This window comes from Rhamphochromis longiceps, linkage group LG6 (genome assembly GCF_057381845.1).
Source record: "Rhamphochromis longiceps isolate RC_006_pf linkage group LG6, R_longiceps_female_GT1.1, whole genome shotgun sequence".
NCBI lineage: Eukaryota > Metazoa > Chordata > Actinopteri > Cichliformes > Cichlidae > Rhamphochromis > Rhamphochromis longiceps.
In genome coordinates this window covers 23,640,842-23,780,209 of record NC_140562.1, presented here as the reverse complement: position 1 = coordinate 23,780,209, position 139,368 = coordinate 23,640,842, and the positions used below count along the sequence as shown (strand labels likewise).

Below are 139,368 nucleotides of genomic sequence, written 5' to 3'. Positions count from 1 at the left end.
CTGCTATGTTTTCTCATTAAAATATCACAAATTGACAGTTGCACTGCATGCTAACTTTCATTCAATAGTTAAATGCCAGTTTTTAACCAGTTACAGCCGGACGAGGGGTGGGTGCAGCTGTTGTAGTGGTTGTTGCTAGGCTGGCAAGTAGTAATTGTATGAGTAGCTGCAGCTGTTGATTGTTTAACTGTGGCAGTTGATTGGCTTCCTGAAAAACCACAAATAAAAATATTTATTATCAAATGCAGAGAAACGTTACATCTGTAAAACTAAAAACTTAGATATTTAGGAGGCAATAATCCACAATGTAATTCAAATCACAGTACTCTGACTTGTGCATCAAAAATCATTTGCCATTTTGTAATGGAAAAAAAAAATAAGAAAAGCACTCACCCCTGACCCAGAGTAAGATTCAGAGCTTGAGCGCACAAGTCTTTTGCGCGCCATACCCATCTGTAGACAATGATCAAGTTCAATACTGCCTTCATTTTATTGTATTACAGTATTATTAATGGTATCTGAATGCATAAGTGCAAATAAATACGTAAAAATATGTGATAATGTCAGACTTACAGGTTGAGTCAAAGTGAGGCTCAGGAGGCATCCAAGCACAAATGCTACCTTCAGCATGGTTTCAGTGATCGTACCTGTTGAAATAAAAATGGTAATAAAGATTTAATCAAATCAAATAAGTTAATTAAACAATTACAATTCCACAGTTAATCCTATCCTGGCAAAGAAAAATTTGACAACAAAGACTCATGTAATTACGTCTAGTCCACTGCTGCAGCAGTCAGTCTCAGAGTGAAGGAAGTTGTTGTAGTGATATTCGGAAAGTTGAGCTCTTCTTATATACAGCTACCAGAGCACCTTTGTTAAGAAATGTCCCAAGGTGTAACTAATGATTAGAGCCAGAAACCACATAATAATCTTGTCAGCACCCAGACAGGGTAAACAAAAAGAAAAAAAACAAAACACTATGCCATATGAATTATAACTGGATCAGATTATTAGGAACCAAACTGTCAGTCAGTAATTAAACAACACACCCTGAAATTGTTCAAGTTTGTGCTCAAATATTGCACTGAAAATGAAGAAAAGCACAGAGTAATCTACTGCCAAACTGTATTCAGAGGTTGTTTGAAATTAGAGCGGTACAGTATGGACTCAAGCATGTTTAAAAAGGTATGCTGTGAATTAAAATCTTCTCTTCTTGTTCAGTATGTAAATGAAAAAAAAAACAATTGCGATAGTAAACAATCAGAAAACTTTAATCCCTAAGGAAATTATGAAATTAAACTGAAATATGATAGTTATTGCTTAAGAGACAATACTTTTTGTCTTTATTTGTTGAGAACATGATGTGAAAATGTGAAAAGGTGTAATATATTAAAGGTCATTCATTATGACTGGTACTTTTTACTAAGTTATTCTTGTTGTTGTTTTTTAAATATCATCATTAAAATTATCATGTGAATATGTTGCACTTATTTTATATTCACCTGCATCAGAATAATGCATTTTCTTAGACTGAAATATGAACATAATGGAAAGATTACAGGATTTCAGGAAATTAATTGCCGTTATGAATCAAGCTAGTCAATCAAGTTTAAACAGTAAACCTACTTAGGTATTAGCAAACACCTTGTCAAACTGTAGTCATAACTAAAACCACAGAGAAGACAATGGTAAGGCATTAAGTCCAAAATAGCAATTATTGTTTTACTGCAAGAGGGGCTGTTGGAATCATTAGGAAATATGTGTTTCTTAATTTGTCTGATACAAGTATCAACACATGATATCACCAGATTGGCTTAAAAAATATTTTTGTATTTTACTTTACTTGTTCTCATGTCTTTATTAAGCTTTTGCTTGTGCTCAATATTAAAGAATATATTAGATAATTAATGTTGCACTGGATATGCTGAAGATTGCAACAGTATGTTAAATTGTATTCATTATATTAGTTGATTTCACTTACCGTATTTTTCAGACCATAAGGCACACCGGCTTATAAGGCGTGCTGTCAATGAATGGGTCTGTTTTATACATAAGGCGTACCGGATTATAAGGTGCATTAAGCGAAACAAAACAGTCAGATAAGTCAAACTTTACTCAACTCATTCTTCTTGCTTTCTCCATTTCTGTACCATTGATTCATTAATGTTGAATTCTCTCGCAGCTGCTCTATTCCCATGTTGTTGTAGTATATTAATGACTAACCCCGTATTGTGGATGGATTATCTCAGTTGTTCTCCTGACTGAAGTTTGGTCCTTTTACAGCAGCGGTCCACAACCTTTTTTGCACCACGGACTGGTTTATGTCCAACAAGACTTTCATGAACTGGCCTTTAAGGTGTTGCAGCTAAATACAACAAAATAAAACCAGTACCAGCTAGTCCAACTTAGTAACCCCACAAACATCACTGCTGTTTAGTTTTCTCTCTTCATTTATGTTGGAAGTGATAGCAGAGCAGTACGTTTGAATTTTTTCAGAAATCTCTCAGTCAGAACATGCTATATTATGTTTGGGTGGAAACTAGCAAGCTAACTTTCTGCTAACTTCTAGCTCCGTTAATTTAATAAATTCTGTTTTCATGGACACCTGGATGTTAAACTTAATTGTTACACCTGGTTAAGCAACAATGCTGATCATGATATTAAAGATGAAATAATTTAGACAGTTTTTAACTCTCAGTGGAGCTGCAGTGCTCGTTTGACTTTGGGACCTGAAGAAGGCAGAGTTTTGGACCCAGATTACTCTGCGAGGCTCCTGACTACGGTAGCCGTAATGCTCCAACAATCCACCAAGTTGTGCGACTTTGTAGCAAGGTCAGTAAGCACAACCAGAATTCATACATAAGGCACATCGATGTCGATTTTTGAGTCAGTGAAGGTTCTCAGTCATCCAGGACATCGTAGTCCAAGGAGCTTGGAACGAAAAGTGTCTGGACTTCTTTAAGTTGCTTGAAGACGTTTTACCTCTAATCCAAGAAGCTTCTTTAGTTTTAGGGTCAAATGGTGGAGAGCCCCAGATTTAAGCCCTGTGGGAGTGTCCCCCTGTTCGGTCTGCACTCGCAGGCCTCGCTGACTCAGAGACTTATCCCCATGAATGAAGCAAGACACTCAGAGCTTAGTCCATTTTAACTTCCAAGAGAAGCCGGTCCGGTCAGGATCCAGAACTTCAAGCTCCGCACCTGAGCTCAGCCCAGCGTCCCCTAGCAGCCTTTTATTCAGTGACAACAGCTACAGAAACACCCCATTGTAAAACCCATATGGTGTGTTGTAAAAGTTGCGAGCATGTGAGTGAATGTGTATGTGTGTGCGTGTGTATGTGTGTGTGTCTCTGTATACGTGACTTCCTGGTTAGAAATGTTTAACAACATCTCTAGTCATAAAAAAGGGTCATCTCTATCCTATAGAGCAACTTCGAGATGTGGTGGAATGGAAGATTCACATCACTGATGTGCAACCAAATGTGCGGTAATTTTGTGATGCTATCATGGCAGTGTGGACTAAATACTCTCAGGAATATTTCCAGCACTGTGTGGAATCTGCACCGTAAAGATTTAAAGCAGTTGTGAAGACAAAGGTAGGTCCAATTCATTACTAGGAAGCAATACCTAATAATGTATATTGTCCTTCACTTTAATTTTTTCTAAAACATATTAATGTTATATTGGGCTGTTACATTTTAATTGTTGGTGCAGTGCTGTCAAAGAAATGCATTATTTAAAAAAAACTAATTTAACTTTTGGTTGTTTTTGTGGCGTCATCTTTAATGAGAGTCTTCTTAGTAAAAATACTCATACTCCTCTATGGGGAAACTTTGCCCCCTCCCCTTTCATCCGTCCTCCTGGCTTCAGAAAATAAATAAATCAGCATTACCAGGATAAACTGATCCTGGTTCATCCAGTTTATTGTGCATATTTTCTAGGACATACAGAGAACAGGCACCAGGAACCCTAAATCCAATGTAAGGTCTTCACAGCTACCTGATAGCTTGATAGTCTTATTAAGAGAAGTAGAAAATACTTCTAGTGTCTGATTCATCAACAGTATGGTGAAAAAAGACCTCACATAGCCCACAGAAAGGCTACATCTGTCAATCTGTGGAACCAGCAATGAATACAGGAAGTCTGGATCGGCTCTTTGTTGAAAAAGTCCAGTCTTTGATAATATGAGTATTACCCAGTAGTGCAGAGCTTGGATGAGGACGATGGGTGAGGGGACTCACCCAGTTCTAACTGCCTCTATCCTCAGGATGTCTACCCTGCCTTTTGTACTTTAATACAACTTATTAGTAATTCCATCACATATGAATGTTCAGTCATATATGAATTCATTTCCCTTGATGTTTCATTCATTTTATAACATTTTACTTCAATTGTCTCAATCTGACAGGAACATCCATTTATAACATGATACCTTTTTAACTAATTTAAAAGAGTACTTTTCCTCACTTTTTCTCTTCAAACCTCTGTGTTTATTAATCACAATAGCATTAGCTGTAGCTGTATGTCTTAGTGAGGCTTTAGTCTAGTTAATGTTATCACCATGCTTCCTTGTATAGTTGTAATTTCCAGTTTCCCATGTAAGTCTGTTTTGTCCTGACTTTTAGTTATGCCCATGCCTCATCCTCCTTATGTTCCATTCCTTTCCATCTCCCCAGTCTGTCGTGAGTTTCATGTCTGTGTTTTTTTTTCATGTCCTATTGTCAAGCTCATGTTGTCACAGTCTTCATCTCATTATGTTTCTTGGTTTATTTTAAGCAGTCTCATGTTTCCATGTTCAGTGTATTTAGTTTTGCTTCCCCTGTGCCGTCATGTTCATTTGTGTCAACTGTGTTCCCCAGGTGTTCCACTTTCCTCATTACCTTTTTGTGTATTTAGGTCCTCTGTTTCCTTTTGTTCAGTGTTGGGTCATTTGTTTATCTCGTCTCATGGCTATAGATTTTATGTCACTTCAGGTCTCAGGTTTTTCATGCTCCTGTTATGGTTTCCTCACGTCTTTGTTTTTGCATGCTCCTGTTCAGATTTATGTTCATGTTCATGTCTAGTTCTAACTGTTCCCATTTTAGGTTATCATTTATTCTTTGCCTCTGTTTGTCTTTGCCTTAGTTTTTGTTTTTTTCCTCTACCTCTAGCTTATTTTATTCAATTATACGTGTCAAAATCAGACATTCTCTGAATGTTTCCTAAGTCATTTTGACCGAACACTAATAGCCTCAGACAAGATCTGGGCTGTGTGCCATGTTTGGATTCCCCACTGGTTCAAACAATCCCAGCCCAGAAACACACACACACAGAAAAAAACAGTAAAAGGCCAGAAAGTCAGGTGTTAGAAACATTTCACTACTCAAACTGCATTTCTCATTAATCACATTAATCAGACTTACATTTTTATATATTTGATCAAGAATATAGACTATTTACATTTTGCAAAAGCACATAGATAAACTCTGTGATCGCACTCTTTAGTCATTTTGTACCTAAAAGGCTAGTTGATAAGTCCTTTCTCAGATGTAATGAAAGGTAAACCACAGCACTTCACTGTCTTGCGATCCCACCTTTCTCGACACCCCATAATGGTCCTAGTTGGATAAGCCATGGTGAAAATGGATAGATGGCATCTCACTGAATTAGTTCTCTTGTTCTCATGCTGCCATTCACCAAGGCTTTCTGTTACAATGTGCATCTTATCAAACAATTTTGCTATCTTAGACCTTAGACCTTAGAACAGAACCTGACTCAGAATTTACTGACTAATATTAACTATGTTGCTTGTTTTGCATTTTCCTTACAAAAAAGTTTGATTGTTAACTTTTTTAAAATCTTTGTTATTTGTGATATATTCAGAAAATTATTCCTGCAATTCAAGCTTTTATTTCTGTGTACAACAATGAACTTTCTGACACAAATTTATCTGACAAACGTCTTTATTTAACATGGTATGAAAGCACTGGAAAAAAAAACAGTAGAATTTCGGCAAGTTTCAGTCAGGCTGTGGCCAAATACAGAGTATCTCATTTGTTGCCTAATGATCTTACGGCTGTGACATCTAAGGCTCAAACAGGAATGGGAAGTTAACCTGGCCCTAGAGAAATTAGAAAAAGGTATATTACTGAAAATCAAATTTCCTAAATGACATTAATGAAGGACTCTATGAATATGCAACATGCATTAATTCCTGTGCATGTGAAGCCTTTAAAGGGTCTGTACTTGTATAAAAATCATACCTCATCAACCCCAGGGCCAGATGCATCACCACGAGGATCAGGAGGAATTGTGGCAGACTCTTTCTTTGACCCCAGTGGCCATGTCTGTCACAGAGCAAAGTACAAACATGAAGCAGTTAAACAAAATGTCTTTTTCTTTTTCTTTTTTTGATTCTAATGTTTAATTTAGGTGAAATAAATAGCAGAGAACACTCACGTCTTCTGTCCGTGGCTTTGGCTTGGAAGCCTGCTGAAATTAGATGATAAGCATAAACATTAGATTACAAGCTTCAAAAGTCATAGCAGAACATGCCATAAGCAGTAATTAAGTAGCAGCATTTTTTTTTAAATACCCATTAAACTGTCCATGAATTATATGCATCATTTTCATAAAAGTAGCAGGAAATGAGCTCTGCCATGAAACAAAATAAACTTACATAAGTTGCACTGATAAATAATTACATGTGTGAGTTGTCACCCAGCACTGAAGTGCTGATGTGCCACTGCACTGGCAAGAATTCAGCAGTTATCTGCTAAGACAGACTGACAGTGTGGTCAGTATGCCAGACAGCAGTCATTGCATAACAGCTGATGTACCCACACAGTCATGATTCATCTGCAGCTATGTTATTATCATCAAGCCTTGCCTTTGACTCATCATTGTCTGTAGGTCTTAAACTTCAAAGTAGTACAGATGCTTGGAGCAGCATTTTCCATCATTTTGGTTTGTTTTACTAGCGGCTGTTTTTGCTGAATACATCTGTGCAAAGTCAGTAGAGTGAAAAGATGTGTTTGGTCTTATATCAGGTAAAAATGTTGGTCCAGTTTTCCCTAAGATGCTTATAGTAAGAGTAGAAACATTAGAATGTTTTAAGTACAAGTAGACACTGCAATCGTTGTACACGCTTAATATCTGCATGTCCTTTTCCAGAGAAATAGATAGATAGATAGATAGATAGATAGATAGATAGATAGATAGATAGATAGATAGATAGATAGATAGATAGATAGATAGATAGATAGATAGATAGATAGATAGATAGATAGATAGATAGATAGATATTGTATTATTTAATGCTGTTGGTACTTTAACCTTTTCGCTACTGTCCTTACTGCCATGGAGCAACTGTGACCACATAACTTCTCCTGGTTTTAATAAAATATTATTATTATTAAATAATTAAATTATTATTATTAAAATATTATTCCTCAAAATGTAATTTTTCTTAAAAATGGGATTCCTTCAGTTTGTTTTTGATCATTTTACAAAAAGTGTGTGCCTTTCTGTACTCCAGCTTGTATTTATCATGTCTGACCTGCAGAGGGAGCTGTGGTCTCTGTGTCGTTCTTTCCAGGTTCTGCTGACCGTTGTTGGGCTGCAGCCTTGCATTATTCCTCTGCTGGGGATAGCCATAAGCTGGTACAAAGTAAGGGAAACCCTGTGGACGACAGAAACAATTTAAATCTCCACTGAGCATGTAAATAAATGTATTAACTCTTGCAAAGAGGGCAGGATGTTTGATTTCATACCTGAGGCCTATGAAACTGAGGAAATCTGTAAGATGGATACTGAAACTGTGGAAACAACTGAAAATAAAAGTTTAAAAGGAATGGTTAATTCCTCATTTTTAGACTGAAAATAAATTTCAGCACATCCAATCACATCACAAATCAATGATAAAAACAGAAATGTGTTTTTAGCCTGCCATATTCTACCTGCATAGGGTTTTGTGCCTGCTGAGGAATGTTAGGATTGTTGGGGTCCGGTTGAGGTCCAAGCTGCTCTTGTTGACCATTGGGGAAAAACATGGGTGTAAACTGGTTGCCCTGGTTGGGGACCAGTAGTTGGGGTCCCTGTGGACCAAAAGGGCCTGCCACTTGAGGGTTTAAGTTCACCACCTGTGGGGTAAGCAGCACCTCAGGCTGCTGCTGCTGCAGCACAAACTGGGGCAATATTGAAGAGCCCTGCAGAAAGAGTGTCTGCTCATGTCAACGTCAATGTTTTTGTTTGTTTTTTAATGCAGATATTTTAACATTTTACTGAAGAAGGCACAGAGTTAGTCAAGGCAACAAAGAGCTGCATGGTAATTGGCATCTCATAAGCACGATGCATACCTGTGCTTGTCCCATAGCTGCAAGAGCTAATGCATTCAGTCTCAGGATCTGAATATACAAGAAGAGCAGAATTATTATGACTAATGTTGTTTCTTTAGCTGCCCAACACATAGAAAGGCTTTAGAAGCTCATTACCTCATTGCTATTGCTCGCAATAATTCCAATCTGGACCTATTGTCAAAGGAACAGTTGTCAAAACATTAAATGTGATGTTTAACACAGCACTTTATGTAGATACACTATAAAGCTATAACTTACTGGCAGAGCAAAGCTAGTCCTAAACAGACAAATCAGCAGTAGAGCCGTGTGCAGCTTCATGATGTCCTGCAGTGTGTACAGACAAAAGTTTGCTGAGCATTATACAACCACATACATTTCACAAAGAATATGTCCACAGAAGCAATGAGCACCAAAAGCTCATCTTACCTTTCCAATGGTTCTGTGTCCTCTTTCTGCGTCTGCCTCCCGACCTTCTCTGCATCACGTTTAAATTCCTCCCATCTGAGCTGATATAGTCCAGCACCGACCCATCCAAACAATATGCGGTCAGTGTGACAGACATTTCTCATGGCAACAGACTCAGACACTTACAACACAGAGCAGGTAAGTGTGTAATTAGGTGTAAGTCATGTCTCTAAATACCATGACACGTTCTGTTTCAAGTTGTTAAAAAGAGTCCAAATAATCTCAGTTTAAAACTTTATGCAAATACAGAAATTACAAAATCACCAGAGCTGCATGTTGAGGTCATCACTGTAGCGTCCAGGTGTACTGTGTACATTCTTCACTTTGGTTCTGTGATCTCTTAAAGTAAGAAAAGCTTGTGTAAAATGTAACATTGCATTGCATAATTATTATAATTCCAAAAGGAACTTTTGCATGTCATGAGAAAAAAAAGAAAAGCAGAAAGTTTGAGCATATATTCAAACATTTGTCACATCCCACTCAGTCTGATGTTGGCATCTAATTGGTGAATCATTTATACTAATGGTTGAGTGTACTCAGTGTTATGTTCACCAGCTTTCGCTTACACCAGCCATTATACTAGCCTATTTATTTATACATTGTGCTCACTAATATTTTATTACAGTTAAAGAAGTCTTCAAATATGCCTGGTGCAATCTCACATGTTAAAGTGTCCTTGGGAAAGATTCAGAACCCCAAATTTCCCGTCATGGACCCATTTCTGTGTGCACAGAATAAAAGTGGGTGTGAATATCACTTGTTTTGTAAAGAATTATATTAAAGTGCGACATAATTGCAATCCAATCCATTTGCATGGTTCAAATGGCTCCGTTTTATTCATTTGGTCACACCAGTGTGACTGTGAACAAACTTGCACAATCCTGAAAGTGAAGCAGCTTGCTTGAACTGAACCATCATCAGTTTTATGCGCACCTGTACATAATGCCAGTAACTAACACTTTTTTTATGCCACACCAGCACATCTTGTGTTCTAAGTTCTGGGAATTTGCTGATAGTGCAGAGACATAACTGTCTCTGTATGTTTGTAAAGCTGAAAAGCTGTAGGAGGAGCTGTTTGAAAGAACTTCAGAACTGCATCATGTTTGCTGTATCATGTGTGTTCACTCATTCTCCTTGACTTCAGTATATCTGTATTATCTTTATCAATGGAATTAGTGGCAAGTGGGTTGGTAGTCATTTTTGTTTTTTTGATCTTTTTAAAAAATCTTATTTTATATTATTTTTGATAACATTTTATGGATGTCCGCTTCACTATCTATCTAGAGTTGTAGTTTTATGAAACATATATGTCCTTTAGATGGCAGCACAGATCCACTGATGGTCTATGGCATAAAACTCATACAAGACAAATTTTATTTAGAGTATGATTAATTTTATTAGAAAGTGAAGACACTGTAACAAACCACTTTAACAAAAGTAATCAATTTATGAATAATCACAGTAGTTTACTTTTATTGTTATAATATTCAATATTTCTTGTAGATTCAATTCAAAGCTAATGTTAGAGTAATGGTGTCAGCTTAAATATCCTTGTTGCAGGGTGCTGCTGTTGGTGATGCAGAAGGAGCGGAAGAAGGAATCTGAGAAAATAAGAGAAAAAAATAGTAATTTTTCTAGCAGAATATGGTTTTTACAAACTGTGAGTAACTTTTTAAAAAACTTTTTATGGTTTATTTTGCGCAGTCTCACCTGAGTGTCCACAGTACTCTTCACGGTGTTTTCCGCTTTTATAATCTGGCGCTGTGGAGTCACAGAGCAACATTTATCCAGTGTAGTTTTCATTCATATTGCACAGCCTTTGAGACAAAAGATTCATTGTTTCCTACCCTGAATCTTCCGAGAGGATCAGGCTGAACTGGAAGCTGCTGTGGAGCAGCACCAGCAGGGTTCCCCTAAACAAAAACAGGAAATGTTACATTTCTGCAAACAATAACCACTGACACACTGAAGGTAAAGGTTGATTACCATCGCAGGTTGCTGAGGAGCATTCATTGGTGCCATTTGGGGTACTCCCATGAAAGGAACCTGGTACTAGAGAAGCAAGACAGATGATGCTCTTAAACCTGCAACAAGTTGTGTTGTTAACACCACAACAGTAAGTGCCTCACTAACCGCATTGACTGCAGGGACAGCAGGGAAAGGGTACACATTGCCGACCTGAGCTGGAACGACAAAAGCAGGAACTCGAGGAACAAACTGTGAGAAGGAAAAATAAGTGTTACTTAGATTCACTGCAAAATATCGGTGAAAAGTCACATTGTCGCTCAAACTTAAATCCAGTGGACTGACCTGAGCAAACTGGGGCTGCCCTATAACGCCTGCTCCACCGCCAGCAACAATGGGTGGATTCAGACCACCAACCAGCATCCCGGGGTTTGCTCCATTTAAGAGTCCTCCATTTAAGAGTCCTCCATTCAACATCCCTGCATTCATAGCTGCCAGCAGCCTTGCAGTCTGCTTGGAGCAGGAAAAAGACTTATTGCCTGTGGCCTAATCTCGATTATTGTGCAAAGTATGCATACATCCATAGTCTGACTGTAACTTACCTTGCCTGCATTGACCTGAAATAAATTTAGATGAGATATACACATTAGTATAGATATATACACATATGGATAGATGGATAGATAGATTGACTACTCACATAGCTGAGGGTTGCTACAAATGCTGCGAAGAGAAAAAGCTTCATTTTGCACCTTGAATCGTGTAAAAACACACAGACCTTGTACGTTTTTGCTCTGGCTTCAACTGTTATGTGCCCAGAAAGCTGACAGTAACTCTCTGTTTCAAAGACGCCTTTTATCAGTCAAAGAGATTATTATGAGCCAATTAGAGAGGAGAACACTGCCTTATTCACATGCTATATTTGTCACCTGCGTGTCATGGGAAGTTGCAATATGGCATCTATGGTTTCTCTACAATACAAGATTTAAAGAAATGTAATGCAGCAAAGTCCCTGTTTTCAAAGAAACTTCAGCCAGTTGACACACTGACATTGTTCTTGATAGAGCTGAGTGACCACAAAAAAATAACGCAGTGATTCATTGTCGCGGGAAGGGTTTCTAGAGGCTTCTGGAAGCTGACTTAAACCCAGCATGGACCTCGTCAATGTTGTGGGTTGTGGTTACAAGAGGCAAACAACTGACATCATAGTCATCAAGAGCTTTTGTAGATCACACTGTAAAAAATATGTGCATGTGTGTGTTTGTGTTCAGGCTTTACCCATTAAGCCTGAACAACAGCATAATTGCCAGAAAATTCTAATTGTTTCTTAAACTAGAGTGTTTATTGAACCTTCTTTTTATTTTGAAAGAAATAAAATATCAATTTGCATGTATGAGTTTTAATTTGTATCATTTTTTGCTGCGTCCAGCATTTTTGTGCAATTTGTTGGTCACAGTTGATGTGTTTTAAACAAAAAGAAGTACAAATTTGGGTTTAGGGATTGTGTTTTTTAAATCACGCTGATGATGTAGAGGTATCAGAACCACATGTATCTAAAAGAATACGTTATAGTGTTAAATTTAACCCTCCTGCCATCCTTTAAAAAACTCACACCCATCACCCTAGGGACCATTCTCAGCCACGCCATAAAAAGACCATATATCCATATCTTATTCCACTTTAAATTAGCCAACCTTGTAAAACTACTTCTCCCTGAAATATTCATGTAAAGTTTTAATTATATTTTCGTTGTTTTAACCCTTCAAATCCCAGTGTTATTACATGAGCGCCCTGTGTTATAAGCCCCAAAAACCAAAAAACGAAACTAAATATTTCCACAAAAAACCAGTTGAAGTAATATGTGACTGTCATTATAAGTAGGCCTTTAGATGGACCAAAGATTGGCACCAACATACATTTTGACCTGCCATTATTTTTTTGCATTTTTTTTGCAATTTAAAAATTAAAACTTCAAGGCCCTGAGTCTTCATTGACATCCAAGAAAAGAAGAAAAAATAAAATCATATGATGATAATTTGGGGTTGAAAAATAGCGTTTATAATGGAAGTCAATGGGCAGAAAATGGTCCCCAGGGTGATGGGTGTGGGGATTTCTGCTGCTCAGCCATTTTAGGCTGATTTAAGGAATTCACACTGGAATATTAACATTGACAGGTAAAAACTATCCTGTGGCAAGTTTGGTTATATTCCACTGAACACAGTGGAAATGGCAGCCATTTAACACATAGCAGTGGCACAAAAAGGTCCCAAGAAGGCAGGAAGGTTAATCGAACATTTCACCTTTACTGTGTCAAGCTGCATGCAGACTGTTTATGAGAAGATGTTTGTGAAAACACCCGGGCATAAATGGCATCTTGTGATTTGATTCATGTCTAGAGGTATAAATGGCATGTTGCCTGCTGCTGTTTTATAATTAAAAGTTAAAATAAGTGCCTCAGACATGGCTGGGTGCCTTACTGTAATTTGTGATGACTTTATAACAGTGACAAACTTTTTATTTGCCCACCCACACGCCACACTCTCAACCAATGTACACACTCACTCACAGTGACCCTCGGGAAATCAGTTAATCATTAATAAAATTCTGAAATTTAACAAGAAAATGAAAACAGAAAGCCTATAGCTTGTTTCACGAGCACATGTTCAGAGCCATCACATACATTACTGTTTGGTTGGATGGTTACTCTGTCATATACCAAAGCCGTCTGGGAATGTTTTTCCTTTTGCTGACTCTGCAGCTGACAGCAGACCAGGTAAACACCCTCTGTGGAAGTTTGGTCTGGAGCTAATTACACACTGTCATGCAGTTACAATTAAGAAACTATTTTTTTCTGTTTTCAGTTTTAAAGGACAAAAGGTTCTCTCTAATGCAAATGCAGTTGTTCATCTGATTTATATTATTTTAGGTACTGTTTTTTTTTTTTCCAAAAGAAAACAAGCTGTGCCAGGAATTTCATGCTGATGTGACGGATTTATAGTTTTCAAATGTTCAAGAGAGACCATCTGGAAGTAGCTTGAAGCTGTGTATTGTAAACAGAAGGCTGTGTGTATTTTTATCAGCCTCTTATATGAAAATAACAGCCATCAGATGGAGGCACACCCATGACCCTGCTGAATTTATTCAGTGTTTTGTTCAAGACAGACTTGACAGATTTGTTTTGTGCAATAGGAGTTCAATCATTTATTGGTCATTAGTTACAGTGATCTACAACAGTAAAGTGTCAACAGGTATTAAGGAGAACCACAATCAGTGTTTAGCAATGAATCTGTGAAAAATGCTTCATCTCATTCCACTTGCTTCTCCTCAGTATCTACCCCAGAGCATTCTTCCTCATCTTCAGCTGGCGTAGTCTTCATCACCGGAGACTGCGTCCTCCTGAGGCGAGCTGCGACTGACCGTCGAAACCTCAGCTTGCCGCTCGGCTTTGCAGCACCAACAACACCGCCCAAGGGTTGTGGGTTATTTTGCCCGACTGCTGACATCAGCTGCACTTGGCCAGGGGTCAACATGACACTCTGAGGCCCTCCGCCGACATTTCTCTGTGGCAGCACTGCAAACAGCCCACCTCCAGCTTGCTGCGTCCCTGGCCCTTGCAGATTCATGGTGGCTCCTCCTGCCTGGCCCATGAGAAAAGCTCCACCTTGTGGGAGAACTGCAACTGGAATTAGTTGTTGTGGTGGAGCCTGACCTACAGGGTTCCCAAGTGGCTGGATAAACAAAGTATTACCAACTTGGACTACTTGTGCCACAAAGGGCTGACCAGTCAGTGGAACCCCATTTTGAGCCCCAGCGTTTGCACCGTTGGCAGCTCCTGGTCCTCCATTGTTCTTCACTCCCCTATTGGCAAGTGCCTCAGCACTCCCTGAAGACACACCACTCTCCACCACGAGGGCCAGGCTCTGAAAGATAACCCACAGCATGCAGTACATGTTTTAGCTCAGTGCAAGCAGCAGATGATCAGCAGGTGAAGCGCCGCTTCTTTCTTTACTTATATAGAAGGCGTCAGACTCGGCGATCACCAGAAAAGGTCCAATCAGAATGCTTTATCTCATAAAAACGAGATGCCGTAATCATCATGACCAAGCAGCAGGTTATTTTTTGCTTTGTCGCCTTACAGCAGGCCATTATTTAGGATCAAGCGGCAAACCAAAATCATCTACCAGTGACTTGCATTCTTAAAAACCATTGTTGAAGAGCTATTCATCTCATGAAGTAACACAAACACACGCAAAAAAGAAAAGGAATGAAGAAAAGATATCAGAACATGAAATGATATTTACCAGAGTCTTTTTGTAGGAGACTTTATTTCAGCACAAACATCAATAAGCAACAGAGTTTACTGAAATATTCTGAAATTGTGAATTTCTTTGCTGTTTATTGCCTTTAGTTAGCAGTGTAAGGAAACATAATATATGAGGACAAACATGTACACATTTGCTACTAAGTTAGCCAATACAGGTGCTATTTTACATTTGCTAGTATCAAACAGGAATCTGCAATTGTCTGCTACTAATTGTGGTACTACCTGGCACTGTGTACTGCACAATGTTTTTTCTACCATCAAGCTGCAATAACTTTGCCCCAGTTTGGAATGCATTGTAGTAAAGATTTTGAACACAGCCAGCAAAAAAATAACTACTTCTTTCTTCTAATAGACGGTTCTAGCAGCTCAGTCTAAATTACAGATCAGTGATTTAAATGTCCATGCTTAGCCTTACACAAAGCTTTGTTTATAGCGGGAGGTAACATGGGTTTGTTTCATCTGTACTTGTCAGAGCGTGTACTGTATCATTTTGAATAGACAGAACTTCAACAGCCAGATGTTCAAGCTACAACACTCAGAAAAGCAGGTTGGCATCCATGTCCTCTGCAGAGAGACAAGTTACAAAGAGTTAGAGTTTGCATTTAAATGATCAACTAACAGTACCAGAAAACATCAAATTCTGAACATATTTTAGAGCAAGATGCTGGGTTTTCATCTTAAATCTTGGAAGATATATTCAGATTGGAGCATCACATTTCTGAAACCTCTACTATCTATGCAATTATATAGGCCTTGACCATGAACGTACTACATCATTTATGGGAAGGTTTCTCACAAATATAAGAAACGATGAACCTCTCACCATTCCTGATATCAAAACAGGTGATCCACTCCTTAAATGATACCAGTTTGTCTTTGTCAGCATCGCACTCCTGAAAGAAGCGAGAGGTGCAGTGCTCCATTGGCACCAGGGGGACCCTGAGAGGGGCCAGCTCTGAGTGGGACAAAAACCTGTAGAGGAAAAAGAAATGTTTTTGATCACTGTGAGTAAACAGAGTGCGCAGGATGACTACGTGTTTTCCTAACATACTAGTTATTGTTATTGTTGTTACAGGTCATTGAAGCCTTTAGACCAAAAATCATTTGTTGGTCCTTGTTCTGGACTGAAAACTAAAGGACACCACTACATTTGAGATCTGTGCATGAAACCTTTAAAGAGCAGCTCACAACATATTTTTATAAGCTTGCTTTTAAAATGTGTTTTAATAGTTGGGTTTTTGTTTGTTGATTGTTCTTGTGAAGCACTTTGCTATTCTTATCAAGACAGGTGCTATATGAATACTTTTGATTTGCTTTTGCTTACTTGTTACAGTTATTTTTGCCTATTCAATTTTTCCTCAGAAGTCAATGTGCCATATAATTGCATTAGCAATAAATTTAATAACGCTCTATATTAACAGTTGCTGCAGCTCCTGAAGCATTTGAATTTTCGGAATGTGGAAATTTCAACATCGCTTGAAAAAACTAACCGCTAGCAACGTCCCTCTCATCAGTAGGCTAAGTGATTTTTAGCCAATTACAAGTTGAATCTGGTAGTTGGGGTTGTTAGCTAAGATACCGTCATTAAGAAGCAGTACAACTAATGTGTCTATGCAAGCTAATTTGTGATGTGCACCACTGGCCTGGCCATTAATTTTTTAATGCACCTTCTCAGATTAATTCACTGCGTGTCGTGCCCAGGGCTGGACTGGGACAAAAAAACAGCCCGGGCATTTTGACTAGAGACCGGCCCACCAGGTATTATAGGAAAAGCCATAAAGCCTTTGAATGAAAACAAACGCTGGCCAGTCCAGCTATGGTCGTGCCATCAGTTAACCCTTCCCAGGGTTGCCGACCCCTGGAGTAGGGGTTTACACATTCACCTGACATGTTCAAGGTCTCTGGTTAGAGACCATGAAGAGGCGCAAATACCCTTTGGTGTTGAAACAGGAAGGGTATCTGGTGGAAAAAGCTGCCAAATCAAGTGGTGCTATCTGTGGGGACCCCGTGTGAAAAGGGAGCAGCCAAAAGAAGCGTCTTCTTATCACTTTGTGATTAAGGATGTGTTTTTTACAGTCTGTCAGTCATCTGTGACATATATATCTTTCCATATTGTTCTATAACCAATAACTCCCCTAACTAGCTAGCTTTTTTTTAAAGAAGATACTATATGCAAAACCAGTGTATAAAAATGTACCTATCAGATGGGTGCTGGTCCAGCTGAGCAAACTGCCAGTGTACTGGGTAGATGTACATGTTATAGTTCTTCTCAAAGTCCTGTGCGAGAAGCTCAACAGAGTGATTGCCTGCATGAAGGCGCCTCTCACTCTCAAAGATTTTCTTCACCTGAAGAATACAGGAGACCACACTTTGGCTGGTTTCAGTCACTTAAACACAGTAGTTGTAAAGAGCTGTTGGAGTAGTAAGCCTTACTCTGAAACGCTGTTTAGGAGTGAGGAAGCCAGGAGTTATGGAGTCATGTTCGTAGAGCTGGAGCAGCACGTTTTTGAGCCAATCTCTCATTCGTAGAGGAAACTGCACCCGCTCATTGTCCACACATGGAGGTATCACTGAGACAGAGAGGACAGAAAAAAAGCATCAGATGTTTTAATTAGTTCTTTCTTCACCATACTAAATTATACAGTTTGTACAGTGTTTAAATACAGTCTCACATTTGCATGGCCCAGTGTAGTCTAGGTGAAGTCTGTGTCCTTTCTTAGTGCCCTCTAAGTTGCATTTAGTAGCAAAGAGTTCACATGATGTGTCATACGTTTTGTTGTCTGTCCCACAAACCTAAACAAAAACAAAAGTGTTTAAATAAATGAAGAGAGAAGATCAACTTTTAGCCACTGTCCTCGAAGAGTTTATGCAGGCAGGACTTGTGAGGAAAGGAAGACACAATACAAAGATAAAATTCCATATTTGTGGCTTACAGCTCACCTTCAGCCTACTATCAGACCCTTGACCTTCTCACAAAAAGCAATCTGGGTCAAATAATATGAAAAGAATACCTGCTGGCTCACCATAACAGGCAGGGTAGTTAGAGCTAATATTAAAACAAAAGTGTTCTCTGCTTTGTCTTTCAATTAAGTCAAAATGCCCACAATGACATCTGTACTTTTTCCTTTTTCTCCTCAATAAACAATATGAAAGCTTCACAAGGCTGCTGCAGACAAGTGTGTCACAACCACAGAGCATCACATAAAACGTATGAGCATAAATGAATAACAATATGTAAGTGTGACATTTCTTTTATAGGCATCAACATACTTACATAGTCAAACTCATTCACACTGGGAGGGCACTCTGACGGTTCTTGACACACACACCCTGGCTTATTGTCCGCATCAAGTTTGCATGTTTTTCCACGTTTGCAGCGGAAGTTTTCACATGGATCTTTAAGAAAACACAAACACCGGTTGGATCTCTGACCCATATTTCACCTGATTTCTAGAAACAGTGAGATAAATTACTTATTTTCCTAGCTTGTTTTAAAGTTTGTCTTGCAATAGAGCCCAGTACGCTACAATAAGCTCACATCATCCTCTACATTCCTTTAGTATAGAGTTGGTATAGCGATTAAATTCGACTTGATCTCTCTTATTCACCTTTAAGCCTGCAGAGCTGTGTTTTGGTAGTGACTGTGAAGCAGAGAGGCACTATTCATGCGGAAGTTTAAGCAAAATGATTCAGTCAGCAGATTCCCCATGTGAGACTATTCGGATGGTGTATTAGTCAGTATATAGTGAATGCTGCTGCTGACCAGACACTCAGCAGTTCTATACTGTAAGAATAACACGTTATATGAACGATAACGTTAAATTTAAAACAATGTTAAACTTCCTTGAAGTGGAGCCTTTCACCAGCCTGTATTATTTACATTTATTTCTAGTCTTGTGTTAAATTAGAGATGTTGATAATTCCTTTTATCTTTATCTTATCATGATAAAGATAAAATATCATATCATCTTTTGCTTACATAACTGTCAACTTACAGAAAGTATCTGGCTTTATTATTAATGGACCTAGAAATACCAGTAATCATGTCACAGAAGGCTAAGGAGGAAGCCTTCAACAGAAACAATCAACAGAAAAAAAATAACCAGTAGGGGTTTCTGGGAGTTGTATGTCTCCGCCAAGAGAGGGCCTGGACCTTGGGTACAGTTCGGCTGCGGCTCTTATCTGCACCGGATTCACACCAACTAAAGGACCCTGGGAAAGTACAAAAAGACGTGTAAAGGCAGACTCATGCATGTATAAAATTCTTCTCCTTTTCCTCCTTCTAGTACTAATAATATTAGTAATAACGTGAAGGTACTATAGAAAGAGAAAAAACAAAGGTCAAGTTGCCCCAATGAAAACTGCAATATCAGCTTTTTTGTAAACTTTGGGCTGATTAGTGCTGCTAAATGTTGCCAATGCTGTCAAAGGTTAGCCGTAAACTTGCAGAGAGCTTTAAAAGCCTTAAACTTGCAAGTGAAATCTTTTTTTTACTTGCACTGCACTGATGTCTAGCAGGCTAATTAGCTGGGTCAGTTTCACAAATGAAAAAAAGCCCACTGACAGGGAGATGTATCTCCTTTAACCACTTCAAGATATACACAGGTGATTTGTAGATGCAGTGTGCAGGGCAGATTATGTCCTCTGTTACCTCCTTACCAAGGAAATTACTCCAGCTTAAACTCAATGATTAATTTTAACTATCAGTTCTTAAAACATTTTCACTGTGGGCTGATTTTAAAATGCCACCAAGAGGGTTTGAGTCTAAACTTGTCTTCCTCTCTTTCTCTTTCCCTGCTTTCCTGTCTTTCTATCTTTATCCAATGATGCCTGAACGGCCAAAATAATAATAATGATAATCTACTGTAACGAAAGAAAATATAGGTAATATAAGCATTACCCATTTTCCTGCCCTTCTCCTCTTTGTCTTTTGGTCTGTATTGTCAGTGCTGCTGCTCTCAGACTCAGGATCCTGTCGGCCCTCTTCTTGTCCGGGTTGTGTTTCCTCCCTGTCCGGAGAGTGCTTCCTTGACGTTTGGTTTTTCTTTTGCTTCCTCGTTTTTGCCTTAGTGTGACTTGCACCCACATTCTTACTCTTCTCTTCCTCCTTTCCAGATAGAGTGGCTCTCAATTCAAGCTCTGCATCGCCCTTTGGTTCTGGATGATCCACATTTGCTTCAGGTTCTTTCTTGGCGCTTACGTCTTGGTCTGAGGAATCTTTGTCCTGTGTCTGATCAGACACCTCCTCGCTGTGTGCTGCCTCTGTGTTTTGCATGCCAGGTTCATAGTCATCAGCGATATTGGCCATTTCTTTCCCACTGGTTTCTTTCTCTCTGATGTCTGTTTTTGAAGTAGGCTTGGTGTCATCAGAGTGGGTTTTGTCGTTAGCTGACGCAGTCTGTAGAGGTTGTAGGAGGCTACTATCAGCAGCATAGTCCAGATTGACTGGAATCACTGATTCTGTGCTGCCATCTTCCTCTAGCAGTGCTTCAGTAGGCTCTTCCTTCCTTTCTGAATGAGTCATCTTCTGCACCTTCTCCTCTATCACATCCTCCACACTGTCTTCTTTCACTTCTTCCTCATCCAGCAAATGTTTCTTTGTCTCTGAATTCTCATCCAACTTCTCCTGATCCTCAGCGACCTCAACCACCTCGCTAGACTCAACCTTGGCTTTGTCAGCTTCTACTTCTTCCTCCTCCAGCTCTCTTACTTCAGCTTCATCTTCCTCTTCAGCCTCTTTCGTCAGGAGGTCTACCAGTTCTTCTTCACTCAACAGAACTGCAGTGCTTTTCTCTCGCTTTTCAGCCCTCTCTCCATCTTCCTTGTTAGCGTTGTCTTCGGAACTCAGTTCCTCGTCTTCCTGCTCCTGGCTGCTGGCCTCAAATGTGACTAGAGTGGGTAAGATCTTTGGCTTATTGGCTTCCACTGTGATAGCATCCTGAAGCAGGAGAAAAGGAAAAATATTCATCGACTGTATAAAATGACACGATACATTTAGTATTAGAATTTAAAACTCTAGATGAAGAAGATGTTACTCTACCTTTTCTTTGGTTGTGTGCAAACTCTTATGCAACCCATGATGTTTTCCATGAGGTTTACTTTTCACCTGAAGATAATAAGAAACATCTGTAATATTTATTGTATGGTGAACACATTATCATATTGTCTTTGATCATTTTTACTCATTGATTTATGAAGAAGAATATCTTTACTACTCACAGACAGAGCAAATGTTGCTGCCAGTAAGCAAAGGAATACTAAGCAGGCCTTCATACCTGTAAGATCAAAGTGAATCATTTAAACCTTGGATAAATTGTCTAAAAATGGATAACATGTAAGTTTTTAGATTTTGAAACCACTACAGAATTGAATATTTCAGAAAAATATTACACTAAAGGCTAAAAAGCTGTTCATAAGCTATCAATACATTCTACTCTGGCTTTTTCACAACAAAGATGTGAACTTGGCACATTTTTCAAAGTGGAAACAACTGAATGCATCTGTATGCTGCCAGCACATTCATGACGAGCAGAGCTGTGGGCCCAGCCTCCACTATCGCCAAGGTTACAGGCCTCTGATATGCACCTCGCTCTCAAAAGTCACATTCGGAGCTAAAGTAAACACCAGAAGCTACCAGACTGGAAAAATTTGACTAAGTCCACAAACTTTTTGTGTGTCTGGAGCCCAACGACAAAGATATTAATGGGTCTGTCTGGTAAAATAGCTCTCAGCACAGTTCTGAGATGTGAAAGTAATGCTGGGGAGAAGGTGTACACACCAAAGCGATAAATTAGTCTTTATACTTTGAATTATTTAAAAGTTACCAAAGACACTATTATAACTACTCTATTACATGATTGCTCCATCTTTAATAAAAATTAATAGACATTATAAAAACATTTAGATATGATATTTCTCTAAATTATATGCACCAAATTAGTACTTCCAAATATGGAGCACATATTAAATAGTGCTACCACTTTCTGCAAAAGTATCAAAGCATCGCCATCAATAGCTCACCAGCATAAAGCTGTGGCCCTAAGTAATCAAGCCAGCAGTCGCACATACAGCAAGCAATAGTTTAAATGCAGTAACTAGTTAGTGAACAAGATGAATGTCAAACGCACATTACTGTTTTGCTATATATAAATGGAGTTGCAAAGCACTATTAATTCCAGCTATTTTATTGGTTCTTTTATTGCTGTAATTTCAATATGTGTGTCTGAAACGGGTCTGTCTTGTAAAGAAGACATTGAGCCTCAGTAGAACTAACTGTATAAATAAAGGTAAAATAAATGAGAAATGAAACTCTGTGTATCACAGAAATTAGGATTTTACCTGAGGCTGGCAGTCGCAAGAAAAAGTATCCCGCAAAAACAGCAGCGTGCCTGTGCTGAACCTGTGAAGATGTCCTTTTGTATTCAAGACAGTGCACAGTCTGTCCACACAAACTAAGCATTCAACACACACACACACACACACACACATACAGTTTTTTTTTCCAGGGTTTAGGATGCCACTGCTAACTTTGGGAGGGCCTTTGGGAAACAGAGATAAAGAGAGAGGCGGACAAAGGGATCCCACTCCCACACTGAGCTTCTGTTGGGCGATATACTTCAAAAAAAAAAAATAGCGTGTCTGTTTCCCAAAAAATGAAAATAAGTTTAAAAAAGAACGCTCCAGGGTTCATAACAGATTTTGACAGGTTTCATTTTTGTTACTGAAGATAATTTGCATGCATATATAGAGGAGTTCAGGAGAGTGGGCAACAGAGTCGACAGCCATCTGTTAAACACTACTCTGTTATGGTTTGGGCAGCATTTCAGCCAGTGGTGTTGGGGATCTTGTAAAAATTTATTTATTTACAAGCACAGAAAAGTGCTGTCAGATTTTTGATCTACCATCCAGTACAATCTGGTTCATTTGTCAGCAAATGATCCCAAAAGCACTACTGCAGTAAAAGCATATCTGTATAGAAAAACATGCTGTAGAACACTGGACATATGGATTGTTCTCCCCAGAACCCAGACCTCAACATTACTGAAGCAGTGTGAGCTCATCCTGACAGAGAACAGAACAAAAGGCAGCCAACATCAAATAAAGAGCTTTGAATGTTCTTCATGAAGCCTGGAGTACTATTCCCAAAGACTGCTTAAAGAAATGACAAGAAAGGTTGTCTAAGAGAGTTTAGGCTCTTTTGAGGAATAAAGAGGGTCAAACCAAATATTGACTTTAAAGCTTTTTAGAATTGTACAGACTCTGTTTTTGCAATGATTTTATCATCTACTGAAAAGCAGCACCAGTACAGGGCTTGGCATGATGCTGATCCTGAGAGAAGGGCTTCATATTCATATGTGTCCTGTCAGTAATGTTTCTTTGTTTGTCAGCTGTATTCATCCTTGATGACATCAGCCAACAGAAAACTCATTATCAAACTCAAACTTCAGATTTCCATATCAGTTAGACAGAAAACCTCAAATCCCTGGTGAATAGACTCAATTAACCAGGGGTGGGGAACTCCAGGCCTTGAGGGCCGATGACCTGCAGGTTTTAGATGTGTCCTTGATCCAACACAGCTGATTTAAACGGCTAAATGACCTCCTCAGCATGTCTTAAAGTTCTCCAGAGGCCTGGTAATAAATTAATCATTTGATTCAGGTGTCTTGACCCAGGGTGATATCTAAAACCTGCAGGACACCGGCCCTTGAGGCCTAGAATCCCCCACCCCTGCAATAAACAAACACGCTTGTTCAGATGTGTAGTATTTCTTCGTTGACACATTTTTGTGTATTACACCGCTATAAAAATAATGAATTCAATTTTATTTATATAGATGTAAATCAAATCAAATGTTTACTTTCAGTTGAATATTTCAGCAATTATTGGAGCATTCATTGTGCTTTCTATTGAATGGATTTTGCACACTTTTGGGTATGCTGTGGAAACAATTGGATTATTTAACAAACAAGTATAAGTGTAACAAAAAATGTACCCCTGATAATGGATGGATAAGCGTCATAATGAACATAATTTCTGGTTACTGTTGTTTGTGAAAATTTGAAAAAGTACTATGGGCAGGTTGTTTATGGCAGAATGAACCCAGTCCAAACCAAAATGACCACATTGTTTTAGGACAGAAACAATACATACTTTTGGCCACTAGATGTCACAAAAACTAAAGTCTGTACTCTTAACACTAGGAAGGCCCAGGCTTCTACCTTTCTACCTTTAAAACCCGCCACCAGCCAAATGGCTGGTAGGCTTTTAGCTAAGCTTTAGCTTCAGGCAAGTGGAAGCTAAATTGGCTAGTCATTCATATGTAAATTGGGTTGTTACCTGGGAATTCTGGAGGGAGGGGAGTGGGGGTGTGTGGATGAGGGGGTGGGGGAGCTGCTAAAAGCGGTGAGCTTCCTTTTGTTTCATCTTGATGCATTCTCAATCATCCAGGGAAACAAATCTCCAAAAGTCACCAACTTGGAGTGTTTCAGTTTGCCATCTTAGGGAGAAATCAACACACATGGGTGTATGTCCTTTGTTGCTGAGATTTATTGATAAAAACAGTACAAAAAATCAACCATTTGTACACATTTTTACAAATAATTATAAAAAGTGAGTGAGTACATTTCAACATTTTCAGCAATCACTCACAATCCTGGCACTGCCATGGTATCTGTAGTCTGCATTTACCTTGGCTTGGCTTCCTGATCAATTGTCCACTACCAAAAGGAAGCCAAGCCCTGTGATCACACCTTGTTTTGTTGTAAAGGGTGGCAGGGCTTGGCTTCCTTTTGGTAGTGGAGCATTGATCAGTCGTCCATTGTGGCATCAATGTGATCACACCTTGTTTTGTTGTAAAGGGTGGCAGGGCTTGGCTTCCTTTTGGTAGTGGAGCATTGATCAGTCGTCCATTGTGGCATCAATGTGATCACACCTTGTTTTGTTGTAAAGGGTGGCAGGGCTTGGCTTCCTTTTGGTAGTGGAGCATTGATCAGTCGTCCATTGTGGCATCAATGTGATCACACCTTGTTTTGTTGTAAAGGGTGGCAGGGCTTGGCTTCCTTTTGGTAGTGGAGCATTGATCAGTCGTCCATTGTGGCATCAATGTGATCACACCTTGTTTTGTTGTAAAGGGTGGCAGGGCTTGGCTTCCTTTTGGTAGTGGAGCATTGATCAGTCGTCCATTGTGGCATCAATGTGATCACACCTTGTTTTGTTGTAAAGGGTGGCAGGGCTTGGCTTCCTTTTGGTAGTGGACAATTGATCAGGAAGCCAAGCCAAGGTAAATGCAGACTACAGATACCATGGCAGTGCCAGGATTGTGAGTGATTGCTGAAAATGTTGAAATGTACTCACTCACTTTTTATAATTATTTGTAAAAATGTGTACAAATGGTTGATTTTTTGTACTGTTTTTATCAATAAATCTCAGCAACAAAGGACATACACCCATGTGTGTTGATTTCTCCCTAAGATGGCAAACTGAAACACTCCAAGTTGGTGACTTTTGGAGATTTGTTTCCCTGGATGATTGAGAATGCATCAAGATGAAACAAAAGGAAGCTCACCGCTTTTAGCAGCTCCCCCACCCCCTCATCCACACACCCCCACTCCCCTCCCTCCAGAATTCCCAGGTAACAACCCAATTTACATATGAATGACTAGCCAATTTAGCTTCCACTTGCCTGAAGCTAAAGCTTAGCTAAAAGCCTACCAGCCATTTGGCTGCTCTCCGGGTTTTAAAGGTAGAAAAGCCAAATGGCTGGGCTCTGGGCCTTCCTAGTGTTAAAGCGGCTAAGAAACTGCAGTATAATGAGGGTAAATGATGAGAGTAGCAAGGACATGACAAAATCGCTCAAAAACTGCCGTTTTACCTTAATTGATTGATATTCAAAGAATCAACACACCAGCTTTAAACACAAGCCTCTTGATTGAAAAAATACACTGCTTTGTAACACTGTTCATCAAAGCTGGGAAGTACAAGCTTTGATTTATATTACACAATGTTGTAAATCAATCAGTCAATTCCACAAGGCATTGATGGAAATATGCTATCTTATTTTATACAATGCAGAGTAAAAAAAATACACGATGTGGCATCAATCATGGTGTTGTTTTTAGTAAAATCATATTTCACTATTCATCACTAACTTGTATTGTTTTCCCTTAATTAGCAACTAATTCAAACATATTTAGGCAAAAAAAAAATAGAAGAAAATGATTACACTGCACGCAGTCTCAAGGATCACACTGGTGATGCACCAGTCTGACAAATGCCTAGTTTCATTAAGAATATTAATACCACAGATGCATCCAACGCCTGTCTGACAAAGATAATTACATTATTAAACCTTAAGTAACGTTAAGGTGAACGTGCAGACACTGTTGACTGTCTGCGTATCACAACAAGCATCAATCATCTCCTCCTCCACTCCTACCCTGTGGTTTTGGTGGAGAGCGCTGGACTGGTGAACATTCAGTCTAATTACAGGTTTCTTTTGCTTAGCTGAAATCCAAAGTGAGGTTAAACAAGGAATTCTGTAAGCTTATTTTGGGCCTGGCCATATAAGTATATCCAGGAAGCGATTATATACCACAGGATGGAAATATATATAGAAGCCTTTACTTGTACATACTGTACATGCTTAATGTTCCAAAAACACAATTTCCAATAACATCGTTTAGCAGTGAAGGCAAAATATGGTTTGTTTTTGTTTTAATAGACTGAATTAATATTGTACTTTGTCACAGTGTGCGTGTATATGTGTGGGCGTGTGTGTGTATCTGAAGTTAATCCATTTATGTGAAGTTTTTATAAAAGGCAGTGTTTAATTTTCTCAATTTAAACCAACCTTATATTGAAAACTTTATAGCCCTCGCACTTGTACTACTTGTAACCTGTTCCATGTAATCCATCATCTGACAAAAACAAAATTCCAAATAGAAAGGGAAGGAGGGGAAAAGGAAAAGAAAAAAAAGTTTCACCGGAAACAAGCATGAAACTGTCTAGCCCTCTTTTCCTCTCTGAGTGGGTGAGTTTATTTTTTCAACAGGCCACAAACCCTATAGTTTAGCGAGCTAAATTATATTTCACTAAAGACGTGAGAGGGGGTGTAGGAAATTTTGTGACTGGATAAAAGAGCACACAGTATCTATGTGTGTGTGTGTGTGTGTGTGTGTACAATCATCATCACGCCACTGTGTGTTTTCTGAACTCCCTCTCCGGAACAAATACACCTTCGCATGACGACAAAAAAGACACATCCGGAAGGAAGTGATGCAATCACCTTAAATGAGAATACTTATATACAGTAGTCCTGGGAGTTCCCTCCAGCATATCCACACATCGTGATTTTACTTCAACTGCAAGCTTCCATTCGAGGTTCAGGACAGACTCTGGATTCTCCTGTTTGCTGCCTTATAGACTAAACGAGGAGCACCAGCTGCATCTTTTTTTATTATCTCTGAAACTGAGGTAGAGTAAATGATTATGTAGTATTATTATTATTACTTTTGATCACAACTCTTACTTTAGTGATCACAACTTTGAAAGTTTTGAATTGTCAGTTTGGTTTGTAGTAACTTAACATCTAGAAGTTTAAACCCAAGAGCAAATGGATGTGACCCTATTTTGGGGGGAGTTTCTTTTGCTAATGCACCATAGTAGTTACTCTTACACTGAACTGAACTTAATGAGAATAATAATTACATACTTTTTTTTTTTTTTTTTTTTACAGAATGAAGGTTCCCATCATTACATTTTGCCTGATTGGAGCAGTCTTTTCCAACCCGGTGAGTATGAAAGCAGAAAACAAAAATCAATTATTAAAAAGGTCTCAATTTTGAAAGATTTTTTCACCGTAATTTTTTTTTTACATAACTTTCAGATAGACGAAATATTCTCCCATCTTCCATGCTGTGTATTTTTGTTTATTTGAAAGTATTACTGGGTTCAAGGACACAGTTACAACAAAAATAATAATAATACTAGGTACAAATAAGCATAATATTACTTGCTATTAGTAAAATAACAGGTGACATGGAACTAAAGCATGTCATAACCATATGTATTTTTAGAAATAATAATAATAATAATAATAATAATAATAATAATAATAATAATAATAATAATAATAATAATAATAATAAAGTGTCCATTAAATAACCATCTGTTCCATTTTCATTCTGACAGATTTTACACACTGTTGTTTCAGTATCAAGCGAGGTTGCATCAAACTCAGTAAGTAGCATTTTCAAAACACAAATCATTTTTTAATATTTTTTCCCAAATGCTAAATCACAGTTGTATTAGACCTTGTTTCTGGTACTAGGAAAGAGAGAGAAAAAAGAAAGCAAATAATTCCATAATAATTCAAAGTTTAACTTAATAATTTAAAATTTCAAGTTTTGTTTTTATTTATAGATGTTTAAATTAGCAAGTTTAAATTTGGCAATGATTTTCTTTTCATATATTTGAGCTTCTGTACGTTTGAGTATATTTCAGGAACTATACATAAACTACTAAACTATATAGTCTGCCTGCAGTAAAGCTGAATTCCTTGAAGACAGTCAGCAGGAAAAGCTAACAATGGGCGTGGGTACTGGAAGTCTCTCTAGACCTCAAGATGATTCCCATTTCAGAAACTATTGTTTACTATACTTTATGTCTGCTTCCATTCCGGCAGTAATAGCTTGCCCAAGCAAGGGTTGACAAGAATGAAATCTAAATGAATGATGATTGTTGATGCGGCAGTTAAAGCATATAATTAAAATACATTTTTCTCTGTGCTTACTTTGTTTTGTTTACCCAGACTGAAAGTGTGTCTGTTTCACAATCGTCTGAAAATGACACCTCAGAGCTTCAGGTAATGTGTACATTTATTTCAGTAATGAGTAAATGGTTATTTTTCCTGACTCTTTCCATCACATTTGATTGCTGAGTTTCATCCACATGACTCTTTGTTCCTGTCTGTGTTGCAGAGCACAGAGGAAAACACCTCAAATCAGGTGAGTTATTTTGGTTCTGAAATGTCTTCAGAAAACCTTCATCCTAACACACAGATCAAAATCATTTTTCTGTTTACTGAAAATGTCTCTGTTTTTTTTTATATACAGAGCTCAGAGTCAGAATCATTAGAATCCACAGACAACACATTGGAGGACACATCAGAGGACACTTCAGAGGACACTTCAGAGGACACTTCAGAGGACACATCAGAGGACACGGTGGGTCCTATTAGCAATCCGTGTAATATTTTACTGTTATCCTTCAACAAGGTTGCTATTTCCATTTCATAATCTTTAAAGCATTAGCAAATTGTTAGGATTTCTGGGTGTAACCTTGGATATCAGATGATACAAATGAATAAACCTGGAATAAATCTGATATTTGCATCCTTAAATGGGTTTCATTTCCACAAACAGACTTCAGAAGAGAGTGACAGTCAGTCGGATGAGGTAAGATGAAGTAAAACAACTTCTTTTACTTAGTGTATTATGTGTAGTACAGAATTACACTGTTTCTTCACCTCTGTTCCACAGATGGACTCCATGCTTGACACCAAAGATGATAGTATGGGCAGTGAAGAGAATGTCAGAAAGGTGCAATAAATCTTTTACGTTATCAAATTATTTCATTTAACCTGCTTAAGTAGAGGTTACAGTTAGTTAACACAGTGCTCTCTTTATTCACCGCTTTAGAGCTGGGTGCGAGTGTTTACAAATACAGTGAAAGCCCTTAGCGCAGAGGACAGCAATGAGCTGCCCGACACAAACCTGCTGGTGAACCCCACAGACAGCAGTGACAGCACCAGTGACAGCATAGAAACCACAACTGCCACCAATGACAGCAATGAAAGCAAAGACAGCTCCAGCAGCGAGAGCAGTGAGAGCAACGAGAGCAACGAGACCAAAGACAGCAGCGACAGCAGTGACACCAGCATGAGTACAGAGGACAGCAATGCCAGCGACAGCACCGAGCTGAAACAACTGAAAGCCAGGGACTGTGTGAATGGCACTCAGAGCTGCGAAAGTGAGGAGCGTTTCTTCCAGAGTGTAGGAGATGATGCTCATTTCTCAGTGGATAATCTGATGGTGCCAGATGAGGATGACAGGGAGTTAATGCTGCGAAGATGATGACATGCTCTTGTGCAGCCTCTCATTTCCCTCTATGAACTCTAGCACTATGACTAGCCTGAACACTTCAGGATGATAGATTTTGTTTTATAGATTGCTTTATGTTTATAATGACATAATGCTACATGCAGCTGATTTTTGTGTGAAAATTATCGAGGTGATATTATCCCAAGTGTTTACTTTGTTTTTATAATAATAAATAAATAATATAATCATGGATTTGGGGCTTGTGGTGTGTTGGCATACCATTTTAATCAAGGATTTATCCATCATGCAATTTTATAACAGGCCAATACATAAAACTGTACTCTCTACTTTTTAAAATATTTAGAAAATTATAGTAAAATACATATAATAACTGCCTTGCAAATTCATATTTTGCATGCACATTATGTAGCTTTTAAAATTACTAGAGATGGCACGATACCACTTTTTAATGTCCGATACCGATTCCGATATCATAAATTTGGATATCTGCCGATACCAATATGAATCCGATATAGCATATTTTGTAATCAATAAAATTGTTTTTTATAAATATCTTGCTGCATTTTGTATAAGTTCATACTCAAGTTTTAAAAAATGAGACTGAAGCTATTCTGTTATACCTGTATGCAAAGAATACACTCCACCCAAAACATTTTATAGTTCAGCAACACAGATCAATCTAATAAATTTTAACCTACACCATCCTCCCTATTCTGGTATTTTAAAGTACTTACCTACCTAACTAATAGGGTTGCCAACTCCCAGCAAAAACATTAGGGAACCACCCCCCACCCCCCGCCCTTAATCGATGTAATCAACTTTAATTTAATGCAAGTGTAAAACAAATGCACAGAAATCAATTATTTTTCTACAATAATTAAATAGATTCAACATCTTTCTTCAACAGAATTGCAGACTGCACAGATGGTACCTTCCCAAAGGAAAAAATACTATAGCTTACTAGGGTGTATATTAGACTTATTAGTTACTATATACAATAATGGATTTCTATACATTTAATCAGATGGCCAGTTTTGTTGTAAGATTCAGATAATTATTTATTCAAAGTTTTTAAATGACATAACAAAGAAAAATATTTCTTTGTGCCCCCCTTTCCCTGTTAATGCCCTACCTGGCCCCGACAAAACTTTGCTAGATCCGCCCCTGCACAGTTACCAGCTGTCAGCTACTTAGAAAAGGATCCTGGTCATGCATAGGGCAGTGAAAACCATATGGGCGATATTCTTTTCTGAAGTGACATTATCTAAGCTGCCCAACAAACACACTAAGGGGGAAGTTGGAATGTTACATTTCAGACACTTCGATAAGTCTTCACATATCTCGCGCCAAAACTTCTGAACTGGTGGACAGAACCAAAGAGCGTGGATATAATTGTCCGGTGAATTGGTTTGGCAGTGTGAGCAGTTGTTGGTAGACGTAAAGCCCATCTTGAACGTCCGATGACCTGTATAGTGCACTCTATGTAATATTTTGTATTGAATTAATTGAAGACTGGGATTTCTAATTAGATGAAAGGTTTTTAAGCAAATCTGAGACCAGAAGTTTAGGTCTAAGTTAACTGATAAATCCGCTTCCCATTTTGCAATAGGAAGTGATATTGATTCATCTGTTTTAGAAAGCATTCTGTATATTTTGGATAGTAATTTGGGGGTTTTAAGAGTAAGAAATTGAACCACACTTGGTGGTGTTTGTAGTTCAACTTGACCCGGTTTAAATTTCTTTTTTACTATGGATTTAATTTGTTGATATTCTAAAAATCTTTTCTTGTTGATCCCATATTGTGTAACTAGTCTGTCAAATGAAATAAATTCTGTTCCTTCTAGTATATGTTCTAAATATTTGATTCCTTTACCACTCCAATCTGAAAAGTTTATCATATTATTGTTTTGTAATATGTCAGGGTTGTTCCAGATAGGTGTACGTTTGCATGGGATTAATGAAGACGCTGTCAATTTTAGAAACTCCCACCATGCTGTCAGAGAAGCGCTGATGTTGATGCTTTTAAAGCATTCATGTAGTTGGATGTTTGAGTTGATAAATGGTAGGTCTGAGATCTCTAGATTATTGCAGAGTGCTTGTTCTACATCTAGCCAAGGTTCATCTAAGAGGGTGTGTTTTAGCCATCCTGAGATAAACTGAAGCCTGTTGGCTAAGAAGTAGTGCTGAAAGTTAGGCAGTTCTAGTCCTCCTTTATCCTTGGTCTTTTGTAGTGTTTTTAAGCTTATACGTGGGGGTTTATTTTTCCAAAGGAATTTGGACATACATGAATCTAGAGATCTGAACCAATCTTGTGGCGGTTTAGTTGGGATCATTGAGAATAAATAATTTATTTTTGGTAAGACCATCATTTTTATAGCAGCAACCCTTCCCATGAGTGATATGGGTAGACATTTCCATCTAGCCAGATCATCTTCTACCTTCTTTAAAAGTGGGATATGGTTTAATTTAGTTAGATCTGCAAGCTTGGGAGAAACATTAATACCTAAATATTTTATATTTCCCGATTGCAGTGGTGTAGAAGAGGAATTCTGGAGGGAGCAATTAATCGGTAGAACTGTAGATTTTGACCAGTTAATTGAGTAATCTGATACTCTTGCAAAAGAGTTTATCAATTCAATCACCCCAGAGATATTGGTTTGTGAATTTTGGAGAAAGAGTAACACATCATCCGCATAAAGGCTGATTTTATGTTCCACGTTCTTGCATTTTATGCCCTTAATTACTGAATTCTGTCTAATTGCTGCTGCTAGTGGTTCAATAAAAATCGCAAACAGTGAAGGGGAGAGTGGGCATCCCTGCCTGGTGCCCCTCAAGAGACAGAAGCTGGAGGATGTCTGGTCATTTGTTCTAACACAAGCTGTTGGGGAATTATATAATATTTTTAACCAGTTTATGAAAGAGGATCCAAAACCAAATTTGTGTAAAGTTGCAAATAGAAATTTCCAGTTAACTCTGTCGAATGCTTTTTCTGCATCTAAAGAGAATATTGTAGTTTCTAGGTTTTTACTGTATGAGTAGTCTATCAAATTAAGTAAACTACGTGTATTTGTTGATGAGTGCCTACCTTTTATGAAACCAGTTTGGTCAGGATGAATTAAGAGGGGGGTTATTTTCTCCAGTCTCTTTGAGAGAGCTTTGCAGATTATTTTAAGGTCTACATTTATAAGGGATATTGGACGATAGCTTGAGGGATATACAGGGTCTTTGCCTGGTTTTAGCAGGAGATTAATGTTTGCAGAATTCATATTTGATGGAAGTCTGCCCTTTTCTTTAATTTCCAACAACGTTCTGTAGAAAACTGGTGCTAGAATCGACCAGAATTCTTTGTAGAATTCTGCAGGAAAGCCGTCTGGACCTGGAGCCTTATTATTGGGCATACTTATCAGAGCTTCCTGGAGTTCACCTGGTGTCAGTGGTGAATCCAGTGCCATTGCTCGAGTGTCCAATAATTTTGGAAGAGTTATGTTGTCCAAAAACTGATCAATTTCTTTTTTAGATGGGTTTATTTGTGGTGAATACAACGTTTTATAGAAATCCCTGAAAATGTTGTTTATTTGTATCGGTTCATATATTGTGTTCCCAGATGAATCTTGAACAGCACATATAGTTGTTTTTTATTTATTTATTTTTAGCTGGTTTGCTAGAAATTGACCGGATTTATTACCATGTTCATAATTTTGTAGGCGTAGTCTTTGTACTAAGAATTTTGTTTTTTTATCAATTATCTCATTTAATTCTAGTTTTGTTTTGCGTATTTTGTTCAATGTTTCCTGATCTTGGTGGGACGCGTAGGCTTCTTCTAGTGATTTGATGTTTTTTTCTAATTCCTGAATATTTTTGTTTTCTTTTTTCTTTTTATGTGATGAGAAAGAAATTATTTTACCTCTCATCACAGCTTTCCCTGCTTCCCATAGAACAGAAGCTGATGTTTCGGGAGTGTCATTATAGTCCAAATATGAAGTCCACTCTTTTTTAAAATATTTAATAAAGTCTTCATCTTTAAGTAGTGATATATTAAATCTCCAGTTTTTTCTTGGCGTAGTATTATTCTTGTGCATTAGTGTTAAAGATACAGGACCATGATCGCTGACAGCTATAGGGTGAATCTCAGTGTCTGAAATGTCGTTCAGCAGTGAGCTGCTGACCAAAAAATAATCCAGACGAGAGTAGGAGTGATGGACATGTGAGAAAAAAGTATATTCCTTACTGGTGGGGTGAAGGGAGCGCCATGCATCGCAAAGACCAAAGTCGCTCATATACTGTTTGATTATATTTGTGGACTGCCAATTACGCTGAGTTCCCGCTGTATTGAGCCTATCCATGTCTTCATTTAGTCCAAGGTTGAGGTCGCCTCCAAGAACAAGTGTGCCATCTAAGTGTTCAGAGAGTGCACTGAAAAAACCGTGAAAGAATGAGGGATCATCAACATTTGGACCATATACACTTGCAATACATAGCTTTTTATCACGTATAGATAGTTTAATGATTAAGAATCTGCCCTCTGGATCTATAACTGTATCGAGTACTGTGAAATTAATATTTTTATGTATTAAAATTGCTACTCCCCTTTGTCTAGAATTATAACAAGCTGAGAACACATTAGGAAACTCAGGTGTTTTAAGTTCGTTCGAACCTCTAAGAGGTCTGTGGGTCTCTTGTAAAAGGACAACATCTGCCTGTAGTTTTTTGAGTTGGTTAAATATTTTTAACCTCTTTGCTCTGGAGCCAGCTCCATTTATATTCCATGTAATGAACCTCAGTGTACCCATAGATGTTTGTGTATAACTAGGGATGTATGCTGTGTGCGTCGCTTAGCCAGGTGGAGAGAATACGTCACTTGTTCATAAATAAAGAGAAGGAGAGAGAGAAAAAATGTGTGGCGAGATGCTCCCTGAGTCTGACTTTGTGTATGCATAGTTACTAATATGAGTAGGCTTGGCTTAAGTGTGTGTATCCTAAACGACTGTGTGCGCTGTCTGACTGATGTAAATGTGCTGCCGTTGAGTGCATGGTGCGTATGTGTCGAAATAAAGGATGTTTGTGGATGAGTGTCGAAGCAGGTGATCGAGGCAGTGAAAGGAATAAAGAAAGAAACCAAGGACAGGGGTGAGCAGCATAAAACCAAGAGGGGGAAAAGAGAGGAGGAAAAAAAAAAAAAAACGAGAAGAAAAAAAACAAAACAAAACGTAAACATTCCAATTAAATCACTGACGGAGAGTGACGGTGTTAATTCTGCTATGAAATCACACTTTAAGATGCGATTTGATGCTGGTAAGTTAAACAGATGTTAATGCAAGTTAGTGTGAGTGGATAGGGAAATGGTGTGGCTGATTCTTATCTGGTGTGAGGTTAATACAGCCACGGAGTGATGTTGGGGTCGCGGTGGAGCTGTCCGTCCACGTACAGCCGGTCCACAGCGATGACAGCGCGGGAACCCTTCTGGATGAAGCCGCGTTGGATTGGAAAGAGGACCCTGCGTCGTTCCAAGATCTCTTTGGGGAACTGGTCGTTCACGCTGAAGTCCGTTCCTTTTAATTCCCTGCCGCGGCTTTTCACATGTTTCAACAGTCCTCATGAACTGGAAAAATAAAAATAATCTTAATTCTAATCAATATAGAAATTATCTATTAGATTACATTAGCCTTGATACAGCCTCTGCCACCACATCAGATCAATTGCTCTGGGCTCCTTTGATCAGCTCCATCACCTAGTGGGGGTGGGGGGTCATAGTTTGGTCCCGCCTTCACTGTTGTGATTGGTGTGGGGGTAGGGACAGGCTTAGGGCGTCGGGGGGTTCCCCGGAGGCATTTTCCTTGGGGGGCTCAACCCGGGGTAGCGGTCATGTCCGGTTAGGGGCTCTGTTGGCTCTCAGGTGACTGTTTCCTCGCGGCTGCGTGCAGCGGGACTAGGGGAGGGTCTGTGCTGACGGACGTGGGTTACTGACCTGGTAGCCTGGCTGCCCCTGGGTGGGTCCGGGATGGGCGTGAGGTTCTGGGGGCGCTCCGTCTCTGGGCTGGGGCCCGGGCCGGGCCTCGGGGGCTTGGGTCCTGGTTGGTGTGTTGCCGGGGTTGTGGGCGGGTGGGTGCATGGGGGCCCAGCCCTGGAGCAGGGTGCCGCCGGTGCATCGAGCCACCTGGGGGGCTCTTCAACTGGTGGGGAAGATTGTCACATCTTGCAGGAGCTTTCCTCTCCTCAGGGGCTCTCTCTACAGGAGGGGGAGATACAGGAGAGGTGGAGGAAGATCTCAGCCTGGGTGTTTATTGTCTTATGTAGTCTGGAAGAAGAGTGGATGGTGGGGTGGGTGCAGTTTTCTCTGTGGTGGGGTTGGGTGGACTGTCCTGGGCTCTGTGGGGCCGGGAGGCGCTGCTGCACTGGGCCCCGGTCTGGATGGGCCCCCTTTCCCTGGTGGGTCGCGGAGTATGGGGGTGCCTACTGCGGTCAGCGGGGGAGCTGGCCCCAGGGAGGGGTCACTTGCCCCTCCCTTCCTTCCCTCCCCATCTCCAGCTGCCTCCCTCTTCCCGCTCCACCACAACCACCCACACATGCAGGACCTTGGAGTAGGGGTATGTCACCAGGGTGCAGAGGAGCCCCCCCCCCGTCCGGCTGCCTCTACCTCAATTTTATCCCACAACTTAGACATTCACATTACTCACACTCTCATTACACATACATATAGGATCTTGGGGGTGGGCACGATACACGGAATCCAAAGTACCATCAGGGTGTACACCCCACCCCTGGCGTCGTTGCCCACCTCTCAATGTTAAATACACGTAGACATTGAGGGCCAGCAGGAGGGACCATGCGCTTACCTGCTGCTCTCTGGCAGGTAGCTCCATGCCCTCCTGGGTTTTAAATGCACCTTAGAACACACATGCATCAACACTACAATGAGCGGGTGGAGGGAGGTTTGGAGTCTTCTCTCACCCCCATTCTCTGCGACCTGCTGGAGCGGGGGGGCTAGGAGGAGGAGTGCGGTCTGGAGTGTGGGGCCTCCCTGCTGCTGCGGAGTCGGGGCGGTCTGCCTCCCCCCACCGCAGGGAAAAGGGTAACACCACCTGGGTCTGGGGGCAGTTCCCCCCCTCCAGGAGCAAGGGTACCTAGACCCGGTTTGTAGAGTATGCTTGGGGAGTGTGATCGTGTGTACAGCGTCTCTTTATGTCTGTCTCCACGTTGGTTGAGTGTGGAGTAAGTGCATATGAGAGCATGAGGGTGGGAATGGATGTTTGTATATGTGTGTGCCTGTATTTCTGTGTCTATATGTCAGGTTGGGTGTCAGGCGCCACCTCTCTGGGGACATCTCAGGCCCTCCAAGGTATGGAGGCCTATCTCCCCCTACCACCACTTCCCTGCCAGTGGCGGACTCCCTCAGACATCGGTGCGTTGGAGGTTCTTTGTGTCCGGGGATGGGCGTCCAGGTACACACCGGCTCACTCCTTGGCGGCCGCTTATCGGGGCCTGGAGCCTGGGGCTTGCTCGGGCCACTTCGGAGGTGGGGTGCCCCCGGCCTCTCGGCCTGGGGCTCGGTCACTCAGGCACAGCTGGCGGCCGGCGGAGCTCACGGGCGCGTCACTGCAACTCCCCCTGGCTTCTGCTCCGCGGCTGCTGAGTGAGCCCTCATCTGGGACTCTCCTCAGCTCTTTCTGGGACAGTGGCGCGGCTGCCCCTCTGTTGGTCTTCCTTGGTCTCTTGTGTTCTGGGGGCCTCTGGATGTCTGGAGTTTTGATCTCCTCCATACCTGCTTCCTGCCCTGGAGGACGGGGCTGTGGCCCCCCCACACCCTCTAGCAGATCATTACATGAAGGAACCTTTTAAAAAACAAAAAACAAGCGCGTCCATGCTCACAGGTGTACACACGGGTGATCACACCCACAAACTACACCCTTTTTGGCTCCTACCTCAAAGCACACTGTGTTCTGTTGATCTTATGTGCTGCACAATAATGTTTAATATTTAGTATTTACTGTCATATTCCCATATATCATTGTGATGTTGCTTATTCTATTACTCTTGTTCTCTTCTCCTTGTTTTCTTTTTTCTTTCTCAGCAGGTGACCCAGGTGATTGATATATGCATTTTTTTTTCTCTGCCCGTTCTGTTGGTTTTTGTCTTTTGCCCTTCTCCCCCGTCCCTCTTCTCAGCTGTTTCTCTTTTCCTCTTTCTTTCTCCCCTTCTTTCCCCCAGTCAAGTCTGTCCCGTATTCAGTAAGTGAAAATAAAATAAACAATAAAAGGTGAATCAAATGGACCATTATGGCAAGGCTGGGATGGTCAATTTGGTAAAGTAAATCCGTTGGGCATCTTTCTTTGCCTTTAGACAACAATTCTGATGGCAAAAGAGCCAAACGGGACAGACAAAAAAAAAAAAAAAAAAAAAAAAAAGGATCCTGGTGTTATTTGTCTCTCAGAAACAGTTCATAACTTCCCTTCAACTCATTCATGTAACCTCAAAGGTAAACCTGTTTCTCCATCACCTGCTCAGCTCTGATGATTCAGTAAGGACATCTCGTGGTTTCATCTTCATGTTTCCCTCTCACCGCAAACGGATATCATGACCAGCAGCTTTTACAGCCATGGCTCCAGCAAACCTCAGCTGATACTAGAAAGTAATATTAAATACATTCTAACAACAGCTTATCAGGCAGCGGATAAACAACGTGCTGTTGTTGTTTATCCGCTGGTCTCCTCTTTCTAGCGCAAAGTGGGCGATAAAAAACAAACAAGATGGGACTTGCTGCAGAAAAGCCGATCAGCTGATCATTGATCAGTTTCATGTTTGAAGTAATAACAGGAGAGGAAGGGGGAGTGAATGAGAGAAGTAGATGCAACTGCGCTGCAAAGACAGAATAACTCCAGCTTTGTGTCTATTTTTTAATTCTAGCTGAGGTAAGGGACAAATCGCTTCCTTTTCACCTCAAACTGGAACTCAAATGACCAGTCCAGCTGTGGCTCAATATATCAGTTGTTAAGCTTAACGTGGAAATACTATGCAAACATTCAGGGATGAACTTACATACTTGCTTTACTTCTCTGGGATAGTTTTCGCAGAGATGAAATGCTGCTGTTAGGAAGCATGTAGCAGCTCCAAATGCTCCAACTGACGCTGGCAGGGCATACTGCTCCGATGCGCCGAGCTGGGTTACGCCAAGTAGCGCGTTTTGTGATACTTCGGATGGGATTACATTTTTGATTTCTCTCTGATATCCGATCCAGTAATTTAAGTCAGTATCGGACAGATACCGATAGGTAATATCAGATCGGTCCATCTCTAAAAATTACAATTAGCTACTGAAAAATAGTGGCAGGACAGCTGAATAAACAAAGAATAAAAATTTTAAGCTGAGTGCACCTCTACAATAATACATTTTTAAGCAAAATGCTGTCCTGCATATTAGAGGGGGGGAATTGATCCAAATATTGATAGTATGAAAACAACTTTTTGTGTTTACTATCACGTCTCTTTAATTAATGGTCTATAACACATTTAAACCACAGGATTGTTACAGCCATTTAGAGGTCATTAAAATATGTTCCAAATTTGGCTAATGGATGCTGGTTAGGCTAATCTCACAGCCTAAATCACGAGGTACTGTTCTCCCCTACATAAACTCCCTTTATAGGTTAAAAGTAGGCTATTGTTATTGGTATCGGATCACTAGCAAAGACAGCATTGTCGCAGAGTATTGCTGTTTATTACTGATACTTCTTAAATGAAATACTAGCACATAATACCTGCCTTGTAGTCGAATGTGAAACTACGACGTGTGATATGTATGACTCTCTATATAAATGGTACTTTCTCATTCGCAGACGTGGCCGGTTAGCTCAGTTGGTTAGAGCGTGGTGCTAATAACGCCAAGGTCGCGGGTTCGATCCCCGTACGGGCCAGTCGAGCCTTTTTGTTTAATTTATTTTTACATTTCTGTTGTACTGGTTGATGACGATATTACCCTAAAAATACTGAATATCGTGTGGAGAAGTAGTTCGTCAATAGACAAATCTCGAAAACTGTCGCGGCTTATATGAAAAGTCCCCACTAGATGGTACCAAATCTTCATGTTGTATTGTGTACTAATGCAAATTACGTTTTTATAATCTTTCTTGAGGAAAAGGGCGAAACCGTATACAACAATCTGGAAAAACGCCAGGAAAAACAAATACAATATAAAAGTTGATATACTGCACAGAATCAGTCACAAAGCATAGTGGAGACTAAAGGAAATTTCCAGTTGATTCACATTGTCCACCAGCAAAATATGTCTGCCAATGTCCAGGAGACAATTCACCCATATTTATGGTCTAAATATGTTCTCTCCACCGAGAAGGTCACCAATAATCTGTTTAATGACCATGTCAACATAACTGTCTGATTCAATATCATAGTACACCTGGTTTTCCATAATTTACTGAGATTTATGACAAACTGTGAGGCAAAAAGCGCTTTTGGGTTTTCTGGCAGACAGTTTAATTACAAATTTTATAAGATGGTAGTGAGACCTGCTATTATGTGTGGTTTGGGGGGGAAAAGACAAGAGGTGGAGCTGAAGATGCTGAGATCATCGGACCAGGATGGGTGGGATTAGAAATGATCATCAGAGGGACAGCTCAGGTCGAACAGTCCAGAGAATCAAGGATCAGATGGTTTGGACATGTGCAGAGGAGGGAGATGTATTGTACAAAGCATGTTGAATATGGAGCTTCAAGGCAGGAGAACACGAAGGAAGGCCACAGAAGAGGTTCTTGAATGTAGTGAAGGAGGATATGCAAATGATTGGTGTGACTAGAGATACTGCGAGTGTGTGGGTGTAAAGAGGCTGTGCTCTGGTAATGGTTTAAACAGATTTCTCAATCACATAATTAGAATGAGAATCAAAATACTGAGACGTAGGTATTAGCAGTAGGTGGCTGAGCAAGCTTTAACTGTTATTTGCTAAAGGAGTACTGTAATAGCAGCAAAGAAAAAGTACAAAAAGTTCTCCCAAGTACCAATGTGTTATTTGACTGTCTGCTACTATTTCAACACATCAAAGCAGTACAGTTTTTTTCCAGCAAGCTATTTTTCCTTATATAAAAACCTGTAAGTTCGAAAGGTTTCTTTTATACTTTTTGAAACAAATGTTGATTTCTGTGGCAGCTGTGCCAGCTCTGAAAGCGAGTTAATGCATTCCCAGTACAATACATCGACAGCTTCCTTTGTTTTCTGTAAATCTGCATTAAAAATCAGTCTAAACTTGATGCACTGCAGGACTTAAAAGAGGCAACTTTAATTGAAAAGATATAGGCAGTATTTAGTTCTTAGAAAATATTTATTGCAAAATATTTTAACATGTTTGAAATGGTATTAACACTAAATGAAATCCATGACCTTGCATTACACTGATGGCATTTACCTTGAACGTTTTGTAGCTTGACACTCAATTTCCTATTAAACTGGAAAACCCTAAAAAGCTGAAAAAGCAACAAACATTGAAGACCTTTGGAATTTGTAATCAGGCCAATAATTATGGAAGCTACAGGAACTTAACATTGTACAAAAGAATGAATCTATACTATAAAAAAAAGTTAACATGAGATATGTGATCAATGAAAACCCAGAGCATGAGCATAAGTTACAGTCACATTGTTATCTCAGAAATGAGACTTCAGGTGTTCCTTCAGTGCCGGTATAGTGGGAAGCTCTTTGCGACACACGTGGCAGCGGAGAGGTAGCTTCAACAACTCACTGGTGCCTTCTTTCACAGTGACTTTTCCATCAGTTTCAAGCATCTGAATGACATCTGCAGGAAGAAAAACACAAAGTATTTTGAGTCCACAGTATAAATGATTTGCTCTAAAGCCAAATTATTTCTAAGCAGGTGTTAAAAATAAACTAGAACTGTTCTTACCCTTAGACTCAATGAAGTAATCTGTTGTAAATGAGTTCCAATGCTTTTTGTTCTTTAAACAAGGTGAGTCAAAGTCTTGGCTGATCACGTGGAGGTGAACATGGCTGAAAGAGAGAAAATTTCAAAGCCACATTAAAAACCTGTTTAAGATTAGAAAGTAAAGTCTGAAGCGTTTACATTTCAGATCTTAGCCACAAGATGGCAGCAGATGTCCAAAACAGCTTCTAGCTTCAAGTTTCGTGGCACTTTTATTCCAAAATAATGTGGGAAGAATCTAGACCTGGGGTCCCCAATCTCAGTCCACGAGGGCCGGTGTCCCTGCAGGTTTTAGGTCTCACCCTGGGTCAACACACCTGAATCACATGATTAGCTCATTACCAGGCCTCTGGAGAACTTCAAGACATGTTGAGGAGCTAATTTATCCATTTAAATCAGCTGTGATGGATCAAGGACACATCTAAAACCTGCAGGGACACCGGCCCTCGTGGACTGGGATTGGGGACCCCTGATCTAGACACTCACACAGTATGTAGTAGATATTTTAAGGTAATGATTGTTGTTTATGTGTCAGACGTTGGGACCACACCACAATTTATTAGATTCATTTTTCAAATACAATAATACATCTGCATCACATTTCTCTTTAATGGTTTTAAAGATGTTTTACATGTTCATATGAAAAATTAAAGCCAGATCAGAAGAACAGGATGAAACATTAAAAACGCAAATTTGAAAAATCAGAGCCTTTGTAAATGAAAACATAAAAAACAGACAAATAAAAGTAAAGGTTCAATGCGGAAATGATGAGCAATTAAGGTTCATTTAAACTAAGCGTAAACATGAAATGTACTTATTTTAAGCATAGAGAAGTCTGCACAGTTTTTTTTAAATTAACATTTATTCCCAGAAAGTTAGGATTCCCTTTCAAAATTGCTTCCAAATGTATTCTGTTGACGCTTTTGTTTTTTAGCTTTTAACAACCACGTGATTGATTTCACAAGCTTTTGAGTCAGAATGAAAATCCTTAACCCTAACCTCTTAAAAGTCATTAACTTCAGAGCTTCTTTAACCTTGAGTACCACATTAACTGGAGTGTCTACCTGGTAAACAAACAAACAAACAAACAAAAATGCTTACTTTGATTTTTAATTGACTTCGAACTGTCTTTCATTTCCTGAATTTCTCTCTACAATTTATTGGTCTTAATTTTTAGTTTATTCTGCCCTGTACTTCTTTATTTCATTCAGTCTTTGTTTTATTTTGCTGATCTCTGAAGCACTTTTTAAGGTAGATTCTGAAAAATTCTCTATAAAACCAACAATTATTATCATTATTATCACTATTCTTATTCTAATTTAAAACTGTTTTTTGTTGTTTTTAATTGTTTGTTATAGCAGTCTCAATAAACACATCCACTAAAGCCTCATCAGTCAAATTGTAGTAAAAGGACTAAGTCTAAGCATATTACCTCCATATTTTTAGTTTAGTTTAGTTACTCTCCCAAGTTCACAAAATCATTTCATATAGTCTAAATTTTTACCTCATGCTTGGGATGGCGTGGTATCCCGTGCGGAACTGCACCGAACTACAATCTGGGCGCTGTTGAATCATTTGGTCAGCAACTTTCTGCATGTGTTTCACCAGATCACAGTGCTCAGTGCGCAAAGCCTTCAGGCTGGGAATTGACTGCCACGGGAGCACAAGCCAGTGGTGGCGAGCTTTGGGGTATTTATCTTTAATAACGACCACTTTATCATCCTTGTACACCTAGTTTAAAAAAGTTAAAAATTGGATATTAGAGACAAAATCCAGTTCTCCAGTCAACATCACATCGTGAGTCTCTTTTATAGAACGGCTACCTGCATCTTGGGGTCTTGCATTGATGTCTTAAGGCCTTGACTCCAGTGTCCAGCATTTTCCTGCAACCGATATTAGGGGACATGTTTCTTCTGGATAATGTATTCCTTCAAACTCAAAACATGAAAACAATCGAAACATTTTTTTTCTTACATTTGTTTTTGGGGAATCAGCGTGACTGACTGACACTGAGATCCTTTCTGTTTGTTTGTCTGCTTTCATACTCTGAGCGTCCCTCTGGCTCTCTCGGTCCTCTGAAGTGGACTCTCGCTGCCTTTTTGTTCCACTTTGGCTGCCAGTGGGATCCTCTTTGAACTGTACAGTGTAGGGGTAAAGCTGATTGACAATATGAAGGCGCTGTCCAGGCTTTATTTTGACCTCACTGTCTTTACCAACCACCACGGAGTCTACAGAGGTGGGGTTTAAGCCCAGCTTTGGAATAAAAATGGGGATATAAAAGACAGATTGTAAGATTATATAGTAAAAAGTGGAAGATGGGAAAAAGTTTAACCTCTTTATAGATATTCAAATTATGAATGTGTAAGTATCTTACCTGTTTAACTTTGACATAACCTTTGTTGCATTCTGCTTTCAGCTCCACTGGTTGGAAAAGGATAACATTTGCAAAAGTCACACTTTCCACATATTAATGATAAAATCTTTGGGAAATTTATAATAGTTTAGAAAGTCAATTAAAAATGTTGTAAATGGGTTTGGGCTTCCTATGGGTCCTCCAGCTTCCTCCCACAGTCCAAAGATATACATGTTAGTGGTGATTCTAATATACCCATGGATGTGAGGCAGATACACTGTTTGTAGTGTATAGTTTAATGTATGGTTTTGGCTTTGTGTGCTCAGTAAGACGCTTAATAAGTGCTTAACCTCAATATTACAGAAATGCATTCGGCCCTTCAGTTGATCCATCAACTATTAATCAAAGCCTCATCAGAAATGGTCTCACTGGAGAGGTGACAGTCGTGAAAGAAAGAAGGGAAATGGGGAGAAAGGGTTTCAGTTCAGGTTGAGAACTGGAATGAAAAATCAAGGGCGACGGGTATTATGGCGTGTCAAATCCAAATTTAAACATTTTGGTTCAATGTGTTACTAATATGTAAGAAGGAGGTCAGGAGAAACACAACAGTAAATGTCTACAGGCATATGTAAAACACAGTGGAGGCTCGGTCTGCGTTTCAGCCAGTGTTGCTGAGATCTTATCAAAATTGATGGAATTATGAATGCAGAGAAGTACCATCACATTTTGATTCACCTTGCATCTGGAAAGCACCTGATTGGCAACAGCTAAATTTTTCAGCATCAGCTATCATCCTTGTTAAAGCAGTCTGTGATCACCTTGATTGAGAACGAAACAAAAGGCGGCCAACATCTAAAGAAGCGATCTGAATGTCATTCAAGAAGCCTGGAGTTCTCCAGGCTTCTTGAAGATCGCTTAAACAGATTACAAGAACACCTGCCTAAGAGAGCTCAGGCTGTGTTGACGTGGCCATAACCTTAGCGGTCATACAATACATCTCTTTTTTTTAATCTTTCTTTTTTATTTTGATAAAAAAAAATACTTCAATAGTTGATCTAATTGTTAACACTGCTAGTGTTTCAGACTGAGATGCTGTTACCTTGCTGCCGAGAGCATTTTTTGTCTTTGATGGTTGTTTCTGGCCCTCGCCCCAACACAACAGTCTGTAAATGAGGGAGCTGGATGGGTTTATGATTCCCCTCCTCGCTAATAAGCCAACAGAGTGGCATTTTATCATCGTTTGCCTTCGGCCTCGCAACCAGGGTTTCTGTTTCCAACAGTTCACGCTTGTTTGGGTGACTGGGGGCTCCGTCGCAGGAAATAAACGTCACCGGACGCGACTTTCATTTACGATAGAGGCGGGTTAGAAGAACCTTCTAGAAGAGTTGCTGTGAACGGAGGTTGTGAGGCGACATCATTGTCTTCATATAAGGTTGGAAAACAGTAATTATCTGTTCACACGGTGTTTATCACAAGTGTCATGTGTATTTTTTGGTCGGTGTTTAGGTTGAGAAAACAACAAAGCTAATCTTTTTTTTTCCTTAGCCGGGCTAAGTAGCTCAAATAGCCTCGTAGGGCCCGAGCAGCCCCAGTTTGTGCCCCTCATGTAACAGCATACATTTAACCACTGGATTATGTAAAACCTAAGTAACTGGACATGTCTGAAAAGTACCAAAAGGAGCGTTCGACAACAGTATTGAGTTGTTTTTATTGATTCATAAACACCTCTGAAACCAAGTGGATACAAACATCTTGTTCAAATATACTGTGATCTTTTATTCCCACTAATAAAAGATTACAAATAGTTGAGTCGCCAAGTTTTACTATCGCTTCTAAAACAGTAAACAAATTACTCAACGCCGGACAGAAAGCGAAGGCACTACTGGTCTTTGCTCCTTTTTACAACGGAAAAGGTCTTGTGTAGGACTTGCTAGTTATCTGTTTTTAAAAGGGCTGGATTGAGGCTGTATTTGTGTGGTGCTGGTAACTGGTAGCTAATTCTTTGAATCCCCACCCACCCCCCGTGAAGGGATTTAGCGACTCTGTTATGATAATGAGGAATAAGTTGCTGGTTTGGATCTACTTCACCCTTTAGAGTAGGGATGCCAGACTCGATTCACATTGTGAACTCCAGTTTGAGCTTGAGTGGGCCAGATTGGTGAAAGTAAAATAATAAAAATGCTGCTGTAGTGAAATGAATCTGTCAGCAGGTCTCTTTAGGCTTAAAGAAATGTGTCAAATTAACAGAAAAGGTAAGTCATTGAGTGTCTGGCAATTATTTTGTTAACAGAAACTGTATTAGATGGTGAAAAAACAGGAACGTTTTTGTCATTTAGTTCGTTACTTACTACTCTGACGTACTATAAATGGCCATGAACGTATGAAAATACAATTAGAAGTCCAAAATTAACTAGCTCTCCGGAGGGCTAGGTTGAAGTCTTTGCTGGGCTGATTGTGGCCCACAAGCTTTATGTTTCAGTCATCACCTCCCATCTAATCACAAAGTATTTCCAGGTTGATAGTTTAGGGTGACAGTGTCCATGCAGATCACATGCAATGTCCTCTATGGTCACAAGATCTGAGCTCAGATTCACAAGAAGCTGAACATTTATGAACTTTATTTTATTTATGAATATTTGATTTATTTATTTCAGTTTCTCAAGGCAAACATGGTCAAAGAAACAGGTTTTTACGACACTTTGGGTGTGCCACCCAGCGCAACTCCAGATGAGCTGAAAAAGGCCTATCGCAAACTGGCTTTGAAATATCACCCCGATAAAAATCCCACAGAAGGAGAGAAGGTGTGTAGTATTTTCTTACTGTCATTAACATCAACAGGTGAGGCACACGTCTTCTGACACGGTCTGTCTTCTCTTTTTTCTTTTCTTCAAGTTCAAGCAGATCTCACAGGCCTATGAGATTTTGTCAGATCCGAAGAAGAGAGAGATTTATGACCGGGGAGGTGAAAAGGCTATAAAAGAAGGAGGAACTGGCGGTGGAGGTGGTGGGGGCTTTGCATCACCCATGGATATCTTTGACTTGTTTTTTGGTGGAGGCAGCCGGATGCATAGAGAGCGAAAAGGTAGGCAAATGTTGAGAGGATATAGCTGTGAAATAATATGTAAAGCCATTTAGTTTGCCTGTGTTAAATATGTTCTCTGATGCAATGCGATATGAAAGAAAACTGGTTCTAAAGACTCAGACACAAAGAGTTTGAATCTGTTAAATCATACTGTGGCTTGGTGCTGTATGATCTTTAATACACCCCCACCCCTAATCGTGATGTAGAGTTTTTTTTGTTTTTTTTTTACAAGTACACTATTTTACACTAGAGGTCAGTCATGATACAGATAACACAGGTCTGCAACCTAAAAACTGCACGGGATTCTTTGACTGTTTCTTATAGATTTTTACTCACTGAAACCGGGGAAAATATTTTTAAAATTCAATCTCGTCATGTTTTCTTGCAAAACTCGTGTTTTTTAGTGTAATTAAGCATACAATTTCCCTTTTTAAACTGAAATCTGGTATCCTATACTTGAGTCAAAAAAGCGTATCTAATAATGATTTCTTACATTCATTTAATATTACTAAGAGTGAGACTCAAGAGAAATACAAATAGAAAATACGAGGAATTGAGTGAGGTAAGTGGAGGGTTATTTTCTTCATGGCGAAAGGTAGGGAATCTTAAAAAAATATGTTTGGTTAATTGTAATAAAACATTGTTAATTGTTTGTTTGTTTTTTTTTATCACTGTTGTGCTTTTTTTATGTAAACTCCTCATGTTTTGCAAAAAATCTGTACGTGATGGAGGGAAATGGAGATCGTTTTTGGATTCAGCACTCTAAAAACAATAACATTTACCAAAAATATCACATGCAGCTGAAAAATCTTTTTTTGTTTTTTTGCAGACTTGTGTAATTGGCAGAGCCAGAGAATGCCAAGCAAACAAAGATTATCTCTGTACTCATAGTTTTAGCTGAAATAAAGTAGAACAGTCTTTAAAGGCTTGAAAGTTCATGCTCATACCGTAAGAGACTTGTTACTCACGGGTACACGTGCCCCTAAAGCATGCCTGATTTATGCTCTGTTTTGCGCTAGATGGCTTTAGAATTTGCTTTAGAATTACAAAGAGACAGTGTGAGAAATGCTTTCTGAAAAAATGTCTCACTCTTCGAACGTAGAGAGTTTGAATGTTTGAGTTTGGGTTTTTTTTTTTCTACTTATTACTGCATTTCAAATGTACAGCAAAATGATTGAATTATTGAAAGCTTGTCTTAGTGGTTTCTCTGGGAGACCTCTCAGGCTTAAGTGTTACTGCTGAAATCTGTGATATAACTAACTGTGCAATATTGTTGCCCCCCAGGGAAGAATATTGTTCATCAGATTACAGTGACGCTAGAAGAGCTTTATAATGGAGCAACAAGAAAACTTGCTGTCCCAAAGAATACCATTTGTGACAGATGTGAAGGTATGTTTCTCTTAAAAAGTTGCTTAGATGTTAGTGAGATGTGCGTCACATCAGTCTGGTGCAAGTTATCTAACCAAACTGTTTCTCCTGCATTATTCATTTGGCAGGTCGTGGAGGTCGTAAAGGAGCGGTACAGGTGTGCATGTCTTGTCATGGCACAGGGATGCAAGTCCGCGTACACCAGTTACTTCCAGGTATGGTACAGCAGATGTCCACAGTGTGCCACAGCTGCCAAGGACAAGGAAAAAGAATCAGCCAAAAGGACCGCTGCAAAGCATGCGGAGGCCGGAAGATCCTACGACAGAAGAAGATCTTGGAGGTCCACATTGACAAAGGTGAGAGAAATGTAAAACTTTTTTTTTGCGTCTGTTTGTGTGCAAACAAGGAAAACGGTAAACCTGTACATATGTTACCCGGTGACATTTACACAGGAATGAGAGATGGCCAGAAAATTGTTTTACATGGAGAGGGAGACCAGGAGCCGGGACTCGAGCCAGGCGACATCATCATTGTTTTAGATCAGCGAGACCATGCACAATTCACCAGGTAAAAAGAAGCTGCTCTTAAGTGTCTTTTTGTTGTTTTGAATGTTAACTAGGATGATAAACCAAGGTTGGTGCTTTACCATCACCCTCTCATCCTTTTGTGCAATAAAAATAAAATTAATTTCCATGTCCATGCTGTAGGCTGACGTTTGACTTTCTTTTTGCTTTTCTTTTTGTTTGTTTTTTTTGGTCTTCATTTTTGTCTAACTAGGAAAGGAGAGGACCTCATCATGTCCATGGAGTTGCAGCTGGTTGAGGCTTTATGTGGTTTCAAGAACCCCATTCAGACACTGGACAACAGAACTCTCCTCATCACATCACATCCAGGTAAATCAAAGTGGGAAATGCTTTTTGGGAGTTACTTTGATTGGCAACCAGATTGGTGTATGAAAATATTCTTATGTATAATGAGGTAGCATCAGCAGGCTCAGGTCCATTTTTGTTTTTTGTTTTTTTTATTGTTCTGCTTTAGAGGATATGAATGTATTATTGAAAAATGCATCCAATGAATAACACATATTGAATTTAGAAACTGTCATAGCGCTTTTTAAAATAATTCCAGGTGATTGATGTTTGAAAGATTTCTCTGTGAGATGTGAACCGTGTTTTAGATGTGTTGTGTCATTGTGATGTCCTCCTTTTCCAGAACAGTTAAAATCATTTTTTTTGAAAAATATGAATAAACAGTGATGATTTTATTTTTTTTTTGTTTAGATTGACTTAATGGGCCTAATGTTATTGTCAGCCAAGCAAGCCACATTTGGTGTGGCTTGTACTTCACAGTGAAACTAGGCCACCTTGTCAAGACCACTGGACCTCTACCGTACAGTAGTTAAAATAAACTACAAACTCATTCTTACTCAGTTAATTTATTTTGATGTTGTATATATTTGTTTTTTAAATTACAGGGGAGTTGATCAGGCCTGGCGACACTAAGTGTGTCCTGAATGAAGGGATGCCCACGTATCGCAGGCCGTTTGAGAAGGGGCGTCTCATTATTCACTTCTCGGTAAGAATCTCTTTGGCATTTATTGGGGTTTTTTGTTTTGTTTTTTTTAATGCCTTTGTCTTTTATATTTTTATGACTAAATTACGCATAAGTAAGCAAAGCAGCTGATGAGGCCCATATTTGCAAACATTGACACCATTAAAATAACATAAAGTGTTAGCATTTTTCTGCATTATAATATGCGTGTATGGTCTATTGTGGAGCTGCAACTGAATCTATTTACGGATGTTTCATTAGGTGGTGTTCCCAAAAGCTAATTTCCTCCCCGAACATAAGCTGAAGGAGCTGGAGCGCTATCTCCCAGAAAAGATGGATGCAGAGCAGCCAGACAGTATGGACGATGACCTCTACATCTATGCTGACCTGGAGGACTGTGACTTTGAGAACAGGAGAAGATACAGAAATGAGTGCTACTACATGGACGAAGACGACTACGCCACCACTGGTGGTGTTCAGTGCCAGACGTCTTAAGCAACAGCTGGCCTTTGTCTATTCCAGAAGCTTAGATCCTCATCTCCAATGCAAAGCACCTTTTTTTTTTTTGGTTACCTGTGCACTTTTAACTTTATTTTCCTTAAAAATCAATTCGTCTCTTTAGTTTGTTTGAAGTTGGTTCATAAAACTGTTTCCCAATGCCCTGTGAATGTTAAAATTGCAGGATTTGAACTTAGATGCAGTTCAGTGGAATTCCTTTTCATCTAGGACCCCCTTTTTTTTTCTTTTTTCTTTTTTTTTTTTTTTTTTTTTCCTTCTTCTTCTGTCATTCACACTGTGATTAAAGATGAGGGCTGGTATAACAGGCTTCAGGGAAAAGCATGACGGCCTGCTTTTTGTGCAGTTACACTAAAACTGATGACAATAATAGGTAAATAACCTATATATATATATAGAGAGAGAGAGAAATCTAAATCAGGCGTTGAAAACCACTTTTTGTAGTCTCATCCATTTTTGGTGTCTGTAGCTCTTTCAGACATGAAACTTGTAACGGCGCTGAATCTGTCAGTCTCTTAAAGTAACAACATTCTGTCTTTCAGTCAGTGTTCCTCATGCCTTCATTCAGACATCCCTGTGACTGTGACAGAGATCCACGGTATGTGCACAATATCAGCTTTATTTGTAAAAGTCTTTGTATTTACCGGGACGTGCATTGTCAGTATTGACTCTAGCAAAGTCTAATGACAATTGTCATTAAGAGCAAGGACATCATCCCCAACCCTTTTCACAGAGGCTAGAAAACTTTATCACAGAAGAAATTTTTCTCTCTGAGCAGTTTAGAAACTGAGCTGGTGTTTTGCGTTCTATAGTGAGCTGATCGGCCCACAGAGCTACAACAGAGACGTGCACGCTTGTAATAGTGTGGGTGTCTCTCTGTTGTGACTGCATGCAGTCAGCCAAATACACATATTTTCTGACCTAGTGCGTTTGCTGCTGTAACTTTAACTCTTTACCCTTTAAAGCCTACTAGGAGTAACCCTTGGAGTTCTTTTGTGAAGAGTGGTCACATTTCTGGTTACAGTACAGAATCACAGCGACACTTCAGAAAAACAGGAAACTATTTTAATGGTTGTAAAACCACATCTTAATTGATATACAGTGAGATGTCAAAACTCGTTAAGGGAACATGTGAGGTCATCAGATGTCGTCTTTATGGGGGAAAGAGTTAATGAAAAAGCGATCAGAGTGCTGATTTATACAGCTCAGGCGTGTTTGTCTGAAAGGGGCCCACGAGGACCAGATGGTGGTGGAGGTGCTTGGAAACTTGATTTAAAACATTAAAGCTGTTGTACCCTTTCAAGGGCTATTTTTTCAGACTTTTTATGAAAAAACATGTGACAGGTTTGAAATCAGTGTAGTCATGATTAAAACAGGGAAACGGGAAGTTCAAGCCACTTAATTTCCAACTAATGTTTGAGTTTAGCGTTTTGTTTAGTTTTTTCCTGAGCTGCAGTCAGTTGTCTGTGACGATGCCGCGCACGTCTAGTATAGTGTAAGTGTGAGAGTGTGCAAAGGTATGTGCAATCACCTTATATTTTGAAAGGCTATTTATGATTCTTGTTATACTCATTTACATTTCATAATTCTTTTTTTTTTTTTTAATTAGAATAGGTTTACATGCTAATATTAAAAAAACTAAACACAACGTATTCTTCCGTGCCCCGCTCCATATTGCCGCTATGCCACAGTTCATCCTCTTCCTGAAATGCTCATCCTGAAAGGTCCAGCCTGCTCTGATTGGTCAGAAAAAGCTGTCTGTGGATTAAGTCTCAAGTTTCTCAGGAGCTGGGAGTGCATGAAGACTCCTACATTCAATCATTGTGACAGTAACAGAACATTTTGTGTGCTTTGCCTATGGCTGAGACATTTTAGAGACATTTCTTTCTGTGGAAAGAAGAGAATAACTTCCTTTTTGTCCTTCTCTTTCTTACCCATGTGTGTTCCCTGACATTTTTTCCCTATCACTGGACCCGTTTTCATTTTATAAAACAAAGCATAAGCAGGGCTATTTTGAATAGGTATGATTTTTCTTTGGAAACAATGGCATGGTTGTGGCAACATTGTACTCGAAAAGGTTTCTAATGTCTGCCTGTTTAGTTTTGTTGTGAGTTTAAAATCATTGGAAGACAATGAGATCAGACTCCAAAATCTAGAGTTTAAATGACAAATGAAACCAGATATTAATATTTTTCCATATTCCTTGTGAACCTTGTAAAAGCCAAAATGAGTAATGGGAGTTTATGGGTGGGCTTTTAAAATAGATAAACCTGCAAACTTTATACCTCATTAAAGTGTCTGCCTGTTTGAAAGCCTTTTCATAACTTAACTTGAAGTTACTTGATAATGCAGTTTTATTTTTCTTTCTTTTATCTCAATGGTGTTTGCCTTGGATGTTGTAAAACGGTCATGCTCACAGAAGCAAGGGTCTCCTTAAATAATGTAAGTAGTTCTTGAATGCAGATGTGAATTTGAGCGCTCATAATGTAAGGGGATTTCAATGCAAAGAGTAATTCAAGTAAATGTTGCCAAGGTTTTAAATTAACTTGATGCATGTTTGGACCAGTGGTCTACTTGTTTGTGTTCATGTTTTCTAAATAAATGTGATTTAATGGTCTTTCTAAGTTTCTGTGTAACAGTGCTTGATATCTTTTAGAAAATCTGTCTCTGCTGTTTTTCATTAAACTGGATTTTTATACCCAGATATTAAAATTCAGACACCCTGTTACAATCTAAACCACTGGCTCAAAGTATTTTTTTTTCCCTCTTTCTCTGTACATCTCACACTCTAGTCATTATTCAGTTGGATGGGAATTAATATAAAAATAGGTTTGTTTGTTTCTTCTAAAATTGAATATTTGCTGTGTTTTAATCTACAGTGACCACATATCGGGTACAGTTGCGATAGCGTGCCCTTTTTTTTTTTTTTCTCCCCATTTGAAGATTTTACATATGAGGGTTTTTTGTTTGTTTTTTTTAATCTCCTGGTCCTTAACGGGTTCTGAAATTAGGTAAATACAACCTTAAAATTCCAAAATATTTAACAAAAACTAAGACAAAACACAAAAATGGTGTGTGAAAGATGAGGTATACGCCATGATTCAGTAGTTTGTACAACCACATGTTGCAGCTTTGAGTCATTTGTTTATGCACAGCAGTCTCAATCAGGTTTTTATCCCTTCTGTTGTAGATTTGCTGCTGTGTTTAGGATCATTGTCCTGTTGCATGAAGTAATCTGAGGCAAGTTTGAGCTGCCTCACATTTGAATCTAGATATACAGAGGAGTTTATGGTTGACTCATTGACTGCAAGGTCCTGTACCATTATGTTGTTCATCATTTGTAGTTAATGTTAGAATGATTGTTATTATGTTTTGATATGCAAAACATTAGAACTGAAAGAGAATGTACTCTCTTTTTACTATATATATAATTAAACAGGGGAAAAAATGGATGATATTCTTTTGGGCTTTGAAAATATTTTTTTCATCCGTTTCACAAAAATTTTGACTACAGGAACATGGCAACAAAAAGTGGCTTAGGAAGATATAATAGTTCATACTTTGTAATACAACTTACAAACCCGTTGGGTTCGATAACCAATCCTGTTACTTCCAGTTTTATTAATTCTTCCACATCTGGAAACTTGTTAGTGCCGAGCAGCAAAAGATTCAAATTGACTGTCCTTTTAAAAAAAAAAAATGTTGCACATACAGTACTTGGATAAATTGCCACGTTGGGAACAAATCTAGCACTAAAGCGTATTATTATGAAATAACACAAACACCAGGTTTTTAATTTTATTATCATTTGTCATGTGGTTGGAGATGTTATGTACAGCATAATGAATATACCAAAAATAAATAATTCAGTTGCTAAACAATATCTCGCAGTGATAAATGACGACAGTACCAGGTAGTACGAACAGTTACCGCTAGAGGAAGTCTGTTGCAGGTACATGTACCTTATCTATGCACAGGAACATCAGACACAGGACAATAAATGTGTAAAATACATTTGTTGTTTACGCACAGGATACAGAATGTGTCACTGGAGCTCTGTACAGGGTTATCAGTCATCATGCATATTTTAAAGGACTACAAAAATTACTGTAGTGCACTGAGGTAGCATGCAGGGAACGCAGAGAACAAATAAATCATGACATCAGAATCGTTATTTGGATAAAATCTAAAAATTAAGAATAAAAAAACATTATTATAAACCAAAGCAAATCAATCATATACCTGATATTGTTTGTTTATGCCCAAACAAGAGGCGATCTCTATTATAACTATTTTCACAACAGTTCACCATCATGCATTTTCATGTCTAATAAAGACAGAAGAGATGAAAATGGGGATTCAAACTGGTGAAGTTGGATTCATGAGGAAGAAGGTGTAAGGTATGGAGGACCTAAACAGCGTTGCAAATGCTAATGAATTACAAATAAATTACTCAAAATCAAAATATGGAAGGAAAAAACATGTTTAAAGTGCAGCTACTTTAGATTATTTTTTTGTTGAGAATTTGCTGACTTAAAGAAAACATAAATATTGGCATTCTTACCTTAAATTTTCCACAAGGAATTAAAAAAAAAAAAGAAACCAACATACAGAATCCTTTAAAGTGGGGGGTAAAACTTTGATTGGTAAATTTATTTATAATTTAAAGGTGGTTTTTCATATTCATTGATTGTTTTTTCAAAGCATTTTCATGGCACAAATAGATTTTAATACACCATGTCAACAGCTGTGTAGGTCCTCCACAATATAATGCAGGTGACACTTTAAGGCTTCCATAGCCTCAGCAGACCGTCTTCACTGTACGTGGCAATCAGATTCTCATGTGGGTGGTGAGTGATGCCAATTACGTCTTTCTCGTGAACCTGTGAGTGCAGGGAAGACAGATCAGTACACATTCTCCATCACCCATCAGTTGCTCCCACCCACCCCTTACCCTGTTATTGTTACTCAGCAGCAGTGACATAGCTAAACAATAACAACACTTAAAAAAAAATGCTGCGAAGATCGTGGAAATCATTTACAGTAATATAATGTCACTTTGATGCTACAGATGGGCAATTTTACACATTACTAGGTGATTTCTAGACATCAGTGTGCCAGGCCTGGTTGGAAACTAACAGAGATTTTGTGTATTAAGGTAAGATTGTGTGTTTAGACTGTGATTGATATGGATGTGTAATGGGTTTTTTCCTCTAGTGGATTGCCTAGGAACACCTTTAAAGTTTAGCCAGCATGGTGATTTATTACATCTGGCCAGCATTCACCTTAGACTAGTTGTGAAAATCCATTTCTCTAAATGTGCAGTAAGAAGAGTAAGTAATATGCAACAGAGCTGAATGCTTGTAACACCTCAAGAAAGGCAAAAAATATTTGTTAACAACTTGCAACAAGATGCATTGGCAAAGATATGCAGCTATAATTTACGGTGATAAACTGTTTTAGGAGGTCACAGTAGAAACACTGAAATAACAGTGATAACTGGTTGAGACCAACAGCTGACAGTAGAGCAGGGCGATATGACCAAAAATATTTATCACGATATACATTTGAAAATTTGCGATAACGATATAACTGAGCCACCATCAATGTATTTTCACTTAAACAAGCAGCTGTTTTTTATGTGCATTAAAGTTATATAAAAATGTAACAGTGCAAATGCAAAATCCTTGCTGACAGTTTAACCAAAAGGCATTTCCAGTGGAAATTGGCCGGCATGTCCTCAGCATAACCATGTATAATATCCACAAAACTTAAAAAGAGGTTATACACACACAATACGGTAATATTATGTTGAAGCACAGTACGTATCACCCCGCGAGGCTCCTGCCTACGATAGCCGTAATGCTCCGACAATCCATCAAGCGGTGCGGGTTCGTAGCTTAGCAAAGTGGTACTGAAACATTTGACAGATTTTCGAGCGTCGTGTATGACATAAAATCGTTTCGAGGTCAGTGAACACAACCAGAATTCATACATAAGGCACACGGGATCATAAGGGGCGCTGACGATTTTCAGAAAAATCAAAGGATTGATTTTAAGTGTGCCGTATTTTCCAAAAAACACGGTAATAACGACGGCCTGCTAGCATGCTCTACCAAAAATAGTGCTTTGTTGTGTATCTGACGGCCAAAAACTAAACCAGTTCCACACCACTGAAGTTGCAGCATTTTTACAAACCAATTCTGATTCATCCTTTTCATTCAATGTTCCAATTTCGACCTTCTCATTCTCCGTCGCCGCCATGCTTTTTCCGCCATGTGCGTATGAAAACAAAGGCACTGCGCATGCGCGTTTTACCCATATTCTATGGCGATATTTCATTTTCTTATCGTTGCCCAACAATATACCGGTATTACCGTGAAAGGTATGATATGGCCCAGCCCTAGCTGACAGTATGCAGTAAAGCTCATTTTCTACACAGCATGTTTTGGACAGTAAGTAAATAAAAGTTTCAAGCTGCCAAATCTACTTTTTTGTAACCTAACATGGAAGCTTATTAGAGTGTAGACGAAAACACTAGCAGCCCAAATTTTAATAGATGCAAAACAGTTTTAATAATAAGTGAATATTAGCAGCAGCACTTACAGTCAGCGTTTTCTCCAGCCTTCCTGTTGTATAGCTGAAGCAGTAGAGCACTAAGTCCTCCCCCACACAGTAAATCCACTCCCCGCGGGGTGACAGGGTGCAACACACAAAGTCTGCTCTTTTTCTGTCTGAACTGAAGGTCTTCACAGTCTGAGGAGATGAGAGAGAGAGAGATGTTAAGCTTCCACAAATATATTCAAGTGTGAATCTAAAACACCAATAAAAGGTTGAGATAAACAATACATTGTAAGTAACTTTGAAAATGCATTGTCTTTTCAGTTCAAAGAACCATTTGGGGGTGATTGTTTTTGGGGGAACAAAACAATCACCTTCAACTTTACCTTCAATTCAGATTTGCTCATTCATTTTAAGGAGCTAATATGCAGGTTTTGTTACATTTTGACAAAGACTAGAGAGTTTTTCTTGCATTTCCTGTCATAGACTAGTGGATTTGTCCACTAGCGATGTTATTCACTTTTTGCAAACTACTTTTCTGAAGTCTTCAATTGAGTGTGTAAGCCATCATCTGCTGTTTTATAGTATATTTTACAGCTAAAAGTACCACAAATTACAAAATGAGATGTATTTGAAGCAAACTTAAAACTGCTAACGAAGATCATAAACGGATTAGGAAAGTGTTTACTGAGACCGAATAAGTCACCCCACACTGGCCATTAGAGAAAATGTAGGTTTATGACATCTCCACAGAGGAGCAGCATTTTTGTACTGTAAGTCAAACAACTATTGATAAGTCATCACCTTTAGTCATACAATTTTTTTTTACAATTTTCTGGTGACTAATTGAAAATTAATTAGTAGATGAAACAGTAATAATAACACTGTGTAATGCAGCTGTAATTGCATTAATAATAGCATAGCAAAGTCTCGTTCTTTAGATTTAAATGAGGTTCTATGAGAAGAGTAAGTTGCTCTCACCTGGCCACGCATGCTCATGACGACCACAGCGTTGGAGTGGTTACAAACCACAAAGTGCTCTGGATTCTGGGGGAGAGGGATCACGTTGTTGACGGGGACATCCAGTGTCCTCGACAGACATTTAAAAGTGTGGATGCACTCACAGGATTTTGTGTTCCAAATCTGAACAATACAGGAGAAAAATCTCAGATTTTAGAGTAGCTCAGCACTTTCTCAGCTGTCGTGTGTAATGACACCAATCAGAACAGATCTGAATGACTTTCTAGAGTCTTCTGATGTGGCGCCACGCTGTTAATGCAAATTGTACCTTCACAGTGCCATCTGATGAGGCGCTGATGATGTGAAATCCATCTTGAGTGAAGAACACATCGTTTACAAATGATGAATGGCCATTTAACTCCTTTAGCGTCTTGCCTGACTTCAGCTCATGGACTCTGGAGATGACATTGTTGAGGAATTGATTGAGATAAAGGACACTGAAATGAATTAAAAGGGCATTGCTGAGTCATTTTAACAATCCCCTCTTCAACTCAAAGAGGGGATTTTACTCGACAGCGGATGAAATGTGCCACTGAGCTGCTGATGTGCTATTTTTAGCTCCTCTGTGTGGCTGGGTGCAGATTTACTTAAACCGTGACAAAACCCATAATGCCTACTGATTCGCTTCCTGTCCTGCAGGACGATATATCATTTGTAAACAATCCACCCCGCGTGTGGAATTTCAAGCAGAGGAACACGTTGCAGCTTTGTGCCTGAGCACATGGTTCCTCGGCTACACCCACACAGCACATGTGCTTCCAACACTGCGGAGAGGCTCAGCCCACACCCCCAAGAGTCAGAAATAACATTCAGCTCCACAACGGTGATGAGGATTCAGTGCGTGCATGAGGGTGGGAGCGAAAGGAAGACATCTTTGTGCTTTGTAGGCACTGCGTATTTACAGGTGCACAATGTATGTGAACAACTGGCATCTTGCACTTTTAGTTGAGCATGTTTTTTATGGCTTTTGGGGGGAAAAGTATGATTTCCAAACACAGATTTTGCAGCTAAAGTGGAAAAATGCAGAGTCACTGTAGGCACAATTTCCAAAATGTGCTCTAGCAGACAGTTTAGAAAGCATTAAAGGATTTAAACTGCCAAATCTACTTTTCAGTTTTTTGCTAATCAGCTGTGGGATGCAGAAAGAGACCGCTGCTTTCCTCCTGCTGAAGCGACGCCCATGTGTGCACCTTCAAAACTTTTGTGAATCATGTCTGAGGGCAGTCAGATCTCTCGCTTGCCTCCCACGGTAGACGAGGCAACTCTTGTCACAAGGCTCTCAATTTAAATGGTTTCCTCTTTGCTTTTGATATGTCTCTAAATGTTTTTTTGTTAATGAGAGCAGATTTTCTTTTTCATTTCATTTTTAAATTAGTACAATTTTAAGCTATTTGTGTGGAGGGCTTTACATCAACCACAAATATATTTTTAAATGTGAATATATTACTTATGTGAATACAGTCAGTGTTAACCCTGCAAATTTAAACTTATAATTTTAACAATGTTACATGTAAGTTATGTTAATAATGTAATAAAATATAAACACACACACACACAAATTCTCTACATTATGTTGTGCAAGAGGAATAGCTGCAGTCTGCAGCGTGTTCACTACACAGAAACCATGACAACATCGAATCCCACCTGATGGTGTGGTCGAAGGAGGCACTGAGGATCTGGTTGCCGTCTTTGGAAAAGCCCAGACAGGCCACGCCTTTGTTGTGAGCATGCTCAAACCTACGCATACACAAGCCGCTCTGGATCTTCCACACCTTCCCCAACAACACACACATTTCAAAAGAAAAATCAAAAGATAGATTACGTCAGCATTATATTCATAAATCGTATGGATACAGTTATTGATCGTTTATTTTATCTGGAAAGTACACACACAAATATGAACCCATCCAACCTTTATTTTGCCATTCTGAGCTCCAGTAGCCAGTAGATCTGTATCCTGACTGAAGCACATGCACAGCACAGCATCATCCATCATCATGAAGCTGTCTTGGGCCTGATATTTTAAATCCTGGTTCATTCATTCAGCAATGAAAACACAAAATTAGGAAAATGTGGTATTACACAGTATGTAGGAGGTGATGTGTTTAAAAATAAATCTTAGTATTTTTAGTTTCCTGATTTGAAATATATTCACCTTGCTAATTTTTCCACTGTTGAAGTTCCAGACCTCAATAAAGCCATCTACTGACCCCGTAATTAAATACTTTCCATCGGGTGAGAAACGGGCACATTCCACGTGTGACCGCCGCCCAAACTGCACACACAGAAAAGCTTATTAATGCTTGCAGCACACGTGCTTTCCTGTTTGATTTGCAGCCTGAGATTCACACTCAGACAAGGAAATAAGGCACTAATTAATATTAGGAGACTCCAGGGAGACGTAAAGTTTTTCAATAGCCTGCTGTTGTGTGGGCTGACTATTCTCACTTAATGACCTTGGGCAGAGAATAAGCATGGATGAGCAACTCAGGCTGCTCCATCTGGATAGAAGTGATGAGAGCACAGCTAGAGACTAGATGAAGTGCCTTCAGGTGCACAAAGTAATTAGTTTGCAGTGTTTTTGTGTGTATGTATTGGGATAATAACCAAGGAAATAACAACCTCTTCTTTAACCTTCAAATGATGGACAATAATTTGATATATTCAATCATACAATCATACAAATGTGTCCTGTTATTCATTTTTCTGCCTACTTCTCCAACCACTTGTTGTGAAGCTGTTTTTTTTATTATAGGTGTTAATTTTATTTGAATTCTCCATTTTTAATCAGTATATTGTAATGTTTTGCAGTGAAAGATCCAATTCAGTTAGTACACGTTGTTTAACAACAGCCAAATAGACAAGTAGGTTTCAGGGATATTTGGACAATGTCTGTAGGCTTGTTGCCCAGATAATATATTGCTGGAGGTGATCTTTGTGTGGATAAACAGCTGCGTGCAGAGGCAGGTGCACTTTCATGCAGTACATCCCCTCTAAACCAACCAAGCATAAAGATCTGGTGAAGCTGTGATGCCAAAATTCCTTTGGAATGGATGATTAGGAGTAATGAGTTTTGGTGTCTTTTAGAATTCTGAAAAAAGTCACATTTCTGGCAAAATCAGTCAGTATTCTGAAAAAAGAATTCAGCTTTTGAGAACAATTTGAAATTATCAGAAGAAAGTCTGTATTTTGATTTTAAAAAAGTCAGAATTTGGGTGCAGAGGGGGTTTCAGAATTCTGAGAAAAAAGTCCAAATTATGATTCCCCCCTCCCCCCAGAATTAAAAAAAAGCCATGACCTCACGTTTTTTTTTCCAGTGGCCCTAATCAACTTCCATGATTTTTGCCTAGAAAATACTGAAAATTGTCACTAATTATAGTATAACATGTTAGAGTATCTGCACATAAAGGATGATAAACACAAAAAGAGCCATAAAAAAGTTCTCCTGTATAAAATGTAACAGTGTGATAAATCACCCCAATGGATCATTTAGTTGTTAAAATAAATTTGGTCACTTGAGTGCTCTGCTAGAAAACAAAATCATTTTCCAAGTGCCATTACAGACCTTGATGTGGCGGTACAGCTGGTTTGGAAAGGTCTCTTTCTCCACATATTTCTCTTTGCAGGCAGATGTATCAATGGTCATATCAGGGGAGAGGTGATCTGTATACTGCTGTAGTTTCATAGACTGCAAGACAGTGAAAAAGAGTCAGCAGAAAAAATAAAACAGTGAAAATCTCAATAAAATCAAGAATACTAAGAACTACCAAATTATTTTTTTTATTTTCATGCTGTGTACAATAATGTAATGCAACTTCTGGCAGCAAGAACACAAGTTTCCCACTTTGAAATATTGTCCAAGTCCAGTTTCTTTCTTGTTTTTTCCCTTATTTTTAACATGACTGTTATTAGCCTCCTGGATTAGACAAGTTATAACTTAAAGTGAATGAAGGCTATTCAGAACTTTGCTGTAGCTGGCAGCACTTGTGTAACAGCTCACTAACAAAAATAGCATCTTGCACAGGAGGATGTACAGTACAGTATGTCTCTGAGAATGTAGAAATTCAGTCTTGAGAAACTCACTATGTTGCCACGTCAATCACTCAAATTAAAGAATATAACTGAGCTTGTTAACATGTCAGGGATGAAATTGCTAAAGAAAATGTAAAAGAAAAAAATGTTAAATATAAATACAAATGAGGGTCTTGCTCTTGTTTTATGATTGGTGTACTGTTCTTTTGTTGTTGTTTTTGTAGCTTACCTGCATCCTTTAAACTTTAAATCTCTCAAAAAATGGTTTCAAATTTACATTACTTTTTGACTAAATGTGCAGAATTTGGAGGTATAAAAACGTTAATACATTTTTCAGTATTTCACACAGAAAGAACTCTGTTAAAGGTCCTGATCAAAAGACACAAAAGTGTGTGTGAGATCTATTTCACCTGGAAAGCAAACAGCCCAGTGACTGTTATGTTTTACTGGGATTTAACCAAAACTGTCTGTTTAAAGTGAAATTCTGTGTCCAAGTAAGACACTCAGAAAGTTGGAAGGACTGCAGAAAAGTGTTTGTTGCCCTCAGGAAACCCTAATTAAAGTGGTGCTGTTGTATAAAAAAATACATAAAACTGAGGTATTTGTTTGGTATCTTTGACAAACTATCGCACAGTGTTGTCTCCATCGATTAAGAAGTGTTACTTGCCCTGTAATTAGAGCGGGTTTTTCAGAAGGATATCGATCAGTGCACTTACACCAACTTGTTCCAGGAGTCCTATGAGGCGGGAGGGGGGCACCACACTGACCTCCCTCACCAGAGCCTCAGCTATGGCTCTGCGCCGCTTCTCCTTGCTGCTTCCTTTTGGGTACGCCTGCAGTGGGATTGAAAGGATGTTAGCTATACCTATGAAGCGCTCTCTGACGCAGCTGTCCGAGCACTTTGCTTTCTTACCTCACGAGGGTCAAAGTAGGAACAGGTTAGCAGGTTCTCCAGGTGGCTGTACCTTTCTGGCTGGGTCTGCTTCAGCATGATCATCGGGTCGGTTTGCCTGAGGAGCGAGCGAGCTGCGCCCACCTCCCTCATTTCAATGAGCTCCATAACAACCTGTTGAAGAGAACGTGATCAATTACAAATAAACAAATGAAGCCAAGGAAAGCATTAGCTGAACATCCAAAGACTTACCTGCTCATAAAGGTCAATAAGTATGTTGTCAGGCAACTTGAGAGATTCAATAGCCAGCAGGACAGAGTCCCAGTGACCCTTGTTTATATCTGCAATAAAGCTTTCGATGCTTTCCACTGTGTTGAGGGAGACGGTGGTTTCCTCCTGTAATGTGGTCAGCGTCCGGTAGAGGTTGTTCTCTTTGAGGTACTGCATTATCAGACGGATCACACTACGGAGACAAAGGGGAAATGTTCAACAATATCTGATTTGGGATGGTGCCACACGTGGGCACAGCCTTAAAAGGAAAAGGTCGCAGCACAAAAGGCCTGTCTCATGTGGACTTTTGTTCCACTTTAGAGCCACCTGCTGGGCATAAAGCTGTCCTATCCACAATCAGAATCAGGATATTTGATCAATCCCAGAGGAAACTATGTGGTCACAGTTGCTCCAAGACAGTAAGAACAGTAACTAAGTAAACTAAATTAATTAATACAATATACAACAAAGCTACAAAACAAATATACTAACTACAAATAACTCTAATTATAAATATGCCAGTATATTACAAATTTTAATTTATACAATTGACAGTCAAGGTGCCCCTTTTATCTTCCTCTCTGCTGGACGTTCATTTTTATGGTTTCACGTGCACCAGTGGCACCTGCAGATTAAACGAACCTCACCCACTGATTCTACGAGCCAGTGCTTTCGTACTAAATTAACTCCACTTTAAGCAACACAAAAATGTGACATTCCTGCAGTTGTCTATTCCTGCACTCCCCACAGGAATGACTAACCACCACCACCACCAACAACAACAACAACAAAAAGCACACCCACGCCTTTACCAGGGGGGCGGAGATCGTCTTAGATCAACAGGCACATGTGGAGGAAGGAGCCCCTGACTGCAAAACAGTCCGAACCCCCCTCACACACACACACGCCTCACACACACACACGCACACAGCACGACTACAACCATTTGAGCAGCCTCACGTGTCAAATTAACCATACTGGTCGCATTAAACTGGGTATCAATAACACAGGAGGTTTCACAGCAGACAGGACAGCAAAAACAGCGCAGTTTCGAACACAAACTGTAAAGGCTCCGTTTACGCGGCTTATTTTAAAAGGGGAATATGCAACGATCCCACACACCGACGCAAAGATATGTCACCTAATAAGCGATGGAGCGCATGACAGCAGATAAACCTTATTATTTTCTCTTAAAGTCAAACAGGTGGCAGAGTCCGATCACTTTTTTGTGCACACAAACAAAGGCAAACAGAGAGCGCACTTACTCCGCGGGCTCCATCTCCAAAGCCATACTGATGCTGATGTTGTCTCTCTGCTGCTGCAGCACCGGACTGACTGTTGTGACGGCTCAGCTCTCCCCTATAAGCCACGTGAAAGCTGTGTGCTGAGGACCACCCACTCCACGTGCTTCTCCTGTGTCTCCCAGTATTTTATTTTATTATTATTTATTTTTGCGTTAGGGTAGGCACCATTCCCAAACCCTGTGATACCCCCCCCCCCCCCCCACACACACACACACACACACTCCCTCCCTAGGAGTTGGGGGGACTGAAAAAAAACCGGTTTCGGAGCACGTCGCGTGCAGGAGACGCGTCTGCCGCAGCCACAGCAGCAGCAGCGCTACAGACAGAACCTCGTGGCTCAGAGCGTGCTCCTCTGTGGGGGCCAAAACATCACTCTTCATCACTCTGGCCGTCCTCTAACGGAAACCGCCTTTTTGTCCTCAACTCATCGGTATGCGCGCACAGACCTGAGTGCGCATACGAGCATCTTTACAGTACCAGTACCAATGATTAACTTGCCTTCCCTATAATTAGGCGCTACGGTTATAAAGCTTTTCCCTGGCAGTGGGTGTAAATCAACCGCGACATTTTCTTTGTTTAAACGTTTAGTTTTTTACAGCCTGCTTTTCGGCATATAGGCACACATTGCACAGATCTGCGAAACAAACTCGTCGGAAAGCCTCGTTAATCCATAATTGGGTGTTTACCCTCATTAATTCAGCGGCGCATTGGGAAAACTAATAACCTCCCAGAGCTCGATTATCAAACAAGCAATCTGTGGCAGCTCACAAGTAAAGAAAAATACCTAATTCTTCTCACATTTACGTAATATTGTAAGTATTTAGGCCTTTATTTCACTCTCTTATTTTGACAGCAGGCCTGAGGTGATTAAAGCAATAAATGAATCCCATAATATGATTGTTGGCTAATATTTAGAGTTAGGTATGAACATGCGGCTACTGCTGACTCCTGTTGTCTGCCCCATGTGGTATTCTTCTTCTTCCTGTTAATTGGTTGACGTTTTTGCTGACACATAGCTGTGATGGCCGAGTGGTTAAGGCGTTGGACTCGAAATCCAATGGGGTTTCCCCGCGCAGGTTCAAATCCTGCTCACAGCGTTCGGGTCCTCCACCGGACAGGTGAAGTATTGCAAAGTCAACCTTTAATGTCGGAGATCAATGAAAAAGAAGCGGCATTTAAAAAAAGCGTCTGTATTATTATTATCTGTATTCTCTGTAACAACATTAATTAAAAGTCCTGCGGGTGATTCTCACAATTGTGGAGCTTACGCCAGTATGGCTATCGTGAGCAGACGTTTAATTTGTGACCTTATTCTTGCTATGAAATCACGCGAGATTACAAGGAGAGTTAAGAACAGGTGGGCCACTAATTGACTCTCCCAAGCTATTTGAGCGGAGGTTTTCGCTCTGGTTGCTTTATTTCATTTTAGCCTTTACACTGAATATGTGAAGTTTCCGAAAAAGATTTACATTTTAAATTGTTTTTGTTCTTGTTTTCTCAAAGTGTACAAAGGATGACTGTAAACACCAACCAGGTGAGTACAATCAAACACCCTAAGTCCCTTAGTCCTATACTTTTACCGAAACTCCAAGTGTTTTTTATGCTCATTTGGCATTTAAACGCGAAAGAAATGAAAACACTTCTTTCACCATGGCTTTCACACCAACTTGGCTTTCCAACGCTCTTCTGTCTCTTTTGCAGAAAGCACCCAGTGCAGCTGCCAGGCTGGCGAATCTGCCCGTCGTTCGTTCGGCTTGTGCCAGACTATCGGTCTTGTACACGGGCACAAAATCCAGGCATCCCGGCCTGAAGTCTGCGTGTGAAGTGCTGGAGAGCAGCGTGACAGCTGTAGGCAGAGCAGCCTGTTACAGAGCGTCACCTGTCATTGTTAAACTGGAGCCCCAGAGTAAGTAGCTACTGTTAGGGCTCTTCCATAAAGATGTAGGAAATGACATTAGAGCATCTGGTTTTCTCCATCTTTCAACTACCTTAATCTGTACAGAAAATGGTGTAAACACCCAGATCCTTCTGCAATGCAAAGGGTTTTTGTGAACATTTTAAAAGTTTTATTCGGATTTTCTCGCACAACGAGCTGTCTAAAGTCGGGATTGGAGTTGGAGAAATTTTAACCAGCACTCACTGCCACTTTATTAAGTACTGCTGTGGCCCAGCTGCTTCAAGGTCCAAGGTAGTGTATTTCAGATGATCGTTTGCATATTTTGATTGTAACAAGCGGTTATTTGTGTTACTGTCCTCTTCCTGTGGGATTAACAAGGCATTTTCATCCAGAGTTTTCTTTTTTCTATTCACTGTTGTGTGGGGAAAAAATCCCAGTAGTTCAGCAGTTTCTGAAATACTCAGACCAGCCCGCCAGGCACTACCATCATGCCATGTTCAAAGTAATTTCAATCATCTCTTGTGCTGGGTTTGAACTTCAGCAGATCGTACTGACATCCCTACATGCTTGAATTTGTTTTGCTGCCATGTTGGGCAGCAAAACAAATCAATCAATAAAGATTGATTAATTAGGTATTTGTTTACAAGCAGTTGAACAAGTTAACCTGACAGATTGCAGCATCAGGATACAATGCATTACATTAGAGATGAGACTGAAATGACATTTTTCATTGACCATCAGGTCAAAGTTGCTTTCTGGATAAACACCAACACTGTTCATGGGTATGTTTCAGTTTCCTATGCAAATGATGTTGCCTGCAAGAGTCTCGACTGGCTGGAGGCTTCATTCTCTGTAATTGTGTCATCCACAGAACAGGTAACATTTCCTTTCCTCGTTTAAGTCCTTATAACTCACAACAGGTCTATAAAGTCTGGATTAATAAATAAAATATTTTATGTTGCGATTTAATGTTCTTTGCTCAGATTGTTATCCCTGCCAAAACCAAAATGAATGAGATTCAGGCTGGGATGAGCATTGCAGCCAATCAAACCATTGACTGGGTGATGAGGAGGATGAATGATGGCATTAACCGATCACCTCTGAAGACGGTCGTTGGTATGACAACTGTGGGACTGGACACAGCTCTGAGCTTGTCAGAGGCTCTGGTGGACCAAATGCTTCCCCCAACACAAGAAGGTAACCTAAAATTCATTTATTAGCTTTCTATGTGATTTTTGCCATTTGGTTCAATTTAGATGCCTTTCTTTTCTTTGTATCTCTAGAAGAAGCTCGCTTGATGCAAGGTTTTGAAGTGGTCATGCTCAGGGGCCATTACCCTGAGCGACTGTGCTCACTCACTGCTAAAATGTGTAGAAGGCTTTACCATGAAGCTGGGTCCAAGATTCAAGCTGTTCAGGTGTGCTGTGAGCTGTTCTTGATGTGTTTAGCACAGAAAATGCATATAAAACATTAACCCAAGTATCTGTACCTCCCACTCTGCATGTATGTTTTTACTTCCCAATGTCTCCAAAGTGCTTGCTCGTAGGGGGTTGTCTGATTGTTAGGGTTTTCTCTCTATTATTGTAGGGCCTCTACCTTACAATATAAAGTGCCTTGAGGCGACTGTTATTGTGATGTGGCTCTGTACAAATAAAATCTAATTGAACTTGTTGAAATTTGTTTCTTACTCAGGAGGTAATGAGGAGTTCACCTGGGCCTTCAGCTCTGGTTCAGAACTTGCAGACCAGCTGGCTGAGTGTCCAACGGCTGCCTCAGTACCTGCAGAATCAGGCGTTCTCTGGGTTTTTCTTCGTCATTCAGATGTACAACTTAAACTCCTTGCCAACCCAGAAGAAGCAATCTAATCAAGGCAGAGGTTATCTTCGTACCTCCATGCCTCAAAGGGGTGTAGCCCAGAAGGGGAGGGCTACCAAGAGGTCTGGATTTGACAGCTAATGTAACATTAAGTAATGCATGCGTCATTGATGTCATTTACTGTAACTTTTTGATATATGTGAGCTGAATTTGTCATCTTACTGGTCTAAAATAAATATCTGAAGATTCATAGACTTTGATCTTGTCCTTTCAGTTGGATAGCTGCTCTGCAAACAATCACTGTGGCAGCTTCTCCAGCTAAGCTTATAAATGACTCTGTTCTTGGCATTTAATGTGCTTATAAACTAAGGCACCTTAATTGGCACAGACTGAGACCATAATTAACTGGAGGACATCCTCCCAAAGCCCTGTTCATACAAACCAGCTGACTACCAATTTGGGAGGCAGTCGGATATATTTCTAATCTTTCCAACTTTCTTGCTGAGTAAAGACAATAATAGTAAAAGGAAGCTGAAGTTTGTTATTATGGCTGCACGCAATAGTCCTTATATACTCATGTAGTCTGTTATTTCTGCTGCTGTTCTGTCTGGTAGCAGTCTTTGGGTTTCAGTAGGGATGCATCCATAGACTGGCACACTTGATTTAGCCCATATCTGACAATTCCAGCTTTTTTTTTTTTTTTTTTTTTTTTTTTTTTTTTTTTTTTTTTTTTTTTAAAAAGCAAGTTATGACACTTGCTGTGTCACTTCATTTTCTCTTGTGCAATATTTTTTTTTAAAAACAAATAGCTGGCGACCCTCCCCCCCTTTCTCAAAACATACTGAAGTTTCATTTTCTTTGTAGTTTTGATGATCACCAAAATCTGAAATGTTTTGACAGGGTGTAACTTTTACTGATGGAGACATACTAACCTCATTTGACTATATTGAAAAGCTTTCCTTCACATACACTGAATAAAACCAGACTCCAGAAAAGAGTGTCTCCTGCAGAGCCAGTGAAAATGTGGGACAGTTGGTAAGGAATATGAATTGTGTGCAGAACACACCATCGCAGCATGTGCAAATGTACTAAGCCAGGCATAGACATTAAATCTGTCTATGCCTATACTCATTAAAGAGATGTAAAATAAACTACACACTAAAAGTGATTGTGAGCAACAATAATGATACAGTTGTTGTTTACTGACACCTCTCAGCATTTGGCTGATTGTTTTTTGTTTTTTTTTCTGTCCCTCTCTGCTACACATTTACTTTTTATCTGGTCTGCGTGTCTGATAATACTGCTTTCCTGTCAAAAGAGAAGGGCTACATGGCTGCTTCTTTACTCGCCATGGAGACTGGAGAGGCAGGAAGTAGCCTGTGATGAGTCGTGCCAGGCTCAGGTCCTTTGGGGTGTGGAGAACCTTACATGTCACAGTGATGGCGTGAGCAATCTTTTGTTTGTGTCCACTGTAAAGGTGGTAACACAGAGAGAGACAAAAAGCAGTTTTAATAGAAGGTGAAGAAGGCCAGCTCTCCCCCTACACCCATAGAAGAGTTTAGTGAGAGGGGGATGTTAGCCAAGCACATGTCCATTATGGACAGTACCGCTCACCCACTGCATGAAACTGTAGAGCAGGGGTGGGCAACTCCAGGCCTCAAGAGCCAGTATCCTGCAGGTTTTAGATGTCCTTGAACCAACACAGCTGATTTAAATGGCTAAATTAGCTCCTCAACATGTCCTGAAGTTCTCCAGAGGCCTGGTAACGAACTAATCATGTGATTCAGGTGTGTTGACCCAAGGTGAGATCTAAAACCTGCAGGACACCGGCCCTCGAGGCCTGGAATTGCCCACCCCTGCCATAGAGGCTGGGAGCAGCTCCTTCAGCATTACTGTCCTTCATCCAGACTGTATGTATGTATTATCAGTCCCACTGAACTTTATGTGCACAGAGAAAAAAAATCATAACTGGAATTTCCCCAGTGAGAGATTAATAAAGTCTACATCAGGGCTGCCCAATCCCAGTCCTCGAGAGCTACTATCCTGCAGCTTTTAGATGCATCCCTACTCCAACACAGCTGAATCAAATGGTTTGATTACCTCTTCAGCATGCCATCGTGTTTGGCAAAGGCCTGATAACAAGCCATTCATTTGATTCGGGTGTGTGGGAACAAGGATGCATTTAAAAGCTGCAGGACAGTAGCTCTCGAGGACCGGGATTGGGCACCCCTGGTCTACATCATGTCGTAAGTGACAATTTAGCACATGACCCAGTTTAATTATTGAAGAGGTTAAACTTTTTCTACCCAGCATGAAACAAAACATTACCGGCAGTAACATTACTTATTTTGATCCAGCTTGTTAAAACACAAGACAGCGTTGCAGACAGCCTAATTTCAATCCAGCCCCTACACACCTTTACCCTGTTTGCAGGCAGTCTCTAGTGGGGGTAGGGTATGAAGCCCTCCACCACAGTGAGCCTGCATCAGTGTAAACTTTACCCACAGTCAATGAGGGTTCAGCACTGACACACACACTGCAGATATTCTGAAAATATTGTTTATTCATTTGAGATTCTTAAGTTTAGATATTTAAGATACACAATTCTTCCCCTGATTTACAGAATATGAGCTTTCAATATTCATTCAGATGTGTTCTAGTTCTAATTGTTTTTATTATTAGACAGTTTTTCTTATGTAACTTTTCAAGATGTTCAGTATCTTGAATATCTGAGAAAAATATTAGAGATTTGCAGACATTCAGAAGTAGGTTCTTCATTGCGAGGATCAAACAATGATGAAGGTTCTTCATTTGGAAGAACATCTGACATTGGCAGACTTGAAGATCTTATATATGTGGTTCTTTGCTACATCGGAAACTGTCTTGAGCAGCACTGGTGCAAAGTTTGCAATGTTGTTAAGTAGAATTTCTTGAGGATATTTCCCTCTGATTTCTGTCAGGATGCTCTGGACTATATCATCTCTGATGGAACGGAAGAAGACAGCCTGAAATTTCCATCACTGAGTTTTGGAGACGCAAAAGTGGCCTTGGTAACACTTTTTGGAGAGTATGCTCAAACTCTGGGAGGGCATGTTCAAGACCAGTGGGGTCAGGAGTAAATTTACTACCAGAAAAAGACAAATGGTAGTAATACTTTTTAAAACACCTAATGACCAAAATCAGGTCACTTAGGTACCTGCTTAACTTCAACTTAAAGTGGGTCACGAAATGGCCTCTGTGCGATGAAGTATTAAGTTCTAATAGTGACTAGCAGAAAACCACCACACTCACACTGAAAATAGGGTACACAAGATTTGGTTTACCTCCAAAGCAGACTAGAGGCAGAAGACATTTCTGTCCTGCAATCCAAGGCCCAAAGCCACCACATTCAGAACTGTTAGTCTCGTCAGGCCTCGTGTTGTTAGGGAGTGGGTTTCCACACCAGATCCTAGGACTTAAATTTCTCAAGCTCTTCCTCTTGAAGTTGAGAGCAATTTCCTCTCATTGATTACCTCCTTTTTTGTTTCGGGAGTTGTCAAGCAATGATGGTGCATTACTACCAACTGGCTTGGGGTGTGGACAATTCACTCACACCAAATAATACTTTTGCAGTACAGTATAATAGCAACCACTAAACTGAGGCTGTATCATGCACGACTGTAGACTCAGTGTTGACCAATTTCTAATTTCCACACAGTTCATTCATCAAACTTTAAGCATGGTAAACTCTTCTCCCCATAGTTGTCACACTGCTAAATCAAGGCCTTGATAGTTGTTTGATCTCCAGTGAGGGCAGTAACACAAATAACCACAGTGTTTGAGCTCCAGTGTCTACCTTTCTAAATTGTTCCATTTAAATTGTTTCGTACTTTCATATACTTTTGTTAGTACTTCTGTGTAGTTTCCTTGACTAAAAAACAAAACAGGTATTTATACATTTGACTTCCATATAGTCTAACTCAAGAGTTAAAACTCTTCAGGCCAGATTATCCACCACTAACTTAAATTTCTTGTTGCATCCGCATGCATGTAGGTACGCAAGGGACTGACAAAAATAGTCTAATGCGTCACTTCATAGGCAGATATCTGGAAGAGAAAATAAGTGACAACTGCACAACACCGTTTCAGCAAAACATGACTTTATTTGATTCCATTTTACTTCTGGCTGGACTCTGACTTGGATGTGGATGCCCTCAGAGAGGAAAGACGGCGCCTCTTGGCAATCTGTTCCTGGCGCTTCTCCTTGGCCTCCTGTTTACAACAAATGTGTGTCAATTTCCACATGTCCTACTTTATGTCTTTTTAACATTTCACCATCACATGCTCGAATGTTTTTCAGAGGCAAACCATAATCTGCTGAATGCCATTACAGCTATATCATGTAAGGCAACTCAAAATGATAACGATAAAAAACACAATCCTATACTTTAAATTTCAAGTGAATAAAGATTCAATCATAACTTAAAGTGTATTTAAGGAAATTTATTACAATATGTTGTTAAGGCACAATGTAGCTGATGTAATACAGCCACTCCAACACTAGTGGAAATATCACACCTGCCAGAAATTATTTGTCACATTATATTCATTGATCTAAACCACTAGAACATTATTTTGTGTTCAGCTACACGACAAAAGCAGAGTAGTGTGATCTTTGATGCTGGTTAAGGATAATAAAGGCCTAGATTAACGCATACCTTCATCCTCTTGGCCAGCAGCTTTGCGTACTCTGAGGCCTCCTCCTTGTTCTTCTGGGTGCGCTGTCTCTTCAGTGCAATGCGGCGGCGCTTGTGCTGCAGCACACGAGGAGTCACCAGTCTCTGGATCTTGGGAGCCTTAGTTCTGGGCTTCTTACCTACCAAAGCGAGAGGATTGAAAGAGTCAGTGCTGACACAGTTCAAGGTCAAGTGTGGTAATGAGAAAGAAGCTTAATGTACCTAATTTCTATGTCTGTACACACAACTCGTACTGTACTACCTCAAAGGAAGCACATTCCTTACTTTCCAACTGTACAAAAAACAGTAACTTTGATCTGTCTGCATGCTGGCACCCTGCATTAATCAAAGCCTTGCTGATGATTCATAACTAGGCAGAACACAATTCACACAAACAGCACACCTGGGACTTACCTGCAGTCTCCACTTCTGCTGAATCAAGTTTATTATCATAAAATTCATTTTTCATCTTGTTCCTGATCTCAGCTCTTTCACCCTAAATTTGAATAACCATGTGCTCATCAAGAAGACTATATTTAACGGCACTCTCTTTTTAGTGATGAGTTGAAATGGCTTTACCACAAACACAATCTTACAAGCACAGACATCACACAAACTCCAGAACAAACAAATGCTTACACAAGGAAATTAATGTTTATTACTTCTTTACATACACCAGTCAGAATCCATACAGAAACTTCCACAACTCAGTTTTAATCTGCCTCACGCTTATTACATACAACATGTCTATCTTCTTCATCTCACCAAGGTTGTGTTTACATAATGGAGTCCTAAAAAAAGTCTACAGATGCCCTCACTGGCAGATGAGCATCAAAGATCTGTTTTTATAACTATTCCCGCTCTTAAACTTCAAAAAAAAGGAATTAAAAAGGACCTCCTACTGCACAACTGTCGAGTTTGTCCAGAGTTAAACCAACTCTACAAGAAAACAAGACATTGTACTGACCACCCTAGTTAAACCCCACCTCCATAAATTTTAGTCAAAAGACATTTATGTGGGACCTTAAGCCCACTTTTAGTTTATTCTGAATGCTACAGTAATCGCCAAAATAGACGTGCCGTTGCAATTTTCTGGAAAACCTTTAACATTCAAGATGTGCTCCATACTATCATTATCATTAGACTGGTCAATATTTACATACACAGTCAGCATTATAGTGCCACCTGCTGCTCTGGCATGCTTCTGACAGCGCTTTACATCATAATTTTCTTTCCACATGGAGGGAGACATTTCTCAAAATGAAAAAAGTGTCTTACCTTCTTTAGTCAGGGGTCTCCTCACAACATACTGCCTAACATCATCCTCCTTGGACAAGTTGAAGAGCTTGCGGATCTTGCTGGCCCTCTTGGGACCAAGGCGGCGAGGGACAGTGCTGTCGGTCAGCCCGGGAATGTCCTTCTCACCTGTGAGTAACAAAGACGAGGATGGTCAATCAAGTCTGAAGAATTCTTAAAAGTATTTCTAGCACCAACAGAACAGGATTGTAACAGTCCTAAATACTACGAGTGTCAAATGGCTGAACTTACTATCCAGTTCACCGTTTAACAAACTAATACTTGAAAAGCAGTGAAGCTTAGTTTTAACAGAACGAGAGAAAAGCCACAACAATTTGGGCAGTGTTGAGGCATAAAATGCTCAAAGTAAACACGTCAGATTTTCCTACCATGTACCAGAATTTGGGTGTCTTAGCAGTTACAGGAAGATATGAGGTTTTATCGAAATAAATGACAAATGATTTGTCCACCAATACAGAAGAACAGAGACAGCAAACCTTGTCAGTCAGATTATGGAAAACCCTCCTGGCCAAATTTAATGAAGCTTAATGTAGCATTGGTGAAAAAAAACAACCCACTTAAATTGAATTACTTTAAAATGATCACTTGAAGTTTATGCATTTGTTTAGTTTTGTCTTGTCTTCTGAGCATCACACCAAACCAAAAGTTAACTTATGACAGTTAAAGAGACTCAAATAGATAAAGCTTAAAATACTATATCTGTATATGTTCTCAGTCATCAAGGTCATGGTAGTCTAAGAAGCTTGGAAAGGAAGTGACAGGAGTTCTTTATGCTTCACCTCATCCAAGACACTTGTAATTCTGCATTTTAAGAAACCTCTTTAAGTCAAGTCGCTTTCTTTCCAAGCTTTAAAAATACAAGTTTCATTTTTACCATATTATTATGGCAGCAGTTAAAACAATGGGAGAGCATTGCAGTTCAACCATCCACTGTTACTAGGACTGGTCGCATCTGGTGAGCAGCTTCACAGTTACTCTGGCAACACACACTGTCCCCCCTTAATGAATACAGGAAAATCCAAAAGGGTCTGCTGGCGTGCCATCATGCATCATTTACACGTGACTCCAAAGAGATAATCAAAATTATGTGACATATAATGCGCGCACACTAAGCATGTTACCTTTCTTGACGATGACCAAGTTGAGAACGCTGAGGTTGGCATCAACAATGCAGCCACGCACAGACTTGCGCTTGCGTTCACCAGTCCTGCGGGGACGGTAGCAGGAGTGGCCCTTGCTGAGGAGCAGGCGCACACGGCCGGTGGTCAGCACACCTTGCTTCATGGGGAAACCCTGCTTGTCGTTTCCTCCGCTGATGCGCACTACATAGCCCTGCAAAAGCATAGATATGTTGCTTCACATCCTTTCTAGGAATTTCATTTCATTGCAAATCTGCCAGGATGATTAAGGTCAAATTCTCATTGACTACACAAGCAAACTACACTTTTGGCAGGGTCATATCTTGCTTTTCTTTCCACATAATCACTCACATATAATCCAAGTTATCTTCATTAAAAATTGAGGGAGCACAGCTGTTTCAATCAGCCATGGTTATATGGGCTGGTTGCATCTGAAAGCAGCTCCACTGTTCCTCTGGCAACACGCCGTCCCCCCTTAACGACTACGGGTCAGTCAGAAAGGGTCTGCTGGTGTGCCACGCCACGTATTTACCAAACGTCACACAAAAACTCACCTTCCACTCATCTCCCAGAGGGTCAGCAGACACCTCAGTGGCCATTCGCTTCTCATAGAAGGTACGCAGCTTTCGCTCATCATCAACTTCAAGCAGCTTCTGGCAGCCAGTAGCGGGAAATGAGATGTTCAGCTGAAAAAGAGGAGCAGTTACCACGTTACTGGATGTGCACACAGGTAACAGCGAGTCAAGGTGCATCTGCATGTTGCGAACTGAGCTGCTAAAGCTTTTAATTATTTTAATGTCGCTAAAAACAAAACAAACAAAAACATTGCTGACTAGAAGCAGCGGTTACCAACATCGTGAGCCTGTCTGACGTGAGCTAATGTTTGAATCAGGGGGTAGTTAGAAGGTGGCTCGGGGGCCTGTTAGCTTCTCTGCCGGCTCAAAGCTCAGAAAACTCCGGCTTTAACTATTTGACACAGCCGGCTCAGTTGGTAACATTATCACAGTGCAGGGGAGAGGACTCAAAGGTATAACTACGTTTCATTTGAGTAAAACGAGACTTAAACTGCACCCACATTTCGCTCAGAGTGCGGCCATGTTTCCACAGCGTTCTCCGACAAACTCGTCAGCTAGCTCCCATTTTCATAATCAAAGCTCATCCTGAGCGGCCGAGCCACCATTCCTGCTTTAAATCAGCCCGCATTAAAGTTTACATGGTCAGCTTTCACCATATCGTAATATTTAACAGAAAGCAACAACACGACGAGAAACACAGTTAAAGGATTACGTTACCTTCATTTTGCCAAACCGACCCTCCGACGGTCCGCCACGAAAAAGAGACCGGATATCCGCCTCGTGGTCTCACATAGACCTGAAATGCTATCGCGATAACTGGTTCGCTGAAAAATTTAGGGTTATTAAAATGTCATACTATTAACTTATGTTATACAAGAATTTATATGTTATACTATAAAGTATAACATATATATATATATATATATATATATATATATATATATATATAAAACACATAAATGACAAAGAATAGAATATGTATTAATCCTAGTTACAGTGGAGGTGTTGTGGATTTAAAACAATCTGCATTGGGGATTATTATTGAGCCACGGAGCATGCGTCGGCCAGAGGGTGCCAGAGAGTGCATAAGGAGCTGAGATATTAAGATCATTCCCATCCCAGTCTGGTGAGAGATACATTCTTTGAATACTGGCCTAATCAGCTTCAAAATAAACACACTGTATCTCTTTGAAAAACACGTAGCCAGTTTGATAAAGGCTACCATAATTAACTGCTCACTTGTACAACACCCTTAGAAAAATACTGATAAAAATAGGCATTAAGCTATGTTAGCTGTTCATGCAGCTTCTGAACAAAGTTACTCATTTTTATTGTGCGATGACAGGCCTTTATTACCCTTTACTGAAAACTTGATATTATCAATTAATACAGCAAAGGTGTTTTTTGTTTTTTTTTAAAAGAAGTGCAATCTAAAGGCAAGTCAAGATAGTCCTCCACAATGTCAACACTCAATCCAGGGGGTCAGTGTTGACATTGTGGAGGACTATAAATACCTTGGAGTACACATTGACAATAAACTGGACTGGGCTAAAAACACCACAGCACTTTACAGGAAGGGCCAGAGTCGTCTCTATTTTTTGAGGCGACTGAGGTCCTTCAACATCTGCCAGAAAATGCTGAGGATTTTCTATGAGTCTGTTGTGGCCAGTGCGATCCTCTATGCTGTTGCATGCTGGGGGAGCAGGCTGAGGGTAGCAGATGCCAACAGACTTAATAAACTAATTCATAAGGCCAGTACTGTTGTGGGGATGGAGCTGGACTCCCTCAAGGTGGTGTCGGAGAAGCGGATGCTGTCCAAGATAAAGACAATGTTGGATAACACCTCCCACCCACTCCATGACATGCTGGTCAGTCACAGGAGCTCGTTCAGTGAGAGACTGAGATTACCGAAAAGCACCACTGAACGACATAGGAAATCTTTCCTGCCTGTGGCTATCTCCCTGTACAACGCATCCACTTAACACACTGGTTACTGCTACAACTACACATGTTTCTTTTCCAGCTATTTATTAATGAGTGTGCACAATAATAGGGCTGTCCCACACAAAATTGAGCAGACAGAATAGACCAGGAGTGTCAAACATATTGCACAGAGGTTGGACAGGGCCTGCTAATTTACTCAGTCATAGCTTTTGATAGCTTGACTGAGTAAATTATGTGTGTACATTTTGGATTTGTAACTGTATTTAGATCAGTTTTAAAGTCTTACAAAGACATCACCCACCTTTCACACCAAATGTATAAAGTAATATTTATGTCATTTTTGTTAGTATTCTGTTATTTTTATTTATTTAACAGGGACAGCGCATATGAATGGACACTAGTAGATGAAAATACAACATGTAAACATTACATTTTAGCAAAACGTCTAATTTCCAGGCACATTACATAAAATTTACACAAAAAACATACAGATATAGAAAATATAGCATATCATGAAAACACTAGTTATTTTATTGTATTTTTTTATTTTGTTTTTCTTACTTTGGTCTATTTTTAAAGAACAATAAAGCTGTGGATTTGGTTCAGTTTGGTATGGAAGCTTGTTGCTAATAAAAAACAAAACAGATAGAAATAAGTCAAAATTAAAAAAAATAGGAAAAAAAAGGAAAGCTCGATTTGTTTATGGAAGGGAAAAGGGTAGAAATGTATTATTGTCATTCAGTATTCTCGAGAAAATCGAAATTTGGAGATCTTAACTGTAATTCTGTTTTAGAGACAGCAAAAACAAAAGAAAGAAAGAAAGAAAGAAAGAAAGAAAGAAAGAAAGAAAGGAAAAAGTATTCTTTGCTGACTTGAACATACAAACTTTAAGTATCCCCCCCCCCACTACTCTTTTTTTTTTTAAATTACCGTGACAAAAATAAGTAAACTCTTCCTTCCTGACCTACGTTTGACCGAAGAAGGAAGCAGGCAGGAGTGACTTCTCTTGCAGCCTGAGCACTCTTTGAGTCGCGGACTGAGCAGCTGTCAGTGGACGAAGCAGAGCGTCACGACGAGCAGGAGGCTTTGTGGACGAAGGACGTTCTCAAAATGCAGCTCCATAACGATTTCCCCAGTGTGTCACAGGCTCGAGTGGCCGATACGTGCCACGACTCGGACGTTAGGATCTAGCGTGCAGCCAGCGAGCCGACGGATAGCGACTTTCCCCCCCCTCGGTTGTTTTATGTGCTGTCTGCTCGGCGCTGTCCATCCGACAGAACTAGTTCAGACATGAGTAACGTTAATGTGATGTTTTGGGACCAGTTGCAGGCTGGTAGCTCCGAGGTGGACTGGTGTGAAGGCAATTACCTTATTTACCCCAGCATCGCTGAGTTTTACAACACGGTCGGTTCTGAGAATGGGGCTTGTTGTTGTTGTTGTTTTTCTCGCTATTTTGCACATTACAGTTTTGTTTACAGTCAAAGCCTTTCTGCATTTCCTCTTCTTGCTGTTGTCTCCGTTGCACTGCTTGTTTTGTTTTACTCCCCTTTCCTTTCTTTCTTTTGTAGTTTAATGGCTTCTTTGCGCTATACAAATACAGGCCATTTACCATTTACTTCCCAGGTTAACGACTGCTTAGCTGAGCATTCTGGCTGCTTTTCAGCTTCAGCATCATGATATGTATTGTTAGTAGCAGTTTACAGGTTTTGCATGCCAGTTTCTGCACAGCCACCGAGGCCCGCACACTGATCAACTTTTGACGGGCATTGCTGGCTCTTTGCTGCGGGATCAGTGACAAAGACTTTTCTGTTGTTTATCATTTCAGATCAGCAACATTTTGTTTTTTGTTTTGCCGCCGATACTAATGTGCCTGTTCCGCCAATATGCAAAACATTTCAACAGTGGGATTTACCTCATATGGATACTGCTAGTTGTGGTCGGTAAGTTGGCTGCTGACCTCTCTTAACCCTTCATTTTTATTTATTTATTTTTCATTTCTCATCTATACACGTGGTACATAAAGCAAGCGCCAGATAGGGAGGCTTCAAATAAATAAATAAAATAGTGGATGTCATACAGATCACCAGTTGTCAGGCATCTTGGGAAGATTTGCCAGTTTTCTGTTGTTTAGTCTGTCTCTTCCTTAATCTCAAACTCTGAGATGTTGAGATCAAGGATCTGCGTGGGGGCCTGACCATCTGTTGCAGGGCTCCTTGTTTGATCGTTGCCATTTTTTGGCTTTATATGTGGGTTTGTTGATAGAGGTAGTGCACTGCACTTTTTGCATACATAAGGAGACTCACTAGAAAAGCACATCAGCATAATTCAGTTGAGTACATAAGTGCCACTAACACTGCTATGACTGTAAAAAGAAAAGGATCATTATAGGATTCATAAAGGAGGCCTTTATAGCTGGGCTGCTACATCAGATTGCATTAGATTAAGTGCTAAGTTGTTAACCCTAACATACTCTTCATATTCACCTTCTTCATAGTATACATATAGTATTTGGCATTTATAAATGTATGCCTGATCCTTACTTTGTGTATTAGAGAGCAGACAGTGTTTTGTTATTTTTGTTTATTAATTTTTGTTTAGGTTTTACAACATTTGTTTATGGAAAAAAATATCCAATATCTCACACTCATGTCAAGTTTTACCCAAGACACAAAAATGTAACAGCCATATTCATCTAAATATATTTGAACTGAGTTGATCATCGTTACTATCATTGTGCAGATGCCAAAAGTTATCAAATTTGAAGGTAAATAAGGCCATTTGAGGTATTTTTACTGCTGTCAAAACGGGTCAAATGAATGTGTAAGTAAAGGGACTGAGTAAATAGTCCTTACATAAACCAATTTCAAAAAGAATTGTGTATTCCTGTAGGACTTTATTCACAGCAAAAAAATATTATTTTTTTCCTTTATTTTTTATGAGAGTAAGCAAAGTATCTGAGGGGTTTGCACTGTTAACTAGTACAAACCAGAAGGTTAAAGTATGTCGACTTGGTCTCTAGGCAGTTACGATGGACATTTAATTTGAACTAGTTTCCAGGTTTTAGACCAAAGGAGTGATCTGTATACACTTGTACTGCAGTGGCACTGTTGGGGTGCACAGTTTCTCAGCTGTGGCCTCTATCACCATCTTTAGATTGATTTTGAATTCATTATGTCCCATTCAATATTTAGGCCTTTAATGGTGCTTCTTCATCTACACAGTTCAATAGAGAGCCTTTCCCCATCGATGCTGTTTTGCAAACGCTCGGATTGCCCTGTCAGCAAAGATAACCCGAGAGCAACCCCACCTCTGTTCCAAGGAGGTGACCTTGGTGGGTGTCCGGAAAAAAAAAGTAGTTGAAAAAGATTTGCATAACTGTCAGATTTAAAGAACTCGAGCTGGGTGTTTTCCTCTGTGGCCCATGTGTGGTCCAATGTAAAGGGAAATAAACGCAGTCTCCTGGCTTTGTTGGAGCCTCTTAGACAGTTGAACATTCTTGGTCCATACATGTTGCCATACCATAAATCCTTATCTGTGTATCTTGGACTGCATCCATTTTCTTTTCTTTGATTCTGGAGGCTTTTTAAAACAAAGCCAGTGCCAGCAACGGGTCACATGGTTTCATGCCGTTTCCTCTGTTTCAGCAGTTATGATGAACTTTGACTCGAATAGAAAAGCAAGCCTATAGTTTCTAGTTCAAAAACAACATCCAGCTCCTTTTTATTTCACCTTAGCCTCAGCAGTGTGTGCAAATATAGTTTGGCTACTTTGCATCCATATTTTGACCTGTCAGCAGATCAAAAATAAGAACGTGTAAATTAAGGCTTTGAATGAAGAAATTACACTCCTCACTAGGGCTGTTCGATTCATTTTACGCTATCGTTTGTTTCGTGGTGTTGCAAAATAAACTGTTTACGGCAATATTTTTTCATTGTTCTGATGGTCACTGTAGTGGCTATATTAATTTCTTAAAGTTCTCTCTTTCTCTTATATTTTATATAACCACACTACTGACGGACAAGCGCCTGTTTTTATGCGTTGTGGTTAGCAACAACGACGGTAACACCATCGTGTGTCCGCTTGTTTATGTTCCACATAAACCTTTCACAATAAAGCTCAAGATCCTGTTGAGACTTTTCAAAATAAACTGAATCACGTGAAAGAGCAGATTATTTACAGATGAGTATTAAAAAAGAGCCGCCAGGTTCTAATAAATAGACCTTAGACTCAAACGTTAGAACAGGCGTTTCCCCGCAGCACGCCGTGTAATAAATACTCACAAAGAAAACGGCGGCCTTCACAACTTGTGTCTAAAAATGTATAGTTTCATACATCGGTTAAAACACTCGACTCCAGCTACATGACGCGCAGCTAGAAACACTTCCGGCAAGACGAGCTGCCAGAGATTCACAGAATTGACAGAAAATGTTACATTTTTGTGATTTATATCGTTATCGGACGGTAGAATTCTTATATCGGGATATGAGATTTTGGTCATATCGCACAGCCCTACCCCTCACTGAGCTGAAGGCAACATATTCATATCCTGTCAAGTCACAAAGAACCTGGATTCTACTTTTAGTTTTAATGGAAAAAAGGACCAGTCTTAAAAAAAAAAAGAGCTATTTTTGCTTTTTTTAATCATTTCATCTTTATGCAAATATCTGTTATATCCAATTAACACTCCTCAGTTAGCCATTTTTTTCTTTGCTTGACTGATTATGAAGTAGCTGCTGATTCATTTACATGAATGCTTCTTTAAGTCTTTTGTTGAATGGCTCATTCTCATGCCTAGGTTGAGAACCATGGCAGGTTTTCACGATTAGTAACAACTGAGTGGGAGCAACATTTGATAAGAAGTCTGCTGAAATGTTGCACCTGATAATAAAAAGTCTGTTCTACCGTGATAAACAAGGAGGGGAAAGTGACTGCTGCATGTCTCTGCAGCATTTCAAGGCTTCATTTCTAAATAACTTTGCAAATTAAAGGCCAACAAAAGAGGCCTTTACATTCACTGTTACACAATGACTGCCTTTCCTCATAAAACATTTGGCAAACATTTGCACAATAACTTGAAACCCACATGTTTAGCAGCTTGAAAACGGCTTTCAAAGTTCCCATCGTAGATAACAGCCGGTCCTGTTCGATGTGTGATGATTGTGGCGTTCCAACTGTGCTCCGTTTTTTGGTTATTGTTTTGAACACGTCGTTTTAGAGGGGGAATATTTTAACTCTACGTTTGCTATTCTCAGTTATGTTCTGATGTTATAAAAGAGAGAGGGAGCACGTAACAAAACACAGACTGTCTCATTTATCCTGCCCTTTGAATACAAAACTTAAACATCTATCACTGTCCTTCTGTGTCTCTTCCTTTCTCCAAGGTATTGGATCGACTTATTTTCATGCCACCCTCAGCTTTCTTGGCCAAATGCTGGACGAGCTAGCCATATTATGGGTGCTCATGTGTGCCATAGCCATGTGGTTTCCAAAGAGGTATTTACCCAGGATATTCAGGAGGGATCGGTATGTTGATAACAACAATTATTATTATTTATTATTATTATTGTAAAAAAAGAGCTTAAACTATGTGCATGTGTAGATATGTAGTCCTGTGAAAAACTATTTACTCCTTTCCTAATTGGGTTTTCTTTTTCTGCAATATTTGGCACAATAAAATGTTTCCCATCATCAAACAAAGTTACAGTCTTTTACATCACTTTGGAGGAATTTTGGCCCTCTCGTCTTTGCAGAATTGTTTTAATTCAGTCACACTGGAGGATTTTCGAGCATGGTTTAAGGTCATGTCAAAGCAACTCAATCAGATTTAAGGTGCAGCCCTTGTCTAGGCCACTCCAAAACCTTCATTTTGGGGTTGTTTGAGACATTCAGAGGTGAACTTGCTGGTGTGTTTTAGATTATTGTCCTGCTGCTTTTGAGCTTGTTTAGCCTACCAGTACTTCATTTTGTCAGACAGGTTCTGTTTAAGTGATTTCTTAATTCAGAAGCTCTACCAGTAATCAGGCCTGAGGCCTATCCTTCATGCTCTTAACTCTTAATTATCATTCAAGCAGCTAAAAGTGTTTAGCTCTGACTGGAATTACTCACAGCTGGTGGCATCTGATGGTAGTGGCAATAATTAAGAATAAACACTAAAGCAGATACAGTGTAGGTTTGTCCCGTGCAAGGCAGGGCAAACATTTTTTTTCCCACATGGTCAAATATGTAGCATATGCATTTAGTACATTTAGCTCACTGTTGTCACATGATATCTCAGCTGCTGTGACACTCCTGTTTAATAATAGTCCTTTCTAAGATAGCTGACACCAGTAAAAGCTGCATCACATGTCTTTACTTCTCCTTGCATTGTCACCAAGCTGTCACAGTTGCTTGCTCTCACTTCAGGCTGCTACTTGTTTTGCCCAGCCTTTTGATTAGAGCTGAGCGTGTTTGTTATGTGCACCTTAAGTGGGTCATAATAATTTCTGGAGCACATCTGAGTCATCCAAACACTCCCTCTGTATCTTACAATCATGTTCATGGAGTATTGCAGCAATATCTGTCTGTTTTGTTCATTAATCCATCTAGGTCGAGATTCAAAGTGGTCATCGGCATCTTATCAGGGATCACCACGGGGCTGGCCTTTGTGAAACCTGTTGTCAACTCGCTGTCACTGATGACTCTGGGAATCCCATGTACCGTGCTGCTCATTACTGAGCTGAAAAGGTAAGACGGAAGAGTATGACTGTGTGTGTGTTTGTTTAAACAGCATAGATGAGTGTAAGTAGCCGAGTAGGTCTGAGCCAGAAGTGGCACACTGAGTAAACTACATGGACTATGTATCAAATGTGGACATGCTCTGAGCATCAAAAGAGGGAAGACGATGCAGAAAATTTTAAACCTAAAGTAAGTAAAGTAAAAGTTTATTTTTATAAACCCCTTACAGGAAGCAGGTGGTGAATCTGTTGGGTGATTTATAAAAAGATGTGTGATTGTGCAGAAGTCTGTGAGAAAATGATCTTACTGCTCACACAACTTATGACCACATGTTCCTAATGGGTTTGTGGTCTCAGCCACTAGTTTGAAGTCTCCTTTAACACAGCTTGATGGTTATTTAGCAAATTATGGTGCCTTCCTGAGTGTCTCTCATGATAAAGCAGAGTATCTCTAAGGGCCTAGTTATGTGTGCAATGTCATAGTCTTATTCTCAATCAAATCTAACCCTTACTAGTCATGTCCAGTTGAAAAACACTTAAAAACATGCACTCACACACAAAAGATCACTGCCAAAAGGCTTAAAATGTCACTAAGGGCCATATTTGCTCAGTGGGGATAGTATCACAAAAACAAACCCCTGGAAGTGGAAAGCTTTGCTCTCTCTCTCTCCACTTTGAAATCCTGTCTCAGGCTACGTCCACACTAATGCGTTTAGTTTTCTCTCCGTTTTGGCCTCCTGTCCACACTGAGACAGCGTTTTGGCTCATGGGAAAACATTTGAAAACGGTGCTTTCGCGTCGCAGTGTGGACAGCCAAAATGGAGACTTTCTAAAATGATGAGCATGTTAGTCATGTGATGCAGTCGTGTGACCAATTAAACTAAGATAGTGTAGGGCATTGTTGTTTTGTTTGCTCTCAAGCCCTATTAAAGATTAATATCAGTCTGTACATGCTCCAGATAACTTTTCTTCAAATTTTTTAACTCTCACTCGCAGTTGCAACTTTATGCTTTTGTGTTACTCGCAGCAACAACTCCACCTCATTGTTAGTCCATTTAAAAAACTCGGTGCTTTTCCTCAACATTTTGCCGCGACGTTTCAAAGAGCCGGAAAGTAAATAAGTAGCAGACAGAGGCAGGTCGAATCTTGTTGCGCTTCACGCATCCGCAGTACTGGAACGTAAGCGTTTTCAGCCGTTTCAATGTAGGCACGCAACTCTGTGAAAATGACTGAAAACGCTAGTGTGGACGCGGAGTGTTTTCAGATGAAAACGCCGTTTTCAATTCTATCCGGGCTAGTGTGGACGTAGCCTGAATCTCAAAACCTCCTGAAATATACTCACTCTGATTGTCTTCCAGCTTAATAGGTATTTTGGTTTATTCTTATTGTTTTTATTCTTTTATTCTTCTTGTAACCAACATAATTTCCTTAAGAATTATTAAAGTATTCTGATAACTGTTCTGTTTGGGTGGTTTCGAGTGTACACTACTTCAGCTGCAGGAAAGTTGATAGAATTTCACTATACAGGCTAACTTTTCTGTTAGGAATTTATGGGGATTTCTAAAATATGTGTGTTAAAAGCTGAAACCTGCTCTGCGTTGCTGGAAAACGTAACTGCCTGTGGCATGCGCTGTATGCGTCTTGTACTAGGCAGCTATTGTCCCCCTCCCTCTGACAGCCTGCTTTGTTAGTGAAAGTTACAGTTTTATTCTAACAGAAATATGAGTGGCTCGGCTCTAAAGCAGCTTTCTGTGGTGATGAAGACTCTTTTTTTTCCGTGAAAGTCAACGCAAACCATGTGAAGTCAATGATTTAGTTCTCGTTCCCCAACATAACTGAGTCTCACTTAAAAGTGAGAAAGTCCAGCAGTGCTGAAACTTTGGATTGTTTTATATGTTTTGGTTTTATGCAATCACGTTACTTAGCACCCACCTAAATGTTGTCGTCTTCTATCCGGTTGTTCAGTCTGACGTCACTAGCAGTGTCTGGACCTAAACTCCGCTGCAGGTCCATATATCAAACGATCACTGTGGCATTACTGAGAGTTGAAAAACTGTCTAAAGTCTTTCATCTTTAATAAAATGATCAGCGTTCTGCTCTACCAGGTGTAACAATTGAGTTTAGCATCCAGGCATCCATGAAAACGGAATTTATGACATTTAATGGAGTTAGAAGTTAGCAGGGAGTTAGCTCGCTAGCTTCTATCTAAATACAATATAGCATGTCCTGACTGCGGAGTTTTGGAAACAAATTAAAACGTTCAGCTCTGCTATCACTTCCAACATAAATGAAGACGGAAAACTAAGGCAAGGCAAGGCAAGTTTATTTGTATAGCACAATTCAACAACAAGGTGATTCAAAGTGCTTTACAGAGACATTAGAAACAAGAACAAATAAAAAGCATGATTTAAAATAGATTAAAACAAGCAAATAAACTAACTAACTAATTAACAAACAAACAAACAAACAAACAAACAACAGTATATAAAATCAAAACAGATAAAATCAGAACAGTAGATAAAATCAGTAGTTAAATGTAAGTTTTGACATTTAAGCTTAAAGTGTGGATTTGGTGCTTTATTCAAATGCAGCTGAGAACAGGTGAGTCTTCAACCTGGATTTAAATAAACTGAGTGTTTCAGCTGATCTGAGGCTTTCTGGGAGTTTGTTCCAGATATAAGGAGCATAAAAGCTGAATGCAGCTTCCCCGTGTCTGGTTCTGACTCTGGGAACTGATAAAAGACCGGATCCAGATGACCTGAGGGATCTGGATGGTTCATACTGGGTCAGGAGGTCATTGATGTATTTTGGTCCTAAACCATTCAGAGCTTTATAGGCCAGCATCAGAACTTTAAAGTCTATCCTCTGACGGACAGGCAGCCAGTGTAAGGACCTCAGAGCTGGACTGATGTGGTCCACTTTTTTGGTCTTAGTGAGGACTCGAGCAGCAGAGTTCTGAATGAGCTGTAGTTGTCTGACTGATTTTTTTAGGTAGACCTGTAAAGATGCTGTTACAGTAATCAAGCCTACTTAGAGCTGGGCGATAGAACGATAACGATATGTATCGCGATATAACTTTTACTCGATAGAGAAATTAAGCTATCGCGATAGACCTCGCCGCTCTTGTCCTCTTTTAAAAAAAAGAAAAAAAAAAAAGAAAAGGTCAGCCAATCCAAATTAAGTAGCGCAGAGCCGAACCAATCACAGCCGCAGCGTCACGTCGCGTGACTTGTTACATACAGCACAAGTGCCAAGCCGCACGTGTGTTTGTTTGGGAAGCAGCCAGCGGGTAATGGAGGAAATGAGTGTGCCGACTAGAAAAATCAACCGAGCGTGACCGAAGAGAAAACAGATGATGGTTCCAACGCCGGAGAGATTGTCGAACGGAAGAGCCATAGAAGTTCCGTAGTTTGAAGGTATTTCGGCTATTTCAAGTCTGACAAAAAACAGAATAGCGTGCACTGTAAATTGTGCCGAAAGCAAGACTGGAAATACAATAAACTGGTGCATGCGTCACACTGTGCGCCACGTTATTGTTTCGGTGAAATGAATTTCTACAATACTGTTAATTCTACTCTCTGCAGTGTTTAAATGCTTACATATACACACAGTTACTGTCCCTCCACACATACGACTCGGTTCTGCTTCTATGCCCCAGCTTTGTTTACTTTTTCCCACCGAGGCTTCTAGACTTCTGATTGGCCAACATTTCTGCACGGTTAGGAATCTAGCGCCACCTGCTGCTTTGGCATGTTCATAGCAGCGTTTTCCTTCATTTCTGCCTTTATGTGTGGACGGGATTATTTTTTAAAACGAAAACGGAAAATCTCCGTTTTCAAAAATACCCGTGTACGTGTGGACGTAGCCTCAGTCTCTGACTGGAAGCGCTAATTCGTCATTCGGCTTTTGTCAGACTAAAGTAACTGTTAAAACTGTTTGAAAAGCTCAGCTATACAACAAGGAGAGATTGAGAATTTCCTTTTAGTTCTCAGTTTATTTGATATTGACAAAAGTTAGTCAATTTTGTCTGTTCTTCTGTAAAACAAACTAAGATTTATTTTTAGAATTAATATTTTGTTTCTAAGTGGAATTGACAATTTAGTCTGTTTCGTTTGTCCTATTTTGAAACTTAAACGCTTTAGCGGCTGCCTTTTGTGTAGTTTGCAATATTTGCCTTTATTTATCTGAAAAAGTCTCATGTTCCTTAAGTACATCTACCATGTTGAACTTATTATGGGAAATAAATATTTAAATCAAAACAAGCTGCTGATTATTTCACATTTTACTTGTGAGCAATGGCACATTTAAATCTTACAAATATAGTTATTTGGCTTATATCGTGATAGATATCGTTATCGCCTGAAATGAAAAAAACATATCGTGATATGAAAAAATCTCATATCGCCCAGCTCTAAGCCTACTAAAGATGAATGCATGGACTAGTTTTTCCAGGTCCTGTTGAGACATCAGATCTTTTATCCTTGATATATTCTTGAGGTGATAGTAAGCTGACTTTGTTATTGTCTTAATGTGTTTTTCTAAGTTTAGGTCTGCATCCATCACTACACCCAAATTTCTCGCCTGGTTTGTGGTTTTTAGATGTATAGATTGAAGTTCTCTGGTGACCTGTAATCGTTTTTCTTTGGCGCCAAAGACTATTACCTCAGTTTTGTTTTTGTTTAGCTGGAGAAAATTGTGGCACAACCAGTCATTGATTTCCTCAATGCATTTACCAAGAGCCTGTACAGGGCCTCGGTCTCCTGGTGACATTGTGATATATATTTGTGTGTCATCTGCATAGCTGTGATAGTTTATTTTGTTGTTGTTTATAATCTGTGCCAGTGGGAGCATGTAGATGTTAAACAGAAGGGGTCCCAAGATGGAACCTTGGGGAACTCCACATGTGATACTTGTCTGCTCAGATGTGAAGTTACCTATTGATACAAAGTATTTCCTGTTTTCTACGTATGTTTTGAACCAGTTTAGTACAGTTCCTGAAAGACCTGTCCAGTTCTCCAGTCGTTTGAGTAATATGTTGTGGTCAACTGTATCAAATGCTGCACTGAGATCCAGTAAAACTAGGACTGACATTTTTCCACTGTCTGTATTCAGACATATGTCATTAAACACTTTGGTCAGAGCGGTTTCAGTGCTGTGGTTCTGTCTAAAACCTGACTGGAAGGCATCGTAGCAATTATTCTGTTTTAAGAAGTAACTGAGCTGTTGAGAAACTGCTTTTTCAATGATCTTACTTAAAAACGGGAGATTTGAGATCGGCCTGTAGTTGTTCATTTGTGTCTTGTCAAGATTGTCCTTTTTCAGTATAGGTTTGATTACAGCAGTTTTTAGTGATTCTGGAAACACACCTGATAATAAAGAAAAGTTGACGATCTGTAACAGGTCTGACTCTAAAGTCTTTGAGACCTTTTTGAAAAAACTTGTTGGCAGGACATCTAAACAGCAGGAGGAGGAGTTCAGTTTACCTAAGATGTCCTCCAGGTCTTTGCTGTTAATAGGTTGAAACTGTTTCATGGTGTTTAAACAGTTTTTTGGTGGACACAGTACATATCCTGGATCTGCTGTTGATGTACCAATTGCTTGTCTAATTTTTTGGATTTTTTCAGTGAAGAATTTGGCAAAGTCATTGCAGGCCATGGTCGAATGAAGTTCAGCTGCCACTGACACAGGAGGGTTTGTTAGCCTGTCAACTGTAGAAAATAAGACCCGAGCATTATGGCTGTTTTTCATTTCCACACAGTCCATTTACCTCCACGTTTACTTCTAAGCGATGAATTTTTGTCTCCAGTACTGCAATCTTCTGCAGGAGGCTGTGGTAGTCATCTGTGGAGAGGGAAGGCATCTTGTTGCTAGTTAGCCTAGCGGTTAGCACCTTTCCAGGCTATTGAGGCTGCTCGGTGCCCAGACGCTGTAATCAGGCTTCAGCTGTGTCTAGGCCACAGACACACGGAGCGCTGAGGACAAGGTAACCATAAAATGTTGCTGTTTCTGTTAAGAACACTCTAGTCCTAATGATCTACAAGTGTCCAGAAGTTATCGCAGGTAAGCTCACACGGAAAAAAGGGAAAAAATCAGCATAAAAATCAATATAAGAAGCAAAGCATTCAAGAGCAAAGAGATGAAGCGTCCACACTCACAAAGGGGAGGAGCTAAACAGCAGTGACATTTGTAGGGTTACTGAAGTTGGGCTAGCTGGTATATAATGATGTGCTACGTGACCGCTAGCAACACAGCTATGTTAGCATAATATAAACAAGCTAACTTTTTTCCCACTCGATAAAAGTTAACATGAGTGTTCTCGGTGGTCAGGAACAAATGTAATCGCATGGCAGGATGCTGTAAAAGGACCAAACTTCAGCCAGGAGAACAACTGAGATAATCCATCCACAATACGAGGTTAGTCATTCATATACTGCTGCATGGGCTGGGCTGTAGTTACATCCTAAGGTTTTAAAAACTGAGCTTAAATAAATGATTAGTGGTAATAAAAGCCGAGGGAGGTCAACAGTGATCACTGACTGTTTTAGGAGCTTTTTGAGATCAAATAGAAGAAAATACATAACATTAAACATGTTAACAACACAAAAGCCATATTAAACGCAGACTACTTTAGGCCCGGAAGTAGGATTCGTCGCGTCATCACTGAACAATCGGATAGTGACTCACAGGATGGCTGTAGATCAGGCTATTGGCAGAGGTTTGTTTGGCGGAAACGCCTGGTATGTGCCCAACTGGAAATAACATTGGCGGTAAATAAGAAGCGACTGCAGCATCAAAGGATGTAGCATAAATCACAAAAAATTAATTTTTATCAGCCCCAAATAATGTAAACCAGCAGTCCTCTATGAAGTCTCTGGCTTTGTTTCAGTCATGCCTTTATAGGCAGGGAAATGTTCCAGAGTTGATGCATGGGAAGTATGATAACCTGACTTATCAACAATGTGCTTTATCACCTCTTTAAGTCTTGAACTGTTTAAATAACAGAAATCAAATAGTGAAGTCGGTGCATTGTTAACATGCCACCTTTCACCTTTTTGTACTGTCTGGTGTGTCTGTTCCAAACTTATTATGTGGAAGAAAGTTCCTGAAAGCACAACAAGCCTTTCACTCTGTTTTTCTGCGTGTTTGTGTCCTTAATGCTTCCTAGCCGTCACAGTAACGTGGACGTATGTTCCGTTGCTTCCGTTTCCCATAACCCTTACTCAACACCATCAGTCCCCAAAATTCATCTATTGTTCAACCTGTTAGTAATTCTTCACATTACTGCCAGTGCCAGTCATCCATTGAAACTGCTTGTTTTTGTTGTTCCAAGTGTGAGAGAGTTCCTGTTGCCCCGACTGATGGACTTTTGCCCTCAGAAAGGACAGAAAACTTAGTTGTTGGTTTCAATCCAAGTCAACTTTCAGGCCAGCAAGAACAACATGTTCTGTGAGTCAACTGTGAGCATGCAGAGGAAGTATATAAAATTACAAAACTGGATACTTTAATACTATTATAACTAGCCTGCAGCGTTTTTTTAAAGTGGGGTGTAGAAGAAAATTCCATCATGGACACAATTTTTAGTGACTGCAAAGTTACGTATGCAATGTACACTGAGCGTGATGGAGAACATTGTTAGTATTATAGTAAGTTTTAAGATCTTATTATGAATTTGATGTATGTGAAACAGCTCATGGAACATATCACAGATAATAAGGTTAAATAGTAACATGCTTGGGGGAGGAAATAAAAGCATCCTGTTTCTGTTACAAGATGGATGTAGGCACCGTGAAGTCACCCACTGGTGTTTTGACTCCACATATTGAAGCTTCAGTGTTATTTATGACCACTTTATTAGGTATACCTTTCTACTAACCGTTTTCTTTCAAGCAGAGGTTCCGCCCTGTACTAGAGAGGTTTTATCTTTATTTATTTAACCTTTAGTCCCATTGAGACTGAACGTCTCATTAACAAGAAAGACCTATTTTATTTGTGGCAAAGAGTCAACAAGGTTCAGCCAAGTAATTTTGGTCCATATTTAGGAAAAAAAAAAGTTGTTCATCAGCTTTGAAACGATCCACAGGAATGGGAGTCGCTGAAACTTGAGTGATAAATTTAATTAGTGTCCAGCTTTGTGTCACGTATGCTACAGACCTCTGTTTTGTACAGTCGAGTGCGAGGAGAGTCACATCAGGGCTCCACCCTTATCTTTGCCTCCCACAATTATACTCCTCAGATTCCCCAGCACTTTCTCTCAAAGCAGAAGCACTAATCTAATGTCATGTATCTTATCTCACATCCTTCTATAATCTCCTGGCTGATGGGAGCAGTTTTCCAGATATCCGGCTATGTGGTGACGTTTTTGTCAACATATATTTGCTGGCAGGAAAGGGCGTTTGCTCGATAAGAGTAATTTATGTAAAATATTTCAGGCCAACTGACTTGATGTATAAGGTTTACAACAGAAGTGAGCATAGTTCTGTCCATATGATGAAGTAAGTAGTTCAATATTTACTCTTTCTTTTCTTTTTTCTACTAAAAAAGTGTTTATTGGGGATTTCTTAGAGATGATTCTCATAGCTGCTCTTTGCTGCTGCTTTATTGCTCCATGTTTATGATTAAAATGCCACATTTTTTTTACTTGTTTACTGAAGCATATTCTAAGTAAAGTTATATAATGGGCATGGACATAATGTGTAGACTCACAGCTTTCATTTGAGGGTATCCACATTCAGATTGGATGTAGGGTTTAAGAGTTTCAGCTCCTCAACATGTGCCACCCCTTTTTTTTTTTTTTTTTTTTTTTTTTTAAAGGGGCCAAATGTAATTGGACAATTGACTCAATTTCATTGGGAGGTGTGGGCAGTTGATTTGAGGTGTAGTTCTTGTATTTAGAAGATTTTGCTGTGACCAGACAGTAGAAACTGGAGAGCTACTTGGCCTTGTTTTCAAAGGAGCTCTCCATGGAGGTGAAACAAGCCATCCTTACGCTGCGAAAACAGAAAAAAACCCCATCTCAGAAATTGCTACAATAGTAGAACATTGGTGAATGATCACAGAATCATTCCCATGGTGAAGAGAAACTCCTTCACAACAGCCAACCAGGTGTACAATACTCTTCGGGAGATTGACCTTTTGATATCCAAGAGGACTGTGTGAAAGTAAATACAGAGGGTTCACTGCAAGGTGCAAGCCACTCATCTCCCCCAGAAAGGCCAGATTGGACATTGCTAAAAATCATCTAAAAAGCCAGCACAGTTCTGAAAAAACATTCTTCGGACAGATGAAACCAAGATCAGAATAGAGTGGTGAGAATGATGACAAGAAAAAATTATGGAGAAGGCGTGGAACAGCTCATGATCCAAAGCATACCACATCATCTGTAAAACACAGCGGAGGCAGTGTGATGGCATTGGGGTGCATGGCTGCCAGCTGCACTGGGACTCTAGTGTTTATTGATGATGTGACACAGGACAGAAGCAGCCAAATGAATTCTGGGGTGTTAAGAGACAAGCTGTCTGCTCAAATCCAGCTAAATCCAGTCAAATTGGTTGGTCCATACAGATGGACCATGACCTAAAACATATAGCCAAAGAAACCCAGGAGTTTATTCAAGCAAAGAAGTGGAATATTTTTGAAGATCCAAGTCAGTCACCTGATCTTAACACAGTCGAGCATGCATTTCACTTGTTGCAGATTAAATTTTGGACAGAAAGGGCCACAAACAAACAGCAACAAGCAGCAAGTTGCTGCAGTAAAGGCCTGCCAGAGCATTAAAACGGAGGGAACCAACATCTGGCGATGTCCATGATTTCAAGACTTCAGGCTGTCATTGCCAGCAAAGGGTTTTCAACTAAGTATTAGAAATAAACATTTTATTTTCAGTTATTTAATTTGTCAAGGGAATGTGTTAATAATGTATGTCATTTGAAAGCACTTTCCCCCATTGTTCAGTAAATTTCTTCTTGTGTTTTTGTTTTTATCTTGCTAGACAGAAAGTAAGTTTGTTTGTTTGTTTGCTTTTTAAATGATGCTATCCACAGAGGTTGTTGTTGGGTTTTTTTGCACTGCATGTCATAATCTCTAATCTGCCAAGTCTGAAGGGCACGCCTGTCTGTCTTTCAGAGGCTTGTTATTCAACTGAAGCACTATGTGCAGCATAATTTCCATTAGGACGTCACAGTGGCTCTAATAGCAGTGTTGTGTCTCCCCCTGTACTTCCTGATTACTAGCCCATCTGTGCTTTAATCGGTTTTAATCGGTTACTGATCTTCCTGTAGCTCATTTTTCATCATTACAAAGTCTCAGAATAAAATTTCTTATATTCCTTTGGTAATTCTTTTCCATAGGGAACCAAATCGTGCAGATATACGAATAGAAACCCCTGTTCTATGGTCATTTTATGAACAAATTCATGCAGCTGAAGAGAAATAATCATTTTCCCCCAGTTTTGATTTAATGAATCAGAAGGTTTTTTTCTACCTTTGCCAGCAGTGCTCTCAGGTGTTTTTCTAGTCTGTTTCATTGACTTACTGTTTTGAGGCCTGTGCATTTTTAATGCATAAGCCCCATATTAAGCTTTCTTTTCTTGCTTTCACATATCTTGTCGTCACATCTTCACAGTTATCGATTAGTTAATATTTTTTAAGGACTTTGACACTTAAATTGTAATATAAAGACGTATAGCCACTCTTTTTGTGTTCTGTGATTAACTGGAACAATCAGTTTTTACAGTATTGATGACAATTTAATGACCCACTTCCCAGTGGGAAGATGCATCACTGGCCATCTATTTTTGTACTTCCTGTTGGCGGTTCATAGCTGTGACACCCTTTTTTCCTGCCTCTTTCTGGGCAAGTTATGTAATAGAGGCTGTTTACCAGTTCAGGTCACCAGCGCACTTACTTTAAAATAAGAAATCTTTAATTCTGGTGTGATGGGTAAATTTTGCAATTTCTGTAGCTGTTATTATTTTTAAATAAAAGATGTAGAAAAATAAAAATGTAGCACCATTTCTCACTGCTTCCAGGGAGTCATCCACTTCTGAACATACAGTATGCAGATAAATGTACGGGTCCACCGACGTGTTACATCTACAGGAATTGCTCGGCCATGGAGCTCCCAGCACACAGTTTTTGGGCTGATGTTAATGCCAGAAAAAGTCTGGAGCTCTGCACTTAATGAGTCAGCAGAGCGTTTGCGACTTTTGTGCTCTATGCCCCCTAGCACTCGTCAGCCGTGCTCCGTAACAGAGTTGACTTAATCCAGTGGTGGCATCCTATTACAGTTTCATGCTGAAATACAGTGAGTTATTTAGAATAACCCATTCTTTCACCAATCTTTACAAAGTGTAAAGGCAGATTGAATGGCCAGGTGCTTGATTTTATACACCTATGACAGTGGGACTGAATGAAATGCCTGAATTCAAAGGTTAAGAGGTGTGGTCTAGTACTTTTGTCCAATGCTGGCAACCTTAGTATTCCTTACTGGCCAAATTCCACATTTCCACAGGCTTATGATTACAGTGTAAATTAATTAAATAGGAAAAGTGTCTTTTTGTTTAAATAAAAATAAGTGTTCTCCACATGGTTTTGGGGCTCTGAAGGTCAGTGACAAATGTTACATTCATGGTGTCAGAGCTTTCGGAGCTTTTTCGCTTGAATGACTCCCACATTCCCTGAGACCAGACCACCTTTATCAGTCAGTGTGATCGCAACTGACTGCTAATTAATCTAATCTCTGCTTTCACTGTCAGTGTAAAGTCTGCTTACAAAGATTCCTGAGCCTCTGCGTGAGAGTGATGTTTGCCGTTTAGCTCAATCCGGTTATGTTGCTGAGCTGGAAAGGTTCTGTGTCATCCATGGATTCGTGTCACCTTGAAACAATGGTGACTCAAAGGTAGAGGCTTCTTAAATGGTTTGACTTCATCAAATGGGCGACCGTGGCTCAGGGGGTTGGGAATCGCATCTGTAACCGGAAGGTCGCCGGTTCGATCCCTGGGCTCTCTGTCCTGGTCGTTGTGTCCTTGGGCAAGACACTTTACCCTACTTGCCTACTGGTGTTGGCCAGAAGGGCCGATGGCGCGATATGGCAGCCTCGCTTCTGTCAGTCTGCCCCAGGGCAGCTGTGGCTACAACTGTAGCTGCCTCCACCAGTGTGTGAATGTGAGAGTGAATGAATAGTGGCATTGTAAAGCGCTTTGGGTGCCTTGAAAAGCGCTATATAAATCCAATCCATTAAATGCACTGACCTAAGGGCAGGTGACAAACTGCCAGTCCTGTATCGTCAGCACCGTTTAATCACAGTCAGGCTTCTGTGTCCCCCTCTTTGTCTCTGCACTCTGTTTGGCCTGGCTCTGACTGGTGTGCCTAAGGAGGGCAAGACTAAGAATAGTTTGGCAGTGGCACTCTGGATTAGCACATCTCTCTAGGTCAGAGGGGTATCCATGAGGATATTTGCAGATAAATCTAGCTGGAGCAATCATCATTGCCATTAAAATTGCTAAAATCCTCCTGCTTTTAGAGCACCAAAATTGGGCAAAAAGGCCAGTACATCCTGGAAGCGACCGCGTGAGGAGGCCCAGAGGTTTAAGATTCTTTAGGCAAGAAATAAGATTTTCAGAAGTATTTTATTGATAAAAAGAAATGTAAACATGAGGATCAGTATTTTAATGTTAGTTTGCTAAAACTGAGAAAATTTCCACTATGATTTTGTAGTATTTTTATATTACAGTGGATTAAATGATTATGTAAGTGAATGTCATTGGGAGAGTTGGCAGCTGAAGAGCTAGATATTAGATAATGGAGTTATTTTAAGACAAAAATGCAAACGTGTGCCTCAAAATAAATGTGGTAAAATAAATGTTAATGTTTGTCTGTATAGTCTGGATGTGAAAGAGGAAGAGGAATAAATGATGAATATATATGCTGCCCACAAGTGGCCAACGTGGGTTTAGCAGCAATGTACTTTACATATATGATTAATTGCATTTATTTAGTAAATATTTCAGATTGTTTTGAGAAAATCAATATAATCTGTAATTCTAGGAAATGTATTGCTATTTTAACAAAATTGAACTGTTTCTATTTATATGCTGAATAAATCATCAAGTTGGCTGCATTTGTATTTTCACGGCTCACATTGTTCTTCACTGTGTCATCGCAGGTGTGAAAACCCACGTGTGTTCAAGCTGGGCCTGATCTCAGGGATCTGGTGGGCGCTGGCTCTGCTTTGCTGGATCAGTGACAGGATATTCTGCGAAGTGTGGTCATCTGTCAACTTTCCCTACCTACACTGTGCTTGGTAAGCTCAAAGTCGACTCAAAGTCAAACTCAGTGCTGTATAAGGTGTTAATGGTATCATTTATTCACAATGTGTATTTTATCCTGTGAGACTAAAAGGCAAAATAAGTGTTACAAGACAGTTACAGTTGCACTGTATACTTTTTTTCTTAAAACAAATGAATAAAAAATGTCAACCAGTTTTCATTTCAGGTGATTTATGTGTTTTATATGAGGAGGAACAGGCAGGGGAACTAGGCAGTAGCTTCAATAGACTGAAGGTAAATCAAACAGAAAAGAGGAATTTGAGAAATTAAGTCACGTGAAATATAAATTTGTAAAAACCACCTTTCAGCATTAACTTGAATAACTTGTTTTCCGTATGACTTTATCAGCCTCTCACATCATTGTGGGGGAACTTTGGCCTAGCGTTCTTTACAGTGTGCCTTTATTTAATTGAGGTTTGTGGGTATTTATGCACAGCTCTCTTAAGATCATGCCACAGCATGCTGTCATGGACTTTTTTGAGATACGGGACTTTCTGCTTCACAGAGTGAATGGGTTAAATGCAGAGAGGAATTTCCCCACGGGGATCAATAAAGTATACGTTATTATTATTATTATAATTATTATTATAATGTCTTGAACTTTAACATGTGATATGCTAAATGCGGTTCTGAGATGTAGCTGTTGTTATTTTGCAATTTCTCTGCATGGTCTCAGGTGAATTGGCTGTCATTGTGAGAACCAATACCTGAATGTTTTAGACCAGCAAACTGTCAAAACTTCTGGTTTTATAGAAGTGTTCACACTTACTGGTAATTAGTTAATCAAGTGCAATTGTTTACCAGAACCTGACTGTTACTTACCCTCTGAATTCCTATGAAAGCCATACAAGTTTGCTTATTTTAATGTTTTATTTTTCAAACTGCATAGAGTCCTGCGAAAACTTTCTTTTTTCACATGGCTGCAGAAGTAGTTGGAAAAATCCCAAAAAGTTGATTCTGTTCATCTGGATGTAGCGTTTTCAGTGGGAGAAACCTTTTGTCACTCATTCAAGTGACTTCTTCAGTCTGAGCTGACTGCAGGTTTCCCCAGATTTGTTTCAGGGAAAACAAGACACTGTTAAACTTTTACAGCTGTGCCTGTAAATCATTTCAGAGGTTAGGCTTATTCGTGATCATTTTGCTCTTACAGGCACATCCTCATCTGTCTGGCTTCCTATTTGGGTTGCGTTTGCTTCGCCTACTTTGATGTTGCTACCGAGGCACCGGAGCGAGGTCCCGTCATCATGTTCTGGCCCAGTGAGAAATGGGCCTTCATTGGTGTGCCATATGTCTCCCTACTCTGCGTCCATAAGTCTACTATAAAGGTGACTTAAAGCAACGCTGATGCGTTCACACCGAGACACAGCATCTGTGACTCATCTTGCATCAACTGGTGCTCTTGTGACTTGAGGATATACGTGATGCACGTCTTGAAAGGATTTTGTATTTGGCTCATGTTTATGCAACTCGGTCAAAGAACAACAGGTTGTTTTAGACGATACACAACTACTCTTAAATATCAAAGCCAAGAAACCTTTACAGTGTTACAAACGTATCTCAGGCTTTGCATAAGACGTATTTAAAATCTCTTAAGAGTTTAAGTGTTAGTATTTTACATTTCATACTTCTTTAAAGAGAAGATTTTCTACATTTTCTGGGAACTGAGAAAACCTCACTGTAAAGAGTTATGTTGCCTTTACAAGAGTGAAAAACATAGCACCTCATGAGTGCAGTCATGAAACCATGTTTAGAAACAATAAAGCACTGAATTTATTAACTGTGATTAATGCGTCACGCATTAAAGCGTCACGTTGCTAATGCACTCAGCAAATCAACAGCAAGCTTTATTGGTTCATAAAATGTTACTAAAGCGTTACACAAAGGTCATTTATGCAAAGCCTTTGTGCTGTACGTCTGCCCGCCCGTGCTTTCAGGCTTTTTGCTGAACAACATCAGAAACACATGGGACATTTCTGCTACAGATCTGTTCAGTTTTACTTTAAGGATGCTACTGTAATTTTTCTTTTTTTTTAGAATAGTAAATGAGGAAAGTGTTTAATATATACCTGTATATATTTCCTAATTAAATAGGCAATAATACTCTCAAGAAAATAATACCATTCATATATTAGTGAATGACCAGGTACCTTTTTAATATTGGCACCCAATGTAGAAACCCAAAAATCTGAATGTGACGTGAACGTAGCATTTTAAGATATAATATCTACATTTATTTAATCAAACAATTAGCTTGCTTGTGTTTAGCCTCTAATCCCGAATGTTTTTGCTTTCAACCCAGACTTCTCAACTGATTTTCAGGGCTATTATTATTTCAAACTTTGTTTGGCCTTAAACACTAAATAATGGATTCCAAAGAAGAATGAAGGTGATTGTGCTTTGCAATTTTAGAAAATGTTTGGAAAGAAGATGCCAAACCATCCGGTATCTGCTAGCAGTTGTAGTCTTTGGAGGTATGATTTGTTAATTTCTCCGTCCAAAAGCTAAAACTTTAATTTTCTTTTTATTTGGCAAAAAAGGAAAAAAAATGCATACAGGATACAAAAGGGATGTATTTTGAATGCTGCAGACCAAATCCCTGAAACACAAAGCTCTCCAAAGCATTTTTTTCTTTTTTACTTTGTTGGACATGCTCCTGAAATCTGCCTCTAGCCTTTTAACTAATATCATTTTACCCCTGTCCTCCCACAGAGGACTCTGGGAACTCAAACAACCAAAATAACTTGTGCAATCATGAAAGGTCAAATGAATCATGTTTTACAAAGAAAACAAGTATTTTGGTGATATTCTGAAGCAATAGTTTTGTAACAACATGATGTATTTTCTTATTATAAACCGTTTATATTTTTCTACGTGAAGTGCAGCCAAAGGTGAAGGTGAATAATTTTGATATAGCATTATTACTAACTTTGTTGATAAACATTTTTAATGTATCTTCATGAGAAGCCTTTTGGGTGGAATGGAAAATGTTAACAATGCAATGAGTACATAAAACTGTGCTGCAAATTATACAGGGAAACGATGATGGTGGGTTTGTTGAGTGATGATACTTGGGAAGTAAGTCAGTGAATTAGTATCAGATCAAGGACTTTGAAAGCAGCAGCCTCTTTCTGTCTGCATCATGAAGGTTGTCTTGGCTGTGACTTAATGTGTTTTTATTAACCTACATGTATATAGATCTCAGCATTTCTCTGCCTGCTTTGACAGTGCAAATAAACTGCACAGAAATATTTATTTTCATTAATGATCCTTTTTTTGTAAATGAATATGTGTAATAGATTAGATAATTAATATATTATTTTATGCAATAAAACTCAATAAATCCCCCAAATGACTGTTTGTGTCTATTCCGTGTTTATCTTGGAATAAATACTTGATCAGAAGTGCTTGTTTCACTGTACACTTTTGCCACTCTTGTAGGTTTTCAGCAGGCTGACTTACAGTGATGCAGAACACAATTTTAGTCACTAGGGGGCGAAATTTTCCCACATCTAATTAAATAAATCTATAGAACTGTCACTTTTCAATATAAGTGAATAAAATAAATAATAAAATTGTCATTGAATTAATCAAATATTTCTTCAATTTCATACCAAAAGTAGTACATGTGAACAGATTTTCTTTTTAAAATGACAAATCCAATAATATGCATGGCAATATAAAGTCATGTGAACAACTAACAGCATTCTTACTTGTTCAACAACATTAGGTGCTGCTAATCAAATCCACTTGATTAAATAAATTAACAATTGCGAGCGCCTCTATAAAAGCAGGCCTCATTTAGCATGTTAAATCATAGTAAAAAGGGGTGGGGGTCTGGCATTGTTTGAAAGGGTTGCCTCTTCTCTATAATACGGTAGAATGGTTTAGGTTTGCAAATTCAAGAATGCCGATTCTGTTCATTCTATCCCTTTCTCTGTGAAAGAAACATTTTGTCACTCATCCAGGTGACTTCAAGTTTTCTTCAGACTGAAGAATTCACTTGGATGAGTGATGAGACATTTCTCCAGCTGAAAACATAATAATAGATGAACAGCTTTCTGGGATTTCCTTACCTGGATGATCGAGCATACATCTAGAGATTAGACTTGCAGGTTTGCAAGTTTCATCTAAGAAAAGTGCAAGACTTCTCCTTTGGATAGAGGAGGCTAGCTAGTTAAAGCTTGGTCCAAATTGTGCCACACAACAGCACAATGATCCTGAGCGCAGCAGCAAATCTATAACAGAATAGCTGAAAAGGAAAAGAATCAAGGTCCAGTCAAAGCTCAGACCTCAGGCTGACTGTAACAGTGAGGTGGGACCTTAAGTGAGTGCTGCACAAGTCGATGCCTGCAAATTTCCATGAACTGAAGCAACGCTGTAAAGAAGAGTGGGACACAATTCCTCCACAATGCTGTGAGAGACTGAAGTCACATTTATTGCTGCTGCAGGTGGTTGTACAAGCTACTGAATCATGAGGATGCTTATTTTTTCACATGTATATTTGCCCTAATCCACATGTACATTATAATAAAGGCCAAATGTATTTTAACAGTATGCCACACTGATCTACTGTAAAGTTAAATGTAATTTCTAAGAAGGTACCGATGTTTAAAACAGCAAAATTACAAGTTCAAAAGAACACTGTAAATAAAATATAAAGCAGGGACAGTTACACCCTCCAAAAGGCGTAAACATCACATCCACCTTATAAAGATTAAGCCTAAGAAAGTAGGAAATTTAAGTGCGTTTTGAAAATAAACAATAAAGAAGCATCGCGTCTAGGCAGTTTGTGTCTCATTAAACTGGAACTTTATTTTGTTTTTCTTTGCTGACATTTAAACACAAGAGTGAAACATGAGATCCAGCCTGCTTTATTTCGGTGTTCTCTGGAATTCTTTCTTCATCGGGACTAAACAAGTCTTTGGAAAAGACAATGTGAGGTAATGTGTTAAAAACATGAAATCTTAAATATTCAATAAAAACATTCAAGTAACTAAAGGAAACACATAATTTATATTTTCTGTAACTACACTTGTAATTATACTCTTTATACTTTCTATTTCAATTCTTTCTGATAAAAGCATAAAGTTCGCATTACAAAATGACCTGTAATCAAGTCTGGTGAAGCAACTCAATCCTGTTTCTGTCTCAAAAATATATTAATTTTAATATTTAACATCAACTAAGATGTCCATGTTTATTAGTCTTTAACTTATTGATTGATTTAATACCCAGCAGCCTCAAAAAACTGCATGAATGAATTATTATTTATTCCACTACAACTTGAATTACTATTTCAAGCCTTATACCCTTATTATTGCCTAATAGCCTGATGGCTGTGATGAAGTTTACTTGAATATGAATGAATGAATGAATGAATGAATATTCTTTATTGTCATTGTCACAGGTACAATGAAATTGAAAGATGTCTTATGTATTCCTGTCGTGTATCATACACGTATTTAGTTAATGGGTAATAAATTCCGCTATAAATGATTAATTACCTCGTAACCAGTACTATCTGCCACTGTAATGGGGCTAGAGACCCTCTCATGGAGGAAGTCCCGCCTTCTCAGATCACTAAAAGAAATCATTGGTTCCTAGACATGGCAATCAAATAACAGCCATGTCTAGATTACGGGTCAGATAGGAGACCGTCGGTTTTAATCTGGTTGACTTTCACTGTGGTTTATTTCAGCGTTACACCTCTGAGGATCTACGCAGGGTAAAAGCTGAGATCTGTAGAGGGACGCCGACGGACTGTGAACGCTCCCCGACGGCTTCATCTGCGACTTTTATCCGCACAAAATCAAGATGGTGTTAATAATTAGACGCTAGAAAGGGCGGCATGTGTTGAGCCCTTAAAAAAAATTATTAAAAGGTTTCCAGAGGATCCCGACTGCCAAACACAGAACAGCTGCAAATGTGATTCCTGCTCGTTGCAGAGGCGGCGAAGGAAAACAAAATCCATCCAGATGATGTCAGGAAAGCATTTCAAGGCTCACGAAGTGAGCTGCTGCATCAAGTATTTCATTTTCGGATTCAACATTATATTCTGGGTAAGTCCCCCGTCTGCGACTTCAGGCCTGCCATCGTCAGTTTAACACACTGACACGCTCTTTGTTCCCAATCAGCAGCTGTGAGGTGCATTTATGTGTGCGTATGTGTTTGTTGTTGTGTCTATGTTGTCCTGGGTTTCGATTCGCTTCCACTTTCTCTTTTGCTCCTGTGCACTTGCTCCCTGTCACCCATCAGCCGCTTTGTTTTCGTGTGTCCTCCATCAGAGTGAGAACAGCTCTCTCTCTCGGCATCATCGCGTGTTTACATGACCGTAGCCTTCAGCTGAGGCCTTTTTTTTCTTCTTTTTTCGTGGTGATGTTTAGGTTGAGAAAACAGCCGTCACCTTTTCTATGCATGAGTGAAACCGCAGGGGAAAAAAACAAACATTCCGTCTTTTAAACCCACAGTCACCGTGGGCCGCCACTTCCTGGCTTGAAACAATAACCCGCATGGGTGCTTTTTTCACAGGTTGTTGATGAGGGAAGGTGGGGTAGGCTTTACTAATGGTTAGTTAAGTTATTAACAGAGCGATGCTCTCGTAGAACCGCAGCGATTAATCGATTTAAACAGTGACTGTTTTGATCGATTCATTGTTTTATCTCATTTAAAGCAAAAACGCTGTCAGTGAGTCCAAGTGTTAATTGTTTGATATTGGCTGCCTCTCCAGTACTTGCATTAAAGTAAGTAGAATAATCAGTGGATTTAGAGGATTGGTCGCAGAAAACAATGCCTAACTTATAAGTGATGTATGAAATAGTGTGGCCTGGTTTGAATAAGAGACAGCAGGGACATTATGCTCATCATTGATTGTTCTGTCATATTTTTTTTAATCGTCCGTCAGTCAATAAACAGTTTGGCTGAAATAGCAGAATAAAACTTCACATAATGTAGTGATCCAAGACGCTCAAGAAAACGTTGAGAGTAATAATTTTGTTTTTGAGGGTGTATCGGCAGAGCTATGCAGCATTAACCTTTTTGGATAACAGGAGCTCCTTTGTAAAACATGCACAGGCCACTCAGAAGGGTCATACCTGCGTTTGAAACCAGGATTGTCTGGCCTTGAGGCCATAGTGCTAACCACTGAGCCTGGTGCTGCCTGAGACATTTGTTCATTATCATATTTGGTGCCAACAAATGAACTGCTTGCTCCACAGCATCATATACAGCATGTTCTTTGGATGGATTAAATATGGGCATATCTACTTTTGTCTACATACGAATACAAATACAGATACAGTAAATTGCAGCAGTCCTACTGATAGGCACCGTTGGCCATATAAGGCCTTTTTAACAGCAGGGATTTTGTCTTGTTATTGTGGGGAAAACACAGATGCTGACAACATCTCTGATGATATTAGTAACAGTTCAAGTGTCCTGGTAAGTCATTGCGGTGTGGGAGTGTGGGACTTTCGGCCAAAGCCCCTATCTTTTTTTTATTCACTTATTTATATCAGTAATTTTGACTTGTGCTAACTGACATAAAAAAATTAAATAAAACAAAGAAGCTAAAAAATACACTAAATTCAGCACATGCTACTTAAGCCATGAATGGCATTGGTGTGCCCAGTGGTTCTTCACGTATCGGGGACTGATAGAGACAAAGGCCTTTGGGCTGTGGAAAAGCTCTCAGCCAACTGTACAGCAATCGGCCCCTTTGAGCTTTGTGTCATTCAGGTATCAGCTGCTTATGTCACAAACAACTGTTCCCCTGCCTTAACAGCTGTCTCACAAACAAATACTTGAGATGGTCTGTAAAGTTCATTATCTTTAATCTAAAAAAAGTCCTTAGTGCTTCTATCTGGTGAATAAATGTGTCTAATTCAACAAAAGACTTCAGTTAAAATCAGTTATTCAAAAACCTATTATTTCTCATCTTTATTTTAGTGCTTGTTAAAGTCCTGGTAAGTTAGTGGGGTTTTAATTTTAATAGTGAAGGTGTTCTTGGATAAAAGCATATCCAACAACAATAATTGTTGTTGAAATCCTCACAAATTAAGTGGCTTATAAAGTATACTGTTTTTCTCAAGTTTCTCTTGTCATGGTTTGTCAGTGAAGATGTATCACAGTAGACACTGAAGCATAAATATTTTTTACCGAGTTTGTCTCTATGCTTTTTTTTTTAAGTGCATTGTGGTGAGTAGGATGTAAAAAAGTTATTTCAAATAGAAAACCAAAACTCATTGCAAGTGAATGTGAAAGTAACAAAAGGCATGGAAATGTGACAATTAAATAAGGTGTTTATTAAAAACATATTAAAGTAATTAGCACAAGATTTAAAAAGTCTTGTAAACACAAACTACCATAAAATATTAAATCATAATACTGTCATAGTAATGGGTCTTTCTGTCAGACATCAGCAGCGTTCTGACGTATGGATTTCTAGTGTGGTTCCCCAGCTGCACCAAGGCCGATCAGCAAGCACTCCAGCGGGTGGTGAAGGAAGCTGGCAGAATTATTGGAACAAGTCTGCCAGAGATCAGTAATATCTTCCCCACTCGCTGTCTGAGGAGGGTGCACAGTATCCTGCAGGACCAACATCACCCTGCGCGCCACCTTTTCCATCTGCTGCCCTCAGGGAGAAGGTACAGGTCTATACAGGCCAGAACATCCAGACTGGCCAACAGCCTGTATCCACAGGCTGTGAGGCTCCTGAACTCTCTGCCCCCCTCTCACGGACAATAACCATATCCAACTTCTTAATAGCAATGAACTGGTCTGCATTGGTGCATCATATCTTTATTCTCTTCCCCCTCCTGCCCCCCCCCCCCCCCTCTTTCTTAAATAGATAACTATCATATCTGATATCATATCTCACAGTACAATAATATTGAATGGGTTGCATTGTTGTATTTTGTCATGTTTCTCAGGTCTTTGTCTGAATTTCTACGAACATTATTGCTAAGGATTGTCTTATTGCATTGGAGTCACACTGGGTTAAATATGTACACTTGGGTTTTAAGGGGTATTTATTATTTTCTTCTTTTTTTTTGGGTTGTATGGAAGCCCCAAACGCAATTTCATTGTTCTTGACAATGACAATAAATAAATAAATACTAAATACTAAATACTAAGTAATAATATTCCCGATTACTGCTTCTACACTGCGGCGTACAGTTATGTACAGTCAAGCTGTTTAAAGATGCTTTCTAATGTGGAAGCCTCCTGCTGATCCTGCAGACTGGGATGAGAAATATTTAGTAATGGACCACTGCCAGGAAAATCTCTCTGTAGTTTCTGTCAGTGTGCGTCTGTGTGATGACTACATGTAGCAGTCACAGCAAAATAATCCTGTTCTCTTGTTTCTCTCTTTTCTCCCTCTGTCAGTTCCTTGGAGTAGCATTTCTTGCCATTGGTTTGTGGGCATGGAGTGAAAAGGTTAGTCGTATATTAATGTGTAATAACAAGTTGCAGGACTTATTTCTGTGAAGCTTTTTACTTACAGGTATCTGCAAATATTCCACAAACCGGCATATCGTTGTGGTTTATACTCGACTGCGTGCAAGGAATGGTCACCATGGCTTTACTGAATCAGAAAGGAATGCTGTGCTTTCCTGTGGGACTCATGAACAATGGGCTATGAATTGATCTGATGCATTTCACAGATTTGTTCATTGTGTACTGAGAGTGCAAAAAGCAGACAATCTACTGAGAGCACTTTTTCACCAAAGTACATTTGAAGATCTTGATTGTTATCTCATCCTACATACGTGACTACAACTAATATTATTTAATTATTTGTTAATTGCTAAATTATTATAATGGGTTGATTAACTTTAAGATTAATATAATGTCAAATGTATGGTGTAAAAAGTGTGGGTTAAATTAGACTGTTAGCTTTGGACAAAAACAAACAGCTAGCCAGGCTCTATCTAGAGGTAAGAAAATCTACATACAGCATCATGGGCTTGAATGTGTTCTTTTTCCAGCACAGAATTATTGTACAGTATGTACCTTTAATCTTCAGAAAAAAATAATGGCACAGGTTTAAATTTTATTTTGGATTTTCTCTAATCCACACAGGGTCGAAAGTATAAATGCAGGTTCAAATATATACATATTTATAATATCTGGTCAAATGTCCCTTAGTTGCACCTTGGTAGCCATCAACAAGCTTCTGCCATAATTCTGCCTGAATATTTGACCATTCACCTTGGCAGAATTGGTAAAGTTCCTGGCATGGACCTGGCTTTTAAGCTTAGTCCATAAATACCCAAAAGGGTTGAGGTCAGGCTTTGGGAAGGCCACTCCAGAAGCTTAATGTTAGCCTGCTTTATCTATCCCAAAACCACTTTTGACGTGTATTTGGATCATTGCCCTTTTGACTTGTCAAAAGCTGCAAATTTCAATTGAGCTTGAAAGTGTTGATTTTGGACCAGGGGCTTCTTTCTGTGGTGAAACACTCGCTTGACTGGAGACAGTGACGCTGGTGTTTCAGCAGTTTCCAGTCCATAGCATAATTTTTGAACATCCTAACCAACTACCGTTCATCCGAGTGTGACGGCTTGGATCTTCTACCAGACTTTAGCTGGAACTGGTGGATGTGGTGACACATTCAAATAACTTATACTTACATAGAATTGTTTGAACTGATAGTCTTGAAATGTGAAGTTGTTTAGAAATGACTTCAAGAGATCTACCCAATTTGAATTCCTTAGATTTTTACGCTGTTGTATTGAAGAATTCAGTGAGTGCTGTCAAACAAATCATTTGTATGCTGATAAAGTTGTGATCTAGTTGTGGTCAGTCATGATCACTACCAAGTTAATAGGCCTAGACTTTGCTATACAATCATTCTACCCTGGTAAAAGAGCAGTTCAAAGAAAACAATACCAACACTACCATGGCATTCATGCTAATGATAGGTGCATGTCAACTTCTGACACAACTTTAATAGCATATCTATAGCTCACTGGTTTACATGCTAGAGCTTGTTTGTTTCGTCACTGCAGAAATTGAAAAATCAAATTAGGTTGGTTAGCTTTGTACAGATCCAGGAAGCTAATCGTAGCTAATATATGATAAGCTAAGTCAATTAAAACATATTTACATTTGCTCGCTCTGAGCAAGAGTAAATTAGCTTGTTCCCAAAAATCAAAAACAATTGACAATTTTATTATTAAATTCTTTTAAATAATTGCTTACATTGGTTTGGATTGTACTTTATGAAATTTGGGTGTTAAACATGCTTACAAAATGATTACTTTACCTGGGAAGAATGTTAGCAATGTGATGATATTTCAGTGGTTTTTCAGTTGAGTTTGACCTCACGTGCTTTGCTCCCAGGGTGTTCTGTCCAACATCTCATCCATCACTGACCTGGGGGGCTTTGACCCTGTCTGGCTCTTCCTTGTCGTGGGTGGTGTGATGTTCATTCTCGGGTTTGCTGGTTGCATTGGAGCGCTGCGGGAAAACTCTTTCCTGCTCAAGTTTGTATGTTTGTTAAAGGCTTTCTCAGAAATCTATAATTCTTTATATTTCTTGTTTTCATAGCAGTTATTATATTCAGAAAATTCTCATGTCTTTCAGTTCTCCGTGTTCCTGGGCATCATTTTCTTTCTTGAGCTGACTGCTGGAGTCCTGGCCTTTGTCTTCAAAGACTGGATCAAGGACCAGCTCAATTTTTTCATTAATAACAACATTCGGGCCTACAGAGATGACATTGATCTGCAGAACCTGATCGACTTCACCCAGGAATATGTAAGCAACGTTTCTTTATTTGTGGCACCGATTTCTTTCTAGTATTTTTACCTTGTATTTTATATGTTATTGCAGTGGGAGTGTTGTGGAGCTTTTGGGGCTGATGACTGGAATTTGAACATCTACTTCAACTGTACTGATTCAAACCCGAGTCGTGAGAAATGTGGAGTGCCCTTTTCCTGCTGCACCAAAGATCCAGCGGTATGTCTCTCTATCACAAGATAACGTTGTGGCTGTTGGTGTTTTTGTGTCCTTTGTTAGAGTTTAAAATAATTTTTAACATGCTGAAACTACAAGACTTGAGGGGAAGTTTTGAAGGGCTTTCTTGTCACAGACAGCTTGTTATCTATGTTCTCCAGAAGAAGCAGTGACGCTATCAGCGACGATGGCTTGCATCCAACAGGACGCTCAGGACGCTGTGTTTAGTCGTGTCAGGCCCTGACTGCAAGTCAGAGTCTGAAAGCGGATGGGTGGGACTCTGGACCGAGGCATTTTTTGGCAGAAAAATACTCTTAACTGCTGCTTACTGTGCGCAGCAGTGACAGCATTTTTCTTCAGAAAAACAGACTCAGGAAGGGTTTTATTTGACAATCCAAGGACACGCTGTCCCACCAAGGTCATTCTCTATAGGGGAAAAAAAAGGAAACACTTGGATTTAAAAAAGTTGTTTTTCAAAGGCACCGTGTGCTCTTAATGTGTATACCATATCAAAAATTTTCATTTTTTTAATTTTAATTGTTTAGTTGGGTTGTGCAGCAGGTGTCTTTTGTGGTTATATTTCAGGTCAGGTCTTTATCAGCCAGTTTCAAGTCAGTTGAAAGTTGTTGTTTTTTTTGCTGCTAGCTTTCCATCAAAAAGTATTAATTTAAAATAAAAGGTGACATTTAAAATTAGTTTTGTTAGCTACCGTGGCTCAGGGGGTTGGGAATCGCATCTGTAACCAGAAGGTCGCCGGTTCGATCCCTGGGCTCTCTGTCCTGGTCGTTGTGTCCTTGGGCAAGACACTTTACCCTACTTGCCTACTGGTGTTGGCCAGAGGGGCCGATGGCGCAATATGGCAGCCTCGCTTCTGTCAGTCTGCCCCAGGACAGCTGTAGCTACAACTGTGGCTGCCTCCACCAGTGTATGAATGTGAGAGTGGTATTGAAAAGCGCTATATAAATCCAATCCATTATTATTATTATTATTTAAATGCCATAAAAATGACATCCAAAAGCTGAAATGCTTTTAGTGTTTTTTTTTTACATTGCTACAAATGCTGCTGGAAGTTTGACTTCTTTTAAACTTTTTCCTCTGCTCTATGGATCTAAGGAAAAGGCAAAGGTTTGCCAGAAACCTCTGCCAAGCAATCCCTCTGTCTGTGACGCCACATCCAGTGAAGCCATTTCATTTTGGCTGACCATTAAGGAAAAGATTTCCACCAGACTTTATTCTCAAACATTGCCCTTTGTCAGCGGTGTTTTACACATTTTATTTTAATGATCTGCCCACTAAAGTTTTTATTTGTTGTTTTCAGAAGTCTAAGAGAACAAAATTTGACTTCTGGGAGTTAAATGTTACTGTAGCCCAAGTTTCTGCAGCTGTGGTCCCACACAGTCTTATAAAGGTTAACCTGACCAGAAAGGCAGATGCATCCTTGCACACAAAACGTTGGAGTCGTTTAATCTTCACAAGTAGAATATAATAGGCAAGCAAACATAAACAAATCCTTGGTTTATATGCAAAAATCTTCACAGTAACTGTATAACCATGGATTGGTGAGTTTTACTCATGATCATCTAGTTTTACAGTTTTTAATGTGTATGCATGTTTTATTGTTTTTCACTGTAAAGGCCAGTCTAGAATCTCTAGCTAATCTAAAAATGCATGTGTGTCTTCTCTTCGCAGGAGGACGTCATTAACACTCAGTGTGGATACGACATCCGAGCAAAACCGGTGAGCTACAAACGGAAACTTAAATTTATCACCGAGACTGAGACCCTGATGTAAAAAGTAAAAGGAATAGAAAAGAGTAGAAAGCATGAATTGTTCTGGCTTATTTTGCCTCAGGGAGGTTTATATGGCTATATGAGGTCGTCAGTTGCTCCACCCTGGACACAATATTCCTCTTTCAGTATGTTTCTCAACTCCTCACTCGTGAAAATACAGCAGCTGGCTCTCCATCAACACTTTGGGCCTTGTGGCATTACTCATGCAGCAGCAATGCAATGGGAATTGAAATCCCCTCCCCCACCTGTCGTTAGCTTTGGCCTTACTGCACGGCCAGCGTAATGTAAGGAAAAAAGGCTCTGTTTGTTTTCTTGACTTTAAATGTGAGCCAGAGTGAAGCAGTTTTAACAAGAGTCAGAGGAAAACAGTGAGCCGAGTGTGTGTTAACGACTACGTAACACTGGATCAGAGGCATTTTGCTGTGGAGGGCTTTAGGGGAAACCGCAAAATGAAAAGGGGAATCATGTGCTATTAAAAATAACTGTGTTGTTAAGTGTCGTGGAGCAAAATAAAACCAAATATATTTCAGATGAACTTGACTATCACGCTGTAGTATTGGTTTGACTTGTAATTGTTTTGACAGGACTCTGACCAGAGGTCATTCATCTATATCAAAGGCTGCGTACCACAGTTTGAGAAGTGGCTTCAAGATAACCTGACAGTGGTGGCAGGCATATTTATTGGGATTGCATTACTGCAGGTGGGGATCAGTTTGTCCTAAACATCTGAGCTTTTGTCATTTTTTTCCATTACCTAACAATTTGTTTTCCTTTTTTTTTATTTTTATTTTTAGATTTTTGGCATCTGTTTAGCGCAAAATCTCGTGAGCGACATCGAGGCTGTGAGAGAGAGTTGGTAGGTAGCAAGGGTCATCAGGGTGACGCGTCAAATTTTGTGTCTGAGTGCATAATTTTTGTAAATCAGTTCACGGCTTGTAGGGGTTTATTTTGTAATTTAACTTAACATAACTACATGAGTTAAATTTAGCGGCTCCATATTTAAGAGAGCATTAAAAACCTCTTCAGGCAGCCATAAAGACCTGATGGGCAGGGCTGCTTGTGTATTATGAAATATCCTTTTGACTATTATTACTTTTGTATGTAAACCTTCATAATAAAAGTCTCACGATTATGGTTGCAACACCCTGACATGGAAGAACATACAAATTATTGGACAGTTGCACAAAAGCTTTAATTATTTGAAAAGCTTTACAACTATTGGTATTTATAAATTTGGACTATATTAACACTTAAAAATTTAAAAAAAGCACAACAGAGTATTTTTCTTTAAACTACACTATAATTCTTTTGTTTAGTATCGTTTCAATTTTTCTTAGTCCTCTTTAAAATGACAGTTACACCTGACTATAATGATCATAGCGTATCTTTGCTTTTATGTGTCATGTTCAACATACGTAACTCAGTGGTGACGAAAATTTGTATCGGCAACGAAATTTTATTTAGTCACAACTAAATATGGAAAGATGAATCGCACAAAGTGCAGCAAGCCTGGCAAAAGCGTTCCGTCTCTGTTTTTACTAGATATTGTAATGCACCGAAAATGTTTTGGAACTAAAAAAAGGTTTAACAGAATAAACTCCTACTGTCATGAATTATTTTAATCTAAAATGATGCATTATGTGTGTCACGTCAATAACTTATAAGCATGATTTCGTTGTTAAAAATTAGTTGGCGGCTGTAGAGTTGGCTTTGGGTGTATTATGGTTCAGAATGAAATAAACATGTAATATGATAATAAATAACAACGTTTTGAAAATACATTCCAGGTCCACAAATGAAGTCCTGAATTTGAAATTGCCTGAGTTTCCCTGTATTAACACCAGCAGGTTGATATCTTTGCTTCCAAGTGAGATAATTGTGTGAATTGTCACATACTGAGTTGCTTTGTGGTAACTTTGGTTATTCAGGGACTTTCTGCAAAGCACCACCGTCAGGCTAGAAAGGCGCCCTGATGAAAAAATTAAACGTTGTTGCAAACATCTTGAACTTAAAAACAAAAAGAATCACAAACAGCTTCATCGGTATTACATCATTAGTGTTAATGGCAAGTGTAATGTAAGGAAACAAGCTGCCCCAGTTATTCTAAAACTTAAAAAACATCCACCCAATTGGAAACTTGAAAATGTGCTGCAGCACACACAAACCTCTAAATACCACCATCACCCGCTGCTTTGCAAAGTCCTGCTTTGAAGGTTGACTATTTAGTCAGCGTTTTCCTGTCGCCATCTTGGTTATTTATTTCATTCTATATGGGATCATAATTCACAAAATAAGCATGTTGTATTAACTAACCCTCTGCTTCTCAGTGTTGCAAACAAAGCTTATTTTGCTTGTGCTTTTTATTGTCTTGGTTGTTTTATTGTTCCGATTCATAAATCTGCTTCCTGTTTTTGTGCAGTTTGTTTACCTAAGACCTCCAGAGAGTTTTCAAAGGCAAGAAAGATGTACAAGGTAAGCGCTTTGAGATCAATATAGCAGTATAAATTATCGATCTCCTCCGATGTTTTTTATTTTTTATTTTTATTTAATTTTTACAGGACTGCGGCTCGGATGCCAGCGTTGAAGGGAAGTACTTTAGTCACCTAAAATGTGCAGTATGAAGAGTCTCGCTCATATGTAAATAGTAAATTTAGAATTATTTTTAGAGTTACTGTATTTTAAATGAAGCACCCCCCCTCTGAAATATACTACTATACACACAAAAACAATGGAAAATAATATTTCAGTAAAAGCTAGAGTTACAGTAAAGGCTGTGTTGAAGAAGCCAGGAAGATAATGTGTTTTGCCCAGATAACAAGCGGAGACGGCGTTTCTCTGAGGTAGTGCTTCATTTAGAATATGGTCTGTGGTTTTATATGTCTCACAGCTGCAGTTTTTTAACAGCTGCATGTAAAGGGTGTGTAAGAAGATAAAAGTGATTCTGGAAATGCACTGCATGCCTTTTGTCTCTTGATAGGACATCGGCTTCTAACTGTGTTAAGTATTTTAAAGTATTTGTAAAATAGTAATTTCGATTGAATCGGCTGGTTAGCACTTTGTTGAATGTTTGATGGAGTCTACTTAAGAGAACGAACTTTAGATGTGGACACTGTTACAGATTGCAGTTTGACTTATGGGGGATGTAGTCACCGTGTAGTTTCACGAAGAGACGTGATGGATGTGTTCAGCTTTGTAAACTTGCTTTTCTTGGAAAGAATGACAAAATAATGTAATACATGTACTGAGAGAAACCCAACGATGTGGCATCTAATCAAAACTCAGCCTTAAGCACTTTAATCTTCACAGAGGACAGAGGATAATGAAGTTCATTTCAGCTGTTCGGCTTTTTGTCATGACAGACTGTTATCTGGTCAAGCAGCAGCCACTGGAGGGGGAACTTTCCATAATATGCTTATGTAACATCCTGGTACTTCATAAGTGTCACCTTGAAAATGGGTTTGGGGACTTTTTTAGTGTAGTCACCTTCTTTGGAAACAATCTTTTTGTCCATTAGTGTTCTGTCATACCTTCATTAATTTGCCTTTATTTTTAGTTGTGGCCAGTGTGTTGAAATCGTGAAAACCCTTATTTGTTAGATTTTTACTTTTTTTTACTGCTTGTTGGCACTTAATTGAACATAGAAGTAAATTATTTAATTTACAAATGCACAGTACTTGAAAGTAGAGCGCGCAAGCTCTGTCATCAGCATTTATTAAAAATTCAGTGATATTAAACACACAAAGTTTTCTCTTAACAGAGTGAAAAAAGCCATTTAATGTAAAGGACATGTGAACCTGTGAACTTTTCCTCTGCAGCTGATGACAATATGATATTAATCAATGTGTTTCTGGTTTCTACCACATGTATAATCTTATACTGAGAAAATGTTAGAATGCCAAAATGGTGTCAGATATCTGTTTACCTGCCACTTAGTGCCATATTTGCGATTTCTACATACTCCCGATTATAACCACACTTTTCTTTCACGTGTACTCCTGATTCTTGTAAATAACTGGATTGTGATAAGATGTAGATACATCTGAATAAATGTTGTTCTTTGTATTATTTTGTCTATTTCTGTGTATACTTTGTCTGGATAATATGTTACACTGATACCGCACTTACCTCAGACTAAAATTAATGGTAGCGCTGCAGAGGAATTGTACTCCAGTGTGACTGGGTGAATGACAACTCACTACCTCCATCTTGTGTTTAAAACAATATATATGTTGGACCTTTTTTTCACTGTAACCCTCCAACTGGTCTCCAGCTGTGGGTATCACATATTTTTAGGTTTAATTTGCGTACGGTTTTCATATACTGAAACTAAAGGCGTGGTACACTCAAGCAATAATAATAATATTATTAAAACATATGCTGGGGTCGACAACCCTGGGATTATGACCTCACTGAGGTCAAAATGTTAGCAGAGAAGTGAGCCTGTGATGGGTGGGAAAGAAAAAATAGGAAAAGCACTGCTGTGGCTTGTGTCAAGAAAATGACTCCCCAGTTACTTCATTAGTCAGACTTTGCTCGTACCAGGTTGGACCTTCAGCTCCTTTAATTCTTTGTGGCACAGAATCAGTAAGGTGCTCAGAGGTTTTAGTCCATATTAACATGATAGCATCACACAGTTGATGCAGATTTGTCAGCTGTATACATGATGTAAAGTTCCTCTCCCTCCACCTTCCAAAGGTACTCTTTCGGATTGAGCTCTGTTGACTATGAAGGCCGTTTGAGTACAGTGAACTCATTGTCATGTTCAGCGAACCAGTTTGAGATGACCTGAGCTTTGTGAAAATGTGTGTTATCTTGCTGGAAGAGCCACCAGAAGATGGGAACAATGTGGTCATAAAGAGATGGACATGGTCAGCAACAACACTCAGGTAGGCTGTGGGGTTTAAAATATATTTAGCTGATACTAAAAGGCCAAACGTGTGTCAAGAAATTCTGATCCAAATCTTTCAGTAGAAATCAAAACTGCTTTTTAACTCATCTGTTGTTCAATTTTGGTGAATCTGTGAATTGTAGCCTCAGTTTTCTGATGTTTGCTGACAGGAGTGGCACCTGGTGTGGTCTTCTGCTGCAGTAGCTGCTTCAAGATTTAAAAGGTTATGTGTTCAGAGATGTTCTTCTGCAGACCTTGGTTGCAACAAGGGGTTATTTGAGCTACTGTTACCTTCCTATCAGCTAAAAGCAGTTGGGTCATTCTCCTCCAACAAGGCATCTTCACGCAGAGAACTGCCGCTCATTTTCTCTGTTTCAGACCATTCTCTGTAAACCCCTAGAGATGGTTGTGTGGAGAAATTTCAGTATATCAACAGTTTCTGAAATACTGAGATCAGCCTGTCTGACACCATCAACCATGCCACGTTCAGAATCACTTAAATCACTTTTTTGTCCCCATTCTGATGATGTTGAAGCTTAAAAAATGCATCATAAAGTATTAAAGTGTTGCTGTAGCTTCAGCCTCGTTAGAATATTGATCTTTTTCACACAGCTTTGAAGTAGGTGAAGTCGAGCCAGAAATTTAACTTTTGGTTCCCCATTCTGATGCTCAGTTTGAACTTCGGCAGGTCATCTTGACCAATGTCAACGTGCCTAACGAGAAGCTGAAAAGGGCTGCCTAATAAGGTAGCTGGTGAGTATGACAACACAGCATGGCAAGTTTCAGGCTTTGCTGGAATTAAACAGTTAAGTATTCATCTTTTAAATGACCTTAAAGAAAATTTGAGTTCATGGTAGATGAGATCCTTTCAGTGTTTTAGCTCAGTCAGTTCAACATGTAGTTGATAATCCATTACGTCAACACATGGAGGTAACAACATACCATTTAAAATTCAATTTAAAGTTTGATTTTGGATGATATCTGAAAAATAAAGTTTAACTATGAGATATGGATTTTAAAAATAAAAGTTTTGGATCCTGTAACACTTGTTGGATGTAACTTGATTTAACTTTCATATAAAGTACACATACACTCCAATGTGGCTTAGCTGCTGCCATTGTTGTTCACTAGCCAGCAATCACCAGTACATTATGTGTTCTCAGTTGTGCTACTCAGTAATTATTTATGATTACATTTTAGCTATTACAAATGCTAAAATTAGGTGTGTATTCAGATATGATGTTAGCCTTCAGATGAGTTAGTGAGAGCAATGGTACATGTGTTAATTAGATTAGAGCCACACACACATACACTTATTTTCCTATCAACATATCGCAGATAACCAGCATGCAGTATCTGTTTTCTGAGTTATCAGGAACTGACCTTTGGCATACATTGGGTGTTATCTGCCTCAGTGTGAGTTTTGATCCTTTTCAGGCTGTAAAGAGAAAGAAAAGTTGACACGTGCCCACTAATCAGTTAATAGTAATCAGTTTTCCTCTCAAACGTGTCCACTCCTCTGTACTTTGATTATGAGTGCCAATCTAATGGCATTGTTTGGAGTTTGTTTCTTGTTTTTTTAAATCCAGATTTCCAAGAAGCACACTGAGAAAGCAAATCTCCACCAAGGCAGCTCAGACACTGGGCAGTATTTACTTTTACTTGAATGTTGTTTGATATTTTAGCTAAATGTTATGTAGGAGTAGGTGATGGAAAAGAGGTACTGACTTGTAAATAACTGGACGTGAATAACTTATATAAAGATTATAGGGTGTTTATTTTGTGAAAGTTTGACCTTATTTAACCTTGAAGAAAAGGTCAGAGCTCCAGAGTAATGTGACATTTAGAATCCCCATATATCGTTCCTATAAGCCTGGAAATTATCACTATAAACAATGGCAGTAAGGAACGTAGCTTTAAATAACTCTGTATCGTATCATCATTTTGACCTTGAAGTAGAGGTCAGATGTCAAATGACATGACAATTTAAATCTTTATATGGTACTTTCTGTATATTGACAATACACACCACACTTGTAGCAATAATACTTTTTATGTTATAAGACTTTTTTTGTCAGTTTTCGACCAATAAATCGTTAAACTAATCTTGGTGGATGGAAACATGCTAAGGCTATAATTCTTCTTCTATGAATAACATAATCGTAACTCCTTTTTGCAGTGTGGGGACACCAGCATCTGCAATTTGTTTGCATGTGAAAGAAGTCACTGAATAATTAAAACTCATGTCTATGTCATAAAAATGCAGCAACTGACAGAAACTATAAACTCCACAACTATAAATGGAATGGCTGTTTGTTATTAACTCATTCACTGCCATTGACGTCTATAGCCGTCAATTGCAGTGAATGAGTCAATGGGTTTAACTCATTCACTGCCAATGGCTGGCAGTGAATGAGTTAATAAAAATATTTTGCATCAATCAGAGTTTGCATGTTCTCATTTTCTCTGTGTGGGTGTCCCTCTGGGTACGCTGCTCCCTACCACAGGGTAAAGACATGCTTGTTAGGTTTACTCGTGATTCCCATACATGTGATGGATGTATTTGAATCCACCAGTTTGCTGGGGCCTTTCTGAGTGGAGTTTATATGTTCTCCCCATCCTAAAACACACACAGGTTAGGTTAACTGGCAAGTCAAAATTCAGAGGTGTGAATATTAGCATGAAGGGTCTGTCAGTAGACTGGTGACCAGTACAAGGTTTTTCCCTTTCTCTTGCCCTGTAACTGCTGGGATAACCATCCCCACAACACTGAACTGGATAAGTTGAAGAAAATAGGTGGATTCTTATGGCAAGACATCATTTTTTTTCACTTGGAAAACAAGCCAATACATTTAAATAATATGTAGGTTTAAATTTTAACAATGAATATGTATGCAATATTAAGATATATTAAGACATTAGTAAAATCTGTGTCTCAAAGAGCCACCTTATTTGGTCTTGTTATTGTAATTTTTCTGCTTTATCTAAGGTATCCAAACTCGTTTTTTTTGTTCTGTACCTGTGTTTGTACTGTTACTTTTAGTCAGTATGCCACAGGCCATAACACACATCCTTCTCTCTTATCTGCAGATAATCTGTGACAGATGTTGAGTCCACCAGAAAAGCCTAACAGCTTTTTTGGCTGCTGACTATAGTTCACAGTATTTACTTTCCAGTTGTTGGAGTTTGTTATCAGTAAATTATGAAAAAAAGAGGTCGTTTTTAAATCTAATTTTATAGAAATCATACATCATACTGATCATCATCACCATCATCCCCACTGCTACACTGGAACTGCTGCATCCAGCGTTGATGCATCAGGATTCACTTGTTTACTTGAAAATAGCCATGAGATATTTTATTATTACTGGTTAAAAAAATACATTTTTGGGGTCATCTCAGTAAGGCTACTTCCAGCTGCTCCCTTATTCACAAGAGGTCACCACAGCAGGTAGCTCTGCATTATTTTATTTTATTTTTTATGAATAAAATAAATATGGGTCACTGTGCACCCAGCTCCTGCTGATGTGTGTCTCCAGAATTAAACCTGGAATCTTTGACTTGTGAGCAGATGTGTAAACCACTACCAATGGAGCCACGTGGTAAATGTTAAAACAATGGCATGGCTTGTTTCACAGCATGATTTTCTACAAGGACATTTTCCATACTTACATTATCTCTCCACAACCACACATCTGCCTAGCTACAGGGCTAGGACAACAAGGCTGTAAAATTAAAAGAAAAAAAACCCTTTACAGTCACAAAGTGGCAGATGTGTTTTCATACATGACTAGAAACTATTTTTTTAAAATTCAACCGATATGTTTTTTTTGTGTGTGTTCAGGCTCTGCTAAGAAACAAACAGCCAAATAGACAGTAAATATCTAAACGGATCTCAGTTGAAACACAGTCTGGCCTACAGGAGCCATTCCAATTGGTAGGTCCTTAATCAACAGCGGCTTTCATTAAACAGACTGAGTTTTGCAGGAATTAATGCATCTGCACGAGGGAAACTACACATCTACAGTTTTATATATCGCGGTAATAACCCACACACTAAATATTCGGGCCCACGGTAGAAATTTTCGTTTTTACAGCCCACACTGAGATGCTGTAATCTGAGCTACGGGGCTGGTTTCTCCGACAGACTGCCCATTTCCTCCAAACCAAGACTCGACGACAAAGTCTCGACTGTTCACTGCAGATGAAATAAGGCGAAAGTTGTTTCTCTCTCTTAAACTCATTCATTCTGATATTTTCGCACTTTTATTTTTAAAGTAACTTTACTCTGCTGGTCAGTCGAGGGGAATAACCTGGGGAGCTGAAATAAATCAGACGGCTTGTCTCACTTACTTGATGACTTGAGTCAATCAGATAACCCGGTCTCATTGATTAAGCCCTCGCGCAGACTCAGACGCTACACCGCCGCATTAAAAAGGGGACACATGGCTGCATATGTGGATAGCAGATGTTCCTGTCAAACCTGTGCTGCTGAGGTTAATGATTTGCTGGTTATCTCGTACTTAGTACTTGAGCGTGGAGTTTGGAGTCTGCCCTCCGCTCCGATAAAACAAAGCAGAAGAAGCTTGGAGCTGCTTTGCCTTTCCTTTTTTTGGCCCTGTGGTGCCACTTCATCCATTGACTGATTTTTAAATTCATCTGGCCGCAGAGAGAGGACGCACAATGCTGACTTTTGTTGTGTTCTTGATTTGTGCAGCCATATCTGTCTCAGCTTCTGCCAAAGGTGAGTTGATGAGTCTTTCTGAGGGGACTTTGGGGATGTTTAGAGGAAAGCTGTCAGTTATAGCGAAGCCTGATTGAGTTTATTTGGGACTAGAAGATTGATATCTTGATTTGTAGGTATTGGTCAAAACTCTGGCACTTTGCTGTTTTCTTGAGGCGTTTACAGAAAAGAAATGTTTGTTAGTTACTGATGGGCTTGTTGTTCCTTGCTTCTTGCTTCTGAGACACTGAAACTTTCAAAGGCACAAATGAATGAATGCTGGCAGGAAAACAACCATCACATTCAATGTCAGTGGAGTGGCTTCCCATATAGTGCTGTTTGATGAAATCACCAGCTTATAAGAGGTAAAGGAGACCTAACATAAAAGCACGTAATATGTGCCATTTGTAATGATGACTGGCTTCAGATCTCTCTGAAATATCCTTTGAGGTTTCCCAGGGAGCAAAAAGATCCACAAACTGATCAAATAGGCTTCAGGGTGCACAGTGACCCATGATGAAATCAAATACTGACACGTCAGTCTGTCTTCCCCTGTGGAGTAATCTCATAAAGGGTGTCACTAATAGAGCCCGGGAGAGAGTTTTATCTTCTCTCACTTGGAGCACACCCAGTTAAATGACCGCTGATTGAATCACAACAGCTCTACAAACGTACCCACTATGCAGTTTGTCCATTTATATCAGGGAATTTGTTGCAAAATATATGTTTTTAATATGAACAAGTTACTTTGATATAACTGGCAGTGTATGCGGCACCTCAGTTCATCTCAGCATTGCTCTGAAGTTAAATTAAAAGCTCTAAACTTTCAAATCTGCACATCACTTCCTCTAAGTGTTTTAATAATCAGTCTAAAAGCTATTTATTTGATGGCATTTAAAGTTTTCTACTAAGCAGAAACTTTTCAAATGAAATAAATGACCAAATTATGTCTTAGACTTTCTACAAACCTGAGCTGTTGTGTTATTGATGTGATTTTCTGAGAAACACTATCAGCTTATCAGCAACTATTCCTCAAATGTAAGAATTTGGAGCCTCAATGATTTAACTACACATAACATTATTCTCTTAAAAATGACAAACACTTGCTTTTTGAAGTGGTGGATTACTATTTCACTCTCATGATAATAATAGTAATCATAATCATAATAATGATGCATTGTCTGAGCTAAAAGTCTTTTCATAGATGATTGTAACCCGATGTTTGTTCACAAGCTGTGCTTCCTGTGTTTCTTCAGGTGCTGCTGCTGGACCCCGGCTGAACAACAACCAGCTGTACAAATTCAGCTACACCACTGAGGTTCTGGTAGACAGAGCCAGGGGGTCAAAAGAGGGCAGTGCTGGCTACAAGTTCTCAAGTGATGTGAACGTTAATCTGGTTTGGAGAGATCAGAGCAACAAGGATGACCAGCTGATTCAACTGGCGGTATGTGGACCCGAATCTATGCTGAGAGAGGACATAATGAGATTATATCGTACATTAATTTAATGTTAACTCTAAATTCATTTGAATGAAACGTTTTACTCAAGCTAGCTTGTGATAGAAAAAGAAGAAAACAAGCTTTTTGTTATAATTAATCAATCTCTCTTTAACAGATCTCAAATTTGAGGATAGAGCCTGTGTCGCCCAGATCAGAGAAAAAGAACATCCTACATGGATCCACAACCGAAAGTATTTTGGGAAAAAATAAACTAGCAGCTCTAACAAAGCCTTTCTTGGTGCATCTAAAAAATGGAAAGGTAAGAAAACCACTGTTGTAGCTTCAAAGGAATCTCTGACCTAATGTAATTGTCAGCTTTTTTGGAATGACAGTCATTATTTTCTTCTTCTCTTTTAAATGGAAGGCATGCTGATATAGGTAGTGATAGAAAGTCAGTACTGTCCTTGCAGAACTCACAGCACTGTTGCTGTCATCAGAGAGTTAATGAGTGTACTTTCATTATACTGAAGTGATGATGCTGGCAGCGGAAATACCAGACAGATGTGTGCATGCATGTGCAAAGGTCAGCTGGTTCAAAGGGTCAATAAATGAATGAATGAATGATGGAGTCTGACTAAAAGAGGGACTTTGGGCTTAAAACTTTAATAATTATTTAATAATTATTTAATAATTAAATATAATAATTATTATATGGTCTGTTTCAAAGCTTTATACTTTAGACGAGCATGAAGCGTGATGAGACTGAACTTTCATGTTGGCAGCTTGTTAAAACAAATCTAATAAGACTTTGTAACCAGTTTTCATTCAATAATTGTCACATTTAAAAATGTATCCATCCATCCATCCATCCATCCATCTTCATCCGCTTTATCTGGGGCCGGGTCGCGGGGGCAGCAGCCTAAGCAAAGAGGCCCAGACCTCCCTCTCCCCAGCCACCTCCTCCAGCTTATCCGGGGGAATACCAAGGCGTTCCCAGGCCAGCCGAGAGATATAATCTCTCCAGCGTGTCCTGGGTCTGCCCCGGGGCCTCCTCCCGGTGGGACATGCCTGGAACACCTCACCCAGGAGGCGCCCAGGGGGCATCCTTGTCAGATGCCCGAACCACCTCAGCTGGCTCCTTTCGATGTGGAGCAGCAGCGGCTCTACTCTGAGCCCCTCCCGGATGGCCGAACTTCTCACCCTATCTCTAAGGGAGAGGCCAGCCACCCTTCGGAGGAAGCTCATTTCTGCCGCTTGTATCCGCGATCTCGTTCTTTCGGTCACTACCCACAGCTCGTGGCCATAGTTGAGGGTAGGGACGTAGATCGACCGGTACATTGAGAGCTTCGCTTTTACACTCAGCTCCCTCTTCACCACGACGGACCGGTGCAGCGTCTGCATTACTGCAGCTGCAGCCCCAATCCGTCTGTCGATCTCCGGCTCCCTTCTCCCATCACTCGCGAACAAGACCCCGAGATACTTGAACTCCTCCACTTGGGGCAGGAACTCATCCCCGACCCGGAGTGGGCACTCCACCCTTTTCCGGCTGAGAACCATGGCCTCAGATTTGGAAGTGCTGATCCTCATTCCCGCTGCTTCACACTCGGCTGCGAACCGTTCCAGTGCGAGCTGGAGGCCCTCACCCGATGAAGCCAACAGAACCACATCATCCGCGAAAAGCAGAGATGAGATTTTGAGGCCACCAAAGTGAAAGCCCTCCGCCACTTGGCTGCGCCTAGAAATCCTGTCCATAAAAATTATGAACAGAACCGGAGACAAAGGGCAGCCCTGGCGGAGCCCATCACCCACCGGGAACGAGTCCGACTTATTGCCGGCAATGCAAACCAAGCTCTTGCAACGGTTGTATAGGGATCGAATGGCCCGTAGCAATGGGCCAGACACCCCATACTCCCACAACACCTCCCACAGGACACCCCGAGGGACACGGTCGAATGCCTTCTCCAAGTCCACAAAACACATGTAGACTGGTTGGGCAAACTCCCATGCACCCTCAAGTATCCTCGAGAGGATAAAGAGCTGGTCCAGTGTTCCGCGACCAGGACGAAAACCACATTGTTCCTCCTGTATCCGAGGTTCGACTAGCGGACGAACTCTCCTTTCCAGCACCCTGGCATAGACTTTCCCAGGGAGGCTGAGGAGTGTGATCCCCCTGTAGTTGGAACACACCCTCCGGTCCCCCTTCTTAAAGATGGGGACCACCACCCCGGTCTGCCAGTCCACAGGTACTGCCCCTGATCTCCACGCAACATTGCAGAGGCGTGTCAACCAAGACAGCCCTACAACCTCCAGAGCCTTCAGGAACTCGGGGCAGACCTCATCAACACCAGGGGCTCTGTCACCAAGGAGTTGTTTAACTGCCTCAGTGACCTCGCCCCCGGAAATTGGTGGGTCATTCCCCTCATCCCCAGACTCTGCTTCCTCCTCGGAAGACGTGTCAGTGGGATTAAGGAGTTCCTCGAAGTATTCCTTCCACCGCCTGACAATTTTCTCAGTCGACGTCAGCAGCGCTCCGCCAGCACTATACACAGTGCAGGTAGAGCACCGCTTTCCCCTCCTGAGACGCCTGACGGTTTGCCAGAATCTCTTTGAGGCAGTCCGAAAGTCTTTTTCCATGGCCTCTCTGAACTCCTCCCACACCCGAGTTTTTGCTTCAGCCACTGCCTGAGCCGCATTCCGCTTGGCCTGTCGATACCTGTCGGCTGCCTCCGGAGTCCCACAGGCTAACCAAGCCCGATAGGACTCCTTCTTCAGCCTGGTGGCTCCCTTCACCTCTGGTGTCCACCATTTGGTTCGGGGATTACCACCACGGCAGGCACCAACCACCTTGCGGCCGCAGCTCAATGCAGCAGCTTCAACAATGGAGACGCTGAACATGGTCCATTCGGACTCAATGTCCCCAGTCTCCCTCGGAATGCTGTTGAAGCTCTGCCGGAGGTGTGCGTTGAAGATCTCACGGACTGGGGCCTCTGCTAGACGTTCCCAGCACACCCTCACTACGCGTTTAGGTGCACCAGGTCTGTCCAGCGTCCTCCCCCGCCACCTGATCCAACTCACCACCAGGTGGTGATCAGTTGACAGCTCAGCCCCTCAATGTATACATTGTAATGCAATACAGTATAATACAAAGACCTGCAATAACTTGTTTGAAGCAGTGTGTTCTATGAAGAGAGCACAACCTGCAAAAAAAGGGTTGAAAGTTAAATAAATGTCATTGAAATAAATTATAAAAAATATATAAAAACTGCTCATCTAGAAAATCCTGACTAGATAGAAAAGCTAGACGATAATATAATAAAAAAATTATTTTTGTGGGTTTTTTTTTTCTATTTTTCAAATTTTTGAATTTTGATTTGTTTTTAAACACATTTTTAATATGTGAAAACTGAGACAATCAAATATATAAGATTAGCAGAGAAAACAAAACAAAAAGGTTTTTTTTAAATGTAACTATCTGGCATAATTATATTTGCTCTTTTCAATATGTTTTATATCTTTTTTTTAACTTTTACATTTTAAATTTAAAATTTTTAAAATATGTTCATATTTATTTTTTGGGTTTTTTGCTGATAATAATTTTTTAACAATTCTTTTAACTTTTCATATATTTTAACACATTTGTAATAATTTATTTTTTAAATTCTAGTATTTTTGCTTTTTTCATCTTGAAAAAAATTACACTAACACATTAAAACCTTTTTGAAGGAAAAAAGTGATGCAGTTATTTCTCACACCCAGTGTGTGGTGCAGTCAGTGAAGAGTTTTTTGTGTGTTGTTCAGACTTGTTTCAGACATCGCCTTCACTGGTAGATATGGATGCCACACTTCATCCAAACCTATTTAAATTTGTGTCTTGTACTGATCTGTAACTTCTGTAACAGGATTCAAGAAAGTCTCACACATTTTAGCTAAAATATCATCTTAGATCCAGTTTGGAGAAAAGTTTTGAGTGTATGTGAAATACGATAGAAGAGTGTCTCCCTTGGTGTTGTTAGTTTATTTTTACCGATGGCAAGCTGTGGCAGGAAAAATACACAGAGTAGCAGTGGAGCGTCTATTTATGGTGGTCCTATCTGATATTGTGGTTGGGGGGGCCACGAATAAATTACATACTGTAAAGGAGACACTGTAGGGTGATGTAACTGGCTGATCCCTAAACTCATGACTGAGAGTCAAAGTCCATTATTGAGCCAAACTGAAGCCTCATTGGAGAAATTTGTGGTGTGATAAATTTAAATATATGGTCAGTCTGATCTGAATCATTTCAAGTCTGTTTACCAAAAAGCCTGAGAGTGATACAGCCGCATGATTCACAATATATCTGAGAGCACCATTTGCCATGTGTTGCATGTGTCTACAACATCAATAATACATTTGAGGTGATTTAAAAACACCCTGGATCTCTCAGTGTGCTCCTCAAAGAACTGACATGTTTCTTTTTCAATTGTTTCAACATACTCAACTCTTAAGTTACTTAAGTAACTTCCAGACTTCTAGTGTGTTTGTTTGTGTTGAAAGTAGAAGTGTGATGTCTTATATATTTTAAACTAGAATGATTTGAAAATATATTATAACATTGCATTATACTATTTCTCCTTCAGGTCTTTTATTTTATGTGCTAATGCTAAAGTCATTCTAAGTTTTTAACATTTTTTATCTGCACTTCAAAGAACAGCGCTAATGCCTGCACGTAATGCAAATAGTCCCTGATGTCACAACTATGCACACATGTTTCTGTACACGAGTGCGCAAAGGAAAACTGACACCTGTAAAGCCATTGTCAGTTACAGCATGCACAAAACGGAAGGTTGTTTGCCTCAGTTGCTATTTTAACTGCTGGTGCAGTTTGATATGCATTGTTTGAGAGCATAAAATTCTGCTCTGACATGTTGCTTTCTTTTTACATCTACACTGTAGGCAAAAGCATTTTATTCCTACCGGTCAGAACCTGCAACAGTCAAGAATCTAAAACGAGGCCTGGCCAGCTTGCTGCAAGTGCAGCTCAGTACTGGGAAGGTTGTAGAGGTTAGTGACAAACTAATCATTTCACAATCATTTTTAACATACATCCATGTACGTTACTAATAAAAACAAGCTGTCTGTTTAAACAGAATGATGTGTCTGGGAGGTGTACTGTTGAGTACAAGGCAGTAAAAGGTCAAGTAACAAGAACCAAGAATCTAGAGACATGTAAGACAGAAGAGGCTGGATTTACCACTCACAGTAAGGTCAGTCAACATCCAGAACAACTCCAACTCTAACCATACTAAACACTAACTTTTGCAAGCTGATTTCTGAAGTATTTCTGAATCCCGCCCCCTCCAGGTCCTGGGTGTGAGTAGGAAGTCCAGTTCTGTTACAGTGTTCACACTTGAAAATGGTTTCATCCGCTCAGCTGAGGCTGAAGAAACACACTCCCTGGCTGTTAATGCTCGCAGATCTGTTGCAGCTAAAGTCTCGTCCAGGTAAGTACCCTGACTGGGAATTCATCTGAGATTCCGTGTTTTATAACTGCACACTTCAAATTGTACTTCCTTCTATCCTAGGCAAAGCCTGAAATTGGTTGGTACAGAGGCAGGACCACTGGAGGCTGCCGGGAAAGATGCTGCTGCAGTTGTCAAGTCAATAGATGCCAAACTGGCAGCTGTTGGTATTGCGGCTGAGAAGGTCAAATCTGAGTGCAAAGGCTGCCCATCGGTGAGTAACTGTTTACTTACAAATCTTCACTGTCACACAGCTTTGTTCTCATGGATGCTATGGCTGCTCCTCCCTGACCCTGGTTCTGCCAGAGGTTTCTTCCTGTCAAAAGGCAGTTATTCCTTCCTCTCCCCTTATAAGGGGAGTTGCCTGATTGTTGGGGATCCCTCCCTACTATAGAGATGTGTAGAACGCCTTCAGGCAACTGTTGTTTTGATTTGGTGCAATATACTGTAAATAAAATGTAATTGATCTGAATATTTCACTATCTTTTCTTTTCTTTTGTTATGGTATTATCACCCATGTATAGCTAACATAGCTTATCTGGCTCTGAGAATTAATTCGCTATTATGTATTTCTATTCACATAAATAACACGTCTCTTTAAATTTGTATTAACAGGACAGGGAAAGGTCTTGTACTTGTGTTTCCTCTCCAGGAGCACTTTTCATGCATTTAAACCTTGTTCTGAATAGGAAAAGTGGTTTCAAGTTGAGCTGTTCAAGTCATTAAAACAAAATGACTTGTAATAGTACAGTCTTGGTAAACAGATACAGTTTATTTTTGTACTTTGATTACTAAGTGAAGATGATCTGTGTTCTAATCCCCTCTCCCCTGTGTTCTTCCTCTTAGCTTTTTGAACATTGGCAGGCTGAGAAGAAGCAGCTGGAGCCAGAGAGCCTGTCCAAAACCAGGGCTCCTCGGAGCTTCCTGGCCCTCATCCAGACCATTAGGAAGGCGCCCAAGGACGAGATCCTCAAAGTGCTGAGGAGTGCCAGCAAGACGTCTCTGTAAGTGAGAGCCTTGCTCCATAAATAAATAAATAAATAAATAAATATGTCTGTCTGTCTGTCTGTCAATCATATTTCCTCTTTACTGCTCTGCCCTGTTTAACTTCTTTCTGCTGGTATCAGACCTCAGGTTGTTGATGCTGTAACATCCTCCCAGACCTCTGAATCCCTGGATGCCATGCTTGAATTCCTTAACTTCACTGATGCCAAAGGTTTGGTTCTGCAGGAGAGGTTTCTCTATGCATGTGGCTTTGCTTCACATCCCAATGAGAGAATGCTCCAGGCCCTGCTGGTGAGTTAAAGGAAAGTTTAAGAATTTCTCCCACTTAGAAGGTATCGTAAGAAACTGGTGCCCTCTAGGTAATAAGATAATAATGCAGGATTCACTCCCAGTTGGTTGTAAACAAAGAATAATTTTGCTTAAGTTACCTGCCAGCAGTCAGTGTTTTCAGCAAATTGTTATAAGGAACATTTTCCTTTCAGGATATTTCTAAAGGGAAGATCGGCAGTACTGACATCAAAGAATCTGTGGTGATCATTATGGGAGCCCTGGTCCACAAACTGTGTCAGAAAGGAGGCTGCAACTTACCTGTGAGTCATCTAAAGAAGAAGTGACACTGAACAAAGCCCAGCATTTCTTAAGGGCCAGAAAGTGTACCCTACATACTGGAATATACTAGAAATGCAATAAAAATGACCAACAGTTAACTGATGATTTTTCTGCTTCATGTTTGTCTCTCAGATCGTGGAGCAGGTCAAGAAGATGATATTGAACGCTCCCGACAGCACAACGGTTGAGTCGGAGGTCCAGATGTACCTTTTGGCCCTAAAAAACTCTCTCCTGCCCGAGGCCATTCCTATTTTCACCAAATATGCAGAATCAGAAGTGGGAGCCTACAACACCATTGCCCTCACTGCCCTGCAGAGATACGATGTGAATCTCATGACCAGTGAGGTATGTATCGAATATTACTCTGTGGTTAAACAATTACACACAAATACTTTCCTGCCAGCTAATCTTTTTTTTTTTTTCTTTTTTTTTTTTTTTTTTTTTTTAGGTCAAGCAAACAGTGAACAGGGTTTACCACCAGAATCGCCGCATCTATGAGAAAAATGTGAGAGCCGCCGCTGCTGACGTCATCCTCAGTAGCAACCCCACATACATGGAGGTGAAGAATCTGCTTCTGTCCATCGGAAACTTGCCACATGAAATGAACAAGTACATGCTGTCAAAGATCCAGGACATCCTACGCTTCCAGATGCCTGCCAGGTGTGTTACAGGAAAATAACCTGTCTCTGCATCATAGCTCAGAAGGACTTGACAGTTATATGATGACAATATATTAAAACTGTTAAATAGGTTTCCCTTTTTTTTTTTTTTCAGCAAAGTGCTAGGGCAAGCTATGAAGGACATGATTTCTTGTAACTATAACCGCTTTGCAAAGGTTGGATCATCATCTGCATTTTCAGGATTCATGGCTCGTAAGTGACAAAAGAATGACATTTTTTTTAATTGTGATGAAATATTAAAAGTAAGTCAGCTTAATTAAAGAAAATATCAATCTTTGACTATATAAGCAAACACAGTTACATGCATACTAACTGAGTACTTCTAATGTCTTGCTCCCTACAGAGTCCCCCGATCTGACCTCCACATACAGTTTGGACATCTTGTATTCAGGCTCTGGGATCCTCAGAAGAAGCAACATGAATATTTTTGGTGCTACTAACGAAGCAATGCTACATGGATTACAGGTGAACTTAAAGAGTTTCATAAAATCACTGAATCCTCAAAAATAGAGCGAATTACTGAAATAAATGGGAACATTTCTCTTCCAGGTGGCGATCGAGGCCCAGGGTCTGGAGACTCTGATTGCTGCCACACCTGATGAGGGGGAGGAAGACCTGGAGTCCTTTGCCGGGATGTCGGCTCTGCTTTTCGACATCCAGCTGCGTCCTGTCACCTTCTTCAAGGGTTACAGTGACCTCATGTCTAAAATGTTCTCCATGACTGGAGACCCCATCAATGTCGTGAAGGGTCTCATCCTGCTCTCGGATCATTCTGAGGTAAGATCCCAATCACAGTTATCAGCTGTTCCCAGAAGCCTTTCCACTCCTTCAAAAACAGTGTCAGATTTGCAGATTGTAGTTCACTCTGTTCAAGGAAAAGCAGCACACACTTAAAAACATACACGTGTACACTCTGTGTGAAGTCAGAAGTGCCGTCATTGTTGCTACATCACGTTGCCACGTGGATGACTAAGAGTGCAATAAGCAGACTTTGACACTGGAGACGGAGGCTGAAGAGGCTTAACGCTGAAGTCAAACTTAGCATAAATGTCAAGAAAGCGTAGAGGAGGCAGGGCAGAAAAAGCTCACATGAGTCATGCTGGGCAACACACCTATTTCACTTGGTCAGATGCAACGACTATGTGTACACAGACACAGAGGACGGGGTCACACTTAATAACTCCAGCTGTCGAGGTGAATGACGCAAGTGTGAGTAGGGTCTAAATGTGTGAAGCTGAAACAAGGATGAGGTATTGTGAAACAGGTGCTATTTTAAAAACAGTGCTTTTTTTTAAATTTTACTTTCATATGATATTCTATCCCTTTTGTATTGGCTTTTCGGTGGAAATACATGGAATCGGTTCTGACTTCAGTGTATCCATAGAAAAGGGTTACTTCCTGTCTGTGACTGTGACAAGCTCATTATTTCCTACAAAAGCAGATTTCAATCTAGAATCATTCTGTGTATACAAAAGCCAAGTTGATCATTGTTATTTTCTATTTTGGACTGAATTCAGACATTGATCATTTTATTTTTTGTCAGCTTGTGAGTATTTATGTTGTCGACTTAATAAACTATTGTTAGTTTGGGTAGTAGAAGTGATTCATTCTCATTCATGACTGATATATAATTATGTTTGTCAGAGTGTGATGAAGACTTAGAGTTAATATGGTCTGGTGTGTTTTTTTTTTTTTTCTCATTTTCTGGCCTAATATACACAAAGAATAAATGTGATATGAAGTTTAAACTAGAAAAGAAGTTTCTTGTTTTCCTAGGGTTAATTTCCACATGCTTACAGCACTTAATATCTAGAAAGACTCACATTTCTTTCTTTTTCTTTTTTTGCAAACTATCTTAATTTCAATTAAGCATCCATTGTGGGATTTCTTCTTATTTGCTGTCTTTCAGGTCATCCAGCTCCAGTCTGGTCTGAAGGCAAGTGCGGAGTTTCAAGGAGGTCTCGCCATTGACATTTCTGGAGGCATGGAGATCAGTCTGTGGTACAGAGAGTCCAAGACCAGTGTTAACAACAGGTACATTGAAATAAACAACTTTTACCATAAAACAGCGTACAACACAGCACAAAAAGCCTTTTGATAGACAGACAGTTCTTAGAAAACACTCTCTGCGACTGAACGTCGATTCTAAACCCCATCACTCCACTGCAAATAGATTTCTGTTGATGTTGGATTTACGTGAACTTTAGACAGTCTATAAGTGTTGTCTGATTCATTTGTTCCATCTGCACTTTGGATTTGCTCCAGTATTGTGCTTCACTCCTGTCTCACTGGTAGGGTTGTGTGGCTATGACATCAGGTCTGTCTGGTTCTCTATTTTAAAAACATTACAGTCAATGCACAACAGTAACTCAATATCAGTTAGCTGTCGGCATCCGGTGATGAAAGAGTAATGCTACAGATTTTTAATATTCATATGTGGTTTGATGGACTGCACATCAGTGCTCATGTCCTGCATCTAGAATGTTTAAACTTGAGTCCCGGAGCTGGTTAATTAATTAAGTGATTAAAGAGAAGCTTCAGAATGATTCACTGTGATGATGATGTTAGAAACAATGCCTTGGTTTGTAGACCATTGTTTGGAGGGGTGTTCGCAACTTGAAGTTGGACTTCAGGACTGTTTGTGTGCAGGGGAATGGCAGAGGCAGGTGAATGGATCAGCATAGCTGTACCTCTTCCACTCTGATAATAGAGTGGCAGACTATCTATAGAAGCAGAACAAACCACATTGGTATCTCACCATGTCTACATGAGCAAAGTTTTGACTATTTAGTGCTCAGGCATTAGGGTAGACATTGGGATTGGGCTTATATATGTACCTTTCCCTCTGTGAGTGTCTTCTTAACTGAAACTTGCTTGACTTCTGTTCACTTTATCCTCATTCATGTGATAAACCCCACCAAGAAGTAGGCTTATACTGGTGGTATCACCAGTACGTTGATAGCATATTAGAAGGAGAAGCACATTATAGTCAGTGGTGGTTCTATAGTCTGTTCATAGGGTTCACCTCCAACAAGCATTCATCACCACTGTGTTATAAATAATCTGACATGAAGAAAACAATTCTTACTTGACTGTGACGTGTCATGACCAACAGAGGAGGCAAATTTAACGAGTAGAGAAAAGAAAATATTGAGATGCTAGCGGAAGTTATGTAATAAAAGCACCTCTGCCAAACAGTAAATGATAGACTAGACAGCTTTTAGTTATTTAGCATTATATTTAATTATCAGCTACACTCACCAAGTTTTGCTATTTTTTTTTTTCATTCTCAGAAGGTTAACGGCTTTTTTTTTTTTTTTTTTTTTTTTTTACTGAGTGGCTGTCCTCGCTGTCATTAGGTTTGTTTAAACAGAATCATGCACTCCACCTGCAGTGTCAGGGAGTGGAGTCAGGTGGGGGCCCCAGTAAATTAGGTCAGGTCTCTCCTACTGTCACTGCAAACTTTGCACATTGCAACTACTGTGGTTGCTCACTCACCAGACCAAAGCACAGATTTCAAACGGTCTAATGTCCATTCCTTGTGTTTCTTGGCCCAAACAAATCTGTTCTACTTGTTGCTTTTCCTTAGTAGTGGTTTCTTAACAGCTATTTGATCATAAAACCCTGACTCCTCTGAACAGCTGATGTAGAGATGGGGTGCAGTGACTGCGCCTGAGGACACATTCAAAGTTTTGGCAATTTTCTGGACTGACTGACCTTCAGTTCTTAAAGTAATGATGGACTGTCATTTCTCTTTACTTAGCTGATTGGTTCTTGCCATAATATGAATTCTAAAAGTTGTCAAATTGGGACAATCAGTTGTATACCAACCTGACTTCTGCACAACACAACTAATTGTCCCAACCCCATTTAAGAAAGCAAACTCCACAAATGAACGAGGCACACCTGTGAAGTGAAAACATTTCAGGTGACTACATCCTGAAGCTCACTGAGAGAAGGCCAAGGGTTTGCAGTGCTTTCAACAAAGCAGGGGGTGGCTATTTCCAGGATCTAAAATATTAAACACATTTAGTTATATTTTTTTCCTTTGCTTCATAATTCTATATATCTTGTTTCATATATTTGATGTCTTCAGTATGTATCTACAATGTAGAAAGTAGTAAAAAAAAAGTGCATCCAAACTTTTGACTGGTAGTGTATTCCAACTTCAGACCTACAAAGCCAAGAGTCCCAGCATTGTCTGTTGAACACATTGTTTTGATTTGGCTGTGTTTTCAGAGCAGCATTAGTAGTCACTGGCAACGTTACTGTGGACATGGACTTTTTAAGAGCGGGTGTGGAGGTCAGCTTTGATACAGAAGCATCACTGGACTTCATTACCACTGTCCAGTTCTCAGAATACCCCTTCCTGGTGTGCCTGCAGATGGACAAATCTACCTTCCCAGTCAGGTACTAAATAATAAAAAAAATGTTGCCATCTTTGAATAATCTCTTATATTACTTAACTTTTTATTTGTAATGCTCTTCCTTCAGTGAATACCTGACCAAGTATGAGAGCCTGCCATCAGGGAAGAGTGTTGTATCTCGCAAAGGCAGAAAGACACTCATTCCTGGTTCCGAATTCCCTCTTCACCAGGAGAACTCGAACATGTGCAAGAGGGTTTTCGACTCCAACTGGTAGAAAAGAAACCGTCGGTTTTCCACACGCCCAAGTGCTTCACTGCATTCAGGGACAGCAGCCACACCTCTGGTGTGACACAGCAGGTTGTGAAAAAGCAGTAAAAGACCATAAGAAAAAAGTGGTGCATTTTTTTTATTATTAACAACACATGCAATGTTTACATTCCTGTGAGTATTTAAGTAATTGTAATTCAAGCTTTGTTTCCAATCAGGGATCCTTTCTTTGTGTTTTTATGGATTTATTTGAAAATATATTTATGATGGGCACATACAAGATGTATGTTTTATATGATGTGAAATACTCAGCATGAATAGTGCCACTGTAATCTTCTCCAACACAGTTACAGCAAAGAGAAACATGTAAATATCAGACTTCAGAGCGCAGGTTAACTCAGAACACATGTGCTCTTTTCCCGAACCAATTCTTCTTCTTTCTTTCTTTTTTTTTTTTTTTTTTTTTTTTTTAATTAAATGTATTTTAAAGAGGAGTAGTTTATTGTTTTACATCACTGTATAACCCTTGACAAGCTTGAAATCACTTCAGGGTAATGTTCTCAATTAATTCAGTCTTTTACAATCTTATTGATAAGAAGACTGAGATTGTGGTGTTCAACAGTAAAATCCCTCGTGCCCAACTCTGTGCTGCCCTGGGTTCCTTTGCTAGTTTTTCTTGTGACTATGTCAGTAACTTGGGTGTACTGCTGGATAGCTCGCTCAAACTCGATAAGCAAGTGTCTGCTGTAGTGAGATCTAGCTTCCACCAACTGCGCCTTATCTCTAAGGCTAGGCATTATATTCCGCATGAGGACCTGGAGAAGCTTATTCACGCTTTTGTGACCTCCAGGTTGGATTATTGTAACTCCTTGTACTATGGTCTTCCCTCTTCTCTTCTTCTTAAACTGCAAACAGTCCAAAATACAGCAGCCCGCCTTTTGACTGGTACCAGGAAATTTTGCCATATTACCCCTGTCCTAGCTAGCCTGCATTGGCTGCCCATAAAGTACCGTATTCAATTTAAAATATTACTCCTTACTTTCAAAACTATTAATAAATTAGCGCCAAGTTATCTTAGTGAACTTCTCAAACCACATACTCCTGCTAGAACACTCAGATCTGCCACTCAACTACTTCTGACCCAACCCAGATCTCGACTGAAGTCCCGGGGTGACCGTGCGTTTGCTCTGGCTGCCCCGGTACTGTGGAATACCCTTCCTCTCGACCTCCGCGCATCTGATTCCATTGCACTGTTCAAATCACGATTAAAAACCCACTTATTCAATCTTGCCTTTCCCTCTAGTTAATATTTCTTTTATGATTTTATATCATGCACTTTTATGCTCATTTAAATTCTTGTTTGCTCTGTACCTGTTGCTTTCCTATGTATTAGTGACAGTTATCTGCTTGCATATTTAGTACTTGCTTTGGTCCTATTTCTATTATCCTCCTCCTATACTCTATTTTACTTGTTAAGCACCTTGGCATACCCTTGGTTTTTAAGTGTGCTTTATAAATAAAGTTTATTATTATTATTATTGAAGATTTAAGTTGCTCCTACAAAGTTAACAGATTTGTTAGCTTTGTCATTACTTTATGAATTATCAGATGAAAGCTGAATCAATAAAAGTGAATCCATTACCATAATTTATTTTTATTTTTTTGTATAGGAATATAATTGGTGTTTGTCTGAAAATGTTTGGGCACAACATGAACTTCATTCCATGTTAAGGAAACAGATTGGTTGACAAAAAGTGTACACTAAAAAATAAAGTTTTACATGTCAAAGTCGCTATATTTGTCTATTTACCCCATGAAAGCGATTGAATGTATGCATGTACAGTGCTGCGCAAACATTTTAGAGACAAAAATAAACTCAGGATGCTTCTAAAAACTATTTTATGTTTTAATTTTTGTCCTTATGTTCATGGAAAGTAACACGAATAGAAACAAATTAGGACTGTCTTGTGATGTGATTGCACCAATTACAACACCCGGCAACATGTTGGTGGATTCGGTTAGGATGCTTTGTTTGAATTTGGCTTTCAACTAGATCTTAATCACACACCTGCAAAGTTTTGTGATGGAGTCAAGTTGAAATCACAATCTAAAATAATATTGCAACTTTGACATAAATTAACCTTAGCTTCCTTGAGTATTTGGCAAGTATGTAGTTCCAGGTATCTTGGAGAACAAGCAGCAGTTAGTGAATTTAAATAGTCTTCTGTTTCTTTATGCTATCCAATACTGACTCAGAGTTCAAGACGTTAATCTGTATTCAAAATCCAGTGCTCTTTGGGAGCTGTAACGTCTGCAGCACTCCCAGTTTTCTGTTTCTGCGGTTGCTTCAGAATAAATGTGGGACTGCTTCATTTCCTCTGTTGGTACTGCATGATAAATAAAAATCTAACTTACACAAAATGTGGCTAAATTTGATAAAGACCCTCAAGTAACATCATCTACTTATATTTTCAGAAAGCCTACATGTTAACACCACTGAGCTTGCATAACAAAAACCGAGCTCAGTATTGACTGTTCTCCTCCTCATTACAAACATGAAGACAACACTGGCCCATTGTCATGATCCTGGGTCTGCTGACCCAGCGTTTTGTGTTTAGTTTATGTAGCCTTCAGGTTTCCTAAGTTCATCGTTTTCATGCCTAGGTGTTTCTAGTTATTTTCCCCTCGTGTTTCCACCATGTTAAGTCTCCCCTGCTTTTCATGTATTTCATGTCTGTGGCTTATGTTGTCAAGTTCAGGTTGTCATGTCTATGTCTCACTCTGTTTCCTGTTTTATTGTGAAGAGGTCTGGCGTTTCTGTGTTCATCGTGTTCAGTTTTACTCTCCCACTGTGACGTCATTATGTTCATGTGTGCCAGCTGTTTCCCCAGGTGTTGCCACTTCCCTCATTATCTTCCTGTGTCCATTTAGTCTGTGTGTTCTCAGTCATTCTTTGTCAGGTCGTCCGTTGTATTCACCCATTGTACTCGTCCGTTGTTTCCTATGTCTCCGCTCCAGGTATCCCTGTCAGTTTGTTATGTTTAGAGTTTTCTATGTTTTGTTTTAGTTCACCCAGTTTAGGTCATTGTTTAGTTTTCATCGATTCCCTATTATTTTGTACCCTCGTTTCTTTCCTTAATAAACGGCTTGTTTTGTTATTCACATCTCATTTCGGTCTGCGCTTGAGTCCTTCCCTGCAACATACGGTCTGCCCTAGCCAGACCGTGACACCCATGGCTTGTCATCAAGTTTGCTGCCACCTGATTAAACACACCTTTAGAGTTATGCTACTTTTTAAAAAAATCTATTTATATATCTGTTTTTTTAAATTAGATAAGCAGAATGAAATTGATTCATAGATGTTAAATGAGGAGGAATGTAGCTATAGTCCTGGGCTAACGACACTAGAATTTAAAACTTGATACTGACACCCAGGAAAATATTTGTAGTTTTAGATACCACAAGGAAATATTTGACTCTAGTAAGAGGCATAATTTTGTTAAAATAAAGATTATAGCAATTCTGGTTCATCTAGATGTATTCAGCCAAAGACCAATTTATTTCCTGTGCTTCTGGTGACTTGGCACCATGTTTTTATTGCTGATTAGA

General features: G+C 39.5%; 12 protein-coding genes, 1 long non-coding RNA gene and 2 other non-coding genes across 21 annotated transcripts in view; 8 read left to right on the top strand and 7 right to left on the bottom strand.

The window, feature by feature from the left end:
* LOC146668019 (uncharacterized) overlaps positions 1-3,216 on the bottom strand; it is a 3,727-nt gene extending 511 nt beyond the window's left edge. Inside the window, exons 1-4 of one of the 2 annotated variants that reach the window (XR_014911973.1) lie at positions 2,983-3,216; positions 574-647; positions 394-453; positions 1-208 (exon numbers count right to left, since the gene is read on the bottom strand). The exon at positions 1-208 is cut by the window's left edge and continues 511 nt beyond it. This is a non-coding gene — a long non-coding RNA (uncharacterized LOC146668019). Of the gene's footprint in view, positions 209-393; positions 454-573; positions 648-771; positions 1,202-2,982 lie in introns of those variants that run through there. The other variant, XR_014911974.1, reaches the window with a different exon arrangement.
* A 2,729-nt stretch (positions 3,217-5,945) lies between these two features.
* Positions 5,946-8,799, bottom strand: odam (odontogenic, ameloblast associated). Of its 2 annotated transcripts, none has more exons than XM_085408574.1 (10): positions 8,759-8,799; positions 8,591-8,656; positions 8,468-8,503; positions 8,333-8,380; positions 7,934-8,182; positions 7,748-7,804; positions 7,534-7,656; positions 6,435-6,467; positions 6,239-6,322; positions 5,946-6,096 (listed from the first exon to the last, which is right to left on the bottom strand). In XM_085408574.1, exons 2-10 carry the CDS (start codon positions 8,648-8,650, stop codon positions 6,061-6,063), a joined length of 726 nt encoding a protein of 241 aa, XP_085264700.1. In that variant the 5' UTR covers positions 8,651-8,656; positions 8,759-8,799; the 3' UTR covers positions 5,946-6,060. The 2 variants fall into 2 exon arrangements, with proteins under 2 accessions (XP_085264700.1, XP_085264701.1); XM_085408575.1 differs by having other exon boundaries at positions 6,435-6,464.
* Positions 8,800-10,178: 1,379 nt separating this feature from the next.
* On the bottom strand, positions 10,179-11,579 carry scpp9 (secretory calcium-binding phosphoprotein 9). Of its 2 annotated transcripts, XM_085408572.1 has the most exons (8): positions 11,463-11,556; positions 11,365-11,379; positions 11,108-11,275; positions 10,931-11,014; positions 10,784-10,849; positions 10,645-10,710; positions 10,508-10,558; positions 10,179-10,398 (listed from the first exon to the last, which is right to left on the bottom strand). In XM_085408572.1, the coding sequence occupies exons 1-8, from the start codon at positions 11,505-11,507 to the stop codon at positions 10,339-10,341; spliced, it is 555 nt and encodes a 184-aa protein (XP_085264698.1). In that variant the 5' UTR covers positions 11,508-11,556; the 3' UTR covers positions 10,179-10,338. The 2 variants fall into 2 exon arrangements, with proteins under 2 accessions (XP_085264698.1, XP_085264699.1); XM_085408573.1 differs by lacking the exon at positions 11,365-11,379 and having other exon boundaries at positions 11,108-11,270; positions 11,446-11,579.
* A 3,579-nt stretch (positions 11,580-15,158) lies between these two features.
* Positions 15,159-22,545, bottom strand: LOC146668016 (uncharacterized). Its single transcript, XM_085408571.1, has 11 exons — positions 22,425-22,545; positions 21,306-21,361; positions 21,127-21,192; positions 19,987-21,024; positions 19,190-19,298; positions 18,361-18,482; positions 17,759-17,879; positions 17,520-17,656; positions 17,284-17,432; positions 15,910-16,058; positions 15,159-15,650 (listed from the first exon to the last, which is right to left on the bottom strand). The coding sequence occupies exons 1-11, from the start codon at positions 22,543-22,545 to the stop codon at positions 15,622-15,624; spliced, it is 2,097 nt and encodes a 698-aa protein (XP_085264697.1). The 3' UTR covers positions 15,159-15,621.
* A 4,891-nt stretch (positions 22,546-27,436) lies between these two features.
* Positions 27,437-30,420, top strand: scpp1 (secretory calcium-binding phosphoprotein 1). The gene is made up of 9 exons (XM_085408570.1): positions 27,437-27,557; positions 27,820-27,874; positions 28,275-28,322; positions 28,894-28,947; positions 29,063-29,089; positions 29,198-29,308; positions 29,507-29,539; positions 29,624-29,683; positions 29,783-30,420. Exons 2-9 carry the CDS (start codon positions 27,821-27,823, stop codon positions 30,215-30,217), a joined length of 822 nt encoding a protein of 273 aa, XP_085264696.1. The 5' UTR covers positions 27,437-27,557; position 27,820; the 3' UTR covers positions 30,218-30,420.
* Positions 30,421-40,039: 9,619 nt separating this feature from the next.
* On the top strand, positions 40,040-40,113 carry trnai-aau (transfer RNA isoleucine (anticodon AAU)). The gene has a single exon. It is a non-coding gene; the product is annotated as a tRNA-Ile (tRNA).
* Positions 40,114-41,512: 1,399 nt separating this feature from the next.
* On the bottom strand, positions 41,513-45,827 carry aptx (aprataxin). Of its 3 annotated transcripts, none has more exons than XM_085409824.1 (7): positions 45,599-45,827; positions 44,521-44,567; positions 44,121-44,282; positions 43,970-44,029; positions 43,651-43,877; positions 42,111-42,214; positions 41,513-42,002 (listed from the first exon to the last, which is right to left on the bottom strand). In XM_085409824.1, the coding sequence occupies exons 1-7, from the start codon at positions 45,726-45,728 to the stop codon at positions 41,854-41,856; spliced, it is 879 nt and encodes a 292-aa protein (XP_085265950.1). In that variant the 5' UTR covers positions 45,729-45,827; the 3' UTR covers positions 41,513-41,853. The 3 variants fall into 3 exon arrangements, with proteins under 3 accessions (XP_085265950.1, XP_085265952.1, XP_085265951.1); XM_085409826.1 differs by having other exon boundaries at positions 44,121-44,399; positions 45,599-45,811; XM_085409825.1 differs by lacking the exon at positions 44,521-44,567.
* dnaja1 (DnaJ heat shock protein family (Hsp40) member A1) lies at positions 45,801-53,753 on the top strand. Its single transcript, XM_085409823.1, has 9 exons — positions 45,801-45,931; positions 47,154-47,300; positions 47,392-47,581; positions 48,866-48,970; positions 49,078-49,305; positions 49,402-49,516; positions 49,727-49,842; positions 50,424-50,524; positions 50,762-53,753. Exons 2-9 carry the CDS (start codon positions 47,169-47,171, stop codon positions 50,993-50,995), a joined length of 1,221 nt encoding a protein of 406 aa, XP_085265949.1. The 5' UTR covers positions 45,801-45,931; positions 47,154-47,168; the 3' UTR covers positions 50,996-53,753.
* A 1,053-nt stretch (positions 53,754-54,806) lies between these two features.
* Positions 54,807-65,238, bottom strand: LOC146668011 (WD40 repeat-containing protein SMU1-like). The gene is made up of 12 exons (XM_085408568.1): positions 65,057-65,238; positions 63,774-63,984; positions 63,543-63,695; positions 63,346-63,462; positions 62,163-62,285; positions 60,753-60,872; positions 60,510-60,626; positions 60,242-60,369; positions 58,866-58,992; positions 58,559-58,720; positions 57,623-57,772; positions 54,807-55,899 (listed from the first exon to the last, which is right to left on the bottom strand). The coding sequence occupies exons 1-12, from the start codon at positions 65,080-65,082 to the stop codon at positions 55,801-55,803; spliced, it is 1,533 nt and encodes a 510-aa protein (XP_085264694.1). The 5' UTR covers positions 65,083-65,238; the 3' UTR covers positions 54,807-55,800.
* An 872-nt stretch (positions 65,239-66,110) lies between these two features.
* On the top strand, positions 66,111-66,192 carry trnas-cga (transfer RNA serine (anticodon CGA)). Its single transcript has one exon. It is a non-coding gene; the product is annotated as a tRNA-Ser (tRNA).
* A 270-nt stretch (positions 66,193-66,462) lies between these two features.
* On the top strand, positions 66,463-69,021 carry LOC146668009 (perilipin-2-like). The gene is made up of 6 exons (XM_085408567.1): positions 66,463-66,629; positions 66,797-67,001; positions 67,786-67,868; positions 67,976-68,189; positions 68,276-68,409; positions 68,685-69,021. Exons 1-6 carry the CDS (start codon positions 66,609-66,611, stop codon positions 68,946-68,948), a joined length of 921 nt encoding a protein of 306 aa, XP_085264693.1. The 5' UTR covers positions 66,463-66,608; the 3' UTR covers positions 68,949-69,021.
* A 3,908-nt stretch (positions 69,022-72,929) lies between these two features.
* Positions 72,930-77,424, bottom strand: rps6 (ribosomal protein S6). The gene is made up of 6 exons (XM_085409822.1): positions 77,271-77,424; positions 76,533-76,664; positions 75,961-76,171; positions 74,801-74,947; positions 73,505-73,662; positions 72,930-73,058 (listed from the first exon to the last, which is right to left on the bottom strand). The coding sequence occupies exons 1-6, from the start codon at positions 77,274-77,276 to the stop codon at positions 72,963-72,965; spliced, it is 750 nt and encodes a 249-aa protein (XP_085265948.1). The 5' UTR covers positions 77,277-77,424; the 3' UTR covers positions 72,930-72,962.
* Positions 77,425-79,504: 2,080 nt separating this feature from the next.
* acer2 (alkaline ceramidase 2) lies at positions 79,505-101,887 on the top strand. Its single transcript, XM_085409820.1, has 6 exons — positions 79,505-79,901; positions 80,323-80,437; positions 83,879-84,020; positions 85,083-85,220; positions 98,372-98,509; positions 99,685-101,887. Exons 1-6 carry the CDS (start codon positions 79,788-79,790, stop codon positions 99,866-99,868), a joined length of 831 nt encoding a protein of 276 aa, XP_085265946.1. The 5' UTR covers positions 79,505-79,787; the 3' UTR covers positions 99,869-101,887.
* A 2,283-nt stretch (positions 101,888-104,170) lies between these two features.
* On the top strand, positions 104,171-116,311 carry LOC146668006 (tetraspanin-5). 2 transcript variants are annotated; one of them, XM_085409818.1, is made up of 10 exons: positions 104,171-104,593; positions 107,919-107,969; positions 109,878-110,024; positions 110,121-110,291; positions 110,367-110,492; positions 112,179-112,226; positions 112,864-112,980; positions 113,074-113,135; positions 114,699-114,751; positions 114,838-116,311. In XM_085409818.1, exons 1-9 carry the CDS (start codon positions 104,510-104,512, stop codon positions 114,709-114,711), a joined length of 819 nt encoding a protein of 272 aa, XP_085265944.1. In that variant the 5' UTR covers positions 104,171-104,509; the 3' UTR covers positions 114,712-114,751; positions 114,838-116,311. The 2 variants fall into 2 exon arrangements, with proteins under 2 accessions (XP_085265944.1, XP_085265945.1); XM_085409819.1 differs by lacking the exons at positions 114,699-114,751; positions 114,838-116,311 and having other exon boundaries at positions 113,074-113,139.
* A 5,053-nt stretch (positions 116,312-121,364) lies between these two features.
* mttp (microsomal triglyceride transfer protein) lies at positions 121,365-136,282 on the top strand. The gene is made up of 18 exons (XM_085409817.1): positions 121,365-121,911; positions 123,147-123,334; positions 123,505-123,648; positions 128,265-128,372; positions 128,459-128,575; positions 128,673-128,812; positions 128,894-129,044; positions 129,677-129,834; positions 129,958-130,126; positions 130,318-130,425; positions 130,577-130,789; positions 130,893-131,104; positions 131,219-131,316; positions 131,468-131,589; positions 131,674-131,901; positions 133,034-133,158; positions 135,364-135,534; positions 135,619-136,282. The coding sequence occupies exons 1-18, from the start codon at positions 121,851-121,853 to the stop codon at positions 135,764-135,766; spliced, it is 2,661 nt and encodes an 886-aa protein (XP_085265943.1). The 5' UTR covers positions 121,365-121,850; the 3' UTR covers positions 135,767-136,282.
* Positions 136,283-139,368: the final 3,086 nt, after the last annotated feature.

Bases quoted from the DNA above. Each gene is read 5' to 3' on its own strand.
- odam (XM_085408574.1), bottom strand. From the start codon at position 8,650: ATGAAGCTGCACACGGCTCTACTGCTGATTTGTCTGTTTAGGACTAGC. The intron at 8,183-8,332 runs GTATGCATCGTG...CTCTTTCTGCAG, and splicing joins CAGCTATGGGACAAGCACAG to GGCTCTTCAATATTGCCCCA. The intron at 6,323-6,434 runs GTGAGTGTTCTC...GCTCTGTGACAG, and splicing joins CAAAGCCACGGACAGAAGAC to ACATGGCCACTGGGGTCAAA.
- scpp9 (XM_085408572.1), bottom strand. From the start codon at position 11,507: ATGAAGCTTTTTCTCTTCGCAGCATTTGTAGCAACCCTCAGCTAT. The intron at 11,015-11,107 runs GTCAGTCCACTG...TCCTTCTCACAG, and splicing joins GGCAGCCCCAGTTTGCTCAG to TTTGTTCCTCGAGTTCCTGC. The intron at 10,399-10,507 runs GTGAGACTGCGC...TTATTTTCTCAG, and splicing joins AGAGTACTGTGGACACTCAG to ATTCCTTCTTCCGCTCCTTC.
- LOC146668016 (XM_085408571.1), bottom strand. From the start codon at position 22,545: ATGCTTAGTTTGTGTGGACAGACTGTGCACTGTCTTGAATACAAAAGG. The intron at 21,362-22,424 runs GTAAAATCCTAA...TTGATCTTACAG, and splicing joins CTTGCGACTGCCAGCCTCAG to GTATGAAGGCCTGCTTAGTA. The intron at 17,657-17,758 runs GTGAGACTGTAT...TCTCTGTCTCAG, and splicing joins CTACACTGGGCCATGCAAAT to TGATACCTCCATGTGTGGAC.
- scpp1 (XM_085408570.1), top strand. From the start codon at position 27,821: ATGAAGGTTCCCATCATTACATTTTGCCTGATTGGAGCAGTCTTTTCC. The intron at 28,323-28,893 runs GTAAGTAGCATT...TTGTTTACCCAG, and splicing joins GCGAGGTTGCATCAAACTCA to ACTGAAAGTGTGTCTGTTTC. The intron at 28,948-29,062 runs GTAATGTGTACA...TCTGTGTTGCAG, and splicing joins ATGACACCTCAGAGCTTCAG to AGCACAGAGGAAAACACCTC.
- aptx (XM_085409826.1), bottom strand. From the start codon at position 45,728: ATGCCACTCTGTTGGCTTATTAGCGAGGAGGGGAATCATAAACCCATC. The intron at 44,568-45,598 runs GTAACAGCATCT...TTTTCCAACCAG, and splicing joins AAAATGCTCTCGGCAGCAAG to TGGAGCTGAAAGCAGAATGC. The intron at 43,878-43,969 runs GTAGCCGTTCTA...TTTTTAAACTAG, and splicing joins TGCAAGACCCCAAGATGCAG to GTGTACAAGGATGATAAAGT.
- dnaja1 (XM_085409823.1), top strand. From the start codon at position 47,169: ATGGTCAAAGAAACAGGTTTTTACGACACTTTGGGTGTGCCACCCAGC. The intron at 47,301-47,391 runs GTGTGTAGTATT...CTTTTCTTCAAG, and splicing joins ATCCCACAGAAGGAGAGAAG to TTCAAGCAGATCTCACAGGC. The intron at 49,517-49,726 runs GTAAAAAGAAGC...TTGTCTAACTAG, and splicing joins GACCATGCACAATTCACCAG to GAAAGGAGAGGACCTCATCA.
- LOC146668011 (XM_085408568.1), bottom strand. From the start codon at position 65,082: ATGGCTTTGGAGATGGAGCCCGCGGA. The intron at 60,627-60,752 runs GTGAATATATTT...TGAATGAACCAG, and splicing joins ACAGTGGAAAAATTAGCAAG to GATTTAAAATATCAGGCCCA. The intron at 55,900-57,622 runs GTAAGTGCTGCT...CTGCACTCACAG, and splicing joins GGCTGGAGAAAACGCTGACT to GTTCACGAGAAAGACGTAAT.
- LOC146668009 (XM_085408567.1), top strand. From the start codon at position 66,609: ATGACTGTAAACACCAACCAG. The intron at 67,869-67,975 runs GTAACATTTCCT...TTCTTTGCTCAG, and splicing joins TTGTGTCATCCACAGAACAG to ATTGTTATCCCTGCCAAAAC. The intron at 68,190-68,275 runs GTAACCTAAAAT...TTGTATCTCTAG, and splicing joins GCTTCCCCCAACACAAGAAG to AAGAAGCTCGCTTGATGCAA.
- rps6 (XM_085409822.1), bottom strand. The intron at 74,948-75,960 runs GTAACATGCTTA...TGTTACTCACAG, and splicing joins CTTGGTCATCGTCAAGAAAG to GTGAGAAGGACATTCCCGGG. The intron at 73,059-73,504 runs GTATGCGTTAAT...TGTTGTAAACAG, and splicing joins TGCTGGCCAAGAGGATGAAG to GAGGCCAAGGAGAAGCGCCA.
- acer2 (XM_085409820.1), top strand. From the start codon at position 79,788: ATGAGTAACGTTAATGTGATGTTTTGGGACCAGTTGCAGGCTGGTAGC. The intron at 79,902-80,322 runs GTCGGTTCTGAG...TTATCATTTCAG, and splicing joins TCGCTGAGTTTTACAACACG to ATCAGCAACATTTTGTTTTT. The intron at 84,021-85,082 runs GTATGTTGATAA...TAATCCATCTAG, and splicing joins AGGATATTCAGGAGGGATCG to GTCGAGATTCAAAGTGGTCA.
- LOC146668006 (XM_085409818.1), top strand. From the start codon at position 104,510: ATGATGTCAGGAAAGCATTTCAAGGCTCACGAAGTGAGCTGCTGCATC. The intron at 110,025-110,120 runs GTATGTTTGTTA...CATGTCTTTCAG, and splicing joins ACTCTTTCCTGCTCAAGTTT to TTCTCCGTGTTCCTGGGCAT. The intron at 112,981-113,073 runs GTGGGGATCAGT...TTTTATTTTTAG, and splicing joins TTGGGATTGCATTACTGCAG to ATTTTTGGCATCTGTTTAGC.
- mttp (XM_085409817.1), top strand. From the start codon at position 121,851: ATGCTGACTTTTGTTGTGTTCTTGATTTGTGCAGCCATATCTGTCTCA. The intron at 128,576-128,672 runs GTCAGTCAACAT...CGCCCCCTCCAG, and splicing joins GATTTACCACTCACAGTAAG to GTCCTGGGTGTGAGTAGGAA. The intron at 129,045-129,676 runs GTGAGTAACTGT...TCTTCCTCTTAG, and splicing joins AGTGCAAAGGCTGCCCATCG to CTTTTTGAACATTGGCAGGC.